Genomic DNA, 144,179 nt, shown 5'->3' with positions numbered 1-144,179 from the left:
ATCTCTTCTTTGCAATTTCTTAATAGGACTTCCTGTTAAAGGAATCGTTCAAGAAAACAAACTTATCATAGGGGACACCATCTGTACTGAAGGGCCAGAGAAGATCTTGGTGACACACTGTTACTTTGTACAAATAGAATCCATTCAATTTTATGTTGGTGCCAAACAAAACCAGGGATAAATGGACATCTTATTCCACATTCCAACAGCAATAAAATAATGGGCATAATCCAGACAAAACTGGGCACTTTCCCCCATTAATTTCAGTGGAAGAGAGCCAAGCATTTGCTTCATTTTTTTTTCATGGAAATCAATTGGAAACTGAGGCTGCTGCAATCCTGTACCCAGTTTCCTGGGAGTAAGCCCCACTAAACTCAGTAGGACCTACTTCTGAGTAGACAGTTATAGGGTTGCTCTCTTAAGTGCTTAATTTTGATTGGATCTCATGTCTTTTATATTTTAAAAATGCACCTGTGTGTTTTCTCAGCAACTCCTGACAATTTTAAGATGTCAGGCCCGTGTTGGCGAACAATTTTGGATTTAGAATTGGTTGGGACTCATACTCCAAACGGTTTCATCCAATTACATGGCGATTCAGATTCGCTTTTCTCAGTAAAGTGCAAACATTTGACTCATCTATTTGACTAACAGAAACTTTAGACTGCCACATCCCAAGCACAGCCAAAGCACTGCCAGTTCTTGTGATTACAACACATCTTGTAATATTTGACGTTTATCTTTGAGGCTTAGCTGCCAGGACTTGGGCAACTGTATGTGAGGAAAATGTGTGTTTCAAGTCTGCGTGGCTGCCAAGAAAACACTTGACAAGGTAAATTGATTTAGTTCTAGTAAGATTCAAAACAAAAGCAGATAAAAAGAAAACAAGCATTTAAAACAACAACTCATAATTTAAATATTATAGATGTTGAATTTAAGCAGAGACCTGCCACTGTTCTAGACTCACCCTTGTAGAAACTCCTAGTTTTTCCCAGTGGAGGCTGGTGGATCCTATGTCAGTGGGTCAGCGAATCTACTCTGGGTTTCAGTCAGAACTAGTCAGAACTCTAAAGGAACTATCCAAAGTGTTGAACCCTATCCCTCAAATGGGTTTGGCACATTGGATAGCTCCTTTAGAGTTCTGACTGGTTCTGACTGAAACCCAGAGCAGATTCACTGCCCCATTGACTTAGGATCCACCAGCCTCCACTGGTTTTTCCTTGCAGAGAGAACAAGGAAATTGCTGCGCCAGGTTATTTTTCCTGTTTTTCTCCCTAGTGGCAGCTGCACACTGTAGCAGGGAGTGGAAAGAGCACAGCAGAACATTTGCCGAAGAAGCTGTGTTTCAGTTCTCTTGTTTCCTCTGCCAAGGAAAAGCAAAGTGCTGCTCAGAGGGTGATGGTGCAGAGGTGGCGTTGGGTCACTTCTTGCGTGAACCTCAAGCCACAATTGCCTACCCTGGCTTCTGAAAACAGAGACCACCACAAGCACCAGGGGGCTGCATTACGTGGGTTCTCTTGTTCGCGAGGACAACATGAATTTGCCCTTGCTCAAAAAAGCCTAGTAGGGAGTAAGTCCTACTATTTATTTATTTCGGAAAAAAATTAAACCGCTTCTCATTTAAAAATAAATAAATCCCAAAGCAGTTCACAAAGTACAACCATAATAAAATGCCATTTAAAAACCAACCAATAAAAAAACAGTGAAAAAACAATAAAATATCCTGTGAAAATAGCGAAGGGGGGCTGGCAATGCTAGTAGTCAGGAAAATCACAGAGCAAACAAATATGCTTTTAATTGTTGGTGGAAACACTCCGTACTAGGAGCCCACCTGATCTTGATGGGGAGATGATTCCACATGGTGGGCACCACAGCGGAGAAGGCCTTTTTCCAGGTGAACATCAGTAGGTTGTGGTATGGTAAGCGAGGCCTCCTCCTCAGAATGTAAAGGCCAGGACAGCCAGTGCGGGGAAAGGCAGTCTCTCAGATAAGATAACCTGGTTCTGAGCTGTTTAGGACCTTTTAAACCAGCAATGACACCTTGAACACAACTCGGCAGCTGATTCGCAGTCAGTGTAGCACTTTCAGCATGAGGGTCATAGGAAGTAATCTAGCAGCCACATTGTGCACTAGCTGCAGAACCAATCTCAAGGGCAGCCTCATATAAATCACTTTATCATAGTCCAATCTTGAGGTTATCATGCATGGATCGCTGGGGCCAGGCAATCCCTGGACGTAGCTGTTGTACCATCCCAAGCTGGTAATAGGTGCTGTTTGCCACTGAGGCCACTCTGGCCTCCAGTGACAGTGATGAATCCAAGAGCACCCCCAGAATATGTAGCTATCCCTGTAGAGTGCTACCACATCCAGGACAGGTAAATTACCAACTCCCAGCCCAGGGAAACATCTACCCACAGAGCCTCTGTCTTGCTAGGATTCAATTTCAGTTGCCTGGCTTTCATCCAGCTCACGGCTGCATCCAGGCACCAGTCCAGGCTGTTCATAGCCACACCTGACTGAGATGTAAGGGAGAAATAGGGCTGGGTGTCATCCATGTACTGACAACACCTTGGCCCAAATCCCGTAATGACTGCACCCAGCAGCTTCATATAGATGTTAAAAAGCATTAGAGACAGAATAATGATGGTGTAAACATATCCCATAGACATCGATTGGAGCTATTGGCTTCTATGGGCGAAGCAGACAAGTGAGAACTGTGGGAGGGGCTCAGTATCCAAAGACTCGTTGCCCCTGTTCCTTGAAGGACCCGGATCACATGTTCCAGTGTGTCCATATCTGCTGCAGCAGGTAGGTAACCTGGTGCCCTCCAGATGTTTCCGACTAAAACTCCCATAAACCTCAGCCAGCATGGCCAATGGTCAGGGATTATGAGAGTTGTAGTCCAACACATCTGAAGAGTACCAGGTTGCTACAGAAAACAAGGCATGGCCACAAGCAAAGGGTTGGGTGTTCCTGATCTCATCTGATCTCGGAAGCTAAGCAGGGTCAGCTCTGGTTAGTACTTGGATGGGAGACCGCCTGGGAATCAGGCCTCCTGCATTGAGCAGATAGGTGGACTCAGTGGTCTTTTAGGCCCCTTCCAACCCTATGATTCTATGATTTTAAGAGCTAGATCTGTGATCTGCTGTTATATTAAATGGCCACTGCATTTGATAAGGCGATCCATATGGAACTAATGGGAGACCACTAAGAGCATAAGAAGAGCCATGCTGGATCAGACCAGGGGTTCATCTAGTCCAGCATTCTGTTCACACAGTGGCCAACCAGCTGCCCATGGAAAACCCACAAACAGGACACGAGTGCAACAGCACCCTCCCGCCCATGTTCCCCACCAACAGGTGTACATAGGCATACTGCCTTTGATACTGGAGGTAGCATATAGCCATCAGAACTAGCAGCCATTGATAGCCTTCTCCAGGAATTTGTCTGACCCCCTTTTAAAGCCATCCAAATTGGTGACCAACATTACGTCTTGTGGTAGCGAGTTCCGTAGTTTATGCGCTGTGTGAAGAAGGACTTCCTTTGATCTGTGCTGAATCTCCCACTAATCACCTTCATAGGATGTCCCTGGGTTCTAGCATTTTGAGAGAGGGAGAAAAATGTCTCCCTATCCACACTCTTCACATCATGCATCATTTTGTACACCTCTAACTAGTTGCATTCGGTTTAGAAATCCACAAGGATGGTCTTGTGAATGATTCAGATTCTGGGGAAATTTCTTAATGGGAAAAGTCTGAAGTGTCTTCCACTCACAGAGCCCACCCCACACACCCTTTCCTACAATGGCTGCCATTGTGATAAGAATTTCGACACTGCAGGTGGTAGCCATCAATGTGTGTGACTCGGGAAGAGGGAATTGCCTCTTGGGATAGGGCGAAAAGGGTCCCAATGGATTTTTTGAAGTCACTCTTGGCTACTTTAAATGTTATGAGTGTGGGGTGACCAAACTCATTTATTTATTTATTCATTTATTTATTTATTTATTGAATTTATTAATCGCCCATCTGGCTGGTCACCCAGCCACTCTGGGCAGCTCATGGAAGTCAATGGGGGAAATGGCATTAAGTTCAATGCAGCTGCATTGTACCATATGTGCTGTGCTATGGGTGACAGCACAGTAGGCTGTCAGCAAACACGTTTAATGTAGGCTTGGTTAATTTGCTCCCCTGGGCCTAGCTGAGTGTAGCAGACATGCTTTGGATGCTGAAGGCCCCACATTCAATCCCTGGTTAAAATGAACTTTGGTCTCAGGACCAAAAGAGACCCTCTGCCCAAAACAGTGAAGAGCCATGACTTATCATGAGCCAGCAGTACTGGGCTGGACAGTCCAACAGTCTGATGCAGCTCTTTGTTTTTCTTTTTAAGCCTTTAGCAAGGAAATCTCTGGAACAAAGGAAGCTGCCTTATACTGAGTCAGTCCATTGGTCCACTTATTGTCAGCATTGACTGGCAGCGGCTTCCCAGGACTTCAGGCAAGTGTTTTTCCAGCCCTACCTGAAGATGCTGCGAATTGAACCTGGGACTTCCTACATGCAAAACATGGGCTCCACCGTTGAGTTACCATTGGTTAAAGAGGAGGGTGAAATATCACCAATATAGCCTGGAGTTTGAACCAATGTATATTGGGGAGGGGGCTATTTCATGACGGGGCATTTAATTGGGACAAGTTAGGCTATGACCCAGGTTATAGGAAAATCATCATGAGGGGGAGAGTAAGAATACTTAGGAGCGAAATAGATGCCCAGCTAGAGAGATCATCCTTATAGGTGTATACACTCCAGTGCCAATAATATTAAAACCTCCCTCTCCAGGTTGTGAGGCACTGCTTTTCCCACAGGATGTCACCTTGCTCGGAAGGAACAGGGCCAGTTAAATGGTTGCCTATACATTCTTTACAAGATTGAGCACAGAATTGGGTTTATGTACCACCTCTTTCTGACTGGGTCTAACATGATTTATATGAAACTGGGCATGTTTACTCTGAGGCATGTCTACTCAGAAGTAAGCCCCATTGAGTTCAGTGGGATTTAGTTGCAAGAGAACTGTGTGTAGCAGGCGTGGGCAAATGGTGAGGGATTATGGGACTTTTAGGCCAAAACATCTGGAGGGGCACAAGTTGCCCACCCCTGGATAGGATTGCACCCTTAAGCTATCCCATATAAATATTGAACAGAGGGTTTTGTGGAGTGGGGCAGGGGGGTCTGATTATTTAAAAAGACATGATTTTTCAATGGACAAGTTCTCACCTTTTTCTTTCTTTTCTAATAGACGGGGAAGTTCTTTTCCACGCTAAATACACATCCATTCCAACTGCCATTAATGAGCTTTGGCCAGCTCACATAGAGTGTTGACAGGCCTTGTTGAAGCAGTGCCAAGAAGAGATGAATGCTTGGCTTGGAGCAGCACAACGCTCTGTTTGTTTCATTGTTATACTGGAAGTGTTAGCAAACTAATATGACAGGATATAGAAGAACATCCAACTGAATAATATAGTTCCACATCAACAGTGACTTCTATGGACTACTTCGTGTCTATGAACTTTGAGGGAATCCTCTCTTTTAAAAATCAGAACAAAAGTAAGTTGATGGGGGCGGGGGTAATGAATTCAGCAGCAATTGCTAGAGGAAATATGGTCTGCATACTCTATTATTTGCCCCTTGAGATTCCATTCTGTTCAAGCCAGCGGCCATCAAATTGCTTATCGTGCTTTTTGCCTTTAGTCTTGCTTGCTTACGTCTTACAATTGGGGATACAAATAAGGTATCAAGGGAGAAAATGTAGTAGAATATGGGAAGGGATGTACAGATTTGTTAAATCCATTCCCGTCTGTGTTTCTGGGATTGTCATGACTAACCCAAGTCCCATTGATTTCAGTGAGTCTACTCTAAGCATGACTAATTCTGAATCCAACCTCTGCTGAATTTTATGAGCATTTGCTACAAGTATATTTTTATACCTCCTATGAACTGTAATAATCATACCAACATATGACCACAACCAAACCAAACCACCCCTTTGAAAAGCAATGGTATTTGTACTCTTGACATGCATTCCAATGACCCAGCATCCGTGCCAGCCCAAGACATGTTGTGCCCTCACCCCCTTCTAGGGCCAACACTCCCAAAAGTCCCACTGCACCAGCCAGCCATCAGTTCTTGTCTTCATCTCTTACCCCTCTACATTCTGCCACCTGAAGCAGTATATTTCACCTTGCTGCTTAGTAGAGCCAGCCCTGCCCAGCCAAAAATAAAGGTGTTCAGAGGAGTAACGATTATATGTGTTGTGTTTGGGGATGAGGGAAACTAAACAGTAGCTCTGCTCAGTGTACATTTCCTTTACTGGTTATTTTATTTTATTTATTATTACATTCATATCCCACTTTTTTCCTTCTTGCGAGGAACCCAGGGTGGCTTACACGATCCCTCTTCTCTCCATTTTATCCTCACAACAACCCTGTGAGGTGGGTTGGGCTGAGAGTCAGTGACTGGCCCAAAGTCACCCAGTGAGCTTCATGGCCAAGTGGAGACTAGAGCCCGGATCTCCTGAGTCCTAATCCAGCACTCTAACGCTACACCACACTGGTACTCTGTTGAAGTTTGGAAGGGAAGACTGGGCGTCAAACCAAAAGTTCATCTAATCACACATAGTGGAGCTATGCATGATAGTTTTATTTACCTTCCTGTAAGTGCACCCCCCCCCCCGATTCAGACTCCAATGGACTCCAATTAATTTTCAAAACTCCAGTGAATTTTGGGATGAAATAGATGAGGGGAAAGTTTAAACCTCCTCCCAGAGCACCGCGGTCCCAGTCTGAATTGAGGCGTCACGCACTTACACAAAAGTAGATAAGACTATCACACATAGCTCCACTATGCATGATTAGACAAATGTTTCGTTTGGCCCTGAGCAGGAATGAGTGAACTTCTATAACTGTGGGACATATACCATGACTGCCTCTCTGCACACATGGCCTGTAGACATAAGTGTGAAAATGTAACCATAAAAATTGCTAGATAACAAAGAGTGAGTCAAATAAGGCCCAACCAAGTTGCTGTTCAGCTGTCATCATACCTCAGCTTATATACTTAGATTTCTAGAGGATTATCTGCACTAGTCTGTTGCAGAAAAAACAGCAAAGAGTATTTTGGCTCAAAAAACAAATTTATTATGGCATAAGCCTTTGTAGACTAGAGTCCACCTTCATCATACCATATATCTAAATGTGACTCAAGATGGGTTTTTTTATATTCGAGGGTACCATCTTCAGAGCAAGAAAATTGTACAGAAATGATAGCACAGGGGTTGGCAATCTTTTTGGGCCATAAGCATAACTGGCATTTGAGAAACTGTCCTGGGCACCATCACAAAATGGCTACCATGGGAGGTGTGGCAAATGACAGGTAACCTGCCCGAAAGACAGAGTACAAGGCAGAGGTGGGGCCTGAGCCCCAACACATAAAACAACTCCTTTGAACCCACACTTTTCAGCACCAACAGAAACCCAATTCACAGCAATCCCAGCTGCCAGCAAGAAAATGTATTAATTTTGTTTAAAGTGGGAGGGGCTGGGTACCTTGGTGGGGGCCAGGAAAGTTGTCTGGGGCACATTGGTGCCCACAGGCACTATGCTACCTACCACCGTTGTGCATGTCCAATGAAGTAGCTTAGTGTCTGCCGTAGCTGTGATTGTGCTATGCAATTCAATTCATGTTACCTTGCCTGCTAATAACAACTAATGAAACAGCACCATCAGATTTTTATATAACCTTCAGGCAGATCTGCGGGTTCTGAGGCTATGTCACAGCAATTGACAGCTGCAAATTATTTCAGGGCTGATTTCCTTTAGGATTGACTGATTTGACTTCCTTGCAGTCCAGGGGACTCGTAAGAGTCTTCTCCAGCACCACAGTTGGAAACCATCGATTCTTCAGCGCTCAGCCTTCCTTATAGTCCAGCTCTCACAGCCATACGTTACTACTGGGAAAACCATAGCTTTGATTAGACGGACCTTTGTCGGCAAGGTGATGTCTCTGCTTCTTACTATGCTGTCTAGGTTGGCCATAGCTTTCCTCCCAAGGAGCAAGTCTTTTAATTTCATGGTTACAGTCATCTTAGTTTTTTTAATGTTGAGTTTCAAACCAGTTTTTGCACTCTCCACTTTCACTCTCAACAAGAGGCACTTCAGGTCCTCTTCGCTTTCTGCCATTAGGGTGGCATTGTCTGCATATCTGAGGTTGTTGATAATTCTCCCGGCAATCTTAATTCCGACCTGTGATTCATCGAACCCGGCGTTTCTCATGATGTATTCTGCATATAAGTTAAATAAGAGATCATTCTATCATTTTTAAGATTGTACGCCAGTACTGCTTTTTCCACCCTTTTGTTGACTATGAGTGCTACTCCATTTCTTCTAAGGGATTCTTGCCCACAATAGTAGATATGATGGTCACCTGAATTAAATTCGCCCATGCCTGTCCATTTTAGTTCGCTGATTGCCAAGATGTCGATGTTCAATCTTGCCATCTCATGTTTCACCACCTGCAGCTTACCTTGATTCATTGATCTGACATTCCAGGTTCCTAAACAATATTGTTCTTTACAGCATCGAATTTTCTTTTCACCACCAGACACATCCACAGCTGAGTGTCCTTTCAGCTTTGACCCAGCCACTTCACTCTTTCTGGCGCTACTTGGAAATACCCTCTGCTCTTCCCCTGTAGTATATTGGACACCTTCCGACCTGAGGGGCTCATCTTCTGGCGTCATATCTTTTAGCCTTGTGATACGTTCCATGGGGTTTTCTTGGCAAGAATACTGGAGTGGCTTGCCATTTCCTTCTCCAGTGGACCACATTTTGTCAGAACTCTCCACCATGACCTGTCCGTCTTGGGTGGCCCTGCACGGCATAGCTTATGGCTTCACTGAGTTACGCAAGCCCCTTCACCACAACAAGGCAGTGATCCATGAAGGGGGGAAAAATAGTACTGGGGTACAATCTCAAAAATGATAGAATGATATCAGTATGAATCCAAGGCAAACCATTCAACATCACAGTAATTCAAGTCTATGCCCGAACCACTGAGGCCGAAGAAGCTGAGGTTGATCGGTTCTATGAAGATCTACAACACCTTCTAGAACTAACACCAAAAAAAGATGTCCTCTTCATCATAGGGGATTGGAATGCTAAAGTAGGAAGTCAAGAAATCACTGGGATAACAGGCAGGCATGGCCTTGGTGCACAAAATGAAGCAGGACAAAAGCTAATAGAGTTTTGCCAGGACAACACGCTGATCATAGCAAACACTCTTTTCCAACAGCACAAGAGGTGACTCTACACATGGACATCACCAGATGGTCAATATCGAAATCAGATTGATTATGTATTTTGCAGTCAAAGATGGAGAAGCTCCATACAGTCAGTAAAAACAAGACCTGGAGCTGCTTCTTGCAAAATTTCGTCTTAAATTGAAGAACGTAGGGAAAACGACTAAACCATTCAGGTATGACCTCAATCATATCCCTGCTGAATATACAGTGGAGGTGAGGAATAGATTTCAGGGATTAGACCTGATAGACAGAGTGCCTAAGGAACTATGGACGGAGGTCCGTAACATTGTTCAGGGGGCAGCAACGAAGTCCATCCCAAAGAAAAAGAAATGCAAGAAAGCCAAGTGGCTGTCTGATGAGGCTTTACAAGTCGCTGAAGAAAGAAGGGAAGCGAAAAGCAAGGGAGAAAGGGGAAGATATATCCAACTGAATGCAGAGTTCCAGAGAATAGCAAGGAGAGACAAGAAGGCCTTCTTAAATGAACAATGCAAAGAAATCGAGGAAAACAACAGAATGGGAAAGACTAGAGATCTCTTCAAGAAAATTGGAGATCCCAAGGGAACGTTTTGTGCAAAGACGGGCATGATAAAGGACAAAGAAGGCAGGGACCTAACAGAAGCAGGTGAGATTAAGAAGAGGTGGAAAGAATACACAGAAGAACTATACAGGAAAGATCTGAATGTCCTTGATAGCCATGATAGTGCGCTCACTGAACTTGAGCCGGACATCCTTGAGAGTGAAGTCAAGTGGGCCTTAGGAAGCATTACTAACAACAAAGCTAGCAGAGATGACAGTATTCCAGCTGAGCTATTTAAAATCCTAAAAGATGATGCTGTTAAAGTGCTGCGTTCAATATGCCAACAAATTTGGAACACTCAACAATGGCCGCAAGACTGGAACGGTCAGTTTACATTCCAATTCCAAAGAAGGGCAACGCCAAAGAGTGTTCAAACTACCGCACCATTGCGCTCATTTCACATGCCAGCAAGGTGATGCTCAAAATCATACAAGCTAGGCTTCAGCAGTATGCGAATCGAGAACTACTGGAAGTACAAGCTGGGTTTCGAAGAGGCAGAGGAACTAGAGATCAAATCGCCAACATTCGCTGGATCATGGAGAAAGCAAGAGAATTCCAGAAAAACGTCTATTTCTGCTTCATTGACTATGCTAAAGACTTTGATTGTGTGGATCACAACAAACTGTGGCAAATTCTTAAAGTGATGGGAGTACCAGACCACCTTACCTGTCTCCTGAGAAACCTGTACGAGGGTCAAGAAGCGGCAGTAAGAACCAGACATGGAACAAGCTTGCTCCTTGGGAGGAAAGCTATGGCAAACCTAGACAGCACAGTAAGAAGCAGAGACATCACCTTGCCGACAAAGGTCCGTCTAATCAAAGCTATGGTTTTCCCAGTAGCAATGTATGGCTGCGAGAGCTGGACTATAAGGAAGGCTGAGTGCCGAAGAATTGATGCTTTCGAACTGTGGTGCTGGAGAAGACTCTTACGAGTCTCCTGGACTGCAAGGAGGTCAAATCAGTCCATCCTAAAGGAAATCAACCCTGAGTGCTCATTGGAAGGACAGATACTGAAGCTGAAGCTCAAATATTTTGGCCACCTAATGCAAAGAGAAAACTCTCTGGAAAAGACCCTGATGCTGGGAAAGACTGAAGGCAAAAGGAGAAGGGGACGACAGAGGATGAGATGGCTAGATAGCATCACCGATGCAATGAATATGAACTTGAGTACACTCCGGGAGAGAGCGCAGGACAGGAAGGCCTTCAGAAGAGTCGGACACGACTGAACAACTGAACAATAACTGCTTTTCCCACCCTTTTGTTGACTATGAGTGCTACTCCATTTCTTCTAAGAGATTCTTGCCCACAGTAGTAGATATGTTGGTCACCTGAATTAAATTCACCCATGCTTGTCCATTTTAGTTCGCTGATTCCCAAGATGTCGATGTTCAATCTTGCCATCTCATGTTTCACCACCTGCAGCTTACCTTGATTCATTGATCTTACATTCCAAGTTCCTAAACAATATTGTTCTTTACACCATCGGACTTTCTTTTCACCACCAGACACATCCACGGCTGAGTGTCCTTTGGGCTTTGGCCCAGCTGCTTCATTCTTTCTGGCGCTACTTGAAAATTCCCTCTGCTCTTCCCCAGTAGTATATTGGACACCTTCCGAACTGAGGGGCTCATCTTCCAGCGCCATATCTTTTAGCCTTGTGATACGTTCCATGGGGTTTTCTTGGCAAGAATATTGGAGTGGGTTGCCATTTCCTTCTCCAGTGGACCACATTTTGTCAGAACTCTCCGCCATGACTTGTCCGTCTTGGGTGGCCCTGCACGGCATAGTTTATGGCTTCACTGAGTTACGCAAGCCCCTTCGCCACAACAAGGCAGTGATCTACAGAACGCCAAATGGGCCAAATTCAATTTGTTTTGCTGTTTTGCTGGTAGTAATAGCTTTGATAAACATATGTGCTTTCCTAAAGTTGCTGTACTCTAGCCTGGAAAAGAAAAAGCAGATTTTCCCCACCCTCTTAAATTCCTTGGCACAATGGTATATATATAATTTTGGTTGCAAAGCAGTAATTTGATTTTTTTTTTTATCCTTCTGGAGCACTCTGATGACTGTGTGATGCCCTGCGGGCTGTGGCCCATGGAGGGTCTGGGGGGCAAAGATGGCCCCTGGACCTTCCATTGTTGCCCAACCCTGCTGCAGGACAAAAAGATGATGGGACATCATCTAGAGAACAATGGAATGAGCTCCATGCTTCAGGTTTACCATTTTAGGGAAGAAAAAGTAAATAGAGCCCCACTGGGCACCTGCAAGGATTTAAGTGCAGCTAAAAAAATCCTTGCCTGGCTTGCCCCCTATTGGTTGCCCCCACTCTGCCTTTCGTTAGAGGTCAGTGCCAAACTGATGCTGATTTAACCAGCAGCTCACCTGCAGCAGCAGTGATGAAAACATTTGAGAATAAGTGCTGACAGCAACCGAAAGTGCATTTGCCTGGGTCAAGTCGTGCCACTTTGAAGGAGGGCAAATATTTAAGGTAAGCCTGAGCAAGGTACACAAATAACAGACATATGATTTCAACCTGAGCACTTGGCCACCATTGATTATGATGAGGACAGGATGATGGGTTAGCCAGTATGTATTGCTGCCCTCCCTTGGCTATTGTTATGCACTGTGGTTATTTATTTATTTATTTATTTATTTATTTCTATACTGCCCAATAGCTGAAGCTCTCTGGGCAGTTCACAAAACCTGGGTGGTTTTCTGTGGTTAGCAGAAAAAAGGGACCAGAGGCAGCTGGTTCATTGAACAGCCCACCATTCTGTGAGTTGCCGCTTGTGCTATCTGAAGAGGAGAAGAGAAGAAATGGTCATGCATGACCGTTAAAAGACTAGGGGCTTCACACCTTGGTAGCTCCTTTAGACTTCTGACTGGTTCTGACTAAAACCTGGATCAGATCACTGCCCACTGACATCAGAGCCACCAGCCTCCACTGGATACCTGGACTGCAACTTGGCAAGCCAGGCTGGGAATCATCAAATATTTACAGTGCAATCCTAGGCATGTCTACTCAGAAGGAAGCTCCATCAAATCTAATGGTTTACTCTCAGGTAAGTATGCATAGGAGTGCAGCCTACTCTCCCTGAAACACAAAATGACAATATAAAGGACAGAATAAAATACCACAGAGGCTAACAGTCGGTTGTGATCAACGGAAGAGAGGGGTGGAATAAGGGAAGGCAAAGAAGGACTCCAGACAAGCACTCCAGATAGAAATGTCCCACGGCAGCCAACCAGATGCCTTCAAAAGCCTACAAGCAGGGCATGATGGCATCAGCCCCCTCCTTCTGTCATTCCCCAGAGAACATATGTGAAAATAAATGTCTACAGTCCTTCTTGAAGAGCAGGAGGGATTGGGCCAAACAAATGTCTGTGAACAAGAAATTCCACAGATTAGAGGAAAAGATGAAGGATGCAGAAACATGGCAGGCTGTTTGATTATATTCTGCTTCACAACTTGTCAATGCTTTGATCTCCATGGAAGCGGCTGACATGGTTCCTTTCATTTCAGCCAAAAGGCAACACTGCTTCGCAGAGTTGTATTTTGGCTGACATGGTGAGAGCATGTGTCAGATGCTTCTACATAGACTAAAGGAAAGGGCAAAAGGCAAACAGCTTAGTGGACACCTGCTCTGTTGTCCCATAGCTTAAATCAAGGTGTAGTTTGGAAGTGGAAGAACAAGATTCTCCAAGCCATATTCATGGAGGAGAAAGCTTATCAGTGGCGACTTGTCCTGATGGCTCTATGTCAGAGGCAGTATGCCTGTGTACACCAGCTGCTGGGGAACATAGGCAGGAGGGTGCTGTTGCATGCTTGTGGGTCTCCCGAGGGCAGCTGGTTGGCCACTGTGTGAGCAGAATGCTGGACTAGATGGATCTTTGGTCTGATCCAGCATGGCTCTTCTTATGTTCTTATATTCAGATTGATCCAGGCTGCATTCTGGCAGAGGCCCTGTTCACATGATGAGCTATTTCAAGTTAACCAATCTCTAATGTGTGTTCTTTTCTTTTGATGAGTTTGTGAAGATGTGCAGGAGCACAGGTTTCTCTTTACAGAGGAATGCTTGCTTAACCCTAGTCCTGAACTGTCAACTCCTCCCTATAGCAGAGTCTCTCTTGCAAGTTTTTTTAGAAAGGCATCTAAGAAATAATGATGATTGATGATGATGAGCAATATTGTTCACTCCTCACAGCAGACTTGAGCAGAAGGTAGATTCTAGATCCCCAGATGTTCTGGACTTCATCTTGAGATCTACCTTCTGCTCACCCCTGCCCTACATTGTAGCGTAGCAGACTCTTATTAGTGTCTCTAACCCAAAGAACAGAAGTCTGAAATATCCTCAAATGCTATCATTGAAAAAACAACGGTCTTTGTGGGAATGCACTTCAAGGAGAGAGAGCTTCAGTAGTGAGGCTTTTATGGTGCCGTTGCTCTGCCTAATTCACTGAAGGTTATGGGGCTCCAGATGACAATATCTTCTACTCATGACCCTGCTGTGTGCCCTTTCTGCTTCTTCTGCCTTTTTCCTTAATACAGAAAAAAAAGTTAAGGAGAAAAAACTTGAACAGCTGGACAATTTCTGATTGCTAGCGCTAGGAGCCTTCCTTTCTGGAAGCACCCAGAGAGAGAGAGAGAGAGAGAGAGAAAGTGTACATATATAAATAAACAGTACAGAAATAAGGCACTTGCTGCAGAACATCCCCAGCAGAAGTACCTAATGCCCTTTACCTGAGTTTGTGGAAGTGGATCCACATTTATTCAAGAGGCCTTAATACACAAGGCTTCTGCAGCACATTGGGCAAATAAGCAGAATCACAGATGACCCACAGTGTCTTGGGTGAGCCAGAGATATTTTGCAGGTGTTATGTATGGTTACCAGATGTTTCTTTTGCTTTATTTCTGAACAGTCTTCATTTTTATTATTTTAAAGTGTTCCAAAGTGGCAGCTGGCCAGGTGGGGGGGGGGTGCCTGGAAAACCTTTCTTACATCACAAGAGGTCACTGGGTTTTGCCTTGTGGCGGGAAAGAGACAGAACTGTCTACATTTAACAGGAAAAGACATTGCCCAGTTGTCAATCCCTTTTTAAATTTTGAAATGTATCCCCTGACAAACAGGAAATAATTCAGGAATAATAACAATATTGTGCAGAATCAATCAGCAGTGAAATTCCATGTGCCCTGAACAAATAGGATCCCAAGCCTTCTAGAGAGGAGTGTGCAGGGTTAGGCAAGACTCTTCTTGAGTCTCTCGAGGGGTGCTGCTTACCAGGACCAGCAGCGCTGGGCAAGGTGGACTGAGCATAAGCAGATCTTACCCCCCAATCAGCCTGACTCTAGACGTGTCTGAAATTTTCCATCATGACTTGTGGTGTTGATGGTTCATGAATAATGGGCTTGTCATACCAATGTTCACTGCCTCAGAATACTTGCTATTATTACCAGTTGGGCACTCTTTCACTGAAAACTGTTGCTCCACTTGTAAATAATAACAAGAAGACATATTTTGCACTGATGTCCTTCATTTGCACATGTGCCATCAGCAATCATAGGAAGATAGGAAGCTGCCTTATACTGAGTCAGATTAATGGCCCATCTAGCCCAGTATTGTCGACACCGACTGGCAGCGGCTCCCTGGGGTTTGGGGCAGGTGTTTTTCCAGCCCTATCTGGAGATGCTGGGGATTGAACCTGGGACCTTCTGCATGCCAAGAAAGTGCTCTACCACTGAGCTACAACCCCTCCCAATCATCATTTCAGGCTGACAAGGCTTGCTCAGAAGTGAATTATTTTAACCTCTTACTGAAGTCTCCATGAGAAATTATCCTTCCTTCCTGCTAACTGCATTTTTAGTGCAGCCATATTATCCCCATTGCTAAGAGAACAATCCCAGTCCACATTCCATCACCCTAACTCTAACCCTCCATATTCCCACTTCCACCAGGAACCCACATTGTCACTTACTGGCATTAGCTCTACTATCACATGGGGAGAATGGACACCTGCTCTAGGGTGGCAGCTGAGGCTGTTGCTGCCAAATTGCTACCAGAGCTGCTGATTTATTCTGGCATAAACTTCCATGGACTATAGTCCACTCCACCAGATGCATGGAGTTTTATGGAGAGTTTCAGGTTTTGTATACAGTACATATGGTGGGTGTGGGGGAAAATTGTGAACAGTGAGTTCAGGAGGAAATTCAGTGCAGAAAGTACCGATGGTGACAATCACATTATTATCACTGGTCATTCACAGTGCAATTGTTGCTGATAACAAACATCCTGGCACTAGGTAAGCCAATTAGCAGATGTAGTGTGATAAAAATCCTCTGGTGATAGAATTAAACCTGTTAATGAATTCTAACTGGGCAGTCTCTTGCTTTCATCTCCCTTTAAAGTTCTTTTCCTCCACAATGGCCACTTTAAGATCTGTGATTGAGTGTCCTGGGAGGATGAAGCGTTTCCCCAATGGTTTCTGAATATTGCCATTTCTGATTTGTGATATCATTGTGCCTGCTGTGCAAAAGGCAGTGGTGCTCCAACCCTGCTTGTCCCTGCTCAGCTACATCATGGCTAGTCAGTTCCTTTTCCGAGAAGAACTTCCACCCCATCATCTTTATTGCTACCATTACGTGGTGGAAAATGCCATCTGGCATAATCATAGAGACTCTCAAGAACACACTTAGTTGTAAGCTCTTCCAGGAGTGTGGCACAGATGTTACAGTGACAACAGAGAAGAACATAAAATAAGGGATTGATTTTATTCTTCCTAGGATTGCTCTGTTGCTGCTTCTCTCGATGGGGTGTGGCATAAGCGAACCGATTAAAAACGTTCCTGATAAACACTTGAGATTAGGACGCAGGTGCATTCATCGCTTCCAACATTGGTTTATTTATAGAACTATGTTATCTATATCTATTTTTCTCTCTGTCCAAGACTGTTCTGTTTTATTCAGTTAGTATTTCTATAAACTCACCTCCCTTCATATGGTGTCTTTGTATTTATGCACATCTGAGCTGTAATTTAGGATGTTTTCACACATGAAATTGTCCCATATTTGCAATGTAAATATAAAATGCCCATTGGCAAGAATATACAGTATATTTAAAAACAGCTGTTTTTTAAATCCACATTAGCAACATACACATAGCACAAGAAGGGATCACAAATGTCTGTACATAGAAAAGCCTAGAGTAACCTTGCCCAGCCTCCAGATATATTGGACTACAACCCCTATCAGCCCCAGCCAGCATGGTCATTGGCACTGCTGGCTGAGATTAATGAGGACTGTATTCCAACACATCTGGAGGGTACCAGGTTGGGCAAGTCTGAGCTACAACCTGTTTGGAAACTGGTGTGTGCTCTCTTCTGTGAAGCTGTTCCAACGGGGCAGTATGTCAGCGTGTGGTTTCAAAGGGAACAATGGATGCAGCTCCAGCCGGAAGAGCAATGCCAGCTCAGTTGGCTGACCTGGAATAGACCAGCGTCACCTATGGCCCTTACAAACAGGGCCCTGACAGTGACAGACTTGCTGAAGGAGTCCAGAATACTGAGCACCACTAGACTGCAGCCAACATAAATTATTTGCCAAAATGTCCAAAATTGTCCAACCCATCCCAACCCAAAGTTGTGTGCATAAGCCTATATTTGTTCATCTAATTTCTATTCCCCCTTTCAGTTTGTGACAAGACTCACAAAGCAGCTTGCAACACAGTAAAGTATCAGTACAAAGCAACCTAGCAAGGATAATCTAAGCGAAGGAAGGAAGGAAGGAAGGAAGGAAGGAAGGAAGGAAGGAAGGAAGGAAGATCACAAATTTTAAAAGCACTTCACTGGCTGCCTATCCACTTCTGAGCCCCATTCAAAGTGCTAGTAGTTATTTTTACAAGGCAATCCTATGCATATCTACCCAGAAGTTAGTCCCACTGAGTTCAAGGAGACTTACTCCGAGGTTAAGGATTGCACCCATAAAGGTCTAAATGGCTTGGAGCCTACTAGGTACCTCAGGACTGTTTGGGTGGCCCACCTGTTTGGTCTTGTGTAGAGACTCTCCTTTGAGTGCCAACCCTGTGAGAAGTGAAACAGCAGGCAATGAAGGACAGGGCCTTTGGGGCTGTAGCACCCCAGCTCTGGAACCCTATGGAACTGTCTATACTGCTTATTGAGTTGGGCTGCAAGCGTTGACCAAGCAGGTCCCTCTGGGAAGCTCAAAAACAGGGCATGGGAGGGGCTGTGGCTCAGTGACAGAACATCTTCTTTGCATGCAGAAGGTCCCAGTTTCAATCCCCAGCATCTCCAGGCAGGGTTTTGAAAGAATCTCGCTTGATACCCTGAAGAGCCATTGACAGTACTGGGCTAGATGGACAAATGATCTGACTCAATATAAGGCAGAGTCAGTCCTCTGTTCTCAAGGAGGCTTCCCAGGTGCCTACATTGATTTCTTTTGGATGTCAAACAAAGACCCTTCTAGTTGCCCAGGCATTTTTGTTTGCTGAGGTGTTTTTATCTGCTGGTTTATTTAAGTATCGGACAGAGAAGTCTTAGCAGCGGTGCTGGTGGTGGGAGACCTGAAGGTGGAAAAGCCGCCTTATGCATAGCCCTGACACGGCTGGTAGGGCGGAAAGGAGGGAGGAGGGGCATTTTTCTCTCCACATCTTTTTGGGTCCCCCAACCTTTATTTTATGATCCCCCCACTGGTTGTAATGGGATGGAACTGACGTATGCAAGCTCCAGGGCTGGGGTATATGGCCCCTAATTTGGGGTGTGTATGTCAGCAATGCACACACCCATGGAATGCCCCATTTTTGCCTCCACTGTCAGAGCTCTGATGTTGGAAAGGCAAGAGCTAGGGAAATTTCTGCAGCAGCTAGAAACAGGGTTGCAAAACTGGATCTCTGTCTGAGCTCAAGCCTCTCTCTCCACTCTTGGAGGGGAAGATCCAAAATATCCTACGGCTGCTGGGTTGGTCATTCAGGGATCATAGGATTGCAGATTTGGAAACCATCCTGTAAATTTTTTACATGGTCAGTATAGAGAAAGAAAAAGAAAGAAAGAAAGAAAGAAAGAAAGAGAGAGAGAGAGGAAGGAAGGAAGGAAGGAAGGAAGGAAGGAAGGAAGGAATCTGTGATGCTCATAATGCCAGATGCAGCAAAGTGAATGAAAAAAACTACCAATGCTTTAAAAATGTAGGTGGGTGGGGAAGGGGAAATCTATAAAAGTTACAAATCAGAGTTCTGCATCTGCACATCCGATCTGCAGACACATGAAATAACATGCTGCCCCGCTCAGCTTGACTCGTTAAGTGTGACTCGTTAAGTATGGAAGCCTCCAAAGTGAATTGCATTCTTTGCCAACATCCTGATGAAAGGGGTCAATAAACAACTTTCCCTTACTTCACTGGTCTTTCCCTAAAGCTTCTGACACAGTTTGCTTGCTCGAGCCATCTGGCGGTGCCTTACTAAGCTTATTTCTCCTCCTGCTGCTGGCACGAGCACATGCTGATGGACTAAGTGGGACTGGCAGGCAAGTGAGCTAAACCATCATAGACCCAGACAGAGCAGGAAGAGAACAGAGCTGGGAAAACCCACCTGATAGGAAATTAATGAAGGGCAGACCCTCCAGGACTGCACAGATGGGAGGGCAGGGAAAGGAATGTTTGGAGCAGGTCATTAATGAGGAATTACAGAGCAGCATGGCTGCAAGTAAGGCCGCTGTGTTTTCGAGGAGTATGGGAAAATAATTGCCTGACAAACTATGGCCTTGTGTACACGGACAAAGAGCACTGGGCATATAGGAATAGCATTCCATTCTCGTTTTTAGCAGATGGCTTTGATGTATTAGTGTCTCATTGTGCTTTGTTATTGTTGTCGTTTTGTCTGATTTGTATATCGTCTTGGGCATCCATTCATAAATATGTCTAATAAATTAAAAAAAACTTTGACTTGAATCCAATGGTATCCTTTCATCAGGAATGGAAACAGCTGGCATAAGGGATTTTCCCTCCCCTTGTGCTCCCCACCCCAAATCTGCTCTGGTGGTTGGGGGACCCTCTAGAGCAGATTTGGGGGGACATGGGGAGCTGTAGAGGAAAGGAGAGGATGGGGAAATTCACTCATACGACATTGGATTTAGTCTACTGGTTGTATTTTTCTTTCTTCGTTTAACATAAATATGTTTCTAGAAAAGGAAATTGGGAAAATTATCCTTTCCCCTTAATATATTAGTAAGATTACAACTGGTAGCATTTCACCAGAGATAATCAGAGGACTTGTTTGTTTTTCTTCCCATCTTTCCCTTCAAGGAACTTAAAGTGACATATATAATCTCCCTGTTGTGTATCCTCACAACCCTAGGAAGTAGTTTAGGCTGAGAGAGAGTGACTGACTGAAAATCACCCATGGCCAAGTGGGGATCTGAACCTGGGTCTCCTCAGTCCTAGCACTATACCTCACTGACTCTTTTAACATGCTGTTTTAACAGGAGTTAGTACCAAAGATGATATAACCCAGGGGTCTCCAAACTTCTTAGGTCAGTGGGCACCTTTTGGAATTTTGAGTGAGTGCCATGGTCACTCTCACAAAATAGCTGCCATTCGAGGGGTGTGTGTGTTGTCCGTTCACAAAATGGCTGCCATGTTGGGCACGGCTGGTCACAGAACATTCATGTCCCAGAAGGCAAACTAGTAAGATTAAAAGAAAAGGCAGAAGTGGGGTTTGAGTTCCAAAACACAAAATCACTGGTTTGAACCCAAACAAAGATGGGCTTTGCAGCATGCCTGCTTCCCAATTAAAAATAATTAATTTTTTAAAATCTTGAGAAATAAAATAAAAATTAGAAGGGACAGGGAACCTGGTGGGTGTCAAGAGTGGAGTCCATGGGCACGTTAGTTGGAGAACCCAGGTATAACATAATATACATTTCACATGGAAATGTGATGTGAACCAGCCTGTAGGCTCTTTTATAAAAACTATAAATGCGATGTGAAAGGCCTTACATTCAAAGTAATGGCCAGGCACCCTGCAGTGTGCTCAGTCCCATGTGCCTAGTCGAGGACCAGGGGGTAGGGGTAGAGGGGGAGAGGCCTTTAGACACATCATTCTGGCCAGACAATAAAAAGCCACCTGATTGGCTCAACCTATCTGATTCTAGTATTCGGAGACATATTGTGGGATCACACCACAAGGAAGTCACTCCTACACTAGTCCTAGCCATTCTCTACATAGGAAGCTGCCTTATACCGAGTCAGACCATTGGTCCAGCAAGCCCAGTATTGTCGACACTGACTGGCAGAAACTATCCAGGGTTTCAGGCAAGAGTTTTTCCTGCCCTACCTGGAGATACCCAGAATTGAACCTGGGACCTTTGGCATGCAAAGCAGGGGGTCTGCCACAGAACTACAGCCCTTCATTGCAGGAGTTATGTAGGAACTATTTGCAGTACACTATAACTCTATGGGTGCCTCATGTCTGCACCCCTAAACGTATATAGAGCATCTCCAAACACAAAGTGCACGTGCATCAGGGAGCTGTAGCAAATCATGACTCTCCAGCATGTGTTTGCCGGGTTTCAGGCAGGGCTGCAGAACCTCAAGCTGAGGGGCCAAATCTGGCCCACCTGGTGTTCTAATCAGGCCCTCCAGGGTTCCCCAAATGGATATACCCCCTTCGCTGGACAGCCATCTGTCAGGGATGCTCTGACTTGGATTCCTGCATTGAGTAGGGGGTTAGACTCGATGGTCTTGTAGGCCCCTTCCAACCCTACTATTCTATGATTCTATGACCTGGCCCCACCAACATTTCCCTGGTGGTTTGCTGGCTTTTGTGCAGTTCCCCTCCCCCTCCCCATTCCAAGAGGTTGAAATTCCTCTCCTAAGGCAGTAAGAGCTTTAAGCTAAAATATGCTGGTATTTTTGGTGCCACCCCTTTTTCCTTCATCCTCACCCACCACTGGAATGTGGCCCCAAAAAACTTCCCCAAAAGGGAATTTGGCCCTTGGGCTGAAAGAGGGATGGATGCTTAATATATTTTCTGCCACTAACGACTGGAAATGGAGCTGCCGTTAATGTGCGGAGAAGCTCTTGAACAGAGCCTCCTAGTCCCAAGCACGCTGAACCTCATTGACTGAACCACACCAGCCTTTCTCCCAAGGTATGGGCCTCTCCACACCGGTGACATCATGATTGCCTCTCTACTTGGGCAATGCTTTTCTGATCTGCTTTTTACTACCTCTGTGTTTATCAACAGAATGCTTCACAGAGGAGGCCAGATAGGAGGTGTGTGTGTGGGGGGGGTGGAAATCCTTCTCTAAAATGTGTGTAAGACTTTTGTTACTCCTAGCAGTTACTGAGAACAGTCCTACAAATGGATGATGGATGGACTGCATTGTAAAATGCAAATATGTTCAGCACAGCTTTCCCGTGTGTTATGGAATGATCAGAAAATGCAAAACAACAAAATGTAGGCTTTGCTGCATCCCATTGGCATATACATTATTCCTAAGAGATTGCTAAGACTTTGGTTGTTTTCAAATGGCTTTTATCGATGGAAGCCTAATCCAGACCCATAATGAAACATGCATGTTTTGTTAGCCCACCCATTTCTCGCAACACCTCAATCTTGCAGGTATCTTTCAGAAACTAAAAATAGGCAAAGAGAATCACGTGATAATCCTCGGGACATGAGAAAGCACATAAAAGGTGCCGAACGTCGGCCCTGGTTTCCTTGGAAATAATAGTGGTAGTAATTCTTGAATGTGATGCTGTAAATGGGCGAGATCTAAAAATGGCCCATTGTTCTCCAAAACATTCCAGGAATCTCCATGGGCAACATAAAAACTGGCTACAAAGAAAAATAAACAGTTTTTGTTCCCCATGAGCTGGTTTAGTGTTTACAGGAATATACAGCACAGACAAAATGATTGCTTTTACTGGGCCAACTTGTTGATGGAAATTAAAAAAGAGAGGGAGAGAGAGCAAGCAAGCATTCAGGCACACACAATCTTTCTGAAGCTGAGATGCAACAGTACGAGAAGATTTCAAACCTCTGAACAGGTATAAAGAAGAGGAGGTTGGGCCAAGGCAGAGGAAGCTCTGCTTCATCACGTGCTCATGGCACTCCACATTGAAGGTCATTGGTGAATGGGTGGAAACAGATACGAGCATCTTTAATCTGGGTTGATTTTGAGCATGACGACCAAGGAGCAACTCCACTTCCCAGCTGTGCCTTGTGCAAGCAGCATAAATCAGGTGTGCATTACATTCAGGTTATGTTGAAATGCGTGCAAATAAGTATGTAGCCCACTGCAAGACCGCAGCTCTAGTGGAATCAGAGCCGAATACATCCCCCTCCCCCCCTTTAGTATATTTATTGTGGGATTAATCCTCTTCCTTCTCCAAAGGCCGGGAAGGAAAGCCCACCTACTGGAAACTCACCCATAGGAGCCATTGTCCTCTGCTGCAAAGTGCCCCCAAGGAGTGGGTGGTGTTGGATGCTGGTCTGTGGATGGGCTGCTGTTGCCTAACAGGTTCAGGGATAGCTAGAAAATCTAAGAATGGATTCTTCTTCTTTTGGCAACCTGCCAGTTTGCAGATTGCATTTCAGGGCATCCTGGGGCTCCCCCAGGGGTGGCCCTAGACTAGCTTCCAGGAACTGGTGCCCCTGGTGAACCATGCAATCGGCGCCCCCACCCCCAAATCCCAAGGGCAGATCTAGGCTGAATTTGGGGGTAAACTAGGAGACGCTTTGCCCCTATTTTCCATGTAATGTTTTTAAAGCATATGTATTTAAACAGAATCATAATTATTCAGTTTTTCCATACATCTGTCTGTCCAACCAATGTTTCTGTGATCACATAAAACAGACACAAAATTTTCATTTTTATTTTTATTTTTTGTATTTTTCCCCTCGAATTTGGCGCCCTAGGCAACTGCCTAGGTCACCTACATGGGCGAGCCGCCCCTGGGTTTGTCAGAAACGTATCAAGTGATTTTTAGCGAGAAGATAAATAATGGCTGATAGGCTTCCCTAAAAGACAGCTTACCCATCACTACTGGTCCCAGTGGTCCATGCCAGAGCACAAGACTGCATGGGGAAAGTCTCCGGTTCAGTCCCAGGCAGCTCCCATTATGGGTCAGGTAGCAAGGAAGCAGAATAGACCTCTGTGGCTGAGGCCCCGCAGAACCACTGCCAGTCACAGCAGGCAATACTGAGCCAGGTGGATGAGCAATACGACCTGCTACACGGCAGCTTCCCATGTTCCCTCAGGGCCTTGATATCTTTATTGGCTAACGGCATTTAACTACCTGCTGGTGTGCAGTCATTCACTGCTGCCATCCGTAAATTGCTGTCGTTTCTCACGCCGAACACAGTTGATTCAAGAAAAGGATTTATGGTCTGTCGGGAGGTGTAGTTTGTGTACTCCTTGTATGGAGGGAGCATGTGTGAAGGATACAGTGAAGCACCTATACACATCACACCTATGCACTGTCAAATTGCATCTGCTTCAATCTAAACTCAACAGAGAGCTTTCCTCCTGCCACATGCGCGGATTCTCATCCACACTCATTTGTCACAGGCGTTGCTGCCAAACAGATAATCTCATCTGTTTCCAGCTCCCCAGTGATTTCTGCAGTACCTGCTATGAAATTACGCTCAGAAGCAATAAATGTTTTCCAGATCTTGTACAACTTGTACAGCAGTACGGGCTCAGTACTATCAGGGGCACTGTCTGTTCCTAAGCAGGTACAGCAAGTTCCTGGAGGGGAGACTGTCTGTCCCCCTACTCCAGTGTATGCCAAGCTGAGTTCCATGATGGAAGGAAGGTAGGATATGAAGGTTCTAAATACATACATACATACGTGTCCACAACTGTTTACTGTAGGTGAAATCCAGACATGGGAGATGACCTAAACCACTTCCTTGGCACAAGCTTTTCTATATTTATTTATTATTACATTTACATCCCACCTTTTTTTCCTCTTGCAAGGAACCCAAGGCAGCTTACATGGTTCACCTCCTCTCCCTTTTATCATCACAACAACCCTGTAAGGTAGGTTAGGCTGGGAGTCAGTGACTGGCCCAGCGTTATCCAGTGAGCTTCATGGCCAAGTGGATATTGGAGCACACGGATCTCCTGAGTCCCAGTCCAACACTCTAACCACAATACCACACTGGCCCTCTTGCTTCTTCCTTCAGCTTTCACCATACCACCAAGCTCTTGCCCCAGGTATGTTATGAAGCAAGGGTGGGGAAGCTTTTTGAGCTTGAGGGCTGCATTTGCCCATGGGGAATCTCTCAGCCACATTCCTGCAATGGGCACGGCTAGGAATATATATATATATATATATATATATATATATATATATATATATATATATAATGTTGAAATACCTTTTTGAATACTCTGTTATTAGTCTATCTTTCTTATATATTTTACATTAAGACTGAGTGCATCCACAGTGGATCCAGAGCCTCCTTGTTGTTTTGCTGTTGTGCTGCTTTACACCAATACACACACACACACACACACACACACACATCCATGCAGTGGAGGCTGGTGTCTTTGATTTCAGTAGGGCTGTAAATCCATCCTGTGTTTAAGTCAGAACCAGCCAGAACTCTGAAGGAGCTACCCAAGGTGCTGAAGCCATTTTGTGGATAGAGTTCAGCACCTCGGAGAGTTTCTTTGGAGTTCTGGCTGGTTCCAACTGAAACTCAGAATGGATTTAGAGCCCCACCAAAATCAGAGCCACTAGCCTCTGATATATATGTGTGTGTGTGTGTGTGTGTGCGCGTATATATATATATATATATATATATATATATATATAATGACACACACACCTGCCTTATTCTGAGTAATAACACAGGTATATCTAGCTCAGTGCTTTTACTCTGACTGGAGATGATCCAGGATCTAAAGCAGAGAGAGATCCTTCCCACCCATGTTGCCTGAGATTAATGGTGTAGTGGAGCCAGGGCTCACAGGGATGCAACACCAGCACCTTTTTATTAGCAGGAATGCTGACGTCTGCCACTACCATCCCTCAAATTTCCTGAACCCTCCAAGCTTAGCTACAATCCTCACAGTAGCTGGGGGGAAATTAATTTTCCCAGGAGCACTATATTGTTCCCTGCTGGAATACAAAGTATTTTGGGGTGGCTTGGTCTTCAATGGGCAATTAAGACCCATTAGTTTGACAAAAGACCTGCTACTGGTGCAGATGAAAATTGCTAGGACTGGTTTGTTGATATGAATCAACAAAGCTGCCTGAAGTTTTGGCCTCTCCTTGGGGGTGTGGCTATGGGGACTGTCATGATGCCCGCTGCATTTCCAAATTTACCACTACACCACCGCCTGAGATTCTCTTTAACTGGAGATATCAGGAATTGTGTTGAGTGCCAATCCTCCAGTCATCTTTGTAGTCATACAATGAAGACAATTTGTTAGTAAATAGCTTTTATTATGCAAGCCACAGCCAGATCAACAGCACTTCAGGTTACAGACATAAACTGCATTCAGCAACACAGAACTGAGTTCTCTAGTCAGCTTTGCACAACACTAATTAGACTACAAGAAGCTACCTTTGATGAATGCGCTATGATAGAAAGTGCAACAAAAACTGGCACCAGCTGACAGTGTGAAACCTGAGTAGTTTTTCCAGTCCTGTCCTCAGGGAGGGTCTTCCCCTAGGGACCTCTTTTGAGCAGCCAACCTTTTTGAATACCTCACTACTTCACATTGCTCCTCCCTCTTAGCCCAATGTCTGATTCTTGGGTCCAACACTTCCAGCTCCTCCCCTACTATATGATCTTTCATTCCCATGGATGGAGAAGTCTCTGGCTGGTTTTGATCCAACTGATTAGCCAGCATCTGGAAAGATTCCTCTCTGCCACTGTTACCCTGTCCTATCTCCAGGGACCTTGGTAGCTCCACTACCCCTTCCACCTCTTCCTCATCAGACTCTGAATCTTATCCCATGGAGTGCTTCTGCAGAGACGCTGGGTCTAGTCCTTACAGAATGATACTGCAACCTTCTACGTGCAAAGCAAGAACTGAGTTGTGCCACCTTCTCCAAACATTTTCTTTCCTCAGACATTTGCTCAAATATGTGTACTTTGTTTATAAATGGAGTTTTAGTTAGATGCCCCAGTTCTTTGGAATCCTGGCTCACAGTGATCAAGCCAAAGTTGTACATGTTCTTCATTCCAATGGCACAGACACCTTGTTATCCCTAGGTTAAGCCCACTTTCCCTTGGGAATCTGCTTCCATCTATTCATCCCAATTTCTAAGTCCTTTCAGCACATTGTCCCCTTTTCCTTATGTATTGTTTTTGAGCCTTTTTCTTTTCAACTTTTAATCCCTGCATTCCTTCATTCACCTAGACACACTCCTATTAGTAGGATAGGATTTTCCCTACAAAACAAGTAGGCTTCACTTTCCTCAGAGATGGTGCACTTTTTGTCAATATTATATTGTGGATATTTTTCCCCAAAGCAGTGAGGATGTTTGTGAATATTCCATGATATCCTAGCAGTTCACCAAGAATGCAATCTAAAGGACAACCACATGTACAACAGAAAACTGTGAAACAACAAAGGCATTTGATGCAAGCAAATCATTTATTCAAAAATAGATTAGCATTCTTATTTATTTTATTTATTAGGTTCATATACCACCCAACTGGCAAATGCCCTCAGGATGGTTTACAGTCATAAAACCAACAACAACAGCAACAACAAAGTAACAAAAAATAGTACAATATTAAACGTTGAAAAATATTGAAAACATTGAGGAGTGAGCAGTAAAATTGTTAATCAAGCAACCAATTAAAATTAAATATCTGTTTAAAGAGGGAGAGGGAGGTCTTATTCAGGAATCTGTATACTATGAAGATGCCAGGCAAATTTATTTATTTATTTGTTTGTTTATCTATGGCATTTATAGACCGCTGAACATAATAAAATTTCTCAGTGGTTCCCCTCTGGGAAGGGCATTCCATCATGTCAACTGCCCTGGTCACTTCAAAATCCCACCAGGAGACCAAGGCTTTGAAAGGAGCATCACCATATCAGCAGGAAAATCCCCCAGAGCCATCCATCAGAAATCCATCAAGTTCCCTCATTCTCTGGGCACAGATCATTCTAACAGGGCCCCCGCCCTTGCAGAGGGACAATGGTGCCAGAAATCTAACCTTAACAGAGCGCAATCTGACCATGACAATGGGTCTAGTGTTGGGCTCCCCACTTTCAGATCATCATCCTTCTGCCCATTAGTGAAGACCAAGGGAGTGTTTCCAACAGTGATTTACTCTGAGCCAGTTGCGTGTTGCGGTTGTTAGGGATTCATGACATCATGGCCATCCAGCAGCCATTCCGGAGCTTATCAGAGAAAAACCGGATTTCCTGAGACTGCTTATAGTCCGATTCTTTTCCTTAAGTCGGGTTCTCCCTGGTATAGTTGCTGTGTGCCCAACCCCTGCATTTACCTCGGGTATGCTAGCCCTGCCCAGGAGTGTGCCTTTCACCATGACCCCATTCAAGGGGTGTTTCCTGTGTGTTTCCCATAACTGGTACAAACCAGTTAGTGTCTACTCAGAAGTAACTCCCATTGTGGTCAATGAGACCCACCCCAGAAATCATAGCCGCAGTGTGGAAATTGAAGTAACCCATGACCAACAGCCTGGGTGTCCTCAACACCAAGTCTGTGACCACTTCCATCAGCTCAGTCAGGGAGACTGTAGGACAGCTGGGTGGGCAGTACACCTATAGGATCCCTAAACTAGAATCCCTAAAAACCCCAAAGGCCAACTCCAGGTACAGACATTCCAGAGTAGGACTCACCTGGACAGAAAGTCTAGGGAGGGAGATGGAACTCTTTTAGATTATGGCAACAACAAAAAACCTCTCTCCCCAACCTCAAGGCTATGCTGGGGTTGCACCAAATACCCAGGTGGGTACAGTGCTCAACTGATGCTGTATCAAATACCGTTTTTAAACTCCTTGTCTGGGTGAGCCAGCTGTGTTCTTCCTCAAGAGAAATCCCCTTTCAATAGCTCCAAGAACATAATATTTTATGTGGGGGAACTGAAAATTGCATACCAGTTATATACTAATGACTAATGGAAAAGGCAGTCAAACGCAGGGAGAACAGCTTTTGCCATGAGTAGTTGTTGTATAAATGGTGTACAAGCAGCGAGCCTTTGGCACAACCCCCAAGTCTAAATAGCCTACTGTAGCCTTCCCCAACCTGGTCCCCTCCAGATGTTTTGGACTTCAACTCCCACCAACCCCAGCCAACATGGCTAATGGTCAGGGATTCTGCAAGTTGTAGTCCAAAACATCTGGGGGCACCAGGTTGGGGAAAACCACCCTACTATGAGTCCAAGTACATGTAACTGAAATGATGACCTATTTCCCCCCCTTTAGCCCTGCTTGCATTCCCTTCCCCTTCCTATGTAGTCTCCCTTATGTCTATTTCTAGACTGTAAGCCTCTCAAGGGCAGAGACTTGGCTGCATTCTTTGTACAGTGCCCCAGACTCATGCACGTGCACAAACACACACACACACACACACACACACGCACACACACATTTGCTGGCTATTTTACAGCAGCAGGGATTTTACTACACAATAGGAATTGGCATGGAATTTTCCTTATCAGCTCTCACATTAATCTTCATTAGCAAATCGACTACAGCCATTCCTCCCTTTCCTCCTCACAGCATTTGTAGGCTTTGCTCCCAAACTGTGCCTTGCTACACTTCCAACATCACCACAGCACAGAGACTATGCTTCAATTGCTCTGCTATTAATGGTTACATGGCACACATCTGGTGCGATTGACACCAGCATTCCCATGCAGTCGGGCGGTGATCGTGGCTGATCGATCAGCTCAGTAGCAAAGGTTTCAACCCTCTTCTCCTCTACCCCTTGCACTTTGTTCAATCACTAAAATACACAACTGCCCAAGCAATCCTTGACAGAGTTGGCCCAGCTCATTCTAGAGATGCTATAGATTTGGGGCCAACTATATGCTGATTAAATGAAACGTGAGTAGCTTCTTGGGAAGGAAGAGTGGAGGCTTGCCTATCACTATAAAGTAAATGGGTGTGTGTGTCTGCATACGTGTGTGTTTGAGAGAGAGAGAGAGAGAGAGAGAGAGAGAGAGAGAGAGAGCGCTTCACATCTAGGGATGTCAAAGAAATCCACAACAGATTCAAATGAGTTTGGATTTCTATGAATCCAACCTGCAGATTCCACAGTGGACTGGCTTTTCTCAAGTTATGCAGATTCTGTGGACTTGAGGACTAGCCCCCCCCCCCCGGGGGGGGTGATTTGCACAATTCACATTAGCGCTAATGTGCACTTATGCTAATGCAATTTAGTGGTAGTAGAATTAAATCATGATTTTTAAAAATCCAATTCCCTCAATGAGCGGACAAGAGAATGAAAGATGCCTGTCAATCCGCAAAACACAGACAGAATGGATTTAACAAAATCTGCACATCCACATCCCTGCTTTCATCTGATTGGTCAATTCCTATTTTGACCATTTGGTACATATTAAGAAACAGCATATTTTCAGCCCCTTTCTGAAGTCTTGATCACAAAGACGAGGACAAAAAGTTTTCTCTGATGCTACTGTGGCTTAAAGCCTTTAGGAACACATGATGTCACAGCCACTCTGCAGCCACCTTGGAGTTTACCTGTGGGGAAGCGACATTTTTGCAGAGTACTGTTGTTGTTTTTTAATTTCAGCTCCCATGCAGTTGAGCTGCTGTGTGCCCATCCCTGCCCTTTACATTTGGTATGATGGGAACGTTCCTAGTGGGGTGTGTTTCACCTGGCCGTGCCCTCAGTAACCTGAGTAACTTGCCTGCCTTTCCAGCACTCTTTCAAGCATTCAGAATTGCCCTGCACTTCCTTTTCACCAGTGGGACTAATTAGCCTCCATGATGATGCACTTCTCTGATGTTTGCATTACTTCGCTTCCCCAATGTTGTGCAAAATTGCTTCCCTGATATTTTGGCTCTCGCCCAGCACACCACTGACATGTGCCCCCCAACAGATTACCCACATGTCTGAACAGGAAAAAAAAGGTTGCCCATGCAGATACTGCTGGTAGGTGGAATAGCAAAACTAGTAAACACCAGCACATACATGATGCTATGTCAAACTCATGTCAGGCTGTTGTTCAAAGGAAGAAAGTTGCCTCAGTTTAAAACTTATAAGAATGGCGTCAACAACAAATTCAGTGGTGAAGCAAAATATTTGCAGGAGTCTGAATATCTATGCCAATTTTACAATTGGCTGCAAATGACTAGGAATCTCCCCGCCCCCCCACCCCAACATAAAAGTTTAAAGTCAAACTATCCATTAATATGGAGGAAACATTTTATGTACTCCCTGGCTCATAAGTGTTTACAGCTCACTGTGGTTGATTCTTATGCTTTACCTAAGAATTGACAACATTTCATGGGTAGAATTTGGCTGAGGAACAATACACCACCATGGAGTGAGGAAGGCAATAATAAGCCACAGCAATCCAGTGAACCAAAATTACCCCTTGTCTGCATTTAAACTGGCCATGTTGAGGCCACACAGAGTGATGCAAGGCAACCAACTGGGGTCTCATGAGGCCATGCGTAGAGTTCCCACTCGAAAGCAAGAAGTTCCTGGAGGCAACAACTATTGGCATGGAAACTCCCCTTTGTGATGAGGATGGGAAAGGGACTCTATGTGCTAAGCCACATTAGATGTACAGCCAGAGAGAGCCACTGTGGTGTGGTGTAGTGGTTAGAGTGTCAAACTAGAACCATGGACAAGGTTCAAATCCCCACTCAGCTATGAAATTCAGTGCCTTCAGGCCTGGCGCTTTCTCTCAGCCTAACCCACTTCACAGAGTCGTTGTGAGGATAAACTGGGGGCAGGGGGCACTGTGTAAACGATGTAAGCTGCACTAGGCTCTTTGGAAGAAGGGTAGGATAAGAATGAAATAAGGAGCTTCCCACATAGATAACTTGAAAGGACAATGCTGGGTTAAAGAAGGTAGAAGAAACAAGCAAGGAAGGAACTGGTTGTGAAGCACAGGAAACTTATTCAAGACATTCGGGGCATTCCAAAGACAGCAGGGGAAGTAGAGACAAGGACCCAAATACCAGACGGGAAGAAAGTTGTGTCGGATCCAGAGTAGGGAATGGGAAACCACCAGAATTGGGGATAGTATAGCTAGTGACAAGCAGAAAGAAACAAGAGAGAGGACAGAGGCCTTTTTTTTACATGAGGGGTGTATCATGCACTCACCATACCCTACTCACGGCAGTTTACGAGTTCTTTAGATGACATCCTGACACACCAGTTTCGCTTCTGTGTCTAACCAGCACTTTCAGCAAAAAAAATTTAGAGCAGGGAAAATGTGGCATTTAATTGTGAAAGTGAAAGAAAACAGCTTTTCCTCTTGTGTATTTGTACTATCCTGCTATGCTACAGTGCCACCTCAAGGTTATGTAGCAGAAAAGCAGAAAAGGAAACACTCCTCGTGTAGTGCTGGGATCTGTGATGAAGTCGAAAGTTGTTGCGGTTGTTGTTGTTCAGCCGTTAAGTCGTGTCCGACTCTTCGTGACCCCATGGACCACAGCACGCCAGGCCTTCCTGTCCTCCACTCTCTTCCGGAGTGTGCTCAAGTTCATATTCATTGCATCGATGATGCTATCTAGCCATCTCATCCTCTGCCCGCCCTGCCCCTTCTCCTTTTGCCTTCAATCTTTCCCAGCATCAGGGTCTTGAAGTCGAAAGTAGATACAGCTGATTAACAGCCTCATGTAGAAAAGATGAGAGAGAGAGTTTCAGGACAGGAAAGGAAATGGTGGAGGGGGAAGGTGACATGGGAAGAAGAGGGATGACAGAACAAGAAATTGTGGAGTTTAGGGAATAAGAAAGGATGAGTGCCTGTGTGTGTGTTCCAGTTTTTGTCTATTTCAGTACCTTAGGTTTGAACCTACTCATTCCTAATTCACTTGGGGAATCTTAAATATCATTTCCAACACAATGCTCATTTTCTAGATGCAGTGGAGTAACTTAATGAGGCTAACTTGTGAGTGTACCAAGTACAACAAAACATGCATGCAATGGGGGGAAAGATAATAGTTCATAATGCTTTTTTAAAATGTCATATTGTTTAATATTAAAACCAGAGACCTGAAAAAATAGAACAGAAAACAAGCAATTATTTAAGAAAAAGTAAAACAATTAGCATACAATTTATAGAATAAGCATGCAGCATCAAATACATAGTACTATACCATCATTGAGCACTTGAGTTAACCTCTCTGTAATCTTGCTGAGCTATGTGCCTGTCTCCAGGGCAAGGTCTGAAGGCATGTGATGCAGCCAACCCTTCTGAAGCCTCTGTAGATCTTGGTCTCATTGTCATCCCAACGGAAGACCACCTTGAATTCCATGGATGAAAGGTGGGACTAAAAAGAGAGAAAAATATTTCACACCCTTGAGACTGGGAGGTTGCCACACTCTTCACTGCTTGGGCCTTGTTAGCCATAGTGAAAGTTTTTAAAAGGAACGTGTTAGCTGGTTCCCATCCTGCAAGTTTTTGTATCCTCCTTTTAAATTGAGCATACATTGCCTGGCTAAAAATGCTGGAGATGTAAACCCTCTTCAGGTGTTATGGTCCATACAATTATAATTGAGTGGATTGGCCTCAGCCCCACCATTGCATTCCCAATAGCTCAGCCACAAGGCCATCCACTCATTGGGCTTGAAGGTCTCAAATGGAGATCTGCTGTACACACATTGACTCCCTTTGTGATTTCAAACCTTGCACAGTCGGAATTCTCTATCATGCGGTGAGCCTACACATGTATCTTATTTATTAGATTAGATTTTTAATCTGCCCAATAACCAACGCTCTCTGGGCGGATGTACATCTCTGGGGTGTGCCACAGGCTCCCTGCTTCAGACAGTTCTGGTTGGCCTGTCTCAGAAAGGATATTGTAGAGCTGACAAAGGAGCAGAAAAAGGGCAGATCAGATTATCGGGGGGCTGCAGTACCTTCTCTATAAGAAACAGCTGAAGTTTGGGGGGCTTTTTAGGTTGAAAACAAAGCCAAGTAAGGGGGGACATTATCAAGGTTCATAAGATTATGCACGCGCGCACACACACAGATTTATTCCTCTTTCATAAAATTAGAACCCAGGGTCATCCTATGAAACTGGATGGCAGGAGATTTGAGACAGATGAAAGGACACATAAAAGAAACAACTAAGAGTCTTGAGGTACCTTAAAGACTAATTTATTATGGCATAAGCTTGGGCACTAGTAAATGAAACCTTATGGCATAATAAATTTGCTGTTCTTTAAGGTGCCACAAGACTGTGTTGTTTTTGCTGCAACAAACTAATCTGGAAATTGTTGCATAAAAGAGAATACTTCAAATAATGTATGGAATTCACTTAGATATGGAGATAGTGACTTGTGAAAGGGAGCAATCCTATGCATGTTTAGACAGGAAAAAGTCCTACAGTTCCCTGCATGCCCCAGCTAACATGGCTGCCTGGAGAGATGCTGGGAGTTATGGGACTTTTTCTGCCTAAACTTGCATAGGACTGCACTTTAAGTGGCTTTAAAGGGGACAAAGTGATGGAGGATCACCTTATCAGTGGCTACTAGTCATAATGGCTATAGGCACCCTCCAAGTTCAGAGACAATATGCAACTGATTACCAATTCCTGGGGAACAACTGCAGGAGAGGGCTTTTGCCTTCATGCCATGCTTCAGTAATTTGTCATCTTTTCATTTTATTCTCTCAGGCCTTTTAATCTTCTGCATATTTCTGCTTGCTATATTGTGTTTATATCCGTGATGTTTTTAGATCTTGTTGTAATGACTGTTGTTTTAGCCTCTGCTGCTTTTAATTGATTGCTGCTTTAATTGATTAATTTATTATGCTGCTTTTGTTTGGATATATATGGATTCATTTATATGGATTTTATTTGTGTTTTTATTGTATGTCACCCTGAGAGCTATTAGCTGTACGGTGGCTAATAAATCTCAGAAATAAATACACAAAGTATTAGTAGTAATAATAGTAGTTATTAGGTGCCATAAAATAAGTTCCCTAGGCATCATACAAATAATTAAAAACAGAACAATACAATTTTAAAAGCCCAACAGTAGATCTATAAACACAGCAATACAAATGCCAACACACTAAAACAACAGTCCATGTTGTAGAACTAAAATCAGCCAACACATACAAGAGCTAAAACCACCAACAATGTCATAGAAACTTAAATGGCTTAGGAAAACAAACAAACAAACAAAATCTTTGTCTGGGGCTAAAGAGAGAACAGTGTGGGTACCTGGGGAACTTCCCTGGGGAGAGCATTTCATAACTGGGGAACAACCACCAAAAAGGCCCTCTTTCTTGTGGCTACCTGCTGAACTTCAGACTGCGAAGGCACTTGGAAGAGGGCCTCCATAGAGGACCATAAGACACAGGTAGACACATACAGGAGGCAGCGTTATATAAGAACGTAAGAAGAGCCATGCTGAATCAGACCAAGGATCCACTTGGTCTGATCCTACTAAGGTCTCAAGCCATGTCAAGCTTTAGAGGTCAAAACCAGCATTTTGAACTAGGCTCAGAAACAAATCAGAAGGTGTAATAAGTTCATAACTCCTGATCCCCAGTGAAAACTCTCACTGCCATATTTTGGACCAGCTAAAGTATAAATGAAGCCCCACATACAATGCATTACAGTAATCCAAATGGAAAGTTCCAGAGCATGTATTCCTGCAGCCAGGTTATTCACCTCCAGACAGATTGGTGACAGATTGTGGTGGGAAGACCCTAAGACTTCCCTCCACACTCTGTCAGAGGGGGACAAGCTACTTGTCGGTTGGAGGTTTGTATCCCCTTGCACCTTCTCTGGTGAGGAGGGGTAAATATATATGAATGATGGACTGGGACGACTACCTGAACTTTGGAACTACCTCTTTAAACTGTTACCCTCACCCCACCCCAAATGCAGAAAAACTATTAAAGAGAAAAAAAAAAATCCATAAACACAAGAGATTCATCTTATGCACAGTTTCTCTTAAATTTTCCTGGCATCTGTGCTCCTTCATTCATTGCAGAATAGTTCACCCAAATCTTTGGGCCCTTTTTACACTGCCCTTGCTTTAAAAGCTACCAAAAATACTGCAGTGATTAAGGAACATTAATAGTCTGCCTTAAACCAACAAGCAACATAGCAAACAGCAGGGGATCCTCTAATTACGGGTAGGATGACGGCTGTGCCCTGCTGTGACGTCCTCTCATTTTATATACCAGAGAAGAGACGAGACAGCAGCAGTCCCCAACCCAGCTGTTAGCGAGGTGACATTTCCCCACCGTATCAGCTGTACTGCAAAACCAGCAAAACCAGTTGTTAAGGTGAATTGTGACACACTCATAGCACCATAGAAAGTAAGAGTTACTGCTCTGCCAGATACTGTAATAGCAGCAATAACATCTGCATTACTCAGCACCTGAGGCCTAGCTGGATTCCTTTGAAGAAAATTACAAAAATAATTAGGGTTAAGAAAAGATAGTCACAGCAGCCCACCTCACTCACTAATTAGTGGACTTCCAGTTATCTCCCCCACCTTCTCAGGGAGATGCTTAATTCCACTTATTACTAAGCAAGATCTCCATTCATTTAGGGGGAATGGCTGAGACAAACCAAGTTTGTACTAGTCTTTTGTGACTCCATAGATCCATTTGGAAAAAACAGCACCTAATGTGGTGGGCACAGAGTCATTCGTTTATTACATTGCTGCACCACCCGACAGCCGAAGCTCTCTGGGTGGCTCACCAAAATCGACACCCTAAAATACAGCAGGTAAAACATAACATAAAACCTTTAATAGAGCAAATTTGTAAACAGTTTCAAATAGCTAAAAACAATTAACAATAAACTACCAGGACCCAATAAAACAACTAACATTAAAAGGCCACAGCCATATGCCGTCAAATGCCTGGGAATAGAACAAAGTCTTAACCTGGCGCTGAAAAGATGACAATGCTGGCACCAGGTGGAGCTCACTGAGGAAAGCATTCTACAGTTGGGGAGCCACCACTAAGAAGGCCCTCTCCAATATTGCCATCCTCAGATCCTCCCTCAGAGGAGGGCCTCAGATGTTGATAGTGTGCAGGTAAGTTCATACCAAGAGAGACCCTCCGTCAGGTATTATGGACCCAAGCCACATAAGGCTTTCTGGTCAAAACCAGAACCTTAAATTGGACTCGGAAAAAAAGGCAGTGAGTGCAAGTGACCCATTCATTCAGATCTGTTGGCTGAATTACGTATGTTTTGCTGCTTGTTGTGCCTCACTTGCAGATATTTCCTCTGGCTCTCCTCAAAGCCACAGATACCTATGTATTGTGACACACCATCATGTTAAGTAAGAATCATTAGCTGGATGCTCACAAAAAGCCTTTACTCTCCTACACATTGGTTACACACTGCAGTGTTCCACATGCATGAATGCCCTGAAATGAGCATGCATGATGCAACCGTATGGAGTATAGCCAAATGAAACATTTAAGGATGTGTGTTTTCAGCTCTAGTAAGTTTTAACATGAACCAGTTTGTGGTGAATTTTTGCACAATCTATCTTGTATACTTAATTGCAGGATAAGGTCTCATAAGGATCTCTGGTAACCATCTTTAAAAAAAAAAAATCTAGCACAACTTTTTTTCAAGCATGACTAACAGGGAAGAAATAAACCTGTTGTGTTACTTTACATGGAACTAACTAGAGCAAAAGCAAGGAAGTGGCCAAACAGATAAGGTTTACTAGTACTAGAGGAAGAGATCAGAGGTCGATTCTAGCTCACCCAAGAAAGAGCTAGATTCAGACCTGCCATGATCCTCATAGCTAAGGTTTCCTTATCCCTTTGTTTGTCCTTTTAGAGGGTAAAAGGGCATGATGTAGGAGATGTGTAAAGAAATCTCTCCCCTTGCAAAAAAAAAACAAAAAAACCCACCTAAGACCAGCCATGGAGGAGGCTGATTTTGATTGGAACAGTGGTGCTAAGCATGGGGTGTTAAATCCTTTCCCCCTGCACCACTTTCCCGACGATAAATCACCTTCCCTGCCCTGCTCCCCCCCCCCCCACCAAAGCTGCTATTAGCATTGCTTGCAGGAAATACAGACACAAAGAAAGTATCTATATATTTTTCACCAGGAGAGCTATTAGTAACTTCCAGGGAAAGGGTGATTTAGATCAGGAAAATCACATGGGGAAGGGTTAAAAATACACCCTTCCTCTGCTGCTGTGATCAAAACCAGAGTTGTGGTTTTTTTAATTGGGAGATCCAATCACAGACCTCTGTTATCACATTTGGTCCCCCCCCCACCCCGCCCAAGCAAATATGAAATGTTGTAGAAGAAAGTTGTCCTCATAGCTGTGTCCCGCTTTTTATGCTACTGTATTCCACATAGTTGCATATTCTGTGCATTAATTTTTTTTTTTCCAGAGTTCAGAGGGTTAGATTTGGCATGTGCTGGATTTGGCATGTCTGCAAAAGAAAATCTGAGGACTGAATGGAAGACTGAATGAAAGCTTGAAAGGAAGCCCCCAAATAATCAATAGAACCAAAGTGCTTTGGGAAGAAATCAACCTTAGAGAATAGCTGTGATGATTAAGCATACCCAGGAAGAAGATGGAGGTGCCAGCTTGCCAGTTTTGCACTGGAACCCGCCTGACTCCTCTTCTTGTTTTTGCCATACAATCATCCCCCACCTCACCCCGCTGCACTGCCCCAAGCTCAGCCTTAACATAAAATGAATTCAGATCAGGACAGAGATCATTTTTACAATGAAGGAAAGAAAAAGAGCATTTTTATATGATCACGTTCTTGTTTAATGTGGCTGGAGTAAGGTTACCAGGTCCTCTCCCATTGATCCTGATGGCCCCTTTAAATCCCTCAAAGTGACAGAAGAGTGTGCAGCTACCCCATTCTTCCCTTGTCCACGCATTCAATTTTACCACACAATTTGAGCCTGCCTGGACCCAATAGTGGAAGAGAAGTATGGATGTAAAAATACATAAATGGAAGAATGGGCCAGGAGTGGCAATGGATTTACATTCCCTGACTGTGTTGCAGCATTTAAAAGACAGACAGAATGAATCATAGAATCATAGACTAGTGGGGTTGGAAGGGGCCTACAAGGCCATTTAGTCCAGCCCCCTGCTCAATGCAGGAATCCAAGTCAGAGCATCCCTGACAGATGGCTGTCCAGCCTCGTCTTGAACGCCTCCAGGGTGGGAGAGCCCGCTACCTCCCTAGGGAATTGGTTCCATTGTCGTATCGCTCTAACAGCCAGGAAGTTTTTCCTTTCAGCCGGAATCCAGCTTCCTGTAACTTGAGCCGATTGTTCCATGTCCTGCACTCTGGGATGATTGAGAAGAGATCCTGGCCTTCCTCTCTGTGACAACCTTTCAAGGACTTGAAGAGCGCTATCATATCTCTCCTCAGCCTTCTCTTCTCAAGGCTAAACAGGCCCAGTTCTTTCAGTCTCTCTAAATAGGGCTTTGTTTCCAGTCCCCTGATCATCTTTGTTGCCCTCCTCTGAACCCTTTCCAGTTTGTCTGCATCCTTCTTAAAGTGTGGTGGCCAGAACTGGACACAGTACTCCAGATGAGGCCTAACCAGTGCTGAGTAGAGGGGGAACTAGTAATTCCCAGGATTTGGAAGCTATGCTTCTATTAATGCAGCCCAAAATGGCATTTGCCTTTTTTGCAGCCACATCACATTGTTGGCTCATATTCAGCTTGTGATCGACAACAATTCCAAGATCCTTCTCGCTGGTAGTGTTGTTGAGCAACGTATCCATCTTGTAACTGTGCATTTGGTTTCTTTTTCCTAGGTGCAGAACTTGGCATTTATCCCTATTAAATGTCATTCTGTTGTTTTCTGCCCAGCGCTCCAGTCTATCCAGATCACTTTGAATTTTGTTTCTGTCTTCCAAGGTATTAGCTATCTCGCCCAATTTTGTGTCATCTGCAAATCTGATCAGCATTCCCTGCACCTCCTCCTCCAAGTCATTAATAAAAATGTTGAAGAGCACTGGGCCCAGGGCTCAGCCCTGCGGTATCTCTGACCAAGGATCTCTGACCAAGAAGTCAGGCAGTCATAATATGGAGTCCAGAGCAGTAAGCACTAAGGGGATTGTAAGAGTAAGCACCAAGGGAATTGTCCACAAAAAACTTGCTGAGATAAACAACCCAGGGACATTCCGTTGCTGGATTGTTTATCATGATGTCCAGACCAGAACTTTGGGTTGTTGGGTGAGAGACAACCCAGAACTGCAACCCATGGTTAAACCGAGTGTCTCTGGGTTGTTTATCTCAGTGGGGAGACAGAAACCAGCATGCACACTCGCTGCCTCTCGTCTTCTCAACGGGCCGATGTACACTTACAGGGTTTTTCGCTTCCAATGAGGTTTCACCGCCTGTCTTTCACGCTACGCAGTACCCGCCTCGAATTGGAACCGGAATTTCCTGCTTCCGTGCTCCTGCTTTCAATACCCTAATATCCCGGTATTTCCCCTTAATGTGCTCTGATTTTCTGCCTTCGCTACCGTATCTGGTCGTAGTCCCCTCCCCTGCCTGTCCATATACGGCAGTGTTTGTATTTCCCTCCTGTCCAGTCACAGCTCTTGACAGCCCCATGTCGTCTTCTGGCTACTGATCGCACAGCTTCCTCACCACTCAATGTTTCCTCAGTAACAAGAAAAGGGCTGGATGTGCGCACGCTCGTCTGATCTCAGAAGCTAAGCAGGGTTGGCCCCGGGTCAGTAGTTGGATGGGTAACCGCCAGGAAATCGGGCTTCCTGCAGTGAGCAGGGGGTTGTTCTATCCCTTCAAATGAGACTAAGTTTTACCCCCTTCTATCCCCCACTTCAGCTTTTTTTTTTAAATTAAGGCTTTATCTTCAAAGAATCGTGGCTTCTCTGTGATTTTTTTTTTCCTAATTCTAATTTTTCTGATCCTCCAATGAGAGCCGCAACCTTTAAGAGCAGGAAAACAGCACAGTGCTCGAGTGTGAACCGAGCTCGCGCATTCGACGAAGCACCGCAATGGGGAAAATAGCTGAGTGTGGATAACTAGGTTTTAATGTGAGAGCGTTTAACCCGACAGGACACCAAATTCGTTGCGATGGCAGGCGCAATGTAGATCGGCCCAACAACTCACAGCTCGTTAACTGTGGGTTGTTACAGAGACCTGAGAACCAAGGGCATCTCTACACCAGCCTAAAATCCTACATTTAAAATGGGGCTTTCTGCTTCTGTTTTAAATGCAGGATCACTCCTTCTCCCCCGTAGCTCTACCTTAAGCAAACCCCCCACAAAAATCCACATCCTTTCTGGAGCTTCCTGCTTTCGGTTTCTTTGCAAGATTAGGAAGGGCTCCTTTACACGGTAGACATGTGCTTTGAACTGATGGAGTGCCTTCCTCCCTCCCTGGCATGTGTGCAATGGAGTGTGGGGGGGTCTTGTTTTTGTAGCTTAACTCTGCTGTACTCTTTTCTTGCAGCACCCAGGAAACCTCTGACTTACTTCCGAGTAGACCAAAAAAATGTAAGATTGTGCCATAAGTCTGCAACCCTCGGCACACTTACGTGGGAGTAAGCCCCACTGAACTTAATGGGGTTCTCTGAATCAACAGAGGACGTTGCTTCTGAGCTTGATGGGGTGGCGAATCAGATGTGTCTCCCTTCTTTGCAGGGAGGCATTTTACCCTCTTCTCCCACCAACTGAGAAATGTGCTCAAGCATTTACATGGTAGACACCTGGGAAATGAGGGAAGGCTTTCCTCAGCAAGACTTGAGCCGAGGCAGGAGTTGCAATTGGCAGGTGATTCTTGCCCTCAGGCCTGTCAAATCTGCTCCTGCACACCCCTCTCCCATTCTCAATGCCTTAAAAACAAATGCCTGCAGCAGGCAGACACGGTGGTTTTTCCCGCTATTGGAGAATTTCACGGGGAGGTCATGGCGCTCCTGCTCCATGAGCTGGAAAAAATACATTTTTTGCGTTTGGGGAAAACATGAGATAGGCTGGAGGAAATGGTAGGAGACACCCTGGAGGGTAACGGCGTCATCTGAAGAGCCATCTCAATAGCAGGATAAAAGCTCCATGTGAAGAAGCCCTGGGTCTTCCATTAATCTCACTCCTCTTCTTGCCGCTTTAACTCTTTTGACGGAGAGAACTGAAGTGGAACACAATGGGGTAATTTGATACCTCATTATCTGTGATCTATTTCAAAATGGAACAGAGGGGATTTAGTGCAGGAGATGCTTGGGATGATTGCTGCGTCATGTAAAGAGCCCACAAACTTCCATGAAGGAGCAATCTCAATCGCAGGATAAAAGCCCAATGTGAAAGAGCCCCAAGTCATAACTGTGAGCTGTCCCTGCTGCAATGCAAAGTATTTTGGAGTGGCTTGGTCTTCAATGGGCAATTAAGACCCGTTAGCTTTACAAAAGATCTGCTCCTGGTGCAGATGAAAACTGCTAGGACTGGTTTGTTGATATAGATCAATAGAGCTGCCTGAGGTTTTGGCCTCTCCTTGAGGGCATGGCTATGGGGACTGTCATAATGAGCTCCTCCACTTCAAGATTTACCACTACATTATTGGGGCTATTTTGTGAATCTGTTTGCATGTGCACAAGTCAACCCAGATTTGACTGCTGACATAGTTTTCAAGCATTTGTACTGCTTGCTTTCAGAACATTTTATAACATTGTAATGGCATGCCAGAAGGCAAATCCAGGCTGCCTTGTATATTGACAGCTTCTTACCATTACCTTACCATGGGTTGACACAGATGGAGGTCGGCACATGTTCCCAAGAATATTTAAAATGGTACAGAAAGCTACAGAATGGACATGGTGTGAGGCAGGTAATGAAATGAACAATAATGAGGAAGAACAGAAAGATGTTATGGCCTCTGCTTACTACAGATACTGAAATGTGTGTGTGTGTGTGTGAGTGAGAGAGAGAGAGAGAGAGAGAATGAACGAATGAACAAACAAACACAAACAAATCTGACTCTGCTTGGGAATGGGATAGTAGTTTACCCACCTGTGGTTTGCAACTGGAAGCCATAAGGGAGGGATGGGAAATGTGTGGCTTTCCAGATATTGTTGGACTTCAAGTCCCATCGGCCCTAGCTAGCAAATGGTGAGGGATGTTCGGAGTTGCAGTCCAACAGCATCTGGAAGGCCTCCTGTTCCCCATCAAAGTGTGAGGGGAAGATACTTAACCAGTCATTGGGGCTGTACCGGTAAGTTTCCATGGGGCTCACTCTAGTTTTTCAGAGTACCCAGACTGCAGGAGCAGAGCCTCTGACATTGCCTGCAGTCCTTGATCTGCTCAACCTTTTCAACATTGCCTCCTTTCAGCCTCGGCCCTCCCCAGCTTCATTCCAACGTAAGATGTAAATCAGAAAGCAGAAGTGAGCGATCGCGCCAGCCGCCACCTAGGCAATTGGACTGCCATAAATCAAGCCAATCTAAATAAATAAATAACTGGATGAATGACGCAGAGCAGTCCAGCTGGAGCTTTTGCCTGATTGCTATCAGCCACAATAATTCAACTCAGATGCTTACCACTTTTCTCAGCTTCCACCCTCGCCATTACCCAGGCTACTCAAGTCCCACGAAGAAGAACGTTCAAGAGAGCTTTTATTACTGCAGCGATGGAATCCTGTTGCATTTGGTCCCCACATGTTCCCATTCATGTTGAGGCTGTGTGCATCAATGAAAGGGTGGCGGGAATGGGGGGAGGAGAGGAAAAGCTAATGGGAAAGAAGAGTAATAGTAGCAGCAATAAATAATACAGACTTGGTATTTATATTGGCCCATATCCAGCTAAAGATACTAATGACTAAGTCCCATCAAAACCATCGGAACAAGTTAGTTGTGACTAAATGTATTTACATTTTTCACATTTAGTATTTCCATCCATTAAGTCCCTTTGCTTTCAATAGGACTTGGGAATTACTAATGTGAGCTGGCTTGCTCCCAACAGGTTCAAAGTCCTTAAAGCACATGTGACTTTTATAAACAATCCTATAATTGTTGGGGTGTGATTTTGCCCTATGAGGTTGTTCGGGCTCTTTGTATGATTAAGTTATTTGACTGTGCCTGGCTTTATGTTATTCTCTGTTTCGTCATGGTTAGTTGTCTTTCAGCGTTGTATCCGATGTATTTTATGGGATGTATGCTTCTAAATTGTTTTACATTGCTGAAATTGTTCAGTTGTGCGTTATCCATAGAACCTAGGTTATTGGATGACTATATATAGGCCACCCAGTGAGTTAAGGTAAGATTTTAACTGGTGTCTTCCCAGAACAGACTCTTAAAGCACATGTTTACTCAGAAGCAAGACCCACAATGTTCAATGGGATTTACTCCAGGAAAGCGTGCATAGGATTGCAGCCTTAACGACTTCCATTACACCAATTCTGAGAATTTTCTGTGTTGCAGAGTCATTTTCTCTTTTTAAAAACTGGCCTTTGTCATATCAAATGGGTTGATCCTGCCTTGCAAGCAACCCTGCAAGTGTTCCCTTCTTGTGTGTCCCAGACATGTCGCCAGAGTGGCCAGAATTCCCCTCCCCCCCAAAGCCTACTGAAAGGAGAGGTTAATGTGTGGTGCCGCTGTGGAATTTCTACTCTTCAGGAAAATGGTTCAGATGGTAACAGCTGCAGGATAAGCTGCTGGCAGTTATAGGACACAAAACACACATCTGAAAGTGCCTGTCAGTCTTCATTGCTTGAAAAAAATGCAGCCTTCCTTCCAGCCCCAAAGGAGCATTTGAGAGTGAAACCTCTTCAGCAGGAACTCAATGGGACTATTTCCACGTAGCATTTTTGGGATGGGGTGCTAGCGTTGAGTGCCCCATAATACAGTATTTGCAACACTGTAGGAAAATACAGAAGTCAATCCACCATCCTTGGATCCATCCTTTTGCCCTATACCAGCTTTTCCCAACCTGGTGCCCTCCAGATGTTTCGACACCTTCTCGCATCAGCCCCAGACAACATGGCCAATGGTCAAGCATGCTGAGAGCTACAGTCCAAAATGTCTGGAGGGCACCAGGTTGGGGAAGGCTGCCCTATATAAGTTTGGTTAAGAACATAAGAGCCATGCTGGATCAGATCAAGAGTCCATCTAGTCCAGCATTCTGTTCACACAGTGGCCAACCACCTGTCAACCAGGAACCCACAAGCAGGGCATGAGCACAAAAGCAGTCTCCCACCCATGTTCCCCAGCAACTGGTGTGCATAGGCTTACTGTCTCTGATTACCAGAGACAGTATAAAGGCATCAAGACTAGCAGCCACTGATAGCCTTTTCCTCCAGGAATTGGTCTAACCCCCTTTTAAAAGCATCCAAATTGGTGGACATCACTACGTCGTATGGTTGCGAATTCCATAGTGACTATGCGTTGTGTCAAGTACTTCCTTTTATCTGTCCAGAATCTCCCACCAATCAGCTTCATGGGATGACCCCAGGCTTTGGTATTATGAGGGAGAAAAATATCTCCCTATCCACATTCTCTACACCATGCATAATTTTGTAGACATCTATCATGTCACCCCTTACATGCCTTTTTTCCAAGTTAAACAATCCCAGATGTTGTAACCTTTCCTCATAGGGGAGTTTCTCCAGCCCCTTGATCATTTTAGTTGCCCCTTTCTGCACTTTTTCCAGCTCTACAATATATTTTTCTTAGGTGTGGTGACCAGAACTGTACACAGTATTCTAAGTGTGGTTGCACCATAGCTTTATGTAAGGGCAGTATGATATTGGCAATTTTATTCTCAATTCCTTTCCTAATTATGCCTAACATGGAGTTTACCTTTTTTTTACAGCAGCTGCACACTGGGTCAACATTTTCATTGAGCTGTCCACCACAACCCCAAGGTCTCTTTCTTCGTTGGTCACCGCTAGCTCAGATCCATCAGGCTATTGTTGAAGTTAGGATTTTTTTTGCCCCAATGTGTATCACTTTACACTTGCTTACACTGAACCACATTTGCCATTTAGATGCCCATTCTCCCATCTTGGAGATATCCTTTTGAAGCTCCTCACAATTCCTTTTTGGTTTAACCACCCTAAATAATTTGGTGTCATCAGAAAACCTGGCCGCTTCACTGCTCACTAATTCCAGTTCATTTATGAACAAGTTGGTTCTCCCAATACAGATCTCTGAGGGATCCCACTATTCACATTCCTCCATTGGGAAAATGTACCAGTTATTCCTACCCTCTCGCTTTCGGTTCTTTAGCCAGTTACTGATCCATAAGAAGAACTGTCCTCTCATTCCATGACTGCTAAGTTTGTTCAGGAGTCTTTGGTGAGGGACTTTGTCAAAAGCCTTTTGGATGTCCAAGTAAACAATGTCTGCTGCATCACCCCTGTTCACTCTTTGAGAGTGTCACATGTTTAGTGACACTCTCAAAGAACTCTAAAAGGTTAGTGAGACAGGACTTACCTTTGCGGAAGCCGTGTTCTTTTTCAGCAGGGCTTGTCCTTCTACATGCTTACTAATTTTACCCTTAAGAATGCTTTCAAGCAATTTACCTGGAACAGATGTTAAGCTAACCAGCCTGTAATTTTGGTGTTACATTGGCCATCTTCCAGGCCTCTGGTACAGCGGCTATTCTTAGGGACATGCTGCATATTTTTGTTAGAAGATCAGCAATGTCATATTTGAGTTCTTTGAGAATTCTAGGGTGGATACCATCTGGGCCTGGTGATTAATTTACATTCAATTTGTAAGTAAGGTTAAGAACTTCATCTTCTGTCACCGCTATTTGCCTCAGTTCCTCAGACTCCCTTCCTGAAAACATCAGTTCAGGCACAGATGCAGTGAAGACAGATGAAAAGAATTCATTCAGCTTCTCTTCAGTGTCCTTGTCCTCCTTCAGTACTCCTTTAACTCCATTGTCATCCGACGGTACAACTGCCTCCCTAGCTGGTTTCTCGCTTCTGCTATATTTTAAAAATTCTTTATTGTTGGCCTTGATATTGTTAGCAATATGCTCCTCAAAATGCTTTTTTTGCATCTCTTATTGTCTGTTTGCATCTCCCTTGTGCAAGTTTGTGCTCGCTTTTCTTTTCCTCATTTGGGCAAGACTTCCATTTTCTGAAGGAAGTCTCTTTTCTCTAATAGCTTCCTTGACATTGTTTGTTAACCATGCTGGTGACCTCTTGGACTTGGTACTACCTTTCCTAACCTGTGGTATACATTTTAGTTGAGCTTCTATTATTGTGGTTTTGAGTAATCTCCAAGTATTTTAAGAGATTTAACCCTCTTGACTCCCCCTTTCATCTTCCTTTTCACCAGTTCCCTCATTTTAGAGATGTTTCCTCTTTTGAAGTCAAATGTGTCTGTGTTGGACATCCTTGGCAATTTTCCACTTAAATATATATTAAATCTGATAGCACTGTGGTCACTGTTTCCAACTGATTCAACAACATTTACATCTCATACCAGGTCTTGGGCAACACCACTTAGGATTAAATCCAGTGTTGCCTTCCCTCTGGTCTGTTCCATGACCAACTGTTCTAGGGCACAGTCATTACAAACAAGGACCACTTTTCTATAAATCTGTTATTTTGCTGTCTTCCCTCTCTAAGCCTTACTATGTTAGTTAGTTAACTTAACCATATATATTATTTCCCATACTTTGATATAGTCAAGATGGACAGTCAAATAGTCAAGATGGACAGATGTGTGCTTAAGATAAAAGAACTAGAGCTATTATTAGCGTTATATAGTAGAACTAGGAGTAGCAATATTAACAGATCTGAAACTTAGGTGAGTTCATCAACGTGAGAGTTATAAAAAGCAAGAGTTTGATCTCTTTGAGAGAGATCCTGTGAAAGCCTACCAAACATGATTACCTAAGCTCTTCCAACCATGCTTGCCAGATAGGCAATGATAAGATCTTAATGATGACTGCTTCTTTGGATGAGGAACAAAACTTAATTTTATTAAGAAATATGCTAGACACTATGACTCTTATGCTTCTAATCATCCTAACTGCATTGTATGTAGTAATGTGTTTTGCTTGTTTTATTAGTTCACTGTTATTCTTTAATGTTTGAGCAATATATATTTTGTGGTACCACTCTGTGTTATTTGGCTTAAGGGGGGTTTCAGGGACCACAACCCATATCAATTAATTCTTGGAAGCCCAGAACACTCAGCTGGGGTTTACACATCTATTGCTGAATGTGGTCTGTCCATACAGCTGCTGTTTTCTCTCTTGGTTAGGTGAGTCAGACACACCTGTTCAGAGAAGAGAAACAAGCTAGTCGGATGGAGCAGGAAGGGGACTTCCTTCTTAGCATGGCCAATGGTCAGGAATGCTGGGAGTTTAGGTCCAAAACATCTGAAGATCTACTTTCTGCTTGCCCCTAGTCTAAATGGCAGAGCTGGATTTTAAACCCACCCCTCCCAAGGAAAAATCCAGTACTCTGTCCATGAGATGGCTCTGGTTTATGCACCTAGAGATTTTAGCCTCAGGGAGTGTGGTGGGGAATGGGAAGCTCATTGGAAAAGAGATGCACTCTACTCACACACTATCTGCATCATAAAATGGTCACAGTGGTGACCTACATACACAACAGGGCTGTGGCAAGGAAGAATGCGATGTAGATCATAATTAGAGATTAAACAAAATGTTGTGCAAATTCAGACTTCAAGACTTGAAGTGGTAGAATTTGAAATGTGAATTTAAGGAGCATTTTGAAAGCAGTCAGTCTTAAACTTTCTTGATTAACTTTAAAGACAATAACCTTAATTATCAACTTGCCAAAATGCAATTGATCTTATTCCTTATTGCTTTTCGTAAATCCTTAACTCTAACAACATCTGAGAATGAGCGGGCTTTGGGAGACGATGCCATTGGTCTGGATCATTTTCTCTATTTTTCATAATACTGACAAATGCGGGGTGGCGAACCTGAATGGAATGGAAATAACACAAGAGTGCTGTCTAGATGTACTGTTACAAATTCTTGGTCCTGACTTGGCTTCAGAAATACCAGATGTGCTAAATCTGTATAAGAACTCCTCCTTGGTGGCTCATGATGGTGAGCTGACCTCCTCACTAGCTGCATTCTGCTAGTCTCTCTCTCATTTGTTTTGCAACATGCTGAGGGGCACATTACTTGAAAACTGATCTACAAAGAATTGAATTCCATTTCACTAAGGAATCGGCTTTCGTTTCTCTTCTGGTTTATTGGTGCTTCATCTGAGTCATGCCATTAATCTTCATGGACTGTTGTTTAGCTATGTAAGGGCGTTGAATTTTCCTTGTCTGTGACATTTTGTAACTCAGGATGGGCAGAAAGTTGTTCTTGTGCCATCCTGAAATATGCAGCACAATACTACGTATGTCAACTCAGAAGTAAGTCCTGTTAAATTCAATACAACTTACTCCCAGGTAAATGGGCAGAAGACTGCACTTTAGTCTGTAGCAGCATGAGGACCAAAATGTGGCATTCTTAGAAGCTGTGAGCCTCTTGTTAGAGTGAGCCAGACTCATGCTGATCTACAGCTGTGCAGAAGGCTATTGTGAGAATCCGTTGACACGTGCATCAGCCAGTTTACTTTTGACACGGGCGTACCAATGTTACAAACGCAAGCAGTACAAATGCTTGAAGGGAGACGGCTGAACATCAGGAAAAACTTCCTGTTAGAGCAATACGACAATGGAACCAATCACCTAGGGAGGTGGTGGGCTCTCCCACCCTGGAGGCGTTCAAGACGAGGCTGGACAGCCATCTGTCAGGGATGCTCTGACTTGGATTCCTGCATCGAGCAGGGGGTTGGACTAAATGGCCTTGTAGGCCCCTTCCAACCCTACTATTCTATGATTCTATGAGACACAAAGCCAATTCCATGTGGACTCCAGCACATGCCAGCAGGTTATGCAAAGAGCCTTTTGTTGGCCTGGCACAGCCATAGGTCAGCATGGATTTGGTGCCACAATTGTAGGCCAAGATGGTTGTGTAGAGTTAAACTATGGGTTTCACTGTCATAAGATGAGGTGATAGCTTGGAGGGCTTTGACGGGATTAAAAAAATGTATAGAGGACAAGAAATACGTTGAAAAAGTAGGTAAATATCATGATGAAAATGGGGCATGATGTGCCCCTAAGAACTGTTTGAAACATATTGGGCCTTAAATACCCATTTCTGTTTGTGTCTGAAGATTTCCTCCCTTCTTTTCCCTGCAGTTGGTGCCTTCCCAGTTTTCTTTTCTCCCTCCTTTAGAAGCAGATTAGATAAATCATGGAGGATAAGGTTATCAATGGCTATTGGTCATGATGGCTAGATGCCACCTCCAGGTTCACATGCAGAATACAGGTTGTTGGGGAACAACAGCGGGAGAGGAAATCGCTTGTGGGTAGGAAGGTTGGAAGCTACCTTATGCCGAGTCAGACCGTTGGTCCATCTAGCCCAGTATTGTTGATCCTGACTGCCAGCAGCTCTGCAGTGTTTCTGTCAGTTTTCCAGTCATACCTGGAGATGCCAGGGATCAAACCTGGGACCTTCTGCATGTAAAGCTCTACCACTGACACATGACCTCTCCCAATGGTTGGTCACTGTGGGCAACAAGATGCTGGACTAAACAGGCCTGTGGTCTGATTCAGTGGGGTTCTTATGCTGCTAAGACGGTATCATGGATTACCAAGCCTCACCAGCCTTGGAGCTCTCAGAAGCTGGGTAGATGAAGCCAATGGGACAAGACAGGCAGTGCTGTGCACTTCATCAGGCAAGTTTGCCTTCTCTCTTGATCCTGCAGGTGCTGGGATGGAGGCATTCATGTGCAGGCAGGAAAGGGAGTGAGGGAGGAAAGGCAATATGGCACTTCATGCTCTGAGGACAGAGCTGTCCTGTGCCCCCCAAGATAGAAAAAGAATAAGAATAGAAGATGGATAGGATAGGATAGGATAGGATAGGATAGGATAGGGTGCAACAGATATGGAGAACTGACTTATTAAAAGATTATTTAGGCTGCAATCCTTTACACATTTATCTGGGAGTAAGTGCCACAGGACTGAGCCAGATTTACTTTGGAGTTTGCACTACTAGGGAGGAGTCACACAAACATAACAGCAAGTATCAGTCAGAGTGGGAAAGTTGAGACAACAGTGAAGAATATTACTATTGCTTAACATTAACCTAGCACCAGCGGGGAGTGCTAAATGCACCACCAACAAAGCCCTCCAGCCTAAGAAAACTCGCTTTTGCTGGTTAAGATGATTTCCTGTTTTCTTTTGTGGCTTGAACAGGGGTGTGTGTGTGTGTGTGTGTGTGTGGCAGGGGGGAGAGTGGAGAGAGAGAGAGGCTCAGTGAAGTTTCTCTCAGTCTTTCTGGCAAAGCAACGCACGCAAAATACATTATCAGAGAGGCTGAAAGTGCGCTGCAGTTCTGCAGGTTACTGACAGCATACCATCCAATCACCATTATAATTTACTCCAACCAGTCCCAGGTCTCCTGTCATTTTCTGGTGAGACTGAGCTAGGGCTCTGCTCTTTGTGTTGTCTGGATGCTGATCAACGGCAGGCAGAATATAGCAGAGAACCATTTTTAACTGAATGTACATTTTAAACTGAAAATGAAGCATTTCCATTTGGTTTACAGACACAAGGAATGTATTTAAGTATCACTTGGGGAAAAGGCCCTAGACAGCTTTAAAATTTGTTTAGTAACAAATAACCAATTTGAAGTTCTTGGGTCTTTGTCGAACCACAGGAAATGGTTCAAATCAAATGTCTTGCTATCTCTGCCAATGATAATGGAACCCAACCCAAATCTTCAAAATGGTATAGTAGCTGCTGCCATTTGGCATTCGTGTTTTAATAGTTATTTGATGGATATGGGGGTGTACTGTGGGCTATCAGGCAAACCTGAAAGAAAAAAACAACCCTGTGCTGTTAGAACTGTTTCTTTTGTTTCCTCTCTCTTTTTTTAAGATCCACATTTCTGGATTGTGATGTTTGCAACTAAGGGCAATCCTATGCATGTTTAGACAGAAAAAGTCCTATAACTCCCAGCATTCCCCAGCAAGCCCATGCATAGGATTGTGCCCTAAATGTAATATTTTTGTTCTAGGTAGGAAAAATTGAGAGATGCTTAACTGCAATCCTAAATGCATGGGGCTTTCTCCCTGACAGGTCTGTCAAAGTGGCAGAACCATGGTATACTTGTGCTCACTGTAAAAAATCTGCCCATACTCAAGTATAATACAACTCACACCTATACTCTGCACACAGCCAGATTAAAACATTCAGGAAGTAGCATACTATGCAACTTTCCCAATTATCATCTCTCCAGCTATGGTGCACTTGCCTTTCTTTTCCTTTTCTCAAATGTCACAATTTCAGGATCATCTGCTATTGCAAGTGTTTCATATCAGTAATTCCCCACCCTCCTTGCTATTGTACTCCAGTGTCTGCAAATTATATTATTGTCACAGCATGTTATGTCAGGCACCCATCACACTGTTACTATGAAACCCCCTTTCAGATTGGTAAATGCAGCACAGCAGTTACTTCTAAATCCCATCCTTATTTTACACTTTGGGTCCCCAGCCCATGCCTCCTGCTAGCAAACCCATAGTAACATGTGGGCTTTTATGGAATAAATGGAAAACAGAAACCAATAATGTTATGTGAATCATCTGGTAGGGACCACAATGCCTGTATACAAGTCTGACTTCCTGCACAATGCTCCATCAATATATTATTTTCTTCCATTAAGATGTTGTTTTTAATCCGTATTTTATTGTTGTCAGCCTCTTTGAGCACCATTTCTGGCAGAAGGGCATGATATAAATTAAATAAATAAATAACTGAAGGTGTAATACCAAGGTAGTAAACTGACCCATCACTGTTGTAATGGCCAAGTGTGAAGGGTCAATTTACAACCCTTCTGCTTAGTTCAAAAGAGATGTAGAGCTAGAGTCCTCCAGTGGTGAGGACATGTACACTTAATTACAGAGTTAAGCCAGTTTTAGAAGATGGGTACTATGCACCATTAGGAACTAATAGCAAAGACAGGAAAAATAGAAGAAATAACTGGGATGGCTTCACTGTTCTACCACAAATGAAAAACTGGCCTTAAAAATTGAGGTAAAGGCCGAGAAAGAGCGGAGAAGAAGATGCCTGAACTGGTACAGTCCCCATGCCATATTATTATTCTGAATGTGTATGCCAGCTGAACGTAGACTAGAGCACACATTGAGTCTGTCATGGGGATTCTGTTTCAAACGATCCCTTCATGGTAACTGACCTGCCATCCCACCATAACAGGGGCATTCATGTTGGGATAAAGGCCCCAACCTTGTATATGACAGTCGTGGCTTAGTCTGAAAAGTATCAGAATGGTCTGGTTTCTCACCTGTCTATTCTAATCTAGGTTTATTCTCATACAAAATATTCCTCATCCTTCCAACCCTTCTGACAGAGTTCCCTTTGGTCCCTGCTGCTGCCTGATTGAACCATATTATTTAATCAGTTTTTGTTCTTTTTGTTACACACTCCCAATTTCCAAGCTTTGAGAAGTTTCAGGAACAGCACTACCAGGTTTCATTTCCTTTGGATAAGAGCGCACTGGAGACTTATGGTGCCTTATTAACCAACAGAGTACAATGGAAGCAAATAAGCATGCCTCCAGCATACTGCATTCCCACCCCCCCACCCCAAGTCCAGCCAACTCCAACCATAAACATAGATCTCTGTGTGTGTGTGCGTGAGCGCGCACGCACGTGTATGTCTCTGTGTGTGCCTGGGCGCACATGTATCCCTCTCTGTCTGCCTCTTTGTAGTCAAACAACTGCTTTTTGCCACCTCTCTACTCCCTCTTTTCAGGTGGAGGAGTGCTATCTTCTCAAAGCCCTGATGGGTCTCTCATTCCAAACACTTCAGAGGATTTCTCAGCTATCAAGAAACAATCTCCTTGACATTAGCCAATGTCAATTGACAATACAGTCAGCCTAACAAAGGAATGGTGAGGCAGCTGTCATAATACTTTGCACAACACAGATCTAAAGAATGTGAAAACCCAAGAAAGCCCAAATACTGTAATCAAAACAAATGATGCGTATTTGCAAAGATATGCATACTTTTTATGCATTATTCTGAGACCCATATGAGAGTTTTTTCATAATATAGATTGTACATCCTCCAGAAAACCAAAGCATCCAATTTGTGCATTGGATTAGTAGATTTTACATAGGACTCTAAATGCATGGAATTAACAAAAATAATTAGCCCTTTCTATATATCTAATGTGAAAACATGTGAGCATGCCCAGTTTGAAGCTCTGAAAGCGAGTCCGTCAAAAATATTTCCAAATTGTTAAACATGTGATTGCGTTTATCTCGTTCCCAATTCCCAGTTTGATTTGTGCAAATTTCCTAATTTGTGCAAATTTCCTCAGCAAACTGAACCAGTCCACTTTAGTCTATGGAGGAAATTTGCAAAATTTGGAAATTTGTGAAAATTCACACAGATGCACAAGATTAATTCTCACTTGGCATTTGTGCAGACAGAGCACACAGCAATCACAAACGCAAATGGGAATCAGGCACAAGAGAAGCAGCAAGAGGACATTCAGAGAATCCTGGCAACGTCCAACATCACTCATTCGCTCATCCCTAATATGAATAATAGCAGAAAACCACAAATACTATCTCAGTTGAAGTATTAGGAATAACATCTGGAGAATTGTTTTAGCCCCATGATTTACCAACTCGAATCTGAACAGAATTCAGGAGGAGAACAAGGCAAAAAGAATATGAGTATTGGAACTGAACAAGGGAGAATGGGTCCAAATCTCTACAAAGCTCAATATGTGACCCTGGGCAATTCAATATAAACCAGCCCTATCTATCTCACAGAGAGGACAAAATGAGTTAATCCCTTATTAACTATGGCCTGGTCTTTAGTGGAAAGGGGAGATTTGAATGTGGGTAATATAAAAACTGGCCGAAGTCCAACACAAAGTTAAGTGCACTTAGGCCAATCAAAACCAGTGGGTGAAGGCAGCCAGGGGTGCAGCTAGGTAATTTTTGAAGTTGGACTTATGGGGTCCCCCTTTAGACAGCCATTTTATATTATTTCAGCTGTGAAGCATACAAATAACATTTCAGTTCTACCCGCTCCCGCCATTCCATGCTTTAGAACTGCCCACACATTCCTGATTTGCCAACACTGATTAAAAACAAAAATTTTGAGCATGGGCATTTTCACAATATAAACTCACCTAAAGCCTATCACTACAATGACTACAGTAATAAAATGGAGTTTGCTCCTGCTGCCCTCATCACCTGCTGCTCCCTTGGTGGTCATTTGTAGGAGGAGCGGGGGGGGGGACTGCAGGCCCTGGGCTTTGGCCCCAAGTCCAGACCCAGCAGCACCACTGAAGACAGCCTATACTGTGGCCATACAGTCCAATACAGAATGTGGGAACTGCCATTCCATTGAGGAGACATTCTTTGCCAATGTAACTTACCAACATTTAAAGGCCTTGTATGATCTCTTTCTGAGATCAGGAGAACAGCTGTTCAATGAACTTCCAAATCATGAGACCTTTTAGGTTTCAACAATGCTTCAATAGAGAAACACCCCATGCTAGAACATGACTCACTCTCCTTAGATGGGCTTGATGAAAGAAATATTGCAACAAGGAGTTGGCACAAAGGACTTGCTCCAGGTTTCATGAACAGCCATCGCAACCAGGTTCTCACACATCTGTGAGCATATGTAACAACTCTCAGAGTTGATTCATGGAGTGGACCACCAGTTGCCACCCCCCAACCCCAAGATTTCCAATGGAATGGTTGATAATTTAGGCTGCAACACCCCCCCCCCACACACACACACACCTGAGAATAAGCCCCACTGAAGGCAATGGGGTTTAATTCTGAGTAGACATTTGTAAGATTGTGCTACTAGGTATGGAGCTGTGCCTCCTACTTTTTTCTAGCCTGTTTGTGAATTGTTTCATATCCACTATGATTCAAATGAACTGAGAAACAGCCTCATCTAACCTCTGCACCTCCCAGAGTGATGCTTCATAAATAATGGTGGATGGGATTTTTCAACAGGTCCTTGGGGATAAAGAGCAAACGCTGCAAGTAAATTAGGAAGCCTCTTTTCCAAAGGCAGTTAAGGATGCAACCCACAAGTGACTTACTCAGTGGGACGAGATGACTCTGATGTGATAAGTAGTGAGATTAGCTCCCCTTCCTGTATTGCAGGGCTATTGAAACTCTTTCAGCCCAAGCGCCGAATTCAATTTCAGAGAAGTTCTCAGGGACTGCATTCCAGTGATGGGCAGGGACAAAGGCAAAAGGGGCGGGGGGAAAGAGACGGGGAACAAAAATACCAGGATATTTTAGCTTAAGGCTATTCCTATCACTAAGCTTCAGGAGAGCCATTTCGACCTTAGAATGGAGGGAGGAAAACTGTACAAAAGCCAGGAAACCATCAAACGATTGGTGGATGGATGAGAGGGCCAGAAGAGATGTGGCTAACTGGGGAACCCTAGAGGGCCTGATTGGGATCCCAGGTGGACTAGATTTAGCCCACGGGCTTGAAGTTCAACACCCCTGCTGCCTTTCCCTCTCCCTTTTAAGAAAGTGTTTGGAAACAATGAATCAAAGAAGCCCCTTCAAATACCAGTGGAAGTGGTGCAGGAGTTGAGGATGCAGTTTCCTAGCCTGGTTGCAAGACTGACCAGAAAAATCAAGGGGCAAGTTTGAAAGCAACTGGAAAAAACAAACAGGCGAATTTACTAGCTGGGTAGTGACTTACATTATATTAGCAAGTCCCTGTCTACAGACTGAACAACTGGGAGTTAGAAATCCTTGAGGACCCATTGCAAATCACTCAGAGATCGAGTAGATCTCAATCTACCCTCTGCCCAACCCTGGTGCAGACAGTACTGAATGACATGGTCCAATTGCCTGACTTGGCATAAGGCAGCTTCCTATGCTCCTAAGGTTACCGTGTGCAGTTATGTGAACATAAGCTTCATTTTAGTTATGGATAGGGATTCAAGTGTTCAGTTCTTGGGTTACAGAATTTATTAGAGAACAGTCCTGTGGGAGTATGTTTTGTGCAAGCACCACTGAAACAAATAGGGATTTTTATGCTCTCCATCATCACAGACCCGCAGTTGTCTGTGCTCTTTAGCAAGAAAGAGCAGCTGCCTTGGGTGCCACACCGCCTCATGAAAGTAGGTGCACTGAGCTTGTGTGAAGCTGTTTGCATTTAGGAATGAAATTATGGCAGAAGCTAAGCACCTCTTTATAGGAAACAATGCCAGTTGAAAATGAAAGATGTACAGAAAAACTATGTAACACCATTCTTCTTAAATTATTTAACTTGCTGATAGAACCAAGTAGAGCAAAATGATAAATGGAGTAGGTAAGAAAAAACAAAGTCACCCTTTAACTGCAGTGCTAGAACCAGCTATACAGAAGAAAACTGTATTGTAGCGCGTGCGCACACACACACACACACACACGAGAGAGAGAGAGAGAGAGAGACTAGCAAAGCGATCCAACTTCGCACAGGTGGTAATAGCTGATTGTTTGCTTGCAGCCTTTGCTGTGTCAACGTAAGGCTTTCGGATTTGGACACATTGTGTCCGCTCCAAGTGAAGCCATGCCTGTTGGTATCCATAGGGATGGGCCCTGCCATGGTGCACCCCTATACCTCCCCGAGGGAGACGTCTTCCCATTCCATTCCCCTGAGGGAGGGGCTGGCCCATAGCGGATGGAAGAGAGCAGGAATAGAACTGTGCCCCTTGGCTTGCTAATCTCCCCTGGCTTCAAACGGTATGAATTGCAAAGCTATGTGCTGGTTGGGGACGTCTGCCCCTAGTGGCTGAAGGTGTTACTACAGGCATCCACCACACTGACACATTAAAATTAATTAAAATTGATTAATGCATTTTAAAAGCAAAGTAACCCCAAGGTGCACACCATTAGTGTACATGCCATACGAAGTCTGCATACCAATTTTAAAATGTCTACGCTTCACGATCTTGGCACTATGGTGTTGACAGATGGACATCCTCTTTTATTATTTTATGTATAGATACACACACATACACACACTTACTTCTTCGCTGTCATCGCTTCCCCATAGGGTCACTAGGTCACAATGCTGGAATGGCAGCAGGAGCCACAATATGCAACCCTATCACAGCCACTGTAAATTCTAATTCGAATAACCCCATGCCTCCTTGGCCCCCTGGCTCAGAGTCCCCAGCCCTCTAGCTCTCCCTTACCTTACTATTTCCTTCATTGCTATCCTGTTCTTACATGCAGCGTAAGCTTCTGGCCCAATCCAGTCTCCTACCCCCCACTTTCTTCATGTACTCACAACCCTTTGTTTCCTCAAATCCTTGTTTTGCCTTATTTCCTTTAGTCACCTGGTCTCTTTGCCAGCTTCCCTTGTATTCCCTTTTCCTCTTGCATCATTTGCACTGTAAGGTTTATTCAGAGCCCCCTCTCAGCCCAGTGCCTTGTCTCTTTTGTCCGTTTCCCTCATACCTCTTTCTATTTCATCTTCTCTCTTTTGGGCCCTCTTCCTTGGTCCCATAAACCTATTTATGTCTCCAGGGCCATTTTATCCCAGTCGAACTGACAACTCTCTTACTTCACAGATACTAGATGGAAATATTCCTTATTATCTGAATCACTGGAGTATTTGAGAACATACATACATCTGCCATCACTGTCACAAATGGCATCATCATTGGGTGGTGGTGGTAGGGATCATATTTTGTATCATGCAGTTATAAAAACAGAAATGACATCCTAGCCACGTTCACATGGACTCCAGCTGTATCAACCTAAAGGAATTAAAAACAGTTGACCACAGATCAGCATTTCTTTCAGTAGACAATGTGAGCAACACAGCATAACAGCAACACACAGCTAGGCAAGCAGCTATTTTGATTCATTTATCTCACCCTTCAATATGAATACAACTAGCTCTATGGTGTGGGCTTCACTTGGGCTACAGCCTACTTTTCCCCCTCTAGCTTTCTCTAGCATAGACCTGGATTCCACTAGTTTGTAAGCTTTCCAGTCCCCAAGTTCCAGCCAGCTCTACTAGCTGTGGCCAATTAATACTTCTTAAAAGCTACCAGCTGTGCAGCGCACAAATGTGTATTACACAGGGAATTTCATAGTACTTAAGTGAAATCTGTCAGCATTACATGCTTCAGACATTTCTGACTCACCTGCGTGCTGGAGGAAATGAAGACCAACAAGCATGTCACATGCAGAATGATCAGAATTTTCCATTCTAAGGCAACACTGACCAGATCACTGTGTTAAATATCTCTCAGGAGAGTTTTCACTTCCAAGCAGGCAGGCAACATATGGACATACACATACCTCTTCAGAACAGGTATTTAGACTTCAAAAGAGGAAACTTCTCTAAAATGAAGTAACTGGTACAAAGGAAATTGAAAGGGAATTCAAGAGGGTCAAATCTCTCCCGAATACTTGGGGATTACTCAAAACCACAATAATAAAATCTCAGCTAGAATGTATAAAAACAACTCAGGAAAGGCAGCACAAAATTCAAGAGGTCACCAGTATGGTTAACAAGCAGTGTCAAGGAAGCTATTAGAGAAAAGGCCTTCTTCAGAATCTGGAAGTCTTGCCTAAATGAGAATGAAAAGGAACAAAACCTTGCACAAAAGAAATGCAAGTAGACAATAAAAGATGTAAAAAAGGAATTTGAGAAGCATATTGCTAATAACATGGAGGGAGCTAGCCTATGGCCCCTAGAAGAGTCTGAGGGGCCATAGGATAATTCAGATTCCTGGATCCAAGGTCAGGAGACAGCGGTGCAACCACAGATCCAGGAATCCGTGCTCCCTGCCAGCGCAGAGAGAACTGTGCTGGTGATCTCGGACAGGGGGTAAAAGGGGCATGTTGATTGGCCGGGAGAGGACTGAGCAAGCTGGGATATGACGTCCCCAAGGCCTCCCCAGCCTCCTTCCCTCCTGCTCTGACACGCCCCAACTAGATGGGCAAAAGGTCTGTCCAGCAAAAATGCAGAGTGGGAGGAGTGTGGAGGCGAAGATTGCCTCCACTGCTCCTCCTGCTCTGCATACAATGCCCATAAGCTTCTGGGTTTGGAAACTTATGGGCATCACCATAGAATTGCACCCTAAGACCAACACTAAAAACTTCTTTAAATACATCAGAAGGAGGAAACCAGCTAGAAGGGCAGTTGAGCATTGGATGAGAACCAAACTAAAAGAGTACTAGTAGAGAAGTCTAAGTAAACAATGTCTACTGGATCTCCCCTAGTCACATGTTTATTGACACTCTCAAAGAACTCTAAAGATTAGTGAGACAGGACTTACCTTTGCAGAAGCCATGTTGATTCTTTTTCAGCAGGACTTGTTCTTCTATATGCTTGATAATTCTATCTTTGATTATGCTTTCCACAAATTTACCTGGAATAGATATTACATCAACACAATTTCCCAGAACCCTCCAAGATCCCTTTAGATTGGCCACTTTTCAGTCCTCTACGATGAAGGCCACTCTTAGGGACATGTTACATATTTTTGTTAGATCAGCAATTTCACATTTGAAAGGATGGTAGAATTCTGCGGCTGAAGAAAGGAGACACAATAATCCCTGTTCTCAACAGAAAGGCTGAGTTGGCACCTTTGACTGGTAGGAAGCAGTTGCCAAACCAGTCTAGACAATCTGTAGCTTTTCATTTACGGTCACTAGTGTTTCACCTAACTTGTAGCGCTGCTCTTTAAACTCATTTCTACCACTGACATGGCCAGGACAGCATGACTGAGGAACATGGTCATAGATCAGTATTTCAGAGAACATTGTCAATTTATCATGTTGCCATCTTAAAATGTTTCAAATGACCAATGTATAACTGCCTCATCTTTGGGATTTTCGGTACAAAGTGTTTTACAAATCCTATTATAAATTAGATAACCTACCCTATTTGGGCTTGTCCTGTACAAGAACGGAAGTTGTCCACTTTCCTCATCATAGGAGCCAGCCTGAAACTGAACATTATATCCCTCCTAATAATTTCATATTTTTTAAAAAGCATCATATCCAGCAGATGGCATATGGGAAAAATCTGACTCTATACAAATTCTTGCCCTCACTTTTTATAATGGACAGTTATACTTAGACTTGCAATACATAAAATTTATTTTATTTATTTTTAATTCTTATATTGTTGTTGTTCAGTCATTAAGTCGTGTCCGACTCTTTGTGACCCCATGGACCATATACCGCTTCATAAAAACTAAGCAGTTTATTCTAAAACCCAACATTCCTTAGTTGAAAAGTAAGAAAAAGTATGTGTTTCGGAGTTGTTGATGCATCACTCATATGATTAACTGAAGGAAACACAGTGAGATCAGCTCGCCATATATACGTGCTTATTTGCTTATTTGGAGTATCAATGAACACTCATTTTCATGCATGTAACATAAATTATGCAATATATAAACCTTACCTAGCAAAATACTGCACAGCAATCTGACTTCCTCAGCGCCAAAGAATAAAAATTCTGGTTTACTTAAATGTTACTATTTTATTTGTGAAAAAACTACAAGCAGAATTCATAAATAGACATTTCTATTTAAAGCAGGAAAATGATAAAGTGGCTTCTAATAACAGTCGTGCACATGCCGGTAACAGGAATATATTAACATCTTTTATTTGCTAGACAAAGAGCAGTGTCCAATATAAATTTCCCAAAAACATTTAAGACCTGTGAATTTTTCTGACCAGTTCACAAAACCACCATTGACACTTTTAGCATGAAGATTAAAAACAAACCTAACAGGACTGTTAGCTCTAAAGACTTTACAGAGCAGAAAACTTCCAAAAGCGTTATACAAGCTGTCTTTCTGGGCAAATGAAAAATATAGCTCGTATAATACATTAACATAAAAATCCACAAGATAAAATTATGCCTTGACATACTTAAACAAGCATTCTCTATTTGTCTCCAAACAAACAAAGCTAAAGAAATAATGTAACCATCTTTACACAGTAAATTAAGGTTACAAGTCATACACAAGAACAGAACTGCTTGCGCATTAAAAACTGTTCAGCTCCATTGTCATATTCTAAATGTTGGCTCTCAACCATTTTTTCGGTTACATACAAGCAAAGGTTATTATAGTCAGCAAGTAATAATTTTTCAATAATTTACGTTAACGGTTGTTTAAAAAAGTAGACTGAAAATGGTACTGATAAGGCAGATGGAAGTGTCTTTCAATGAATATAACTACTACCCAATTTTAAAATATAAACTGATTTTTAACAAGCAAAATGCTTCAATTAAAACTGCCCATCTTAAAACAATTTTTCTTTTTATTGTTCCCTTTGCATGACTCTTTCAAACTGAGCAAGTCACGCAAGCTGTTGTATGGGTGTGCGTGCGCGTGTGTGTGTGTGTATAAAGTGTAGAAATTGAAACTTGCAAATGTAACACTGTGCTTTTTCCTCACCTGCTTTCTGTGCCACTGGCTACCAAGCTTTTCTGGCCCTTCCTCTACACTAGTATTTTAAAACATGCTTTCCAACTATAGTATGGATAACTGAAATGCAGAAAGTGAAGGGAATTCAATTTTTAAACATCATGCTTTTTTAAAAAGGGGGTGTTGTCTGGTCACAATGCAGCAGCTAAAAATGCGGCCCAAGAAAGTTTGAATGCTTAGCTGACAATTTCAGCCAAATGCAGTTTCAGTCACTCCACTTGTGCCAAAGATAGAATTGCATACGTTATTCTAACAAGCTAATATGTCACAGAGGCACACTTTAAAAAAGAAAGAAAAAGAAAACCCAAAGAGGATTTCACTGAATTGGTAAGCCAATGAGCAGTTCATTACTGTTAAAGCTTTTATCACCTAACCTACGGGGCATATTTCACTGGGCAGAACCCATCAACCTCTGCTGCTGTACACCATTTAAATGGCAGCCCACAAAAAGCCATACAAAAATGAATGGAGCAGCAATGCTTGGTGGGTGGTGCTCACCATATTAAGTAATTTTCTCAACATATACACTGCTTTTCCCCATACCAAGGCCTTATTCCAGCAAGCCACTGAAGGAAATACACCATTTGTATACACAAGTGCACTCCCATTACACATGCCCATAGATCAGGTATTTGCTGGGAAGGGGCCAAATGTACACAGGCCTGGTTCATTTGTTTAAAAAAGCTGTGCAAATTACATACATCTGGGACTAAGTTCAAAACATCTCTTTAAAAATTAATTTTTTTCTCCAAAAATAAATTATGGCTGACCAATTTACCCTCCCTGAGATCCTTTAAAGGAATACTAAAACTTGGAAAAGGAATGTCTTTACAGTATCATACCAATGTTAAAAATGTGGATAGATGTGGACTATTAAAACTACAGATAATATTGTATTTCAGAGCTTATGAGAATCATCTGGTTTTCCTTTGGTTCTTTGTTCTTTTTCAATAAATACTTTAAGAATAAGATTTTCAAAAAAGAATAATTAGATATACGAACAATTTAATGAGAAACCCACCATGTTCAGAATTGAACTGCAGATGCAAAGGCACTGCTCTGCTATTCTACCTCTATGAGCAGAGTTGCTTTATTCAGCTAAGCATAGATTAAAATTTAAAATTGATATGAATGAGCTTGTGTTTGCTACTTAAAATTGATAAAAATACAACAATTTCATTGCCTCCATACAACAGAAATAATTTATATTTTTCAAGCAAGAAATTAGTACAGTAATTGTCTAGCACCAAGTTCTGCCAAGTGGCCCTTTGAGAACGAACACCCACATGGTATCCATTTTGATATCAGAAAAAAAGGTACTGAAATTACAGCAAAGCACTCTGGGTCGCCTCAAAAAGCCCACACAATGAGAGCTTGAAGTTTTTTGTTTTGTTTAAAAAACAAAACAAAAAAAAGCAGTGTTCCATCTCTTCGTTCTAGTGTTTTAAGCAGGATAACACACAAGCTAGGTAAAACTGCAGCACAACTGAAACTAGGAGGAAGCTTATTGTCAGGATAGCTTTCTAACAAGAATTGACGTTACTGGCCATGCTCTTACAACCATGCCAGTATAAAATTTATCCACAATCTTAGCTCCCGTAGCAAGATACTTTCTCTAGACATGTCTAAACACCAATAAACCCAAATGCATCATCACTGAATGACAGGCTGTTTAGAAAAGATCTCTCTCAGGATACACAATAAATTAAATTAAAAACGAAACAGCAGAGTCAGGCATGGAAGATTTGCACTGAGAACAAGCCATGACACAGAAAATCATGTAGTGGCTTGGTTGTAAAAGCTGGGAAAAGGGGAGGGATCCTCAGTATTGCCTTGAAATATAAAAGCTGCCAGACATTCCCCCATAGATAGTCAAATGTTGCCCCCAAAGCCACTACAGATATGGGCAATTACTAGAGTTAAAGTCATGAGAGAGTGGGATTGGTTATGCAAAACAGGCCATGTTAATGTGCAGCCATCATGTACATTAATACTAGGCATTCTGAAAGCAGTGTAGCTCGTAGTTTTTAAAATTTGTACACTCCTGTAGGAAAGGGCTGGAAATTTATTGTTTTCAGATACTCTATTGGGAATGCAAGTGACCTGGAGCACCTTCCGGATTTCAAAAAGAACAGAAAATAAGAAAATAGACATCTATCTTTGTCCAGTACTCTTCAGCCAAAGCACAAGAAAGCCAGGCCCCATTTCATTGTGAACTTCCAGGAACACTGTTCATCTAAGACTGGTTCCGGTTTAGTTTCAGAATTTTCCAAACGGCACTCTCTGTCCCAGATCTTAAAATTGTTTCACTTCACAGTGTTTCAAGCACCAGCGTTTCCATGTATTGGTTTCAAATAACCCTATATATATTTTATTTATATATATATATATATTTATATATTTATATATAATTTATATCAAAACTGATAGTACACAGTATAACTGGAAGAAGAAGAACTGAACTCAAAAGAATATGCTGAAAAAACAGTGAGGGGATGACATTTGTGAACACAATAAATAAAAACCCTCCCATAGCCCTCCCCTCCCACCTGCATCACATTCCCTCACACCCCCCAAAAGGCTGTAATGTTCATGGGAAAAAATTGTGCACAGCAGATTTATAAAAAAGTAGAGTCAGGAGCACATCCAATTATAAATGATTGTTAGGAAAATCATATAAAACAATGGAATACGTAAGTGTCAAAAAGTAACTGTCAGGGTGCGAAATTCCTTGGTGGCCAGATGCCCACAGTCCACCCAAACAGTCCTGGTGTCATCGGTTAAAGGGACGATGTCCAAAAAGCATGTTGAAGCACAGGAGGAGGAAGTGGTACTGGCAGCTTTATCAGGACTACAGCCTAGTGGACATGTGGAATATTTGAATTTCATACCCTGATTTCATCAGTTTCCCACAATTCCATGTGCAATTCTCAGAAAGATTCATCGTTGACTGCAGACATGTCGCCCTTTGGCGTAGAGGAGCGGGATGAGCCCTTGTCTGTGCTCTCCGAGCCCGAGCTGCTCTGATTCTGCTGTTCTGATCCTGCACTGGAAGTCACTGTGGATGAAGATGTGGAGGAAGAGCGAGTCTTTTCTTTAAAGTCTGTGATAATTACTGTGACATTCCCCACTGTGACTGCTAGCTGCTGGGCAGTACTTCTGTCCACATTTTTCAGTCTGGGCCTTAAAAATAAAAATAAATTAGCGTCACTAATTATAAATAATGGTTAAGACATTTTTCTCACCTTACTTACAAGGATCACTTTTAAAGGAAGCAGAGGTTCCAGCCCACTGATCAATGGTTATGTGTATTAAACAAACCAACTGCACCCCCTCCCCTGCAGCATCTGACCTTTTGCTCTCTTAAAATGCTTAGTCTAGAAAGGCTGCAATGGCAGCATGTTCAATCCCCAGTGAGCACATGTGACTGGGGAATCAATTTTTGGAGCTCTGGAGTGATAGGAAGGTATTTACTATTCCACTCAGCCAGAAAGAACAGTAATATGACAAGAGTTATACAGGTATCAAGAAAGCCTCAGGGTCCCTTCCAGAATACAAGGATTCCGTGCTTGGAATTCTTCATCTTTTCAAGTCCCCCAAAGCTGTGACTTTGCAATACAAAACCACAAAAAAGCATCTGTAAGTGGTGCTGTCATTTGCAAAGAGATCTCTGCTGCTGCAAACACCACAGGCACCAGTACAACTTGGGATCCCTTTCCAACTGCTGGAATTTATAGAGAAGCAACTCAAACAACCCATGTAGAAAATTGCTCAAACAGTCCCTTCTGAATATAGCCAGTGAAAGCAAGCTATGAAATATTCACAATCATTGTGGATATCATTAGTTTTGTCCCAATATAGAAACAGAATGATAAAGAGAAAATATGAAATTTATAGCCTTGGATCCTCTCTTTGCAATTTGTGCCATACTACCATGCAATTAGTAAGCCAACTAATAAAGAACTGCTTACATTCACATGTGATTGCAAAGCGTTCTGTCCACAATACTAACACAAATGCAAATAAACTGATTTATCTCAGGACAGACCTGTGCCTATAACTGCTGAGGGTGCTCTAGTCAGAGCAGCTTTGGCCAGTGATAGATGCAAGTCACTTTTATTTGTTCACTATCTGGGAGACCCAGCCAGTTCCCTGCGATCATACCCAAAGAACCAAGAAGGCACAGAATAATGAAGAATTTAAGCAAACATGCATGGCTGCTTTTTAGCAGCTAAAACATTCACCCAATGGGGAGATAAAGGCGTTCAAAGTTCAAACCTTAAATAGTTAGTTAGCTGGCTCAAGACAGCTAGCACCAGCAGCAGTTTAAAAAGAGAGATTTTGTAGTGATGCCAAAGTTATTCAGATGCAGACTCTGTTTCACTTTGTGACCACTGCAGCTGAAGCTATGAGGTAGATCTGACAATCTTCTCCTGCATTGGTTATGTACACAGTAAGGAGCACCTAAAAATCATTCAGCTGGTGAGGAGTCTGATGACATTATCTAACCCTGCCAGGAACGAGAAGAATCTTGAACCTTCTGCTCCTTCCAACCCTTTTCAATTCTTAATGTAAATACGGCACTGGGATGAAGGAGAAATCAGAAGAGGTGTTTATTTTTATTTAAAACATTTCTATATCGCCCTTCATTAAATCAGATTCCAGGGCACTGTACAACAATGTAGATAATTACTTTAAATCTAATACAATGCAATGAAGCGCTAAACACCAAACATAGTAAAAGACAGCAAATAAAAATTACAAGACAGACAATGGGATTATGCAAATTAAAATGCTTGGGTAAGTAAAAGCATCTTAATCTGGTGCAGAAAAGACTGTAAACTAGGTGCCAGGAGAACCTCTTTAGAGAGGGCATTCCAAATCTGAGGCTCCACCACTGAGAAAGACTTCTACTGTGTGATTACATAATGCAGTTCCAATAAAGAAGGCACTTTAAGTAGGCTCTCAGTGGAAGATCTTTAGACATGGGTAGCTGATATGGGAAGAGATGTTCCTTTAGGTGTTTGGGTGAGCTTTAAAGATGAGCTGCCAGCTGCACCTTGAATTAGGCCTAGAAATGAATAGGTGTCTGGAACAGTTCTTTTGAGATTGGAATGATGTGAGCAAACATGGCTGTAGCAGTTAAAATTCTGACAGCTGAATTCTGTACTATTTGAGGCCTCCGACTCATCTCCAAGGGCAACCCCACATGTAACACATTACAGCAATCCAACTGTGAGGTTACCAGAGTGTGGACCATCACAGCCAGACAATCCTGTCCAGGAATGGGCACACATGATGAGCCAGTCATGATACCCAGGTGTCTAGTGACAAAATTGGATCTAGAAGCACCCCGAAGTTGAGAACCTGCTCTTTCAGGGGGAGTGCAAACCTATCCAAAACAGGTCGAATACCACTTCCCCTGATCTGGTAACTACCTACTCCCAGTGGTTCCATTTTGTCAATATTCAGCTTCAGTTTGTTGGCCCTCATCCAGCCAATTACCAAATCCAGGCATTCATCTGACTCGCTTGACAAGGAGGAACAGCTGGGTGTCATCAGCATACTCCAAATTCTCAGATGACCTCACCTAGCAACTTCATATAGATATTAAAGTGCATGGGGGTAAGATGGCTTTATCCTATTGCATAAATGCCGTGGGGTAAAACAGAAATTCCTCAATGTAACCTTTTGGAAATGGTCCTGCAGGTAGGAGCAGAACTACCATATCACTTTGCCTCCTACACCAACCCACAGAACTGATCAAGCAAATTACCATGGCTGATAGTATCAAATGCTGCTGAGAGGTTAAGGAGAACCAACCAGGTTGCACTTTCCCTATCTCTCTCCTGATAGGGGTCATCCATCAGGCCTGTTTCAGTATCAAAACCAGTCCTGAAGCTGGATTGAACTGGATCTATATAATCTGTTTAATCCAAGAGTGCCTGGAGTTGTACTGCTACAACCTTCTCAAGCATCTTGCTCAAAAAGGGGATACTGCAACTAGGTGATAACTGTAATCTTCTGGATCCAGAGAGGATTTCTTAAGCAGCAGTCACACATTAATTTAATTTAATTTGTTTATTTATTTTGTGCCCTGCCTTTCTACCCAAAAATGGCACTCAAGGTGGCTTACAGAACCAATTAAAAGTGATTAAAATACATTAAAAATCCAGTGAAAACATAACAATTACAGAAAAAAATATTATTAAAAACAGCGCCCAGTCCACCAGACCCACTTACAGGTTAAAGGTTTTCTTAAATAAAGCAGTCTTTGTCCTTTAAGGAGGCAATAATCAGCTCCTGGACCTACTCAATCGATCCCAGCCAGATAGGTGTAATTAGCCAAGATGGGAAAGGACCAAAAACACAGGTGGTCAGCCGACAGCCTCCAATCATTTTGTCTACATCAACTGAAAGTGATCCCATACCACTGGACCAAATAGTATTCTGGATGCCTCCACAGGAACTGCTCTGACAGTAGCATCAAGGTCAGAGCAGATATGAACAACTTTATCTTAGAAGTGCCTTGCAAATTGCAGCAGTCTTCTGAGAGTTCTAATACATCCCCTTCCAGGTTTTCATTGTACTAAATTTTTTACCACTGGAAAATGCTCTACTGGATAGTTGCGTCAATGACGATTGAGAATTAATATAGCTTCACCACCATCACAGCCACAAAACAGGTCCAATAATGGGCTCTCACTTGTGTTTGGTCATATTCACTTCAAGGCTTATGCCACTTGCATTCTAGCAGTCTTCCAGTCTGTTTCATTGCACCCAACTACCTGGTAAAGCTGGGAACCAGCTGTGCTCTATAACATAGGAGAGGACACTTGGGAAGGTACGTGTCAACAGCCCATTACATCTCATTATTCCAAAGTGGGACCAGGGCTCCAACGCAAGGGTGAGCCATATCAACTAGAAACTCCCCAAGATCATTCAGGTATCCATCAGATTCCATAAGTCTCCAGAAGCGGACCAACTTCATGGGTCCTCCACCTGTGCAGAAGAGAATGGCAGCTGCCAATCTAAACCTCACCAGGAATGGTCTGACCATGACAACAGGATCACAGAGAATACAGTTCTTTCCCTGACCAGATGAGAATACAGGTCCAGAGCATGTCTGGCAGAATGTGTACAGCATGTGATGTATTGAAATACATAATTGTCATGGCAGCCATAAAAACCTGAGCTGGCCCTGCTAAGGTGGCCTCGGTATAAGGTCCCACAAGACGATCATTTTGGGAGACTCCAACACCACAGCCAAAATCACCTCCACCAGCTGGCAGTGAGGTGGCTGGTACCCCAAATCCTAATCCAGTCTTCCCCAAATTGGTGCCTACCAGAAGTTTTAGACTTCAACTTCCACTGGGAGTTGTAGTCTAAAATATCTGGACAGCTCCAGGTTCAGGAAGGCTGCCCTAATCCATCTCAGCCTCTGGTACAAATAGTCAAACCCAGCACTCAACTGAATGGGTCTCCTAGAGAGGGAGATGGAATTCTTTTAGATCGGGGTAGGTAACATGGTCCCCTCGGTCACCAGTGCTCCCTTGGACACCTTTCTTGGCACCTGCCAAGGTGCCCCAACCCTCCAACTTTTTATTTCTTTTAAATAACAAAATGTCTTACTGATAGTTGGAATTGCTTCAAAGCAAAACGAGGGCCTCTAGCTGCTCCCATTAATACCTCTGGGCTCTGAGACATTCTTAGGAAATGAAGATGGCAGGTGACTGCAGGCCAATGCTTTCATCTGCAGTGCACCCATTTTGTGGTGATGCCCAGGACAGTTTCTGAAATTGCCAAATGTGGCCACTGACCCAAAAAGGTTGCCTACCCATTTTAGATTACAGCAATTCTCTCCCCGTGCTACAGCCAATGTTGATATTGCGCAGCGTACCCAAGTGGACAGAGCTGAGAGAAGTCAATTCCTCTCAGCCACAATTAAATCACGGATAATAGACATTTTATGGATGATAGACATTTTATTATGGATCAATACGGCAGCACCACTAGACCAGAAGGCAAGCTGACAAGGCAACCCAAAACCCATTGGGAGTGGGATAGGACTGAATGTAATAACCTTTCATCAAAAGGCTAGAGGGTGACATGGAATCAAAATTCATCCTTGCTGTGTCCTGGTGCGATTAGACCGCCAAGCAAGCAGAGGAGCACTCCCCACTTCCTGCAATTCTCAATTCTACCGGGTAGAAAACACTGTTTTGGAAACGCTTTCCAAGCTTCCAAAAAAACCAACAAAGTAGTAGCAATGAGAAATACTTCTGTCTCCGCACTGGTCTCTTCCTCATCCTGCTTTGGAGCTCCCAAAATGTTTTAAATGCCTGCAATTCCCATTTTCAGTCTACATCTTTTATTTCAACTTGCATTATATTGGGGATATAGTTTTATCAACACTCCCTGTAGGCTCTGTATACCCAGGGCAGGTTCTACTCAGGTGCCCTTGTCCTCCATCTTTTTTTTTCACACTGGCTACTTCATATAGTTTCAGCCAAGATGTGATGCTTCAGGAAAGCCAGACAGCTTTATTTTATCCCTCCTGATTCTGTTGCATTTACACTTGATGGAGCAGCAGGCAGAAGAAACTCCTCTTCCCATGTCCTAGTTCTACTGAATGGAAGAGATAGATATTTTAGCCAGGGCTTCCTTGAAAGGCTCAAACCTTGGTTCTAAAATCTCTTAAATTTGTGAATCGGGCAGAATTAATGGGGAGAGATAGTTTGGGATAGGGGCAGGGAAATTCAACCTGCATGTCTGTGATATCTTAACCATGAAGTTTAATATGAAATTTAAGAAGTATTTGTCATAATTTGTCATAAATGAAGTAGAAGCCACAGTCCAAAACAAGAGAGGAAATTAAAAATCCTAAGAATGCAGTGCAAAACTCCACTCCCTTTCAAGCTGGGTAAAGCTCTATAGTGCTTGATGAGTTACTTTGTTTTAAAAGGATTATAAACAGAAGGAACAACTAGTGCTGAACAGCACTAAAAATATTTTCCTCCTATTACTCTACAATTGCCAGTACAGTAGCTTTCCATTAAAGGCAAACTGTAATTGTAGCCTCCCTACAACAAATTAAAGAGACTGGACAACTCAGTTTACCAACTGAAAGAAGCTTCAAATTGTTCAAATCCCATTGTCTAAGGTGCTACAATTCTCTAAAAGGCATTCTGTCTTCATGTTTCATAAGAAGAAACTGACTTCAGATGAGATTAATGGCAATTTCACATGGTACCTTCATAACAAGCGTTCACAAGTACTGCTAGAAAGAAAAACAAAACAAGGAAGTTGCCATACAAGCAGATTTTATTTATTTGGGGAATATAATACTGCTGCTGGACCTCTGCTCATTCCACTGCACCTACAGGACCAACTGCTGGTGTAACAGGAAGGTACTGCTTCCTAAAGCAACCCAGGAAATGAGCTGAAATGCTGATTTCCAGAATGGAACAGGTCAGCGGAGCTCCCCATTTTGGCTCATTTCTGGTTGTTTTATGAACCCCTAGCTTCCTGTCGCATTAGTGGTGAGTCCTTTTGGTGGCACTGGATACTGCTCTTGATCTCTGGCTGCATCTACTTTTCTCTGGTCTTTCCTCTCAACTGCATGTAAGAGCAAGTAAGGAAAACCAATCATTAGCATTTTCCTTATTTTCCTGGCAAGTAAAAGCAAAGTGCTATATTATGGTGGAGTGGGCAGTGAGTATGTTTTCCTTTCCAAAGATCCAGAACAAGGGAAGAGTTAGAAAAGGGCTTTCCAACCACAGTTTCCTGCAGTGGATCAAGCTCCCACTTGGGTATATTTTAAAGAGGTACGGAGCAAAGAATACAGACATATGCACTTAATATTTTATGTCCCACATATGTATTGTATACTCAGGTATTCACACCCAAGTATAAAAGTGTTATAGAACCACCTCTCTTTCCCATTTTGCTGAGAGACCATCTATGCACAATGGCATGCAGGGCCCACAATGTTCTCTACAGCAGGGATGATTTCATGAAAGTGATGATGATGATTTATATCCTGCCTTTTTCCCAATACTGGGACTCAAGGCAGCTTTACAACATTAAACTGGTACAATTAAAACCTATAAACAGAAATATAAAAACAAGTGTACAAAAGTTAAAATATAATTCAATCATAAATATTAAAATTGTAAAAATATCAAAACATTAAAAGACAACAAGAAAAATAGTATTAATCCGTCATATTTTCATAGGTCCAGACTAGTTATCCCCAAAGACCTGCTGGAACAAAAAAGTTTTTACATGCCTACAAAAGCATAACAAGGAGGGTGCCACTCTTGCCTCCCTGGGAAGGGAGTTCCAGAGCCTTGAGGCAGCCACCGAGAAGGCCCTCTCCCGTGTTCCCACCAGGCATGCCTGTGATGGTGGCGGAACAGCAAGAAGGGCTTCCCCTGAAGATCTCAGGGCACAAGTAGGCTCACAGGGGAGAATACTGTCTTTCAGATAACCTGAAAGTGACAGCATCATAACCATCATACAGGCTGTAGCCTGCCTGGCAGCCAGTCAGTCCTGGTTGAGTACAGATTATGCATTAGACCTTAGCATGCATAAATAGTTTAGATCTGGATTGATTATCCAATTGATATCTGAAAGATTAATCTAGTATAGCTGAAATGGTAGGTACAGACGATCCTGAATTATGCCAGTACTGCAGAAAATGAACAACTCAAATGTTTAGCATTAGAAAATGTCTTGCGCTTCCAACTCTATCTCTCTTTGCCAACTGATGCCAAGGAGTCTGTGGAAGTCCTGAGCCATTCATTGCTTGGACACAGTGATGGATTGGATGTGGGTTAACAAGTTGAGGCTCAATCCAGACAAGACAAAGGTATTGTTGGTCACTAGAAAAGCTAATCTAGGATAAAGATCTAGGACTGGAGGTCCAGCCTGTTCTGGATGGGGTGGCACTCCCTCTGAAGGATCAGATTCACAGCTTGGGGGTGCTTCTGGACCCAGCCTTGTTCTAGGTCAGGTAGCCATTGTGGCCAGGAGCACCTTTGCCCAGTTTCAGCTGGTATGCCAGTTGTGCCCCTTGCTAGAGAAAGCAGATCTGGCCAATTATCTGGCCTTAATCACCTCCCATTTAAATTACTGCAACATGCTTTCCATGGGGCTGCCCTTGAAGAATGTTTGGAAATCGCAGCTAGTACAAAATCAGCAGCCAGATTGCTTTCTGGCATGTGCTTTTTTAACTGCATTACATTGGTCTTGTATTAACTGCAATGGCTGTCAATCTGTTTCCAGGCACAATTCAATGTGCTAGTGCTTGACTATAAAGGCCTAAACAGCCTGGGGTCAGAATATCTGATGAAAGACTGCCTCCTCCCATATGCCTCCCATTAGTTTAAGATCTTCATTGCATGCTCTTCTTTGGATGGCCTTCTACGGGTCCTACCATCAAGAGGCTAGATGGATGGGATCATGGTATAGGGCCTTCTCTGTGGCAGCAATACCCCTCTGGAACTCTCTCCCAAAGGAAGTTAGGCTGCTCTGTTTTCAGAGTTAGGTGGGCTGTTAAAACCTTCTTGTTCCACTCAGCTTTTTAGTATTTTAAATGTATTAGCTTCGCACTCTGTTTTCAAGATTCTCTCCTGCTCTTAATTCTGCTGCTGGTAATGTTTTAAAGTTTTTAAATTGTTTTTAATTTTTTTAATGTTTTAAATTGTTTTACAATTTAATTGTGAGTCACCTTGGGAGCCCTATTTTGGCCAAAAGGTGACTCATAAATGTATAAATAAGTAAACAAATAAATAAATCTCCATTTATTATACTATCAAAAAGAAAAGGGCAAAAGAACACTTTCAAACAGACAATTCAGAAACACAGAGGTTTTTAAAAGAGGGACATTGGGCCCATTCCTCTATCAATCTCCATCCCTTCAACCCCAACAAATCTAGGAGTCATGAAATTTGGAATTAAACTCCAAAGCACACTAGCCTGGGAGGGAAAACTTTCCTAACTCCAAATATGGAAGCTAATTTTTAACACCTGAAATCAAGCAATTCTTTGGTTTAAAAAGTTACCTTGAAGTATGATTTGAATCACTGGTCTTTGTTGTTGTATTCCCAGACTGTATGCTGTTTGCTTCACTAGGAGGATCTTTCACAACATCTGACTTTGGCCTGAAAGAAAGAGAGGCAAGAAGGAAACTTAATGCTAAAAGGTTTTGTAATATAAGTGTATCAATTCTGAAACTGGGATAACTAATACCCTAGAGTACGGGTATGTACATACACAAAACCATCATGTAATGAATACAGCTCTCACACCCATCAATAAAGCCACAGATAGATTGAGAAAAAAGAAAAATCCTTATCCTAATCATGGTTATACAAGTCAAGGATGTGCTTCCCCTCCCCTCTCTCTGGGAAAAGGATAAATGGCATAAAAATAAAGTTGGGGCAGCAACATGGAAGAAGCAGTGTTACATGAGTCAAGAGATGGTGGTGGCACAGGGGAGGAGAGAATGATTGAGGAATCACAGACAAGAATTTAGGAATCGCTGGAAATGTGTATTTGGGAGTCTGAGATATTCCGGGACTGGTTGGAATTTCAAGGTTGGGAGAAAAGGGGCGTATGTATCTAGGGATTATGGATACATATTAGATTAGACCATTTACATAGGGATACAGAATCTAAACGTTTAGGAATGGCTGCTTTCAATGGGTGGTCCAGAAACATACTTAGTCTTCTTGTTGGTACTCTTCTTTATAACACTTTGACTAATTTCTTTTTCTTTGTCTGGTTTTTTCTCTTCCTGCTTTTCCACCTTCTCTTTCTTCTCCTTTTTAGGAGGTGGTGGGGTAGCATATTGCTGAGCAACTTGTTGTGCAACAAGCTGAGAATTTATCCTAGGTTTCCTATGAGGTGAGAAGAAATAAAAAAGGGATACTTATTGTCAGTGATCTTATTAAAAGAAATGGGTGAATGGAGCCAAAGCATTAATAAAACAAACATTTCATTAAATCACGGACTGTTTGGTTTTAACTAACAAGTGTGTCATGTCCAAAATTTTAAAGTGGTACATTCACACAAATATTAACATTACAGTTCAAAGTGTTCAAACCCTTTCTGAACATTCCTTAAAATTGGGGATTCTAACCATCACTTATTTTAGAGAACATCCCAATTTTCAGAGCTGAACTTCACAGAACATAATGAACAAACCCCTGCCCATTAGGTGCAGAAGCAGCCCTGAAATTTGAACCTGGCACACCGCACTACTTCTTTAGAAATTTAACCTTCACATTTTCTAGAAGTAGCCCACACATTTCTAGTCATCACAGTTATGGAAAGACTGACATTTTTGAAAGTTTTGGATATGAAGATGTGCTACAAAGGCCATTGGAAGCCAACAAACCACACCACTTGTCTACCCTTTGAAGTGTTATGCCAGCTGACAGCTTTCAGGCTGCTTATATTATTTCATTAAATGGACAATGGTAAATTGTTAAATACAGAAAACAGAGTTAGTAATGTCTCATTCAACTGTAATTATTCAGAATAAATCCTTCTCTCCTAAACCTACAAGACTGACAATCACAACAGAGAGACTGTCAATCAGAGCAAAGCTAAAACAAATGGTACATTCAGTGTGTCATCATTAGCAGTCATATCTCTGCCAGCCTCCAACTGGCACTGTTTCTTAACACTATTTCCTCCAAACCTCCAAGATCATTACTAAAGATTGACACATAAACCTGAAAGAGTAACAAGCAAGCAACAAATTTGAAAGTTTTTTGTTTTTTTTAGCAATTTCTGCAAATATAAACCATATTTAAACTGACAGTAGCCTTTCACTTGCACTAAGTAGTAGCTGCCATATAACAGCTAGCAATCTTTAGTCCAGGGGTGGGGAACCTGTAGCTTACAGAGCTTTTGGATCTGGCCCATGGTTCCCCTCCTCAATCTCACTCCCACTCAGCAATTAGCCTTAGAATAAAGATCCCATTTGCACGGCAGCTGAGTCCATGGGTCCAATTTCGTTTCAATCCCTAAGACTTGGAGGTGATGTAAATTCCATCATCACTTACAAACATCTACAAACTCAGCAGGCGATGGAGCAGGGATGAATATTGTGGCAATGTGTCTTAAGAAAATAAAACTGATCTGGTAAGTGGCATAAACCTTTTAAAGAAAATGACATAGCAGGACATGGCGCATAATCTCCAGAGGATTCTTCAACTTTACATCTAATGTAATGTATTAAATCTAACACATGTAATTGAGAAATGACATCAAAATCTCAATTATTTATATGGTTGCTGCTAACCCTTTCTAAGACTTCCAGAAGCTGGTGTGATCATATGTATTCTATATCCTTTCAATATCAAGCTATCTGGGGAGGTTGAGGAGGAGACTAGTTTTCATGTGAAATATGTTTCCACTGGCAACATATCCCCAACAGATATTCATTAGTTCAGTGCAGTGAATTGCATATCTCCATCATTATTCTTCCTTTCAAATAATCTCTGCTTAAACAATGAGTCTGTCTTCTTTTCCTCTGCTCCCTCAACTCTTATCAGATGCAAACTAGTGTCTTCCTTCTCAAAGAGCTTCCTACTATGCCAATGTAATCCCTGTCATGGGAACATTTTGTTGAAATACAGGTTACATTTTTTGTACATAATATATTCTAATTCCAATTCAGTTACATAAACAAAATGGCAGCACCTGTGCATAAGGGTGAGGTATCTATCAGCAAACCCAGGGGCAAATGAAGGTTTGCAGAAGTACAAAAAATATTTAGGAAAAAACTTAAAGGGAGGAGGGGGCTCCTCAAAACAGCTCAATGAGACTGAGCATGCTCACTGGCTATACAATGCTGACTACTTGTTGAGAGGGGAAACTAGAAAACTGGGGGGTTGAGGTGGTGGGGGAGAGAATATGGAATGGAGTGACTGGAAAAGGATGAAGGAAGAAACACAAAGGTATAAAAAGAGGAGAGAGTACTCTTTCATTGTCTTGATAGGTTCACACTGAGAAGCTATTTTTAAATGTCCCCAGGAACAGAAAGTGAGGGCTGTCCATAGAAATCAATGGAGAAATCCAAGCTTTTAATACAGCTGGGATTGAGCACCAGTGTATATTCACACATGCACACACGCGCAAGTACACATACACTCAAAATGGTAACAGCAAAGGGAAGAGTTCCTGCTCTTTTTAATTCGACACTTATTTGGTGTGAAACATTAGAAAAATAACTTCCTAATGCAAATTCCAAAGCAAATATAATTCATTGTCCCCATATTGGCTGGAAGGGGCTGTGGCTACGAGAGAGTAGCTTATGACAGCCCTGCCGAATACTGCACGTCAAGCTGAGTAGTTTATGAAAACCCTGCAGTGTTGTTCAGAAGGTATTAAGATACCTAATGCAAATTGGGCTGAAGCTGACAGAGTAACCCTGTAGTGTTACCCAGTGACCTGGTTCACACATACCTGGCAAACCATTACATGTGAACAGTCCCATTGTTTTTATCCGAACTTTGCAGGTAGGACTGAGAGAATAGTATACAACAACCCTAGAACTGTTATACCCCTATCACAACCTGGAGGGAAGTGCTGAGAGAGAGTAGCTTACAGCAACATTGCAATGTAGTCTGCTGATAATATTGTGGAGCAGGAGTGGGGTTGAGGCTGGTATGGATTCCCAATTAAAAATCTCCCATAACTCTGAGGTTGAAGCAAAGGTCAATTTTCTTATATTCATCCCTCAGACCTCCTCCAAGGACAAATCAACCACTCAATTGCACAGAAAAGCTTCATGCACCACGAACTTGCATGCAAACTGTTCAAAAACTTTTTATTAAAAAAACTGCACATGAAAGTAATACACAGAGCAGAAATTCCTGTGTTTGAAGTTAACTTTTTTTTCCCCACCTGCTCAGCCACAGGCTCCGGTAAATCACATAAGCCAGGGATTTACTGCAACATTTTGCAGTATGGCTTGGCCTCACTTTTCCCTACTTCTGATATTCAGGCTGTGAATATCATTGCCTATGTAGCCAAAATGGCTCCACCCATGCACAAGAGCAAGGAATCAGCAGCTTGGCGGAACCTCAAAGTCTACAGAAGTACAAATCTTTGGGGAAAAAAACAACCCTAAGGGGGTGGAAGAATCCCCTCCAAAGAAGCACAACAGCAGCTACAGAATGCTGACTGTTCCGGGGGTGGGAATAGCATGGACTGACTGGAATCCTGAACAAGGACCATTCCCCACTTATTCAATAAATAAGTAAATCCCACTGAAACTAAGGGACCTTAATTCTCAGTAAACATATTTAAGAGATGGACAGAGAGCTACAATACAACAACACTAAAGACAGACAGAGCCAAATACGATTAAAAGATTACTGCCACTGATTTCAGGAGTCCTGGATGCAGTTTCATTTGCTACTGTAACAGGAACCATAATAATTTATCAGCTAGTGTGCTACCACTCTGAATATACACAAACCCTATGGATTTCCATGGCCAAAGAAACAGAAGAATGGAAGATACCTCACTTGCTCTGAGCAATCACATCTTTGTTCAATGGATTGATTGGACAGTATAGCTTGATCCTTCGCAGCCTTGTTCATAAAGTATTGTACAATAAATGAGAAATCTTTGGATCAACCCCCCCAAGAACTACACCATCACCAGCTACACCATCTCCTACAGCCAGCACCACACTTTTAAGATTATCCTAACCAGATACATAAAGGACTGGCTACGTTTAGTGCTTATTTAAGATTGGTGATTTCATTAGAGAGTGCAGATAAGAAATGCAAAAATATGATCAGAGAAGTAAGATTTGAGTCTTTTACTCCACCTCCTGACAACTAACAAAAACATTTTCCCCACTTTATAGGACTCGATTTGCTTTCGCTAGAGTTACCTAGACTGCCATGCTTTCACTACAATTTGAACACACACCCCGGAGCAACTATTTCGTATGGTACAAACAGTCTTTTCTGCTGAAGTCTACAGAATGCCCAGCACAATGGGTTGGATCCTAACTTAGCCTTCTGCAAACTGTTAATGGAAGGCTTTTGATCTGGGGGACAAGGCAATTTTTGCCAATATTCTCTGCCCCGAAGCACCCCCACCCCACCCCTGCTCCACTGTTCTGGAGGGTTCCCCAACCCTCTAGATAGGCTTTTCAGAGTGCAAGGGTACACAGGGCGAAGGAGGAATCTGCAAAAGTGGCCTCCCACATCCTTCCTGCTAGTGGGAGCATCCCAAGTAGAACTCTGCTAAGAGGATGCTCTAGCTGGCAGGAGCAAGGTCTGGATCCAAGCCAATATCTGCTTTCCAAGTATCAAAATATGACTGAGGGAAACCAACTTAATATATAATAGCAAAAGGAAGCATACAATAGCAAAATCAGACCTGTGCTTACCGGAGAAAAATACTGAAAATGGGCATTTACTTAGAACAGGCTTGCAAATTGCTTCTTACCTGATAAGGTAACCAGGGAAAGAAGCTTTTCAGAACTGTTTTTTTTCCCCATTCCAGGCCAGAGATAGTAAAGCAAAACATCTGTGACCAGGTGGACTAGTAAATGTTTTTGTGGACTCAGAACACTTGCCTGGTACAAGTGGTTTTTTTAATCAATTTTTATTGTGAGTTTCAACAAAACAAAAAGAACAGTTGTTGTTTTTAAAAATCACTAAAAATAGGTAACTGCCTGGTGCAAGTGTGACTTTCCTGGTACGAGAAACTACAGAACAAACCAGCTAAAAACAACATTCAAGAGCAACCCTTCTCATCTCACCTACCCCTGCTTTGTGCATCTGATATCATGGTGTATAGAAAGTCTGAATAGTACACTTCAAATACAGTAATGTAATGTATAAATCTGGATGTGAAGATATATAACATGCAGGAATGCCACCAAAAAGAAAAAGGGAGGGAAACCTACTAAATCTGGGCATGAGTGGTGGTACTGTTTCTTAAAGAACAGCACACTGTTTTAATAGGGCACCTTACTGAAAAAAGTAGCTTTTAAAATGATATGAAATGGCACTGGAGGTAGCTTCCCGTTAGAAAGCTAAAGATTAGCCCAAATTTCTAGCAAAATTGCAAAGGAGAAAACAAAATTGCCAAGTGAATGAAGTGAACAAACATCCTTCTAACTCAACGTATACACAGATCTGAGTCACAAATTGCAAAAACTATGCTGCTGAAATTATATGATAGAAAGCTACAGTTCTCAGAAAACAGAACAAAAACAAAATGTTTATTACCATCTTTAACCAATAGAATCTGGCACAATCTAGGCTTTATATTGTGAAGCTTGTAAATTTAAAAAGTAGATGGTTTCCCTAGAATGACAGCTAAATATTGGTACTGTGCCACTTGCCATCCAACATTGTGTAGTGTCAACAGAAAGCCCCCCCCCCAACCAATCTCCACAATGTACAAGATATTCCCACAACTAAGCTTGTACTTATCTACTCCCGTTTCTTATTGCTTTGCACTTGATTTCCTAACTATAAGACCCTTTTTTCTATGGCAATCAAGATACCAAATTACAGAAAAATAAATGTATTGTAAAGTATGCATTTGTTTTGCAGGGCCAAACTACTGACACTTAGTTTAATGCAGCACATAACTTTTTTCAATAATAAACTGCAGTTGCAGGAGAGCCTGATGGGATAGTGACATGAGTGGAGAAGTTTAATCCTTTCCTCCTCTGCTGTGCTCCTAAATCCTACCCCAAGCTGCTATCTGGCACATAAGGGAATCTTCCATTTGCACCAGTGGGAACTCCACACCCCATGCCAAATAGCGCTTCATAGGCATAAACTTGTTATTGCATCTAATGACATTGACTCTAGTCCAAGAAAAGCTTATGCCATAATAAGCTTGCTAGTCTTTAAGGTGATATAAACCACCTTATACTGTCCATCCAGTATGCTGCAATAATAGCTAATGCTCTTGGCCCCCATCTTTTCCTTCTTCTAAACCTTGACCAAGAGGTAGTACAAAGCTGCAGACAAAGCCAGAGTGGGTTTTATATCCTATCCTATAACCCCTTTCCTTTCCCCTTCCCCTTTGTCCCATCTCATCTCATCATGCTGCATTTTCTTTCTCTCTCTCTTTACGAGTAAAAAGACAACAGATGTGAAGGAGATGGAGTGTGAGGCTGGTGTGTGTGTGTGTGTGTGAGAGAGAGAGAGAGAGAGAGAGAGAGAGAGACAGAGAGAGAGAGAGAGAGAGAGAGAGAGAGAGAGTTTCTACACATTCACAAAGCTCACTAAGACAGCAATCCTATGGCCCCGGGATGCGTGTCCCAGGAAGAGAGAGTCAGAAGCGGGAGTCAGAGATCTACCCCCAGCCCCTGCCCCCTTGCAGTCAGCAAAGAACTGTGCTGGCTGTCTCTCCGAGATCAGAACATTGACCTCAGAGAGGGGGGAAAGAGGGCATTCTGGTGGGCAGGGAGGGGAGGAGACTGGAGAGGCCAGGATATGATTTATCTTGAGCTTCCTCCAGCCTCCTTCCCTTCCTTGCCAAACCTCCATCACTAGATGGGCTGAAAAGCCTATCTAGCAAAAAAAGCAAAGACTGGAGAATGAGGAGGCAGAGCTCACCTGTACTGCTCCTCCTGCCCTGCCAGCTTTAGCCCAGAAGGGCATAGCAATCTCAGAAGCCTGAGTTCAGGGGCTTCCAAGTAGCAAGAGTGTAGTCCATAGGATTGCGCCCTACAGTTCTTCACATTAAGGAAGGTTCTAGCTATTTAGTTATCTTATATAAAGAAGTCTATGTACTAGATAATCCAAATTTAAAAAGCTGTTTTCTAGGAACTGTTCTTCAAATCAATCAATGGCTGTTTCCAATTATATGGAGAGACTAAGTTCGGTTCTTAGACTCCAATGCTACATTTCCTCACAAGTTCCACTGAAGCCAATCCAACTCATTCAGACTTAAGAGCAGTAGTGTCATATGTACAAGTTCCCTAATGCCCCAATCCAGGAGGAGGACTGTGCAGCTGATGGGGATACAGATGCTTATTTGCATTCACATTTCCATCCACACAGCAATACTCCTCTGGACCACACTGAACATTTGATTTGGCTTTTTACATGCATGCGACTTTGCAACCCCATCTACAGCATCTGCTCTTACCCAGGACTGGCTGTCCATGACTTAAGTTGGACTGGGTGCAACAGTATAAGCATATTTACAAGACAATGTTGTTAATTCTAGTACTGCCCTCGAGCAAACAACAGTTCATCTCATAAAGAAATGTGCAGAGGCTATTTCTAGTAGCTTAACTTTAGACACAGTATGTAAACCATGTTTCTGCATATATTTCCATATTCATTCTTTCAGCCTCACAATGTTTTCCAAATGTCTCGTCCATCCATGAAGCTTTGAATATATCTGAATATGTATACATGGATGCAGAAATTCGGGACAGATTGACACATAACAGCACACATACAGAAACCAGGAAACTTATATGAGGTCTTCCCACTTCTGTAGATAATGGGAAATTACTTTTGTGAAATCTTAATTAGAGCTCAGGAAAAGGGCTAGTTCAACTGTAATTATATTAGGCAGGTTCTTCCCCACCCCCTTAACATCTTGTTCTCAGAAGGTAAACCTACTCGTCTTCCCAAGTACTAAACATACTGAGCTTTTAACAATATGTTCATAGATCTGGACAATTCAAGCACTCCACTGAGAGTACGAAGTACCATCAAATAGGGTTTAACTACTCAGAACGGTGACCTTACACTTATAAATAACCTTCTTCAGAGAAGAAGCCACAAAACATAGAAACACTAGGCTGGTAAAGCACTACACATGAAAATTTATACAAGTTCCTAAACATTCAATGGCATGATCCACTTCCATTAAAATAAACAGAAGTTTTATTGACTTGGAAGAATATGGACTACTTTCCTTAAAGCTTGCAGTCCATATGAAGTAGTTGGTTGCAATCTGGTTGTGTATTGCACTACTCAAAAAATCTTCACCATCAGCTTAATGGTGGGTTGTCACCACAGACACTTTACTTCTGTAACATTGGAAGAATTATATTTTGTGTATCTTTAACCTCCTACAGCCAAAATTAATTTATTTTTCATAAAAAAGAGAATACTGTGATTTTAATGCTGCTTGTTTCAAATACTGTGCACCACTATAGGTTATAAATTATTATTAATTTCAACTAATATTAATATTATGAATATTAAAGTCTCTGCTTTATTTACTACATTTATATCCCACTTTTTTTCTGCCTTAAGAAACCCAAGACAGTGTACATAATCCTCCTCCACTCCATTTTATCCTCACAACAACCACCCTGTGAGGTAGGTTGGGCTGTGAGCTTGTGACTGGCCCAAAGTTACCCAGTGGGGATTAGAACCCAGGTCTCCCGACTCCCAGTCCCAACACTCCAGCCACTACACCATCCTGGCTTTCTTTAATATGAGTTTCTAAGCTTTGCTTGCATCTGAGAAAGAATTAAGTAATGTGCCACCAAAATAATTCTGATCAAGTTCTACTTTAAATACCGCTGTACCCGTGAAGATTTCTGGTCATAATTTTGTCCTCATCTGCCATTTTATGCCAAATGCTTTTTTTTTTAATCCAACAAAAACGCAATTTCCAAAAATTTGCATATATCTTGCCACAGAGTGAATAAGCACCAACAAAGAATTCAGTATTGTTCAAATACTGAGAATGTTGTTTTGTGAAATCTAAGAAAACTCTTTACACTTAACCTTTTATCAAAAAGGCACACCCCTCAGGATCTCTACTATTAAATGTATACCAGACTGCAGCTTTCAACTTCCTCCTCCTGTCAATGGAAATCTGGCACAATTACAAGCTGCAGAAAATAGTGAGAATATGATTAACTTCAAGGCAGAATATTTAGAGCCCAATTAATCATACAACCAACTTGAAAACATTGGGTTGGATCCAATGGTGTTGTCCTGCCAGTGAAAGGGAAATCACTGGTGGAACAGATTTTCTTTTCCCCTGCAGTCCCCCAAATCTGCTCCAGAGTCTGGAACAGATGCGGGGTGGGGTGGGGGGAGAGTACAGGTAAATCCTGCTGCGCAAGTGGACTTCCACTCATGCAATGTTGGATCCAAGCCTACGAACTCTTAAAATTAAAAACTGATAAAGATTCAACATAGAACACCACCAGTCAGTTCAACAAATGGTTTTCTAAACCTTTAAAATAGCGAACTGACTCCATTCAAAACAGTTTAATTATATCAGGCTGAATGCATCTCATGCTTGCTCTGCACTCAGCCAGTTTTTGCCAGTCTCTTCCACCATACCAAAAGAATACAGATGGTAGAACTTACTGCTGCTCACACAAGGCAGATTTTATATTCAAAAGTAATGCCCTGTAGGAAGTTGTGTGAAGTGGCTCATACGTTTTCATCCAGTTGAATGTGGTTTGACAGAGACAGGAAAAAGAAATGATCCTTGTAGCTTCTCATTTACTGGGGTGTACAATCCAGTGAGCTATGAGAGTTTGGGAGCAGGGAAAGAAAGGGGGTTCCATGGATGGAAAACACTGAGGGTGGAGAGACTGAATTTTGCACCATGGACTTTTAATCCAGTTGTGATTAGGGATAGATGAGAAACTTGCCACCTACCAAATTTTTGCCAATTTGATGAGAAATTTGCCAAGTTACCAAATGTGCATGTCTCAAACCTAAATACCAGAATGCAGTTATACACTGAAATCCGTACTTCTCCAAAGTTTGTGATACAGTTTGAAAATCGTAGGGTACAAATGTGTACATTCAAAAATGTGTGCACAAAAATGCATACACTTGTGGAAACATATCAAAAAGGTTTTATTCAATGAAAAAAATGCTTGCAAAGTGCAAGCAAAAATGCATACATTCAAAAAAATGAGTATGTTCTGAAAAATACACACAAAAATGTGTACAAATTTTGGTGTGTACTAGAACAAAAAACCCCACAGTCAAATGCAGAAAAGGAACAGACTGAACTTAGCAGTGGAAAAATGAGAACCTGACCAAAATTGAGCTTCACAGATTTGTCTATCCACAGATATGATACGATTTCCATTAGCCTCACACACACCTCAAACTGAACTCTTGACCTAATTTTCAAATTTTCTTTTTTTAAGCAAATACTTTCATCTCCATTTCCATCATGCAAAAGATAAAATTTACCTAACAGCATGTATATAACATACACTCAGACACAGAGACATGAAGCTTGCTTAGTAGCAGTATATAGAACTCCAGCAGGCACAATTTTAACCCTTGTTGACCATTGTAACCCTTTTTGTTGACAGTATTAATCTGCTATTGGGGTCTAATGGACCCCTTTAAAGTCTTAACTGAAAATAAAATTGGTGATTGATTTCAACATTAAAAAAAAATTGGTATCACATTTCAAAAACATAGCCTAACACAAAAACTATTAGGGTACATTGGAACTCACCATGTTAACTTACATTTTTAACTGAGCTATCAGGAAGCACTGGATGAAAAAACAGGAGAAAGCAAAAGAAAAATGTAAAGTGCATTCGTGGAATATTGGCTACAATAAATAATGGAAGGGATCCAATATACCTCCATAGCTAGGTGTAGCTATGGAGGTATACTGGATCCCTTCCATTATTTACTGGAAACCAGCTAGGGAGGCAGTTGGACCATTGGATGACAAGGCATTTATAGGAGTACTAAAGAAGGATAAGGAGATTGTGGAGAAGTTGAATGAATTCTTCACTGCAGAAGATATAGGACAGATACCTGTGCCTGAACTGATGTTTTCAGGAAGCGAGTCTGAGGAACTGAGGCAAATACTGTTGACAAAAGTTCTCAACCTTACCAACAAAATGAAAGTTAATAAATCACCGGGCACAAGTGGTACCTATCCTAAAGTTCTTAAAGAACTCAAATTTGAAATTGCTGATCTTCTAACCAAAATATGCAACATGTCCCTAAGATCAGCCTCTGTACCAGAGGACTGGAGAATGGCCAATGTAACAGCAATTTTAAAAAAGGGATCCAGGGGGTATCTGGGAAATTACAGGCCAGTTAGCTTAACATCTGTTTTGGGTAAATTGGTCAAAAGCATCATTAACGATAAAATTAGTAAGCACATAGAAGGACAAGCCCTGCTGAAAAAGAATCAACACAGCTTCCACAAATGTAAGACCTGTCTCACTAACCTTTTAGAATTCTTTGAGTGTGTCAATAAACATGTGGGCAGAGGTGATCCAGTAGACATTGTTTACTTGGACTTCCAAAAGGCTTTTGATAAAGTCCCTCACCAAGACTCCTGAGCAAACTTAGCAGTCATGGAATAAGAGGAGAAGTCTTCTTATGGATCAGTAACTGGTTAAAGAACAGAAAGCAGAGAGTAGGAATAACTGGTAAATTCTCCCAATGGAGGGATGTAAACACTGGGGTCCCAGAGGGATCTGTATTAGGACCAATGCTTTTCAACTTATTCATAAATGACCTGGAATTAGGAGTGAGCAGTGAAGTCACCAAGTTTGCAGATGACACCAAATTATTTAGAGTGGTTACAACAAACAGGGATTGCGAGGAGCTCCAAAAGGATCTCTCCAAACTGGGAGAACGGGCATCAAAATGGCAAATGCAGTTCAATGTAAGCAAGTGCAAAGTGATGCACGTTCGGGCAAAACAATCCCAACTTCAAGTATAAGCTGATGGGATCTGAGTGACTGATCAAGAAAGAGATCTTGGGATTGCGGTGGACAGCTCAATGAAAATGCTGACCCAGTGTGCGACAGCTGTGAAAAAGGCGGATTCCATTTTAGGCATAATTAGGAAAGGAATTGAAAATACAACTGCCAATATCATACTCCCCTTATACAAATCCATGATGTGACCACACTTGGAATACTGCGTACAGTTCTGGTCACCACACCTAAAAAAGGATATTGTAGAGTTGGAAAAAGTACAAAAAAGGGCACTAAAATGATCAAGGGGCTGGATCCATAATTCCCCTATAAAGAAAGGTTACAATATCTGGGTTTGTTTAGCTTATAAAAAGGAGGCTAAGGGGAGACATGATGGTGTGCAAAATGGGGATAGGGAGACATTTTTCTTCCTCTCACACAATACTAGAACCCCGGGTCAACTCATGAAGCTGATTGGTGGGAGATTCAGGACAGATAAAAGGAAGTACTTCTTCACACCACACATAGTTAAACTATGGAATTCAATTCCACAAGATGTAGTGATGGCCACCAATTCGGATGGCTTGAAAAGGGCACTGGACAAATTCATGGAGGATAAGGCTATCAATGGCTACTAGTCCTGATGACTGTATGCTACCTCCAGTAACAGGGCAGTATGTACACCAGTTTCTGGGGAACTTGGGTGAGAGGGTGCTGTTGCACTCATGTCCTGCTTGTGGGTTTCCTGTGGGCAGCTGGATGGCCATTGTGTGAACAGAATGTTGGACTAGAGGGACCCTTGGTCTGATTCAGCATGGCTTTTATGTTCTTCATACCCTATTCCCACCCACCCACCCCAAAGAGCATTAGAAACAAGAAATCAGTGTTGAAAGTTAACAGTCTCTCATAGTTCAAACCCTTGTGACAAGATAAAGCCAACATGGAGCAGAATTAATCCCCTAGGCCTAGGGTGACATCATCATCATCATCATCATCATCATCAACATTTCTATACCGCCCCATAGTCGAAGCTCTCTGGGTGGTTTACAACAGTTAAAACATTAAAATACAATATGCAAAGTTTAAAAACCATTTACATAAAAACATACGGACAAACAACATATAACTAAAAACAACTCTGAACTAAAAACAATTTAAAAAAAAAATCCAAAAGTAAAATACAGCCTAAAACAATATTGCTTTAAAATAGTATATAAAAGTCAGCAAAAGAAACAAAGAGTTCTAAAAAGGGAAGGCCTGCTGGAATAATAGAGTCTTTAATGCCTGCTTAAAAACCTTCAACGAGGTCAGCAGGCACATTTCAACCAGCAGATCATTCCACAACTGAGGGGTGGCAAGGGAAAAGGTCCTCTTGCATGTGGCTGCCAGTCTCACATTACACAGCAACAGGAGATAGCCCTCAGAGGACCTTAGGTGGTGGACTGGGACATAGGGGAGAAGGTGCTCCCTACGGTACCTTGGACCTAGAACATGTAAGGCTTTAAAGGTAAGAACCAGCGTTTTATATTTTGCTTGGAAAAAACTGGCAGCCAGTGTAAAAATTTCAAAACCAGTGTAATATGGTCTCCACAAGGTGTCCCAGAGACCAACCTGGCTGCCATATTTTGTACCAGTTGAAGTTTCCAAACTAAATATAATGCCAGCCCCAATTACAGAACATTACAGAAATCAAGCCTAGAAGTTACCAGCGGGTGCACCACTGTTACAGGTCCACATGTTCCAGGAATGGGTGTAGCTGGCGTATCAGCCAAAGCTGATAACAGGCACTTCTCACCATTGCCTCCACCTGTGATGCCAGGAGCAGGGTTGAGTCAAGAAGTACCCCCAAGCTACAAACTTGCTTGTTCCAGGTGAGTGCAACCCCATTCAGAACAGGCTGACGTACCTCAATACCTGAATTAGGACCCTTCACAATGAGCACCTCTGTCTTGCCTGGATTCAGCTTCAGCTTGTTCTCCCTCATCCAGCCCATTACCACCTTCAGGCAGTCATTCAGAGGAGTCATACCTTCCTTGGATAAAGATAAGGAGAAATAGATTGGGGTGTCTTCAGCATCCTGATAACACTCAGCCCCAAACCTCCTGATGATCTCTCCCAGCGGTTTCATGTAGATATTGAACAGCATTGGGGATAGAATGGAGCCCTGAGGGACTCCACATAATACTTCCTTTTTCAAGGAACAACTATCCCCAAGCAACACCATCTGGAACGACCCTGAAAGGAGCAGAACCACTGCAGAGCAGAGCCCCCAATCCTCAACTCCCTCAGGCGATCCGGGATACCATGGTCGATGGTACTGAATGCTGCTGAGAGATCCAAAAGAATCAACAGGGATGCAATCTCCCTATCAATTCCCTGGCAAAGATCATCCACCAAGGTGACCAAGGCAGTCTCAACTCTGTATCATGCTCTGAAGCCGGTTTGAAAAGGGAATCAGTTTCATCCAAGACTCCTTGGAGTTGAACGGACACCGCCTTCTGGATTACCTTGTCCCAAAATGGTAAATTACTTACTGGCCTGCAATTATTGAAGTCTAGGGGGTCAAGGGAAGGCTTCTTCAGAAGAGGTCTAACAATTGCTTCTTTCAGACATGATGGAAAATTACCTTTCCTTAGGGAGGCATTAATAATATTCAGCAAAAGTTGCTTTACTAGTTCCCTTTCCTGGACTACAAGCCAGGATGGGGAGGGATCGAGAGGGCACGTTGTCTTTTTGACCAAACCAAACAGCTTGTCCACATCATCAGGAGTCAAGCTGAAAATGATCCAGTTTAATCATGCAAGCAGAGTTGCTGGACACCCCACTGTGGACTTCTGTCCCCACGAGAGCATCCAAGTTGGCTCATATCCGAGAGATTTTATTTGCGAAAAACTCATTAAAGGCATCACAGTGAGCTACCGAAGGCTCTAAGATCGGATGGGGGGGGGGGACTCAGCTCCCTAACCACCCTGAACAGCTCAGCTGGGCATGAGTTTGCAGACACGATACGTGTGGAGTAGAAAGCTCTCTTCACTGCACGTATCGCCACCTCTTAAATCTTCAAACGATCCCTGACGTGTCTTGTTGCATTCAAGTCGAGTTTTCCGCCACTGGCGCTCTAGTCGTCGTCCCTGCCACTTCAGCTCCCTCACTTCTTCTTTAAACCATGGAGCTTGTTTGGAAGTGGGTAGGAGAAGACACCTAGGATCAACCGTGTCAATAACCCTGGAGAGATCTTCATTCCACATAAGAGACCACGGACTCGACAAGGTCAGCAGCGGCACCAGCCAAGAAACCCCAAGGGATATGGCCCTCACCCTCAGTGCCCTCCCCAAAGCAGCTCCACCAAAGAGGCAACCCCCCTGTGGTGTCACCCCCTTTGGGGATGCTGCCACAGAGGACACCTCAGCCCACGTCAGCTTCCCTTAAGTCCAGGCTTCCTGGAGGGACAGCCAATGGCATTTACTCCTGGGATCCAATGGACTCCTGCAGTGATTTGTTATGGGTTGAGGGGGAGAGGTTGTACACACAGGAATACACTGAATTTTTGTTTACAGACACAGAAAAATGTACTCCAGTACTCTTGAAGTAGTATAACCATAAAAAGTGGAATTTATGATGCAGGCAAAATGCTTAAGTTATTTTCCCTACCGTATTTTGAAAAGCTGCTGGGGAATAGAATGGACCCCAATAAGCTTAGGTGTTTGATACTTTCATTTTCCCATTCATTTCAATAGCGCTAAATTGCACCCCTGACAACTTTCTCTCATTTTTAATTGAAAGGGGAATTCAGGCTTGCTAACAAGGTTTTACAAATATTTCATGCAGCTGCTGTGCCATTAGCTCAGAAGGGTTACGTATGAGCAAAGAACTGTGCATTCTACAGCTCTAGACCAAATTTTGAGAACTAACCTACAAATTATACATTTACTTCTCATCTTGGGAATAATGTAGTATAGACTACAGACTGGGCCATACAGAAATGAAAAAGGGTTTTGCCATGCTTATCTAAAGGAGAGAATTGTTAGAACATCCATGATAGAACTGCTGGAATCACCATATCAGAAAGAAGGACACAAGTTTCCAAGGCACTCTTGTGACTCCCAGGAGCCTGGAGCCAATTATAATTGCTCATACCTCTAACACAACCATGTTATCCCAAGAGTGAAAGTAGCAGCACCTGAGATTTCATTGAGTCAAAAGCCTTATGATCCATGAAGGAGAGGGGATTTGGATAATTTCATAGTGTTCTCCTTTTTGTATTAAATGTAGTGCCCACTGTTAATTCTCCTTCAATAAGGATGGGTGTACTGCTGCATGACACAATGGACTCTATTTTAATAACCTAGCAGTATTTAACTATGCAGTCAATTGGAAGAGATGAGAATAGAGAAACCAAAATGATTCATATTTCATAAAATCTAAAAAAGAATGCAAACAGTACTGCAAGAATGCACCTTATTATGGATACACTGTAGAAAGCAAGGAGGACAGTTTCCCCACAACATCTGTGTTATTCAAGTGAGGAATATGCATGCATCTTTAAAACATGCAGGTGGAAGTTGGAACTGTTATACTAGAAATTATGGAATTAGAAATGTTGAGTTTTCCAGTATACACATCAGCTGCATTTGCACAGAATGTTCCAGTTAGTAGCTCAAAGTTTCCAACAAGACTTGAAAAGACTTCAAACGATAACCCCACATGTGCTGCATTTCAGCAGTCCAGTCTGGAAGTTATGAGAGAAGAAATAATGATGACCAGTAGCTCTCCATTCAGCTGGTAAAGGTGCTTCATGCCACAGATGCCACTTAGTTGTCCAGAGACGAAGCTGCATCTATCAGCACCCCTCGTCTGTGAGCCTGATCTCTACATGCAATGCAATCCAAACCAGAACAAGTTGAACACCATGTACCTAGTCAAAACAATCAACTACAAAAAGTACTTCCATTTTGTCTGGATTCAGCTTCAAAGTACTGTCCCTCATCCTGTCCAAAATTAATTAATTAAATTATTTCATATTAGCAGGAGTTGGCTGCTGGGAACACATTGCTCCTAGTTTTCAAGCACAATGCTGAAACCTTCAAAACCTAGGGTATGCCAGAAAACACCTCTTCCCATATGCATCATCCCATGAGTTTAGGTCACTGGAAGGGTAAAGCTGGCTAAAACGTAGGATACAGCATTCACAGTAGTGGTATCTAAATTATGGAATTCCCTTGCCAGAGACCTGCTAAGATGATACCATATTGTTCCAGGAAGCTTTTGAGGAAAGGTGAATTTTAGTTAGGACTTGTAGGATGCTGTTCTACAGGGACCTATCATAATTATTTCTGTTCCGTAATTACTTTTGTTCTGTAATTATTCTCTGTAATCTGTAATTATTTTTGTTACTGTAATTTTTATTTAATTTTATTGTATCATTGTTAGCCGCCTTGAAGTTTTTTTGTACAATGTGGCAGGATATAAATCAAAAGTAAGCAAGTAAATGAATTATTTAAATAATATTCTGCTTTGGAGTAACAATCACATGCCCACTCAGGGCAAGAACCACCCATTCTGTCTTCTCATGAGATACTCCAATGGCGAAAAAAAGTTTGTGAACCCTAATGATAATTGCAGAAATTCTATAGTTTTACCATGAAAGCCTCCGTGAATCAAAACCAGTCCTTTTCTAAATATCCTACAGGGTTTATATTAGCCAATTCCCTGTCTTATGAAATAAAACAATGTATAAATTAGGCAAACAATAAGTACTTAAGAGTCAGGGCAAAAATAAGTGAACCCCTGGTTGCATCAGCTGTTAAAGGGAATAATTAGAATCCGGTGTTTAAGTAATTTGGTAGATCTTCAGGGGTGAGTTTGGGTGGCCCCACCCCATTAAAACATAGGAAACTTTGTGAGTTTGGTCCTCACCATACGGTTGTGTGGGAAACACGTCATGCCACGATCAAAAGACATCTCTGAGGATCTCAGAAAAGCAGCTGTTGCTGCTCATCAGTCTAGAAAGGGTTATAAAACCATTTCTAAGTATTTGGGGCTCCCCCAATCCACTATCAGGCAGATAAGTCTACAAATGGAGAAGGTTCAAGACCACAGTCACTCTACCCAGGAGTGGTCGTCTCTCCATGAACGAACTGCGACATCATCCAGGAAGTCAAAAAGAACTCCAGAGTAACATCCAAGGATCTGCAGGTCACTCTCACCTTTGCTAACGTGCGGCTTCACGACTCAACAAACAGAAAAAGTCTGAACAAGAATGGTGTTCATGGGAGGAAAGCCAGGAGGAAACCACTGCTCTCTAAAAAGAACATTGCTGCCCATCTGAAGTTCGCTAAAGATCACATAGATGATTCCCCAAGACTTCTGGAACAATATTCTCTGGACAGACAAGTCAAAGGTAGAACTTTTTGGCCTCAATGAGAAACGTTATGATTGGCAAAAAACAAACACTGAGTTCGAAAAGAAGAACCTCATTCAAATTGTCAAGCATGGTGATGGGAATATGATGGTTTGGTCCCGTTTTGGTGCCTCAGAACCTGGACAGCTTGCCATCATTGACACAACCATGAATTCTGCAGTGTATCAGAAGATTCTAGATGAAAATGTGAGGCCATCTGTCCGTGAGATGAACATGAATCGAAAGTGGATCATGCAACAAGACAATGATCCTAAACATACAAGCAGAGCTACAAAAGAATGGCTGCGGAAGAAAGAAGTGTTTTAGAATGGCCTAGTCAAAGTCCAGACCTAAACCTGAAATATTGTGGCAGGACCTGAAGCAAGCTGTTCATACAAGGAAGCCCTCAAATGTAATTGAGCTGAAGCAGTTCTGTAAGGAGGAATGGGCCAAAATTCCTCAAAATTGATGTGAGAGACTGACCAACCGTTACAGGAAATCCTTACCTGAAGTCATTGCTGCTCAAGGGGGGTTCACATACTTTTTCACACATGGATATTGAATGCTGAATCAGTTATGTATAAATAAATGTCTAAAAAGCATCATGTTTGTGTGTCATTTGTTTAATCAGGTTACCTATAGTTCTTTATCTAGGATTATGGGGTGGGATTAAAATCTAGTATTTTAGTTTGGAAATAAGTGGCAATCCTAAGGGGTTCACAAACTTTTTCTTGCCACTATACAATAGATGCAAATGGGGTGATAAATGCTCGTACTTGAATGCAAGGCTGATATATGGAGGAGGATCTACAGTGGTACTCACAGAGTTATGAAGAGCACTGGCCAAAGCTAATAGTATTAATGTGGCAAAAGGAAACGTCAACATGTATGTTACCGCCTGTGATCCAGCTGCAATATGCATACTGAAGTTCTAAAAGCATTCACAGAATAATGGGATGGAGGAAGAGACGTATGTGTTTTATGCACACATAAAACCTACTGGGGAGGAGACTGAAAATCCAGCACACAATCTCCTAAGTGAGTGGCCTGAACCAAATGTTTAGTAGAGGACATCCCATGCAGAGCAGGGGGCACAGGCCTCTGAATTGGGGGCAGGAGCTCTATGCTGAAGCATACTGCAACCTTCCGCTTCTCTTTTACACATATGTCACTTGTTCATCTCGCCTGCACACACAGAGATAGAAAACACAATTTTTCTGCTTTCCTCCCCCGAAGCATTACAGCATGCACAGCCATTCTAACAACTGAGTTGTGTAAGTATCTTGATTTTTCCCACAGCTGGCAACATTGGCTCTGTTCCCTTGTCACATGATAAGGGAACAATGGTCTCACCTAGATGATTAGCACAAGGCCATCCTACTAGAATTCCAAGGTGAACATTGTTTTCCTACTATGCTTGGCCATTCTGGCTTAACAACAATTCAGCTATAAAATATCCTAATATATCTATGGAAATAGAATAGTAAAAAATTATTCTGTAGTCTTAAACTAGCTGCAATTATCTTGTTTTCCAAACTGTTATGAAGTTTCCTATTTGTTTATAGACACAGATTCCCTACATAACAATGTAAAACTCATGTGACTTCTGATGTTGTATACTTCTGCCTCCTCTAGACATGTTTACTGAGAAGCAAGTCCTGCTATGTTCAATAGCACCTACTCTCAAGTAAGCATGTATAGGATTGCAGCCTTAATAATCCTGGGACTGCTTCACTGATGAGAAAGAAAGTCTCTCTTCCCCTGTACTCCAGAGTTCCAGAAACCAGTAGAAAAAAGTATCACTTTCACTTTCTTTAGAACCACAAATTTTTCCCTTTAGAGAAAATCCTTAGGATAATCTATCCTATTCCAGATAGATTCTACTGGAAAATCAGAACTATTACATTAGAACTGGGTTCCACTGAGGAAATGTTAACATTACAAGAAATACCCTTTTTATATATTTCATAGTTATATCACAAATATTTTTTCCGCTTATATTAAGGCACTTCATACAGTATTGCATGGGTGGAAAACTTTAACTTGGAAACTTGTAGCACTCTAGCTGTTTTGGCCTACAACTCCCATCAGCTCTAACCAGCATACCTAATGGAAAGGGATTATGGGAGTTGTAGGCCAACACAGCTAGAGAGCCACAAGTTGCCAATCCCTGATTTAGTGTAAAAAGGCAGGGGGATAATTTTAAACCATCATGCCAACATTAGTAGGGCGAAGCAAGATCACCGCAGGATCCTATTCAAGCTTCTGAGTGAAAACTTTAAAATTTGGGACAACAGCATGCAGAATACGTGACATTAGAGCCTGTATTTTCTCAAAATTTGCTGCCTGAAACAATCAGTCAAGCATATTTCTTCAGAAACATTAGGCTGCTTACCTGTAAATGTAGTTATAATTCAAGTGGTCATCTGGCCAGTCACATATACAAGTTCTGGGCCAAACTTATTTCATCAAAGCTTCTATGGCTAGAATTTTGGTGGGTGCCCCACCTCTACCTGTCCAATGCACGCTCAAGCGAGTTTGGCTCCTTCCTTTCTGCTCCATTTAAACTTCCAACTGACAAGAGTGGCTATAAAAACAACTGAAGCAAAATGTAAACAGATGCATAACAGCACTTGGAATTGGGCAGGAGGATGGATTGTGTGACTGGCTGCTCTGTGTAGTTCCACATAAAGGCAAAGTAGTAAGCTCACTTAGCAGAGCAGGGCAGGTGCTATAAGAGCACAGCCCTTCCAAAAAAGGCATCCATCCAGGCCCACACATCCAGCCGATAGTGACATACAAAAGTAGAGGGCTGAGACCGTATAGTAGGACTGCAGAGATTTACCACTGCAACTCCCCAAAGGAAAGCTGTAGATGCTGTGTCAGCCCTGGTGGAATGAGCTGAAACATTTTTGGGGGCTGTAAGGTTTGCCGAATGGTAACACAAGTTGAGGAAGCCCAGTAGGAGAAGCAGTGAGAGTAACTGGTATTAATCTCTTGGGACCCTTGTAACATAGTGTTCTGTTCCACCATGGATTCCATTGTCTCTGCTAGGTGACTGCCCAAGTGAGGGGCAAGGGATAAGGCAGCTCGGTGAATAAGTCCAGAACAGAACAGGCTAGGAAAAAAGCCAGGGGTGTGATGTCACGGTTAAGTGGGAATGGGGAGACTACTCAACAGGGTTGATAAAAATCAATGATTTTTTTTTTTAAATTAAAAACTGATTTTTAAAAATTTAAATCATTTTTAATTTAAATCAGATTTTGAAATATTCTTAAAACAATTAGTAAAAAAAAGCCTAGGTCAAAGTTATCATCATGAATATTAATTATACAACTTCTAATTTTATTCTATGAATACATTAACAGCAGTTTATGGAGATGGGAGATAACCTGATCAGTCCTGTTCTGCACTGCAGGTGGTATACAGTATTGCATGCTTGCTCTCTCAGCCTTGCCTCTCTCTAAGTACAAAGATAGGAAAGGTAAATGAATAGAGAATCTGGGGAGATAGGATAGATCTGGACAAGGAGGAGGAGTCTGGATAGAAATGCAAGGGGAATAGAAAGTGAAACCAAAAGCGAACGGAACACATTCATGCAGTTCTGACTCCTGAGGAAACTTCTGCTTCATGTATCCTCTACTGTAAAGGGAAATGCCTAGGATGGCACCAAGCAGGCCGTAAAAGACACCTCATTCCGGAATATTTTGTTTCTGTACCTGCTGTGGTTGAAATTGCCTAAATTTTATTTTTTAAAGAAATTTACATTTATCTAAAAACTGAAACAGTTAGCCATTCAAAAATCCATGTGTGTGTTTTGTTAATGTTGTCGTTTGTTGATAATGAAAACTAACCAGAAGAATAAAGCCTGTTTGGTGGTGGTGATTGGCACATCATGACAAAAATACCATGATTACTTGAACAGTTGGAGCTGGTTCATCTCCTGAATGACTTCACAAGTTCATTCTGCTTTAGTACTAAAATGACCAAATTATCATCCCATTTTTTAATGAAAATTAATCTGAAAACAATTCAGAATAATTATTTAGTGTGTACCTACCTTCTAATGAAACTTACATCTCTGAATATGTATTAAGATTATATTAAATAATGTACTTCTACTAAAAATGATTAAATAGAATCTTCCTCACTACTGATTTAAACTGTGATTTAAATCACTAAAATTGAGTCCTTCAGAGACTCAATCATGATTTAAGGGTGCAATCCTAACTAGATAGGCGACCGCCTCCAAACTCAGAGGCGACCACCTATCCAAAACAAGGCAGGAGAAGCACGGGGGAATCGTTCCCTCTGCACCTCTCTTCCCCTGCTTTTTCTGCAAGACAGCTGGTTTCGGCTGTCTAGCCGCAGGGGGGCCGAGCGGGAGAGGAGGCTGCTCTATGACACATAGGATGTATTGTACGCACAAATCTGCTCTCCCCACCCTGGAACACCCCCCAGCCCCGCCCCTTTTCAGCCACTCTGCACTCCTCTTGTGAGCTCAGAGGACAGGGCTTCTCCACGCTGTGGCCATAGGATTGCTCCATCAATCTGATTCAAATCAATTCAACCCTGCTACTCATAGAGGGAACAAAATATTTTGTCTCAGGACCAATTTCTACCTATGTATAAGCCAGGGCAGTGCACATAACAGTGGCACATAACTCATTCACCCTTCTTGCCTATGTTCTAAGCAAGCAAAAAGTCAACCTTTCAGGATAGAATCCAAAGAGACCAGGTGGCATGGAGTTTGAAAGGTGACCTTAACTACAAGGCAACCATTGAGAGATTCCAGGGGGTTGTTGTTGTTGTTCAGTCGTGTCCGACTCTTCATGACCCCATGGACCATAGCACACCAGGCCTTCCTGTCCTGCGCTCTCTCCCGGAGCGTGCGCAAGTTCATATTCATTGCATCAGTGATGCTATCTAGCCATCTCATCCTCTGCCGTCCCCTTCTCCTTTTGCCTTCAGTCTTTCCCAGCATCAGGGTCTTTTCCAGAGAGTTTTCTCTTCGCCTTAGGTGGCCAAAATATTTGAGTTTCAGCTTCAGTATCTGTCCTTCCAATCAGCACTCAGGGTTGATTTCCTTTAGGATTGACTGATTTGACCTCCTTGCAGTCCAGGGGACTCATAAGAGTTTTCTCCAGCACCACAGTTCGAAAGCATCAATTCTTCGGTTCTCAGCCTTCCTTATAGTCCAGCTCTCACAGCCATACATTGCTACTGGGAAAACCATAGCTTTGATTAGACGGACCTTTGTCGGCAAGATGATGTCTCTGCTTCTTACTATGCTGTCTAGGTTGGACATAGCTTTCCTTCCAAGGAGCAAGTCTTTTAATTTCATGGCTACAGTCACCATCTGTGGTGATCTTGGAGCCCAAGAAAGTAAAATCTGTCACTGCTTCCATTTCTTCCCCTTCTATATGCCAGGAAGTGATAGGGCCAGATGCCATGATCTTAGTTTTTTTAATGTTGAGTTTCAAACCAGCTTTTGCACTTTCCTCTTTCACCCTCAACAAGAGGCTTTTAGATCCTCTTCGCTTTCTGCCATTAGGGTGGTATCGTCTGCATATCGGAGGTTGTTGATAATTCTCCCAGCAATCTTAATTCCGACCTGCGATTCATCCAACCCGGCATTTCTCATGATGTACTCTGCATATAAGTTAAATAAGCAGGGTGACAATATGCAGCCTTGTCGTACTCCTTTCCCAATTTTGAACCACTCGGTTGTTCCATGTCTGGTTTTTACTGTTGCTTCTTGACCCTCGTACAGGTTTCTCAGGAGACAGATAAGGTGGTCTGGTACTCCCATCACTTTAAGAATTTGCCACAGTTTGTTGTGATCCACACAATCAAAGGCTTTAGCGTAGTCAATGAAGCAGAAACAGACATTTTTCTGGAATTCTCTTGCTTTCTCCATGATCCAGCGAATGTTGGCAATTTGATCTCTATCTAGTTCCTCTGCCTCTTCGAAACCCCGCTTGTACTTCCGGTCGTTCTCGGTTCACATACTGCTGAAGCCTAGCTTGTAGGATTTTGAGCATCACCTAGCTGGCATGTGAAATGACCGCAATTGTGCAGTAGTTTGAACACTCTTTGGCGTTGCCCTTCTTTGGAATTGGAATGTAAACTGACCTTTTCCAGTCTTGCGGCCACTGCTGAGTGTTCCAAATTTGTTGGCATATTGAATGCAGCACTTTAACAGCATCATCTTTTAGGATTTTAAATCGCTCAGCTGGAATACTGTCATCTCCGCTAGCTTTGTTGTTAGTAATGCTTCCTAAGGCCCACTTGACTTCACTCTCGAGGAAGTCCAGCTCAAGTTCAGTGACCGCACTATCATGGCTATCAGGGACATTCAGATCTTTCCTGTATAGTTCTTCTGTGTTCTTTCCACCTCTTCTTAATCTCATCTGCATCTCTTAGGTCCCTGCCTTCTTTGTCCTTTATCATGCCCGTCTTTGCACAAAACGTTCCCTTGAGATCTCTGATTTTCTTGAAGAGATCTCTGGTCTTTCCCATTCTGTTATTTTCCTCGATTTCTTTGCATTGTTCATTTAAGAAGGCCTTCTTGTCTCTCCTTGCTATTCTCTGGAACTCTGCATTCACTTGGATATATCTTCCCCTTTCTCCCTTGCTTTTCGCTTCCCTTCTTTCCTCAGCTACTTGTAAATCCTCATCAGACAGCCACTTGGCTTTCTTGCATTTCTTTTTCTTTGGGATGGATTGAGTTGCTGTCTCCTGAACAATGTTACGGACCTCCGTCCATAGTTCCTCAGGCACTCTGTCTATTAGGTCTAATCCCTGAAATCTATTCCTCACCTCCACTGTATATTCATAAGGGATATGATTGAGGTCATACCTGAATGGTTTAGTGGTTTTCCCTACATTCTTCAATTTAAGCCGAAATTTTGCAACAAGAAGCTCATGATCTGAGCCACAGTCAGCTCCAGGTCTTGTTTTTACTGACTGTATAGAGCTTCTCCATCTTTGGCTGCAAAGGACATAATCAATCTGATTTCGATCCTGACCATCTGGTGATATAGGTTAAAGAGTCCTTTTATAAAATGTTTAACAGTAAAATAAGAGAAAACAAAACAATTATTGGCTAGACAATTATTAGGGGAAACTGCCACTAAATAAACTTTTACTGATGAGACAGATAAACCCTTGTTCTTAAAGGGTAACAAAAAGATTAACACTGTGGGCAGATGGCAGGTGCCTGCATCAGTCTGTAACTGCCATATAATTTAAGAACATCTTCTGCTTGTTCGAGTAGGACACGCTGGTGGCTAGCTTGCAGGCCTCAAGTCCAGATGAGCCATGCCATCAAGCAGAGTCTGTGAAGATCCAGGTGAAAGATCTTGTCCCAATTCTGAGATATCGGGTCCCTTTAGAGAGGCAGGCAGTGAAAGGTCCCATCCAAAAGGTGCATCAGGGTTACAAACCAAGCCTGCTTCAGTTACCAAGGGCTAAGTAATATGTAATGCAGTTGATCCTAAGCAGCCTTCATGACCGTGTGAATTAGCAATAGGACTGGATAAAACATGTATAGAAACAACCCTGGCCGTTGGTAAAGGAACGCATCTCCCAAGGAGTTCTGTTCCACTTCTGATCTACTGTAATACAGGTTGCACTGACTGCTAGCAGCAGCAGGGAAAGAGGATCGCTGGAGGGGTGAGTGGGGGAATCCTGATACAGATCACTCTTTCCTCGCTGTGTGAGGCAATAGGCGGGGAAGAAGGATTGTAGTTAAGAGATTGTAGTTAAGGCTGGGGGTTGCGGAATGCGCCCCATGGGTTGTGCACTCCAGATCTAGCCCAAGAACATTCTCTGATGCTCCCACGGTGATGGTCAGAAAGGACCTGAATGGGAAGGCAGGAGTGACTGGAAGATGGGGCACCTGCCAGAACCTTATAGAAGCTTTCCAAAACAGGCTTTGTGAAAGCAGAGAACCCATGTGTGGGATTGCACAGACTACAAGGAACAAGTGTTTGTGACAAATACATCTAAAATGGGAACAGAATTATAGGTAACTCGCTGATATACCCGGCATTGCCTGGGATGTAATTTTGTCATAGGCACTATTTGTTAGAAACACATTAAGGTAGGTTTACGCTTCTCGGAAAGGCCCCATAAGAAAGGTGAAAAGTTGAATCCATCAGACTTGATTAAAAAAGCACAACAATTATAATGAGCAGATTGAATAAAAAACACTACTAAAAATGCAAGAGACTGAATCTGTAAGCACTACTGCAATATAATCCACACTGAATCTCATATCACTATTAAAATGTTCAACAGAGGCTTCCTTGCTGGATATTGCAGGAACAGGGGAGAGAAACTAAATGCTCTCCACAGTCAGAAAAGAAACCATGAGTAAAGGGGAGGGAACAAACGGCGGCCAGCCAATCCAAGGTGAAGGAAGTCAAAGTGAATGGGAGAGAGACCAACAGAATGAAAGATGGCCAATAAGATGACTCACAGCTGAAATCAGAAACCTGGCCTGTACCATGATTGAGAGGGCGGACTTGTTAGTAAGGGAAAGTATAAACAAAGTAATAATGTAACCCAGTGACTCCTGTCATACACTCTGGCAAGTGAGAATGTGAAGTAAAAGGGGCAGCAACTGTAGGGCCCAAATGGCAGGCTCAGTGGGCCCGTACAGTTTGATTACACCCAGGGCAGCTCCCCCTTATTCCCTGCGTTACAGACAGCCCTGCAGCCAGCCACAAACACACAAATACACACACAATTTTGACTTTTATATAGAGAGAAGATGATGGGTGTGGCAAGAGTTACCGACTCTGTCTGTCGCTAACTCTAAATAACCTGCTCCCAAAGCATCTTTTCTTCCTTTCTTTAAGTTGTTGGGGTACTGTTAAATGTGTAGCTAGCCCACACTTGCTCTGCCTTTTTCTTCAAGCCTCATTCTTCACATACCCTTCCGTCAATCTACTGCCTCCTTCAAACTCTTTTTTGAGCCTCCTTGCCTCCAGGCTCAATTTTCCTTGGTTTCCTTACAACCTAGGATCACTTTCCAGTCCTCAGACTGTCCCTGTGTTTTAATCCAAATCCAACCAACAACTCTGACTTCCTTCACAGAAGTTGGACTGCAAACTGAACAATTCCCTGAGCACATAAACATTTCATACCATTTGTACCAGCCCAGTCAGTGTCACGAACTTCACTGCTACAAGTAAATACCACAGACGTGTCCAATAACACTTTACATTTATGCCATTACGACCTAAAAATCAGAGAATAATACAACATGTTCTGCAATAATGATTCCTTCACTATCCAAACCCTAGTAGATCCACACCTAGAGCTCCCATTCAAAGCACAGAGTACAGCTAAATGGGTTAGTTTAATTCAAAAAAGAGCACTGGTTCAGCCACAAGAATAGCAATTCAAGAATTAGTTCTGTTACGACTAAGGCAGTATTTTCTAGGATTGCTCATTTTCAAGCTTTGAATTCTTAAGTTAAAGGGGAACTGTCACATATTTATCTTAAGCTGTCATCTTCTGAAGCTGTGTCACAAAAGTTCCAGCTACTTCTACAAGAAAAATAAGTCCCATTTGTTGATTAGAATCCTTTGCCTTAGGTTCTTCTAGCCTTACAATAGGATGGATCAGATCTTCTTAAGAGGGTTCGAGAAACTGAGGATGATATGGAAAGACTGGGGTGGGGGGAAAGGAACATGTTGCCTTGTTTATCCCCTGTGTAAATGGGCTGCCACTGCTGAAGGTAAAGTGGTGAATGGCTGTTTCCAAGCTGTCTGGCTTCTCTCCATGAATTCACAGCTGCTCCAATACAGGCGGCTGCTGGAGGATTTCACATGTGCACCACAGGCTCTGACAGCGGCCTGCCAAGCTTCTCTTCTTTTCTCCCACAGCATTCATCACAGTCATTACAACACATGCAACTCTGCCCAAACTATCACCAATAAACACTGCCAGATCTCCACAACTGAGCAATAAGTGGCTGTCTAACTACTGGTGGCAGCACAAGAGATGTGATAGGAGAGAAAAGGGGAAGCAGCATAATGACAACTAAAGCAGAACATGTGAAGAGGGAACCTTCAGAAAGTTTTTATTTATCCCATATCTTGTCTACTTTTTCCTTTCCTTATTTGGGGGGGGGAGCTTTTTTCTCCACATCACTCTGGGAGCAGTGTTCATTTTAACGGACAGTAATGCAGATGCAATTCTGATGCAGGTGCTTAATGAAATATCACACATATAGAACCCTGCTCAGCAACTAGTTTACTTGAAGGGCCACACTGAGTGAGTGGTGGGTCAGAGCCTCAGTCGACACCTCCTAAAGCAAATTTTCACAACCTGGTGCCCTCCAGATGTTTTGGATCTTCATAATCCCTGACCATGCTTGCTGGGACTTATGAGAGTTATAGTCTAAAACATCTAAAGGACACCCTGACCTAAAGTGACTTGCCAGGAAAGTTCCATTTCAGCTGAAGGCTGGCAATGGGTGGAATGTAAGGGAGAGAATGTGGCACCTCTCAGAGGCCAGATTTGACCCAGGGTCCTCCAGTTATTGACTATACTTGTCTAACATGTTATTGAGCAACAAAATTAAGCAAAGTTAAGGAAGGCAATTTCTTCACATACATTCTGAGAATGTATTCTCACTACCACCGCTAGGCTAGTTAATTACAATTTTCTTGCAACTAAGATTGGCACCATGCTTATACCTTGAACATTTCTGGCAGGTCACTATGTTGGGACTAAGACAGTGTGCGTGGTTGCCCCTTACATGACCAGACCCCAGCTGGGTGGATAGAACATTCCGTAAACACCTCACCTGCAGGAGAAATCCCAAGCTGTCTTATTAATTCCAGCAAGCAACAAGCTGCACCGTAGGTTGCACCTTGGTGACACAAAAGGGAGATGCTAAGTGTGCACTTAAGTGTGGCACTTGAGAGACTTGTTGGGAAGATGTCTTTGGCAAAGGGCTGCTGGGGCTGCATGGTTAATCAATTTAATTGTAAGTAATTTTTAACTGAATTGAAATTTGACCCTACAGACGGTAGAAATATTGTATTTGGAATTAGAACATTAAGATATTTATATTGAAATGGGGATATTACATTGGTTTTAATTTACATTAGAATTTGAGTTAGATCTTAGGATACCAGCAAATGGGGCTCTCCATATTATCACCCTTAAGCCTTCCCTGATTGACTAGCCATGGTTTTATTGTTATAATCTTATTTCAAATATTTTTATTTTGTATTTTGATTGGGGGGTTTTTCTTTTATTGTTTACCACTCAGGAATCCTGCTGGATGCAGAGTGGTTTATAAATCTTATAAATAAATAAATAACCCCAAACCTTTTCAAAAGCCAAAAGTCGTTCAGAAATTATTGAGTATTTTCAAGCACCCCAATCTTTAGTTTCAGTGGAGAGGAAGTTCTCTCCTGGTGTTTAAGAACTTTAGAAGTTCTGATACTAAATTTAATTTAAATATGTCTTCCTGTGCTGGTTTGTTCTTGTTAGATTGTTGTTGTTAGATTAACCTCCTGTAAATGAACTCCATGCCTTTTTTTTTTTTTAATCACCAGGCTCTTTATAGTTTGTAATTTAGGGGAAATCTTAAATAGTTCCCTCAAAAGCGAACCAAAAGCGCCTGTTCCTGGGAATTTTGCAAGTAATGTTAAGGCTGGAACTCCTTGCTCTGCATTATATTTGTGTTTGGAAATATTAAGTAAGCAGTATAGCACACCTAGTCCAAAAGCTTTTTGATGCGCTTTCTAAGGTTAAACAACAGTTAGGAATACAGGAAGCTGCTTTATACTGAGCCTATTGTTCCATCTAACCAGTATTGTCGACACTGACTGGCAGCGGCTTTCCAGGGTTTCAGGCAGGAGTTTTTCCAGCCCTACCTGGAAATGCCAGGGATCAAACCTGGGACTTTCCACATGTAAAACAGCTTCTCCACCACTGAGCTATGGCCCCATCTCAGGGATGGCTGTTACCTTAAATGTTTTTTTGTTCATTGGTCACGGATGGTATTTTGAAAGTGGCTTCTCTGCAAGACTTTTGCCCTGCAACAATGGGTCTCTAAACAGGGACGTTTATGAAGGTACGGAGAAGTCCTTAGTTGACCCCTCTATCCAAGGACTGGATGGAGCAGCGATACATCAGTTAAGGGACTCCCAAAATATGGAAGATAAAGGGGGAAATCCTGGGCCAACAGTGTATGAAGTTGCATCTATACCTGGGCCTAACAAGAAGGAAGATAAAAAGAACTTGATGTCATAGGGAATAAGGAAGTGGGTCGAACAAAAGAATCCAGGTAAGACAACTGCTGGTATGACAAATAGGTCAAAACATCCTAAAATTAGACACACTTTAGGAAGAAAAAAAAATGAAAGGGATCTCTTCCTCCCCAATGAGACCTCTCTATTACTCTTTAAATATTCATAATTGGATGATATGAGATACCAGGGGTTGAATTAAATATAATACTAAATTTGAAGGGTAGCTGGTGGAAATGCATAGGTATTGGGGATGTGCATCAGAAACCCAAGAATTGGGCCACTTCAGTCAGGTTCTGTGGGCTCCGGAGATGAAGCAGGCATCCCTCCAAAACCAACAGATTGAAGCCACTCCAGAATGAGGCTTCATTACAGACTTGTTTTCGGATATGATACACACCTGCAGACTTTGCGCCAGTCTGCACATCACAGCAGCAAACTGTAAGTTAATCAACCCAAATTTGTCAGGACACGTGCTGCATGCAAGCCACTTCAGCTTTTCTGTTAACAACCTCCAATCAACCCAATCGGAGGTTGTAAGCATGATGTGTGAATCTAGACCGATGGGTTGTTTAGGGGCTAAACAACCAGTTAACCCAAGAACAAACCATGGGTTAAACGCTGGTTTGCACATCACGCTCACAACCTCCGACTGGACCAAATGGAGGCTGTTTACAGAAACCAGAAGTGGCTCGCAGGTGGCGCAAATCACCATGAATTCAACAGAGATAAACAAAAGGAGTACAGCCTTTCCTCTGTCATTCTTTGTTGGTAGCTAAATTCATTAAGATAAAAGCCTGAGGAGTCTATCGCTTTAGCAAATACACACCAAGTATGTTTTCCTACTAGAATTCCTAAATCTCTTGGGACTTCACTTGGAAATTTTGCTATGAAAACATTCTTTTCAACCAATTCAGGTACTGCAATTCATGATAAACTATAATCAGTACTGTGAGTCTTATACATAAAAGTAACGCTTCAACAACTGCCCAATGAAAAGTAAAAAATGTATAAAGGCAGACCTTATATGTATATACCATAAGCATAAAACTCTGTTTCTGCTGCATAACTGTCTGAATGCACTTGTCACTGCGTTCTAATATGCAACATGGAACCTCTCCCTTTCCCTTCCCTTCCCTTCCTGTCCTGTCCCTTCCCTTCCTTAAATAGGAAGCTTCAGTAGAGCTTTACACATTTATTCATAGATGCTATTAAGGTACCATCACATTCCAGTTATATTAACACATTTTGATCTTATTTATCTCAATACATGTATTAACCTAGTGGGAAAACCAAGACAAGCTTCAGTTCAACAGCAACCTGGATGTTAGAAACCAAGCTGAGGAGTTCTTGCTAAGAACTCACAGATCTACTGTGAAGCTGCGCCAACTGTAAATCATGCCAACCATCCTGGCACCATCAGTTATAGTCATTTTACATTTAAAAAATCTCACATCAATGCCAGTATAGCCTTTCATTATCCAGCCCACTTAATACCCACAATCTGTCCACAGCTCACTTGCTCTGTATCTCCATTGACCAAGGAGTATAACAGAGGCTGATGTATGGATTATTGGGATTCCTAATATTTTTTTCCCTCCTGCTGGCAAAAATGCTAAGTGCCTCGCAGTGTGCCTGACTCACAACACGTGTGGAATTGTCAGCCTAATACAATATGTAATCTGGAGACCCTCAGAGTGGAGCATAAGTAACTGCTGCCTTCTTAGAAACTGCTTTGGGCTTCCAGAACTTTCAGCTCTTTTAAGTTTAGTTAATACTAGCAAAAAAAAATGTGAGCACAGATTTTCCCTCCTATGCACAATGTGACAGATGAATACTCCAGTATCAAGACTATGACTACTGTAGCTGAATGTTTGCAAAGGACAGATATACAGTTTTCTTTATTTGTTAGACTATTTTCTTTCAGGCTGAAAAGAACTCAAAATAGCTGTTTCTTAATAAAGTCCTCTTATAATCCATCTGCTTAATGACTGTATATCAGGGTCTTCTTTATGTGTGTGTTTTTTAAATATTTGTTGTTCAGTCGTTAAGTCGTGTCCGACTCTTCGTGACCCCATGGACCATAGCACGCCAGGCCTTCCTATCCTGAGCACACTCCAGGAGACAGCCACTTGGCTTTCTTGCATTTCTTTTTCTTTAGGATGGATTTCGTTGCTGTCTCCTGAACAATGTTACGGACCTCCGTCCATAGTTCCTCAGGCACTCTGTCTATCAGGTCTAATCCCTGAAATCTATTCCTCACCTCCACTGTATATTCATCAGGGATATGACTGAGGTCATACCTGAACGGTTTAGTGGTTTTCCCGACGTTCTTCAATTTAAGCCGAAATTTTGCAAGAAGCAGCTCATGATCTGAGCCACAGTCAGCTCCAGGTCTTGTTTTTACTGCCTGTATGGAGCTTCTCCATCTTTGGCTGCAAAGGACATAATCAATCTGATTTCGATCTTGACCATCTGGTGATGTCTATGTGTACAGTCGCCTCTTGTGCTGTTGGAAAAGTGTGTTTGCTATGATCAGCGTGTTCTCTTGACAAAACTCTATTAGCCTTTGTCCTGCTTCATTTTGTACACCAAGGCCATGCTTGCCTGTTATCCCAGTGATTTCTTGACTTCCTACTTTAGCATTCCAATCCCCTATGATGAAAAGGACATCTTTTTTTGGTGTAGTCTTTTTGCAATAGCAAAACTACCAGTTGCTCCCAGATGAGCACAGCTCATTATTCACATAGGAATCTATCCTATACCAGGTCAGACTATACATAATAGTAGGGCAGTGTATAAATCTTTATAATAAATAAAATAAAAAATATTTGTCCATCTAGTAGAGCATTGTTGTTGTTGTTTTACTCTGAATGGCAATGGCTCTCAAAGATCTCAGGTAACAGATCACCTGCTACCTGATTCTTTTATATAATTGTTATATAATTGTTTGTATGATTTTATTTTTAAATTGTACTATACGTGAGTGAGCCACTTTCTGAAATGCCAGGGATTGAACCTGGGACCGTCTATATAAAAAGCATGTGCTGTCCCACTGACCTATATAGCCCATACTGCAGTTGAACAAATCATACAATTTGAAGGGTTGCCATAGGTCATCTAGTTCAGGGGTCCCCAACCCCCGGTCCGTGGCCTGTTAGGAACTGGGCCACGAAGGAATGTGCAAAACCCCCTTACCTTGGTCTGCGCGAAGGGGGGGAGGCGATCCATCCCTCCCTCCCGGAATCCTCGCCGGCCCCGGCCGCTGGCGGACTTGCGTCCCCGTTCTTCAAGTAATAGGCTACGTTAATCTTTACGTAGCTTATTACTGCAAAGAACAGGGACGCAAACAGCGTCCACTACGCGGGCGCCATTTGCGTCCCAGTGGCCGGAAGTCCGCCCGCGAAACCTCCCCCCCCCCAGTCCGTGCTGCAAAAAAGGTTGGAGACCACTGATCTAGTTCAACCCCCTGCTGGTGCATAAAATCCAAGATAGGTGGTCATCAAGCCTCTGCTTTAAAAACTCTTAACAGAGACCATCATCTTCCAAGGTATTCTGTTTCACCATCAAACAGGTCTTCCTAAACTTTAGGTGAAATCTTTTTTCTCCTAGTTTGAACGCAGTTCAGGTCCTACCCTCTGAAGCAAGAGATAACAAATTTGCTTCACCATCTCTAGGCAATGGGCCAAATACTTGAGGATGGATGAAAATATCCCTTCTGTTTTTTTCTGAATGAAGATACAGGGCACAGAAAAATGTAGTTGGCAAGTGAGCAGGCATACATAGGGAAGAGGTAAGTAAAATGCGAGGGCCATGTGCTCCGCGTGCCCACACACACGGCATGTTTACACATCACGCTAGCTCATGATGGGTGACTAGCCACACAGGGTGGGTCGTTTTGTGAACAACCCACCCATTGTGGTTAGCGCGCCTGCTAGATGATCGCCCAAACAAGCCACCGTGTGTGGTTTGTTTGCCCCCTCGTCTTCCACCAGACATCTCAGGGGACCTGGCTGCAGAGCCTTCTTGTCTGCTGCCAAGTCCCCCTTCCCAGCTCCAATCACAATCTTGATCGGGGCTGAAGCCCCTTTTAAAAATTTTCCTAGCCCCATTTTTGTGCTAAAACAGGAACGGGAAGTTTTTTGCATCTCCACATGCCTGGGGAATGTGCGCAAATGGTGGTTTATAATAATAATAATAATAATTATTATTATTATTATTATTCTTTGATTTTCCACAGATGCACACAAGGGATTAAAGGTTCTTCAAGCTGAAAATCGGGGGTGGAAGGGTGAAATCCAGTCCCCCACCAAGGACGGTGTTGCCCCAACAGTCCTTGATGGGGGGTAGATTTTGCCTCCCCTGCACCGATTTCACATATGGGGCACCATTAAATTTCATAGGGTTGCATTGGGATTTAAAGGCACTTGGTGGCGAAAATCAGGGGAGGGGTGGGGCGGGGCAAAATCCAACCCCCCGCAAAGGAATGTTGGGGCAACACAGTCCTTGGTGGGAGGTTGGATTTCGCCCCTGCCCCACCCCCGATTTTCAGCACAGGGCGCCTTTAGGAGCCTAAAGGAATTTAAAAGTGCCCTAAAAATCACTCTCACTGCCTGTTTTGACAGCTCTCAAAACCAAGGTGGCTTGAGAGATCTTTACAGGGAAGAGGACTCAGTACAGGCTTGCCCCTCCTGCACTCCTATGTTTCCAAGTGCAACATACAGGGGTGCAGGAGGGGCAAGCTGGCATCCTTGTCTCCAGCTATTATTGTTTTTTAAAGAAACATTTGCGTGCATTCTCCAAGCACAGGAAAATGCAAAAAAAATCCCGATTCTGTTTTTGCACAAAAACAGGGCCAGGAACTTTTTTTTAAGTGCTCCCACCACGCTCAAGATTGCTATTGGAGCCAGGAAAGGAGGAATGGTGGGGGCGAAGGGGTGTGTGACAGCCCCTCCAAGGTGCCATTTGGGCACCATTTGAGTTGTCGTCACTAGCAAGGGGGAAAGGACATGGGCAGCAGCTTGGCTGAGATTGCTAATGGCGATTGTGGCCCTGCTTGGTAAGAGGGGCGGGGATTGCTGCCACTCTTTCCTAGTGGCTCGCTCACCGCTGCCGTTTACCCATGATGGGTTGGCATGTCTGGGTTCACACAACATGCCTACCCATCATGGGTAAAACAACCCTTACTGCCGTAAGGTTGTTTTTGATAAGAACGGTTCGGGTTTGGACAACACACTAACCAATTATGGTTTGTTCTGGAAAACAAACCATTGTTGGTTGGCATGTCATGAGAACCCAGTCTCAGAGTAGGGTGGTGGCTTGGAGAAGCCTCTAAAACTGCAACACTTTTAAAACACAACACCTGGACTGATAAAAACAAACAAAAAATTAGGCAGCTCTGACTGACTGGTTGCATCTGATTGGGCATTATTAGGAAAGATTAGTATAGCATAGCATAGATGGTATGAGGATGCTGAAGCTTAATGTTGCATATAAACTGACTTTTTTGGTCAGAGAAGATTACATTTTTTTTCTTTATTTAATGGCTTCAGCACTAAACACTGAGTTGTTTAGTACACAGAAATGCTTATTAATAATTACAATATTTTTCTATTTTTCAATCTTAATCTTGTTAAGCCTAAGTATATGAATGGCAGCTGTTTCCTCCCATTTTAGGTCAAAAGGTCAAAACTATTTTGATTTATATGCCACTTATACCCAAAAGCTCAGCAAATTCGAATGAAAAGTATATCTACATGAACATGTCTATTTTCAGAAAAAAACCACAGAACACACATGCATGCATTTTTACCAGCCTTCCAATTCCTCATAACCAGTTTCAATTTTAATGCATTTTACACATCTCGGTTATCTCCAAGTTCACTTTACATTTTATGACTTCAAAGGTGACAATTTGCATTTAAGTAAAAATATCTGCAAAATAACCAGCTTTATAGTAATAATCATGTGTAATAAACATGTGCAACTGTAAAATAACAATTTTACTCCCCTTTATTCCACACGTTTTCTATTCATTCAGTTTTTCTCTTCTTCGGACAACAGCCAAACTAGCATATATTTTTTGTTAGTTAAAATGAGTTAAAATTCCAAGCAGGCTTCTTCATCTAGAATAAATACTACTCTTCACAGATCAGCCTGAAAACAACACTATGCATGTCCATCTCACATATATACACAACACAGAATTTTTAAATTACTATGGAAACTATTAAACAAGCTTATTCAGTCAAAAGAGGAATTTCTTGAACCTAAAGCCTCTATAACGTCTTAAAATTTCCTATGAAGTTACTCAAGAAAAGAATAGTATGAAGTCAATTTATTTCATGTCCAGAAATATTGGGAGAAAGAAGAGAGAGCTGATAGGCTTTTAGTCTATAGACTTAAGCAGGCTAAAAATAGCGATGTTATCTTTGGAATTAAGCTAAGCGTTGCTGCAATGCAATAGCTCATAGTTTGAGAGAAATGGACAATTCAAGTAATTTTATTCAGTTCTATCGACTATCTTTAAACTTTTCAAATGCTTGAGTAATTAAGGCTGCAAACCTATACACTTTACTTGAGAGTAAGTCCCACTGAAGTCAATAGGGTTTACTTCTGAGTAGACATACCGGATCATGCTGCAAGCCTTCCAAAAATAACCAATGTTCAGGTTAGATGGAGACTGGAGAAACGGCCCCTGTGGTTGACCTGATTGCTCTTTGGCATCCTCTCCCGGAGAGTGACACCAAATGAGCTCCCTGGTTTTTTATGGAGCTGTAGGCAATGAAATGAGTGGGATGGCACCTACAGCAGTAGTGGCAAAAAAATTAGAATGAGTCAGACTGATCAGAGACTAGAGCTCATTTGAAAATGTACTCCATGGCAGTGAAGATCTGTTCTTCTCCGCCATCACTGCACCTACACAGTCACCCAATTCAGCTTTTTAGGGTGGCCTATTACACTCTGTCCCACGAGAAGGAAATGTGAACCACTCAATAGCCCATTGCGACCAAGTGATTTAACACTTTGTAGATAAAATCAATTCTATCTGTGTTAATGTGGATGCCATAGTTGATACAGGTCCACCGGATATAGCTTTGGCCTCTATAATTGCCCAGCTATAATGGATACTTTTCAATCACCGAGGATGTGGACAGGATCCTTGCCCTTCCTGGCTTATGTATGCCCTGGCCATGGGCTGCTAAGGTTTGGAGGTGCCGAGATATGGATGAGCCAGATCCAGGTTCACTTACAAAGAGACTTTATTGAGTACTTACAGCTAGGGATGTCGGAGAATTTCTCCACGAATCTCCGGGAGGCCGAATGCCAATGCATTCGGCCCTCCGAAATTGGTGGAGAAACGGTCTGCCCCCCCCGCCCTTCCCCCCGGAATGGGACTTACCTTTGTTGAATGTCCCTGGCGGCGGCAGCTCCTGGTGGCAGTTTGGCGGCGGCGGCGGCAGCCGGTCTTCCGACCGGCTGCCACCACCACCATTTCCAAGTAAAAAAACAACAACAACAAACGTGATAAGCTACGTAAAGATTTACGTAGCCTATCACGGCTAGATTTTAAAAAAACACCATGATAGACTACATAAATGTTTACGTAGCCTATCACGGCTGACTTTGGGGGGGGGGAACAGCGCGTATGCAAATGGTGGCGCCCATGGGCGCCGCCATTTGCGTTCCTTCTTTGGGCACGTGTAGTCTATGTAAACATTTACGTAGACTACGGCGAAAATAAGGGCAACGCAAATACCGTTGCCCTTATTTTCGCTGTAGTCGACGTAAATGTTTACGTAGACCACACGTGCTCAAATAAGGAATGCAAATGGCGGCGCCCATGGGCGCCGCCATTTGCATACGCACTTTTTTTTCCCCCCAAAGTCAGCCGTAATAGGCTACGTAAACATTTACGTAGCCTATCACGGCTGACTGCAGGGACGCAAACGGCGGCGGCTACGGCCGCCATTTGCGTCCCGGCAGGAGAAGAGGTTTCGCGGCCGGAGGGACAGGGCGCCTCCCCCATGGCCAAAATTTTGGTTGGAGGAACGGGGCGCCTCCCCCACGGCCAGAATTTCGGCAGGGAGGGATGGGGTGCCTCTCCCCCGCCCAGAATTTCGGGGGGAGGGAAAGAGCGCCTCCCCCCCACCACGAAGCAAGCTGCGGGATCAGGTAAGGGACTTTCGTCCATCCCTACTTACAGCACACAGGCGTACCCAATGGTTGGATCAGACAGCTTCTCTGAACCCAGAGCCATAGGGTAAAATGGGTTTTATACCATACATGTTAGCAGTGAGGCAGCATGACGGAAGCAAGCATTGATTAGCGTTCATCTGCAACTTTCCCAGCATAGACTAACAGTCCCACGTCAGAGGGGAAACAATCAGAACTTTCCCAGCACACATGCCTGTAAACAGTTTATAAAAGCATCCGGGGAGGGGGACCAACAGAGCGGGTAAGGGTAGAGGTAAACCACATCTTTATGGCAAGGTATGACTCCGTCTTGCCTAAAGGAGGCAGTGGTAGGATTACTACTCAAAGACCCTCCCTGAATCCCACCATATTGGATAACTTCTGGCTGGTCTCTAATATTCTACTCTTGGGCAAAGTGCTGAAGCATGTGGTGGCTTCTCAGCTCCAGGGGTTTCTGGATGAGGATTATTTAGATCCATTTCAATCTGGCTTCAGGGCCTGGCTATGGGACAGACTGCTTTTGTCGACTTATTTATTTATTTAATTTATAGCATCATAGAATCATAAAATAGTAGGGTTGGAAGGGGCCTACAAGGCCATCGAGTCCAACCCCCTGCTCAAGGCAGGAATCCAAGTCCAGCCTCGTCTTGAATGCCTCCAGTGTGGGAGAGCCCACTACCTCCCTAGGTCATTGGTTCCACTGTCATATTGCTCTAACAGTCAGGAATTTTTTCCTGATGTTCAGCTGGAATCTGGCTTCCTGTAACTTGAGCCCATTATTCCATGTCCTGCAATTTGGGATGATCGAGAAGAGATCCTGGCCTTCCTCTCTGTGACAACCTGACATTATATCCTGCCCTTTTTCCTCTTGCAAGGAAGCTAAGGTGGCATACATTATCCTCCTCCTCTCCATTTTAACCGCACAACCCTGTGAGGTAGGTTGGGCTGAGAGTCTGTGACTGGCCCAAAGTCACCCAGTGAGCTTCCATGGCTGAGTGGGGACTAGAACCCGGATCTCCTGGCTCCCAGTCCAACACTCTCACCATTACACCACACTTGCTCTCGCTTGGTGGATGATCTACACTGGACTGGACTGGGAGAGTGTTTCTCTGTTGGTTTTGCTAGACCTCTCAACAGCTGTTGATATCATCAACCATGGTATCCTTCTGAATTGTCTCTCTGGGATGGAACTGGGAGGCACTGTTTTACAATGGCTCGGTTCCTTCTTGGAGGGGTGATCTCAGAAGGTGGTGCTGGGGGATTCCATGGCCTTATCCTTCAGGGCTCCATCTTGTCCCTTTATACTATTTATCATATACATGAAACCACTGGGAGAAATTGTCTGGGGTTTTGAGGTTTGGTGCCACCAGTATGCTGATGACACCCGACTCTATCTCTCCTTTCCATCTAAATCTCAGAAAGCTATTCCAGTTCTAAATTGGTATCTGATGTTGGTAATGGACTGGATTACTGGAAATTGAAGCTTAATCCAGACAAAGAAGAAGTGATCCTGGTTAGCTAAAAGACAGAATAGGGATTCAACCTGTACTGTATGAGGTTGAACTTCCCTTAAAGACTTAGGCTCACAGTTTGGGTGTACCCCTGGGTTCAGGACCCAGTTTTTAGTGGTAGCCAGGAGTGTATTTGCATAGGTAATGTTAGTGCGCCTAGAGACATGTGATATGGCCACAGTCATGCATGCCTTAATCCTTTTTGGACTCTGGAATACACTGTACATGGCGCTGCCTTTGAAAAGTGTTCAAACACTTCAGCTGATTTAGAATGCTGCAACCAGACTATCAGGGTTGTTGTTGTTGTTGTTGTTGTTGTTATATTTATTAATACCCATCTTTTCCCCAGTACTGGGACACAAGGCGGCTTACAAACATTAAAAAATATACAATTAAAACATATGAAAATACACAAATGTTAAAATATAAATTAAAGAATACAATTAAAATTATATTAAAACATTAAAACAGCATTTTCAAACAGCATTTTAGCAGTTTACCCCCAGATTCCAACTATGTCCCAACGGCCTACTGGAACAAGAATGTTTTAGCTTGCCTCTGGAAACACATCAAGGAGGGAGCCATCCTAGCCTCCCTGGGAAGGGTGTTCCACAGCCGTGGGGCAGCCACCAAGAAGGCCCTTCCCGGGTTCCCACCAAACGTGCCAGTGACAGTGGTGGGACTGAGAGAAGGGCCTCCCCAGAAGATCTCAGGACTCGGGCAGGTTCATAAGGCAGGATATGGTCTTTCAAATAACCTGGACCGGAGCCATATAGGGCTTTATAGGTTATAGCCAGCACTTTGAATTGTGCCCGGAAACAGGCTGGAAGCCAGTAAAGCTGTTTTAACAAGGGAGTTGTATGCTCCCTGTAACCAGCCCCAGTCAACAGTCTGGCTACAGCTCTTTGGACCAACTGCAGTTTCCGAACGCTCTTCTGAGGCAGCCCCGTGTAGAGCGCATTGCAGTAATCCAAACAGGATGTAACTAAGGCATGTGTCACCGTGGCCAGATCAGACATCTCCAGGAATGGGCACAGTTGGCGCATGAGTTTTAACTGTGCAAAAGCACTCCTGGCCATCGCTGAAACCTGAGCATCCAGGCTTAGGGCTGAATCCAGGAGCACCGCCAAACTGCAAACCTGAGTCTTCAGGGGGAGTGTAACCTCATCCAATACAGGCTGAATCCCTATTCCCTAATCTGCCTTTTGACTGACCAGGAGCACCTCTGTCTTGTCTGGATTAAGTTTCCATTTGTTGTCCCTCATCCAGTCCATTACTGATGCCAAACACTGGTTAAGGACAGAAACAGCTTCCTTGCAATCTGGTGGAAAGGAGTAGTAGAGCTGGCCATCATCAGCATATTGGTGGCACCAAACTCCAAAACTCCGTAGAACCACTCCTGTGGTTTAATGTAGATGTTAAATAGCATGGGGGACAGAACAGAACCCCGAGGGACCCAAGCTAACGGCCACGGAGTCAAACAGGCACCCCCCCAACACCACCTTCTGAGTTCGCCCCACTAGGAAGGAATGGAGCCACTGTAAAACAGTACCCCCAAGTCCCATCCCAGCAAGGCGTCCCAGAATACCATGGTCAATGGTATCGAATGCCACTGAGAGGTCCAGCAGAAGTAACAGGGACACACTCCCCCTGTCCAGTTCCTAGCGTAGGTCATCCACCAAGGCGACCAAAGCTGTCTCCGTCCCATACCCAGGCCTGAAACCAGATTGAAAGGGAACAAGATAAAGGTTAGTTAAAAGGAGCATGTTGCTCTTGTGTTACAAGAGCTTCTTTGGCTACCAGTCTGTTTCTGGAACCAATTCAAAGGTCTGGTCATGAACTATAAAGCTTTGTATGGCTTGGAACCAGGCTATTTGAAAAACCATGTTCACTGATATGAGCCTGCCCAGGTTGGAACATCCTCAGAGGAGGCCTGTCCTTCTCTCAGTCCCACTACAATCTGAAGCATGTCTGGTGGTGACACAAGAGAGGGTCTTCCTGGTGGCTGCTCCCAAGCTCTGAAATTCTCTGACAAAGGAGGCTAGGTTGGCCCCAACTCTGTTGTCTTTCCACCAGCAGGCAAAGATGTTTTTATTCAGGCAGGCCTTAGGCATGTAAACTGGTCTGTGGCTGAAGGGGGAGTTAATTGGTTGGCTGCTATCTGTACTTTTGTTGTGTTTTTATGACTCTGTTTTTGTATGTTTTAATTAAGATTTTGTTTTTAATCTGTATTTTATTATTGCTAGCTACCTTGAGCACCATTTTTGGCAGAAAGGTGGGATATAAATGAAGTACTTAAATAAATAAGATTCGTACAGAAACCTGCTAAATGTATCAGAAGGAATTAAGTATGCTATTAATGCAACTAGCTTAAGTCCTAGCGCTGACTGTTTCCATGTTCACTAATTTAAATAAAATTGCAAGACAACTAATTCTGACTCTAAAGAATGGTGGCTCTGTAAGACACCATGTACAAGATTTCAATTTTGAAGATATTGCAACCTAGTAAAAACTGCAAATCATCCAATTTCATTGATGAATATGGATATTAAAATACTATCAAGCACATTAAGCAACACCTATTCTTTCTTATTTCTTCTTGATCTTACAAAGCATGACTACAGTAGTCAATGTTACTAAATCTCTCCTGGAATTTTACTTGGACTAAACCTTTTGTTATGCAGTTGTTCCTTACTATATCCATGACAGCTCAAAAGGTAAAAATCATGTAATATAAATGAAGTTTTCAAATTAAAATTGTGGAATTGCAAATAATCTACAGACGGACTCTTATGACTTATTTAACCAAGTAGAAATCTGTTCATACCCAATGGGTTACATAATCGGGAGCTATTTTGCTAAGGGTTTTTAAGAAATCCAACATTCTTAAAGGAAATTTCGGCATGGCTTCCAAGCTAGCAATAGTTTGTGGTTGCCACAGACTCCTTTCTCCCACGAAGTCTTTTGTGTTTACCAGACAATTTGGGGGTGGGGGGGATTCCTCTCCTATTGCATTGGGCTTTGGAGTGGTAACCTGTCTTTTCCAAAGCCCAGGGCAATACACAATACTCTTCCTCTCCTTTCTGAAGTTAGGGAGAAGAGAGGGAGGTCTTATATAATGTCTAACTATGGAGCAAACTACAGCAGCATAAGCTGCCACTGCCTGTCCAAAAGCTCAGTATAAGACACTCTCCTGCCACTGTTTTCTTACGTTGTGTCAGGCAGGAATCCTTGCCACTTGTGAAAAGTACACGGAGAGGGAACTGCTGTGGGTGTGGGTTGCCAAGAGCTTTAGCTGAAGCTGTACCATAACAGTCTAGTTGCAGAACTCTTCATACTGGCACATGATGCTTTCAGAAAATGCTATATAAATTGACTCTTAACAATTCTCTTAACAGAACTGACTCACAAATACAATAGAATAGGGACACAGATAAGGTGACTGGGCTGCAACTGTCAGATTTCGGTAATTAAGATGAGAGGGGCAGACCACAATCAATCCAGAGGCAAACAACTAAATATTTTACAGCATTTACTCAACTTTAGGATTTGGGGTAAATAACAATATTAATGAAATAACCAAAAGAACCATATAAACCAAATAAGAACAACTCTAACTTTAAACCACAGTTTACACAGTGTTAGATCAGCAACAGTTGCTTCTCCCAGTTCCTTCAGTCTGCTGTTGCCAGCTTCTATTGTGGAGTTTCACTCTTCCTTTCTGGTTGAGGGCTGCACTATCTCCCTTTCCTGAACTTCTCAGCTGTACTTCTTCACTATCCTGGTGCTTCCTCTCCTTCCCCTCTCTTTTCCTCCTTGCACCAACAGTAATTTCAAACTTTCATTCCATTCTTCCCTCTCTCCATTCCATACCCCTCCTGCTTTACAAGGCTCACATCTCAAGCCCTTAAAGGGCAAGTATTACACAACTCTCAGCAGCTTCTCTCAGTCCAATAATGAAGAACAGAGTGATTCTGAAAATTGTGCATGGCTGTCTCCATCAGCTGTCAGACAGAAAAATATGAAATACACTACGTCTCAGCCACCTCACCTAAAGTACCCACAACCTTATGAAGTATATATATACTTTAAAGTAAAGGCTCAGATATACTGGTATAGAATGGAACTAAGAGCGCAATCCTATGCCCACCAGGCAGTGCCAGGGGCAGGGGGGCATAGGATACTTCAGTTTCTTGGCTCCGAGCTCCGAGACAGGGCTCCGAGCTCAGAGAAAGGAAACCACGCTCCCTGCCTCCCTCCCACTCCCCCTGATAGCCAGTGTGGCGAGAACCATGCCGGCTACCTCTCCACACACAGAAAATGGAGCACAGAGGCGGGGGAAAGGGGGCGTTCCCGGGGGCAGGCAGGGGAGGAGATGGGGCAGCTGCTTTATGCCATTTCCTATGGCCACCCCAGACTCTTTCCCTCCCCTTCCAAGGTGCCACTGCTAGACAGGTGAAATCACCCATTTAGCAGAAATGCAGGGCGGATGGAGCACAGAACCACTGCTCTCCTCCCACTCTGCATTAGGTACTCACTCGGCAGCCTCCGAATTTGGAGGCTGCCAACTATCTGGATAGAATTGCACCCTAAATCCTTATGACACTATACTAATATAATCTTGCTATGGAGGAACATAGTCATCATCCCACCAGTTGCTCATCCCACCCTTCTGATGCACAGTATGTTTGAGAGGATATCCAGCATATATCTATCTGTTTATGAAAGTTGTTCTATGGCTCAACTTTTAAAAGTTCAAGGGACTATAATTTGGACAATCATGTTATACCATATTTCAACAGCAGCTGATTGCTTAGTCTCACAGGCCAATTACCCTAATGATTAAGAAGTTTGCATAGGCTAGACAGTGAGAGTGCCGAGGGTTAATTCCAAAATAAATAAATCTACTAGTGCTTAAATTAGAACAGAAAGTCTACAACACTGATTAGCTTACTGTGCAAAATGCTTACTGGTTTTTGTAACACCTATTTTTATTTTGTTTGTAAACCACCCTAGAAATGCCAGCTAGCACTGAAGGTGCAGAGTATGCATTTTAGACATTAAAAAATTAATAAAGCTTATTTTGCACATTTACTTTGGAGGGATTACAGTGTCCAAAGAAGAAATGTGTCTTTTGTCCTGCTACACATTTACATTCATTGATATAGGAAAAAACATACTATATTGCTTTAATATATTCTAGATGTCACATACCTACATCGTCCCGCATTCTCTCTAAGTGTGTAACTTTTATATGCTTATCAGACAATGGCATAAAAACCCAGCAAATCCAGATGCAGCCATCTGATTTATTGCTACATTCTGGAGGCTATGTGTGATGCTCTGTCTTCCAAATAATCTTTTAGCCTTTTTGTACTACATAGTTCATGGTCATTTTATGGCTCCTTCACATTAAGATTGGTCCTTAGTAATAAACTTCATGGGTTGTATCCAACTGGTGTCACTCTGCTACCTGAAAGCTCTTTGATCAGTGAAGGCTTCTATCAGCAAAACAAGGAGATGATTTTCAAGTATTCTCCCTCTCTCCTCCTTACAGCCTCCCGCACCCTGCCAAATCTGTTCTGAAGTGTTGGGAAACCCTTTGGAACAGTTTGGGAGGTGGCATGAGGAAGGAGAAATAAAAATTTGGATCCTGCCCTGTTCCACTGAAGATTATTTCACCAGCAAACTGACACCAATTGGATGCAACCCTATATTTTGTACCCTACTTGGCCGTGCAATCCAGGGCTAGAATGGTTTTTAAGAGGAAGTTTTCTTTCACACTAGGAAAGTAAGTAGCTGTAATTTAAACATTGGTATGTTCCAGAAAATAAAAAAAAAAGTGTGATTATCAAGTAATACAAATGAGAGCTAGTGTGACAAAGAGGGAAACCCAAGTTCATGCCAAGGACACATTGCATGACCTTGAGTCCTCTTCCAAGGACTCAACTGCATGGACTTGAACAAGTCACTTTCTTGGTCCAAATTCCTGCACCTGTAAAAATGGTGATGATACTGGCTACTCATGTTAAATACACACTTTGGACAAGTAAGCCACATGATAAGAATGGCCCCTAGGCAGCAAGATAGATAGACAGACAGACAGACAGACAGATAGATTTTTGACCTTCTAACCTCAAAGGTCTATGAATCCTTTATGGTTATTTGGGAGACAGAGCACCACAGCCAACCTCTAGAATGCATACATTAGTCAAATAGTGATGCTTATTGAGTCTATGAATGTGGCTTAACCTCCCTTCCACAAGATATACAAACTTCTATCATAGTTCCCCCTTTATCCTCACCACAACTCTGAAAAGTCTTGAAAGATCTGTGTGATCTTAAAAGAGTGTGACCGGCCCAACTGAGATTTATGGGTGAGCAGGGATCATGCATGCTGCAGGTGAGATTGTCTGCCTCCAGCATTCAAGAGTTCTGTCTACAACCTCCAGAGCACAAGCCTACATTCTGGAGACTCCAAGCAAAACACAGGAGATAGCATTAGCACTATGTTGTGTCTCCTGGGAGTGAAGGGTTACACAGTGAGCAGCATGATGATACGTCAGGCAAATGGAAGAAGTGAATGACCAACTTTTGAACATACATTTGTGAGGCAGAAATAATAGCAAGCTACTTTACAGAGCTGTTAGGGTAACTACCAGAAATATTACCATATACCAACCTACACAATAAATAATTTTAAAATGACTGCACTATTTGGGTTCATGTTCTTCTATTATTTTGAGTTAGAAAAGGACTCTATTTTTAATTACAAAAGCTAGACCAAACACTACAAAGCACTAATCTTAAATCATTAAGCATGCACAAAGCAGTGTACTTTGCCACTTCAGGTCCAAAGGGCAATATGATGTTCTGCAACAGAATACCAGTTACGATGTAGTAGGGATACAAAGTCTCTCAGTTTGGAATTACTATTTCCAGAACGGGACTAGTATTCTTTAGATGAATGTATTCCTAGATAAAACAACAAAGAGTCTCATGTGGCACCAAAATTTAACTTTTTTTTAATCCTAGAAAAATCAGGAAAAAGTAATATTTATTAAATGCCATAACTGAAACTATCTTTTCCTCAGAAGAACTGCTAAACTTGTTGACATCCATCTGGCAAGTTCATCCCACAACAAAACAGTTAAAGGTTAAGCAGCATTTGCTGCCAAGCAATTGTTTTCTCATCAGGTCAGACTAAGTCACTAGCCTGATATGGAGAAAGGCAAACATATGACTGAATACCTGTCAACTAAAATTGTTTGCTGTTATTAGCCACCAAACTATGCGCATTTATTCTGCATTTGTCTGGAGTCAGTGGAAGGTAGATTGCATTCTTTGGCATCTCTGGGCTTTGTGGGCATCGCTCTTTCCTGGTTTACTTCTTTTTTGTCAAATGGTTCTTTTTCAGTTTCTTTGGGGAAAGAGAGTGGGCATCAGTGGGAGATTGTTTACTAGATATTTCTTCATGGATATCCGCCCACCGTCTCAAGTTGAGCATGGACAAAACTGAAATTTTGATCTTCCACCCTGATCATCCTTCTCCTTTTCCTTCCTTACCCTCCCCCACTTTGCCTTCAAGGTACTCAGCTTGTCCCAGTCCCCGCTGCCAGGGTCCTGGGGGTCCTGGTGGATGATTGTCTCTCGTTGTGCTCCTTTAATGAGAGCACAGTGACAACTTGTAATTTCTACTTAATGCAATATCCACCGGATCCACAGGTTCCTGTCTCAGACGACTGCAGACATTCTGGTTCCGGCCTTAGTTGTTTCATGTAATAGTCTTTCAGCAGGCCTCCTTCTTTCCTCTCTCCATCCTTTAATCATGGTTCAGAACAATGCTGTTAGGATTGTTCTGGACCTTCCTCATTTTGTTCATATCACCTGTTATTGTAAGGCCTCGCACTGGCTTCCATTGAAGGCCAGGGTGCTTTACAAGATTTTGGTCCTGGCCTTTAATGCCCTAAGGTTGCATTACCAGGCCTATCTATCCTCTCTTTTGTCCTGGTATGTCCCAGGTCGGGCCACTAGATCCATGGGCCAGGCTCTTCTGACCCACTCTACTTCACGGATTGCTGTGTCTCATTATCGTGCATTTCAGGACCTTGTTCCACAGCTGCAGAACTCCCTTCCCCCACCATTACAATTACCTGAGAGTTTAGAGTGTTTAAGAAAGGTATGAAAACCTATCTTTTTGAGTAGGAGGGTGAGTAGCTGGTTGTTTTTGAGGTGAAGTATGTGAATTTTATGTTTATCTGGGTTAAGATTGTTGTTATAATATTGTAATTTTGAGTTAAGTTTTATTAGAATTACTGTAATTATGTATTTTAAATTGTTGAGTTATTTCTTTCATGTGCAGCATTTTGTGACAAAGCGCTATATAATTATTATTAGTAGTAGTATTATTTTAGTAGATATCTGGGTGATTTGCAGTAGATCAACAAGGATTTACGACACCCAGTTGTTGAGCAATAGCAACAACACCCCCACCCCCTTTCCACAGCCTTAAATTATACTGCTGAAGTGAAGAAACCTGGGGATATCCAGGAGTGGCTCAGCTGAATTCTGGTATTCGAAACAGATTATTGGGATATGATTTCTTTAATTCTAAGTTTATGTCTTTTGCATCTGTCTCCAGCTGTTGGATCTTGTGGTTCCAGTAAATTAACAAATTAAATCCCATAAATCTGAATCTGTTATATACTTATACCACCTGGAAGGTATACTAGAATTCTGTAAAACTTTGCACATCCCCCACATCTCCAAGTTGGAGTATCTAAGGCTAATCAAAGTCTTTTACATGACCTGCATATTGGGGTGGATAAAAATCAATGATTTTTTTAAAAAATAAAATAAAAAGAATGAGATTTTTAAAATTCAAATTGATTCTTTCATTTTCTTAAAAACATCATAAATAAAATATGGTTGTAATCCTATACCAATTTACCTGGGAGTATTTATGAGGAGATATGTATAGGATTTTGCTGTTAAGCTTAAACTGTCATGCGTGCTGGTCATAAGAAAGATCCAATCTTACATATATAATTCAAGGTTGGGAGTTAGATGGTCATCCCTTTTTGATGAAACATACTTCATTGGAAAGCTCTTGACACACAGATTCCATGAACAACAATGGTTTTCGCTACAATTCAAAGTCAGGAGTTTATTTATGTCCATAAAGCCTTTTTTAAAGGATTAGTCTATCTTCTATAAGAATGTACTATAAAGTTTTATTTTTAATATCAAAAACATGTCAAGTCGAATTAAACAAACATAATCAATTGCAAATTGGAGCAAAATGAAATATGAACACAAAAAGGTCTCTGTACACTTTTATAAACACAGGTGCAGGCCAAAGTACAATGATATCTCAGTAACATACATCCTGTAAAGAAACGATGAAGGGATTAAGAGACACCTACAGTTGAAAGTAACCCAGCCAAAGTTTAGTTACTGCCCAGAAAGGAAGTTTCTAGCTGTTAAATTTAACAAAATAACATTTATATATTCCACACATTACTAACATGCCAAGATGTCAAACACTTACTGGCAACAGTGACCTGCAGGCGAACTGAGAGTCTAAGTGCGCCTTACACCTCCGCACTAATTCTACCCCTCTAGCCCCTAGAGAAGCTTTGTGCTCCTGCCTGGATGCTGCCATGCCCGCCTCAGCACGCTTGCCAATGGAGGTGACCCGTTAGCCTTTTGATGACAGCAAAGCTCTGGCCAGCCTTGCATATCTCAAACAAGCCCAGGCGTAAGAAGCAGACTATGCCTGTCGGCATGCATCCTGCAACCAATATCAACAGGTTTGATTATCAGCAACCATGTCAAGGTTTGCGAACAGTACGACGCCTTGCTTTTCAATGGGGAATCGTTAACTCTTTGCTACCATGGTAGAAAGGTTTCACTACCAGCACTCACAATTTTTGACTTCATCCACAACGTTGTTACCTACAGCTCCACCCTTGGCAAGCAATTCCTGATTATCAGCAATTCCTGATAATCAGCAATTCCTGATTATCAGCAACCATGTCAAGGTTTGCGAACAGTACGACGCCTTGCTTTTCAATGGGGAATCGTTAACTCTTTGCTACCATGGTAGAAAGGTTTCACTACCAGTGCTCACAATTTTTGACTTCATCCACAACGTTGTTACCTACAGCTCTACCCTTGGCAAGCAATTCCTGAAGGACATTCACAAGTACAACAGTACCCTGGGCTTTGCTTCTTTTTATACTGCAAGATGGCACAGCTGCAAGGTCCCAATCCATTTGTGTTCCAGGTGCAAGACTCAGCTTACCATCTGATGGGCACTTTGAGAGTCCAAGCTACAGCCAGCTGTACATTCTTGATACCGACGAGGCCACTACTGTTTGCCTCGAGAAAGCAGAGGCAGAGTATAGTATACTGGATTGCACCTTGCTGGAGTTACTCATTAACTTTCTACTTAATGTTAACCCATACACTAATGAGTACCAGCATGACAGTGAAATCCTTGAGCATGAGAACACTGCCGCACTTGCTGCTGGACATGCACCAATGGACATATCACTGTGCTTCCATCACGACCACAGAACGATGAACACTATGACTCACTTTGGATGCTATAACGTTCCCCATGTCTCTGAAATTGCTGCTGTATTTGTTACCTTGGATGGCTTTCCTCCAGTTGATCACTGTCTGATAGTATACCCTAAAGGTGGACAGTGCCACAAGATCTCCTACATGGAGAGTCATGGCAACCCTTTGGTTTACCCTTTGCTGCACTTTCATGGTGAGGCTGAATGGGGTCCTGGCATGGCGCATGTTGCAGCCAGGCAAACCAAGCTGGCACCTATCTGCCTACATCTGTCTTTTGCCCTGGACAATTCTACGTTGTCATGAGTCGTGTGCGGCAAACCTCAAAATTCGAGTCATCAGTGGACCAGAACAAGGATTTTACAGTGGCCACCTTGGTATTTAAGGAAGTTTTGTAAAGATAAAATATGTAACACTTTTAATGTTTCAATAAACACAGTTAAATTAAACCTTTTGTTGGATTTGATTTTTCTCCACAAACTCTGTTTGTGGGTAACCAACTTGTATAGGAATGCTTTAAAGACACTGATCTGGTTCACATGACAAGACCACCCATCGTGGGTTGCCAGCCTTATTTGTTTCAGAGCAGCTTGTCATGACATGCAAACCTGGCGCAACAGCTTGTGCCAAAGAGCTACAGAGTTGCCTGGCAAGAGTGACAGAAAGCCCAACTGGTCCACTTGCTGCCTCATGATCTCCCCTATTGTGGGGGAGGGGAGAGAGATGATATGAATTTTTGATCTGTGGGTTTAATTTTTAAAAAAATTGTAAAAGTTATGGCCAATCACTTCTTGATTTGTGCAATTCTCCCATTCCTGCAGAACAAGCAGCATTTGCAAACGCAGACTGCGTTTTAATAATACTCTATTTAGTTGTAAATTAACATGGCTTAGTGGTCACATTTGCAAAATTGTTCACAAAATTTATGAAAAAGTTTCAATGGGGAACTTCATTTAAATCAGTTATTTAAATCAACCTTTTTTCTTGCTGATTAAATCATTGATCACTTTGATTTAAATCAATCCACCCTAGCACAAGAAGACAGGTTTATTTCTAAGGTACTGTCCTATTAAGTTGCAAAGACCCATTCTTTAACACTTGCTTATTTTGATGTCGTTTGTATGTTTTTACTGTATTATATTTTTGTTTTGCAAGCCACCCTGAGAACTTAGTTGAAGGGCTGGGTAGAAATATAGTAAGTAAACAAAACAAAACACACTTCCCCAGGGTGGGGTGGTGGAGCTTACTATAAAAATCTCAATTTATGATGGAAATTGTAGCAACATTCTACTTGTATTTAAACTATAATACAAAAAAAAATAGCTAGTTAATAAGGGAGATGTTTCACAGATTGATTACTGAGGAGATTAGAATTTCAACTTTGTCTAACCTGAACATATTTGTGTTTGGGTCCAATAAGAAATTACTGATTGTATACCAGCAGAATTGTGCAGCCAATAATTCCTTAGCAACATAATACAAGTTCGTGGAGACATGACTGTTTCCTGGTAGAGATGTTTACAGTTTTTATACTATAAATTCAGTCGGGAAGGAGAATGTAGCGATATATCACTGAGCACATAAGACTACAAACACTTAGTGATAATGTAGTTCTTAGTTTAGAATGCTAGTTAAAAGTGTTAGTTAAATTTTTCATAGATAAAAATCTGTCTGCTCAGAATATAAGAGCAGAGGGAGAGATGGAGGGCTATTCCACTGGCTCTGCTGAGGGACTTTGCCTCCATTTCCATCCCAAACAGTTGTTATAAGAACTGTAACTTCAAGAACTGGTGCTTGAGTTTGCTTCCCTGCCCCTCCCCATCTCATTTTGCTTTTATGTCTTGTCTTTTACACTATAATCATGAGGGCGTGGATTGCCCCATTCTTTTATTGATCGGTAAACTGCTCTGGGAGATTTTTCAACTGAAGAGTGGGGTAAATATGCTTTAAATAAATATTGTTTCATATACTGTATCATACAGTTCCTCCCAGAAATTCAGGGTGTAGATGCGAGTTATCCCACTTGAGCAGATAATTTACCTATTAAATTAAGATCAATTTGAATCCTCGGTCTATGATTATTTCAATAAGTTAGCTATGAAAGCACAATCTATATCTTATGCAACAAATAAGATATTATATAATCTTTAGCTGTATTAATTTAGGGCTAACAACTGCTTCCAAGTAATCCAGACATTTATTGTCTTGCTCTTAAATTAGTTGATTTTTAAAACACCAGCATCTCAACATAAATATTTTGAGTAACAGAAATTGAGAGACAGTGGCTATTCTTGAAAAACACTCAAGCCCAGTCTTGTAGCTAACACCTTGCCAACTTGCGGAGTGTATAACAAGTCCTCCCTGGCAAATAGCTTGCCAATCTCATCTCTCAAGACAACCTCCAATGCTCATGAGGTGTGCCGGCAATGTTTTTCTTTTCTTGGTTTAACAGGGTTTTTTTTTAATTAACCTGCAAGATTTCAACAAATAATATTTTGTCTAGAATATCACTGAATCAACGAAGAGATGTGCTTAGGCTACTTACCACACAGCAACTCCTCCAATTAATACGCTAACATTTTATTTGTTGTTAACTGTTTTTGTTTCCTTTCATTCTATGTATGGAATATAACAGCAATTTATATAAAGTTTGTTGATGTACAATTCAACAATACATTTGAAATAACAAACAGAACACCCAATTTACTTGTTTCTCTCCTCACCTCCAACAGAGTTACAACAGCTCAGTAATAATAGCACGGGGCAAGAGAGCTAATATACTATATTAACATTACAGAGGAAAGCCTCCGCTTCTTCTGTTAATGATGTGCTCCGAGTATCCCCAGGAGACAAATGACTATGCTGGCTGATTGACTCCATCACATGGCCATCTTCTATCAATATATTGCCTCTTCTATTAAAATCTCAGGGAGAAAAAGTGCTCAGCACTGCAAGTGCTTTCAGAATTAAGAGTTCTATAATACAGCTGGCTCAAATAATATAAACAACCAAAATAAGCATAAACAGAAAATATGCCTTTGATAGCCATGTGCAGAAGTCGCACACACTGAAGCTAAACACAAAGTCTTAGCTCTTGGGCATATGCGTTTTATAAAATCATAAGCACACTATGTAGGAGCAACACAAACTACTCAAGTCTATGCAGCATTATGTTAATCTCTAACAATACAGCTTAATCAAGTAATGGCAGTTTGGAAATAAATGAGAAAGGAAGTTGTTCCCTTGGCATTTCTAAAAAGTAACCCTCCTTTTTACATGATCCAATTCCTACTTAATCTGCAAATTCTATGCACATTTACATTCAAGTAAGTCCCACTGACAGTGGAACTTACTTCAGGGTAGATATACACAGATTGCACTGCACATCCTTTATTCTTCCTACTAGCAAACCCAAGGCTTGATCCTACACTGAAAGTTGGTGGGAATTTTCTCTCAGATGCTAGGAGGAACAGATTCAAACCATACGTGTATTCAACAATTAGCATGTAGCAGCCCTGACTGTAAAGCATGCAGAGGTGTTCCAAAAGTATTTCAAATCTAATAATTCTATTGCAGCTATTATCACTTTCCTGTCCTAACCAAACAGAGAGAAATATGTCTTTCTGTATAAACATCTGTATAACTTCTGTTTGTATAGAAGCTATATAAATAGTTTATATTTATATATAATATTTAAACTATTTATATAGTTTAATTTCTTATTTTGATATAATTCAATTTCAGCCTCAGGCAGGCCAGAAAACACTATTCAAGTTTTTCTAATCTTTACACTTTCTGAAATCTGAGGAAGCTGTTTTTATCATGGAGTAAGCTAATTCATCTTATTCCACAATTCTGCTTGCTACAAGCAATTATACATTAAATCTTAAATACTGGGTGGGTGAAGAGAATGCAGGTATATATTTAAAAAGCAACACCAGACTGATGATATGACAACACTTGTCCCTCTATAAAGAAGAATGCCAGAAAGAGCTACATCAGGCTTGGGGGAAAATCTGAAGCACCTGATTGACAAGGCTGCTATGAATTCACTGAGTGCGGCAAGTAGGAATTCAATATATACTCACCTCGAGTATGGAAAAATATGGCATTTTTAAAAGAAAAAGGTAATAAATCTTAGGGAATCCATGACACTGAACACAAATAAAACCTCTTACAGGTTTGTTAATAAAAATCTGAGAGCTGAATTACATTAAAACACCTGGTGAGAGGAGCAATATGTGGTCCATTCAGTTGGAAGTCAGAAGCCAAGAGGACTGTTCCACTGACAAGAAATTAGGGCAATGTTGTAGATAACCAAAGCCAGTGGCCATGGGTTGATTGGGATATGGAGCAAGCATCATCAAGGGAAGCATAGATCAACAGCAAAAGAACCTATCAGAAATTGGGAATGGATTGAATCAAGGAACTGGAGGTAGGCACAGATGAGCAAAAACACAACTAGTAGACTGAGATGAGTGCAGGCAGACGAGTAGCAGCAGCAAGAAGCAGTTAAAAATAACTGATTCAAACGTGAAATCAGTAATGTCTGAGGAGTGGAAAACTTAATGTATTATATAGGAACTCCAAACTATCCTCAAGTTTATATCCAGCAAGGGCCAGTTACCTGCTATAGTAGCAGAGTTAAGCAAACTGCAGGTGTCACTATACTTAGAGCGTCTTCCTAGACCAAGCTTCAAGCTGGAGTGGAGTAGAAATACCCACAATAGCTTCTCAAGGGCAAAGTTTCTTGTTCAAGCCCTGGTGCCTCTTACAGACATAGGCCAAATGGCAGACTTCACAAGACTTATCAAATATTGTCCAGGAATATATGAAAATAAATGCTGAGCCCAAGAACATAAGATGCAAATATCACTGGAAAAAGACACACTAGACTAACAGGAACTGCTGCAAAGTTCAACAGGGCTTCTCCTCAATGATGACTATCCAATGCTGTGCTTGCACGTCTTGGGTTTCTTGAACTCATTAAATGGGTATAATTCCAGATTCACAACAGAGAAAAACACCAAACAGCCAAGCAGGTAAAAGGAATAAGATCATGTATTCTTTACTTTGTTAAGCCACTAGAAAGAATGGTGTTGTTGTAATGCCTTCAAAGCAAAGTAAGCTTATCAACACGTGGGTAAGTGGGAATAAAACGCATAGCCATTGTTGAGGAAACTAAACTAAAAAACGTTTATATGGTTAAAAGTGTTGCAGGACTTCACTGGAATCCTATACTCAGTTTCCGGGGAGTAAGATCCATTGAACTAATTGGGATTTACTTTTGAGTAGACAAGCATAAGATTGTGCCTACCTGTACACTAGAATCCAGGTGCCCGCCTTCAGATGTTAAATACATAAATACCAAGGAGAGGACACTTTCGGTTCTGATGTCAGAATGTCCTTTCCAATGAGGCCAATTCTTATGTCCTGCTCTGATGTTTTGTTATTGTTTTTCTGTTTTGGTTGTTTTAATTATATTAATATTTCACATTTTCTTGGAAACTGATTTGAGGATTTATCAAATTTTATATATAAATAAGAATTGCTTGCTTAGAAAGTTTATAAATGTAATAAGCACACAGTCATAGAGAGGGCTTCTGTAATTGTTATAAGTCCAAAGCCTCAGAACATGTCTTCCCCATCATATATTGGAAATTTGCTTAGGATGTTGCATAACAAATACCAAACTGATGTTTCTCTTTATCTTTCAGCAAAATACAGACATACAAGGTTCTCCTTTTTTTCTAGATTATGCTTCCTTTTAAAAGTTAATTAGGTGATACCCAAATTATTTTTGTACATCCAAGTGGAACACCAAGAGGAGGCAGATAGACCTATATTACATCTACCGGGGGGGGGGGGGGGAGATCCAGAAGCTGCCTATGTAACCTGTGTAAATTGTACTATACGTCAAAAGCTACTTGTTATGGAAGAAACATACACCTTTCCAAATGACCTACATTCTGCAACAGAGACCCACTGACCTACACAACCATTTGAAAGCTCAAAATGTAGGTCACTGGGTTTCACTGTTTTTAAGCATTACGCTCTGGAAGAGACGTACAATGACTAGTCTAAAGACAAAAGCACATCACAGATCTCCACATGCAGCGATCTACCTGTTTTCTAACCAAACTGCATAGCACAGAACTATTTTCTTTCAAGTCATATAGCTGGCTTCTACTTCTTTTAAAGGACCTAAGTGAAAGACTTTTTAGGTGTATGTTCTCCATAAGTTAATTTTATAGTTTTCTGCTACTCTGTTAGAACCATGAGACTGTCAGATCAGTGAAAGCAAGGCACACATAAGAAAACTTCTGACTTTGTGATAAAAGCTGTTTTATCACAAGGCAGTGCAGATATACAGAAGAGTAGATAGCCAGTTGATGTAATGCCTGCTTAAAGGATAAATGGATTTTAATTTGTTTTAATTTAGGGCCTAACACCAAGCCCCAGGGAAAGGGATGAACTTGTCCATAGTTTAAAGCATCTTTAAAGATTGTTCAACTTTGAAATTCTTAATTTTATTTGCTACAAATTTCAGACTAGGCACAAACATGGAAAAGGACAATGTGGAAGAAAACTACCATTTCTCCGCCAGAAGGCACAGTCTTGGAAATATTTTGCGGTTGCTTCCAATGCTATCTGAAAGGAAGAAATATCCAATACACACCCCTTCATAATATCCAAAAGGGCTATGCAGGTCTGAATATATATCTCCTGCCAACTGTACATGGCAACGCACCTCCTTTGGCTGTTACCAAGATACGTGTTAAGATTAGGTTCCCCCTGCATCCCCCACTTCCAATACTGTCACATCTAAGAAACTTAAGTATAGAAAAGTGTTAGAAACAGCCTTCAGATAGATAAAGAAGAAGCCTAGGGTTCTGAATACAGATATTCCAGAAAAGAAAAGTAGAAGGGGATGCTCTTTATATCCAAATCAAGTTGTGGGGTTAATTCTGACAATTATTTCTTCCACAGAGGAATGCTTTCAATTTTTCGTCTGAATTTTAAATATCACCTGGGTTTTGCAGGGAATGACAGCAAATGGAAGACTAGACTCTTGCCTACTTAAGGATGATTCCTTCAAAAATCCACATGAGTTCTGTAATCCAATTAACTGGTTTTCCATGTGAGTAATAACCCCTTGATTTTTGTTTACAAGATAGCTGTACACTCATGACTACTTCCAAACGTGTTGAGTCTATTTAGACAGTAAAATGAAAGATATGGCTGGGACTTTGGGATACCATGAGCTTTGTGCTTTAAACACAGTGATGGTCAACTGTGCCAAAATTCAGTTATAAAACTGTTTTATATCTAAAATTCTACCCATTCCTCTTCTCTATTTGCTGTTAGCCCTATCCCAGCTACTGAAACTCACATCGTACGCTCTTTGAGGGTGCGAGATATACACATACTGCAACAAAACAAGACTGAATGCTTATAGCTGATATTTGGGCCAGTTGACACATCATGATAAACCACACCACTGAAAACAATCTATGGTGGGTTGATTAATCGCTCACTAAGCTATGTTGCTGCCAACAGGTGATCAGGCATTCACTGGCTAGCAATGGTTTGCTTCCCCCTTCATTCTCCTGTCTGCTCCAAGCACGTATCCCAGGGGCCTTTGCAGCACAACTCATCTATACTCCTGCTGTGATGAGATTCTTTCCCCCAACACTTTCTTGCCTTGCAAAGCACCTGCATTGACATATGTATGCCATATCTTTGGGGGAGGGGTTCCCTTCCTTTTTAGGATGAAGTGGCTAAATTTTGTCCTAAAATTTTATTTTCTTTCTTCAGCACTTAAAAACGCCTGGTTGCTAGGTTGACTGACGTTCCTAGCACAGCTATGCATGATTGACTTAACTCTGGGAAAGCACGCATGGCCCCAATTTGGGCCCATGGTGATGCAGGAGGGGGATTTAAGCTTTCTCCCCTCCTGTTTTCATGCCAAAATTCCCAGAGACTTTTTTTTAAACCCCCCCCCCCCGGAATTCAGCATGAAAACAGGATGGGGGGAAGCTTAAATCCCTCCCTCCCAAATTGGCATGGTCCCAAACTGGGGCCATGTGCGTTTACCCAGAAGTAAGTCAATAATGCATACACACATAGCTGTCCTAACTCAGCTCACAGGGAAAAAAGCTGGTTGCTGTCAAATGAATTGCTGAGCTGAAAGAGGAGGGGCGGAGGGTCAGGTTTTTGCTACTCTTGCCAGACATCTCTGTAGCCCTTTCAAACAAGTCATACACAAGCCATCATGCTGGGTTCGCACATCACAGCAAGCCATTTTGAAAACAACTCACCCTGAACAACCCAACAAGCCATGGTTTTAGGGTAGCTTGTGCATGGTTAACAACCCACGCTTATGCCACCATGCCTGATTCAGACATCACAACAAGCCACTCTAAAACAAATAAGGGTGACAACCCACTGTGGGTTCTTGTGTTGTGCGAATCAGCTCATTGTATATGCTCAGGACTACAATGATCAGAGCATATATAGCATATGAGCATCAAAAAACTTAAATCACTAAATCAGCTTAGCCAAGATCAAACAAACTTCTGCTAAGTGGCTAACAGAAAAGTTCATTCCAGTTATTAACAGCTACATATGAATAGACAGAAGAATACAAGGAAAAACATTTCTTTCTAGTTCTGTTAACATAACAGAAGAGAAAGAATCTTTAGGAAAACGTAGTCAGTGTAAAGATGAGAACCAGGAAAGCTCTCATGTATTCCGCATTTTCCCTACTGCCCTCCCATATTTCTCCTAGTCAGGGGAAAAACTATATGACAGTAGTATACCTCTTAGTTACACAAGGGGAAACAGACTGATTTTTAGAGCAGAAGGAGCACGTGGGGAGGGCAGCGGAACCTTCCCTGTGCCCACTGCACACCTATCTGTAGCCTCCCCCTTCCCAAGTACTTATACCCCACCCTTGTTCATGCTTGGTACTGGAAAAGTGCTGGGGGAAACAGACTGTGAGAAGGTAAGCTGTAGACAAGAGAAGGGTTTCACACCTTCCTTCTCACCCCATCCTTTGTGTTTAAGAAGAATTAGGGTGTTCACCCCTTACTTTTTATGCAATTAGAGCAGACCTGGATTTAACAAGATCTACTGCTGTTATATAGCTTGCTCCTCAGAGAAGGAAAATCTCACAGAGCTAAACACAATTGCAAAGTGTCTTTTTCCAGGAGTACTTACAGCAATATGAAACTAATTATAAACATAAGAATCTTATTCAGTTTCGCACTGATGGTGTCAAAAGAGCAACACCCCGAGCTGGATTCACATACAAGACTGCATTCCAAAAAACTATTTCCAAACAAGTTTTAATGGAAAACAACAGAAGTGTGGCCCAAATAAACATAAATTGACTGGATGGTGAACAGATAGCAGCAAAAGTTTTAGTCACTACGGCGCAATCCTATGGCTGCTAGACAGCGGCTAGACAGCCATAGGATTTTTCATTTTCTGGGAACCAACCTCAGAGCCAGCGCTCTGAGGTCGGTTCCCAGAAAAATAACTCCTCGCTTCCTCCCCCTCCCCCCTAGGCGGCACGGTTTGGCTCCAGCTCCGCACTTGTAAGAGCAGCGTGGAGCGAGGGGAAAGGGGGCATTGCTCGGGTGGGAAGGGTATGGCAGAAACGCCATTATGACGCTTCCTATGTACCTCCCCCCCCCTCCCGCAGCGCTCTGGCTAGACAGCCAAAATTGGCCATCTAGCTGCAAATGCAGGGCGGCCAGAGAACAGAGGAAAAGATCCCCCGTGTGCTCGAAACCCCACCCCCACTGGATAGTTGGTCACGGAAGTAGCCAACTATCCCCACTGGATTGCGCCCTAACAGCACAATCTTATACATGTCTACTTGGACGTAAGCCTCATTGAGTTCAATGGGGCTTACTCCCAGGTAAGTGGGTATAAGATTGCAGCCTAACTTTTCCAAATTGCATAGCAACACATCAAATGAAAAAGCAAAAATGAATAAAACAACCCTTACCCAAGGCCAATTGTCTCTTTGAACAATGTAAATCACTGTTAAGACTATGTGGTTATATGTAAGCCACACCGTTGGTTTTAAAGAACTTGCACCTTAACTAAACTATTCAGTATTAAATAGCAACCTGGAAAAATCTAAAGAGTCTTAAAACAGATGCTGGAAGCTTCAGAATCCAAAGTATTTCCTTAGTTCTGTGTAGGATTGGCTCCTCAAACATTTATGTAGCTCTTAGAAATTTCAAATATTTTTACAGGCCTTGCGAACTTTAATACTCATGAAAACAAGGTGAAAGTCTAAACTGATAAGCACCACAATGTCTCTACTGCTTTCCAAACTTCTATCCTGCCAAAATCTCCTTCCATCTCTGGTAGATTACTGATTCTCTTTTTCTTTTCTTTCATTTTACTTTCTTGATCAGGGAAGCCAAAAACACGGTAGTGCAAGAGGTGCAATGGACAGCTGCAATCTGCACAGAACAAGTTAGGGATACTTTTGAGGTTAGAGGCAGAAGCTACTACACTTAGGGCACAATCCTATGCATGTTTAGACAAGAAAAAGTCCTACGACTCCTAGCATCCCTCCAGCCATGCTGGCTGCGGCATGCTGGGAATTGTAGGGCTTTTTCTGTCTAAACATGCATAGGATTGCGCCCTTAGAGCTTGGATGTGAATGTATTTTAGGTAAGCTTCTGAGATTTAACGTGTATCACGTACACTCAGTGACCTATATCCAGATGCAGCTTCATATAAATTATATTCCTTTACCACATCATAATTATAAATCACTATTTTATGTTAAACTTATTGAGAAACGGCAGGAGAATTTCTTGAGTGAGCAAATCAAGTGAAGCTTTCACTTTCAGTCATGAACACACACCCCTTCCCCAAAGCACACAAACACCCTCAGAGGTTAATTAGTTGCAGCCCAGCTTAGTTCCCAATCCATAGTGACCCTCATAACTCAATTCTCATAACACTGGCAACTGCACAAGACCATATTCTAAGCCCCTGATCCGAAACTAACAAACCAAAACAGAGCTGACCACCAGGACCACAAGTACCATTGCTACTCTCCCACCCCCAATTTCTCATGACTGGTGTAGGGGAGTTAAAAGCACCACAGAGCAAAATGCAGGGTGAGAAATGCTTTCATCCCTCACAATGAACTTATACAATGCTTGGATGTCCTGAACACTTTGAAGCTAATCACCTATTTTCTAGAGTAAGTAATATTACACACACAGCTTACCTTCCCTGCCCTGTTCAAGTACTGAAACCGGGGTGGATGCAGATTTAGGTCCATGCAAGTGGACTGGTGGAAACAGGTCTCCCTGCTCCTGCATGACAGTCTCTTCAGCTCTCCACCACCATGTTACACAGAGGATTAGGAGACCCTGCTGCATGGAGTAGAGTGTAGTGTGGGGAGAAGATAGGATCCTTGAAAATGAGGCCAAGGTACCTTCCCTGAGCAGACAACCCACTATAAACAGTCAGTTTCTCTTCTTTGGCATTCCAGCTCTTGACTCCTAACTTCAGAAGCATCACTCCAAAATTGCTAGATCGCTACTGATATTCCGAAAGGCTGAAGAACAGGGGTGGACAGACTAGGCTTGTGGGATCTACTTTGTTTTTCACTAGAACTCCAAGATCCACCAACTGGAGCCAAGTGCAAAATAGTGTCTCAGGAAGGTGGCTACAGAATAACAGAACAAGGAGCATCTGAGCACATGCTCAGCTTAGGAATTCATTTTCAGTACCAGAACTGGAGCTTGCACACAGATCCTTTCCCATACACACATATTCTCCTGTGTGCCCCGCCCCCCTGCTTTCTGGATTTCAGTAGCCTAATTTAGGAGGAAAGTATGTTTTTTATGGTTGCTATCGTTAAAACAATTGAGAGTCAGAAACCCTTGCTGATCTATTGCAGATCACCTGGAGATCTACCAGTAGATCCCAAGCTACCTTCTTCCCACACAGAACTGAGGAAATACTTTGGATTCTGAAGCTTCCAGCATCAGTTAGAGGATCCTAGTAGATATGACCAAACACATTTTCTAGAAATATGCAAATAGTTTGAATTATCAGATGCAAATATTCCAAGTAATAGCCAGCCATAAGGCATAGCATTTTCATATATTACGTGTCTATGAAAAAATGCAAAAATAATTTCCCAGACACCAACATATATCATTACAGTAACTCTTAAGTCCCAAGCCACAACAAAGAACTCAATCTGAAGTTCACACAGCATTCAGTTAATGCCATTTCAGTTATTTAGAACTTTCAGTTTCAGTTTATATATGACAGATAATATACATTTTTACTATGAAATGTCAAATAATATTGATAAGCACTTAAAGAAACATAAAGTCACATCTATATTGAAAGCATGAATTAAGTGCATGTTATATTGTCTTTGGTTACACTATACTCATACAGGCAGGTATAGGACTGGGAGCCAGCACTGCCTAGTTCTATTATTTGCAAAAAGTATAACTATGCCCAGCTGAACGTTTTCAATTGTAATGTACCACTTTACCACTTTATGATAAATATAAAATTAAATGGGATGAGGTTCTTATATTTTGTTTCTTCCCATCCTCCAATGATATAGGACAGATTGTTTTTCTTTAAGAGGAAAAAACGATGATATTTAACAAGTAGAGACCCCAAACAGGTTATGCACACAATGTGCCCAACTTTTGTATCCTTTGAGAAGATGATTCTCAGGTTTTAGTATAGTTGCATAAAGCATGCTTTGCCTCACAAACTTTGTCGCTCCTGAGCACAAATGCTCCACAATCAAGTTTTCTCAATCCAACAGTAAGAGCCACCCAGTTATTTATCTCAGGCATTTATATTACAGATATGTACCTACTAAATATGTTACATACTAAACTGAAATGCACTACTGAAGTTTGGAATCTATTTCTTACAACCTCAAAAGGGGGGGGGGGTTCTTATGAATTAAGCTGGGGGCAAATGTTTTACCATACCTAAATTTAAACTTGGCAGGGACACTTAAAATTGGCACAGGGAGTGGATCCAGCCCACAAGCTGCCAGTTGCCCATCTTTGTTAATCAGCATCTACAAAATGCTGAACCTGCAAGTGTATCTCCAAAAATACACACAGTCCCCAAAGAAAATCAACAGGTTTGTAATGGATTTATTGATGGTACTAAAGCATATGATATACATTAGACCTGTTAAAATCACATAAAGTGTAGACATACCTGCACAGATATAGAAGTTATGTATGGGACTATTGTCATATGAAAACTAACAAATGCACTCATGTCACAGAAAGTTTCAATGACCCCGAAGGATTGTCCTGTCTGCAAGTATATATACTTTGCTCTCACTCTCTTGCCCAAAATACTAAAGAAATACATTCGAAACTACTCCCAATCACATGGAACAATGTGCCGTCTGCCATTCTGCACAACCTTCATATACGCAAGTCTATTTACAGAAAAATCTCAAAATTTCACCAATATCAAAAACACACAACAAACTATAACACTACTTAGAAAATTCCAAAAGTTCTGTGGAGAAATACAAAATAAAAATGCCCAATTCATAATTAAGACAACAGGCCAACCTAACTACTTTGAAAGAAATATCTAACCTTTCCATGACAGTTTCAACATTTTGAAAGAATGTCCATCACTAATCTACATATTAATTAAAAAAGTATGACATCTCAAGTTCTCAGATATCTGCATTGCATTTCTGTGAAATTCATTAGGTGTCATACTGGCAGCACTCCTGTACATAACTTGTATGTCTACACTTCACATTGTTCTGAATGGCACTGGTTTTCTACAAAGCTCTCTCATTTTAGACAGAACAAGCATTCTTAGACGTACAAGAAAACAGGATTTTTGAAGCTCTTTTCTTATTGTGGTTCTCTCTTTACTCTATCAACCTTCAGAACAAAAAGAATACTCCCCAAGCTTAAGAAAACCTATACCAAAATGTCACAGAAAAGTATCCAACTCCCAACCATATCCAAATGAGCTGAGAGGCCCAGTAATTTCTTTTTACCTACAAAGGTGGCATACTCCAAGCAGCATCAAGAAATTATTATATACCTAGAAAGCATTTGTTTTTAACATATACTTGAAAGGTCTTAACACAAAACACAGGTTTAAACATTCTTTTAAAGGGTGTTATTCTTTCTCCTAACACCAAGGCAAATCAACAAGTCAGCACCAGTACAATTATGGGAGGAAAAAGAGGAATATTCATTTTTTAATGTGCCAATGTACCTTGTAGAGGTGCCTTTCCTGACATCACATATGCTGCATTTAAAGGCTTCAGCGCTGTTCCTAAAGGTGCAGACACTACAATCCCAAAAACCTTCATCGGCTGCAGGTTTGGCTTGCCTTTTTGGCCTTGAAAAGTGCATAGAGGAAAAGGGGGGAAGAGAAGGAGGTAAGAAGAGGAGAAATAAAACATGTGTTAGAAACGATATCATAAAGGGAGCCTGTTTCATGCTATACACCGCTTTGCCTGCCTCTTTTCTGCTCCTTGCCTAAAAAGTAATCACATTTTGGAATAGGGTAGTTGGAAGGGGAGGCAAACCATCTATATAGCTAAAATTTCACTTTGTTTTCTCCTCTCACGACACAGACATCCTGTCTTGTGCCCAACCTTCCCCATCACCATCTCCCTTCGTAAGAAAGGAAAGAGGAACGTTTCCCCTCAATCTTAAATCCCAAGATAATCGATTTTCACAGAACGACTATGCACTGAATCTAGAAGGACAGGCAAAAGGAGGATGGTGGAAGGTATCTGAGAGGGCTTGCTACCCTCCCTCTTTTTTGGTGTGTGTGTGTGGGGGGGGGGGTTGATTGTACTTTAAAGGATTGTAGGCGTGTCCCTCCATGCGCCCCCTCCATCTGTCTGTCTGTCTCCTTTACCTTGTTAAATCTCCCTTTGTCTGGAAGAAGTCAGTGTGAGGAGACGAAGAGTGTGTGTGTGTTTGCGTGTGAGTGTGTGAGAGAGAGAAGCCGCCATAGCTGTTCTAACACCAGATTAGCCCTGGCACCAGAGAAACACAAACACTTCGCCTTCCTCTTTGCTTTTATACACTCCCTCCATCTTAAGAGCCACCCTGGGCACAAAATAGAGCCGCCACCCCCACCCCCACCATCCTACCACACAAGGAGCTCTAGGTTTTCTTCCCCTCGACACTACAGTTCCTCCTCCCAACACAATTGAAAACAAGGAGTTTTCTGTACCTGGCTGGGAGGCAGGCAGGCAGGCAGGCAGACAAACAAGCTCTCCTCCTTACCCACTTCCTCCATCTTAAACGCCCCACCACCACCACTACCACCCCCACCGGGGCCTAGTCCCCATACGCAGCGCCTCCCCAGAGCATAAAGAGGGGTGGGGAGTGGGTGCGCTGGCTGGCACCCGCGCACACTCCTTTCTGTCCCCCCTTTCTACACTCCCTCCATCTTAGGAAGAGCTCTCTCTCGCCTGCTCCACGAAACGCCACTACTTCCCTTCCTTCTTGCCTTCCGTCAGCCCCCTTACCTGGTCGGGCTCTTCTTGTCGCCCATGGTCATGGATCGGTCGAGGCGGGGAGGCCCCCCTTGCCTTGCGCACAAGGAGCGGAGGGCTACGGGGCTGACTCCTCCTCAGACCAGCGGGCTCCGGCTGCTCCTCAGCCGCCGCTCCTGCCGCTGCCAGGCTCCCGCTCCAGACTAGGCAGCGCAGGGAGCGCAGCCCCGCTCCGCTCCCCTCCCTCCCAGCCAGGCAAGCGCGGCTACAGCGGGCGGAGCTCGCGGCCCTCCCCGGCCAATCCGGGCAGCCTGGCCTTGGGCTCCGCTGGGGCGAGGGAAGGGGGACGTGCACCCCCACACACGCACGCACTCGGCCCCGTCAGCCGCGGGCCGGGGGGAGGAACGGCTCCGTCGACGAGGACGGTAGACGGGAAGGCGAGGGGGACGTTGCTCCCTCAGGCTCCGTGGAAGGGCCGACAGAAGCGTGTCGTCGCCGTCGTTGGGCGGCGCCTGGCCACCCACAAGGCCAGCATGTGACCCCGCTTCAGTGGACTCGCCCGCTGCTTCCGCGCGTCGAGCGGAGAATGTGGCCCTCCTCCAACAGTCACCTACGCGAAAGGCGGGGGGGGTTGCACCTCGCCCTCCCCCGCCCCCCACGTGTGTGCGTGTGTGAGAACGCAAAAGCAGAATGAAGTGTGTTAGTCACGCGGAGGAGGCGCGCGGGGGGGGAACATGACGTGCCGCCTAAGTTGTTCACCCGTTCGGGTGAAGCGGAGAATGTGTATCAACCTGTCACTCCTGTACAGGTTGCCCCGCGTTGATGCCCCTCGTGAACAGTGTTGTCAGCTGGCTGATTTATTATACGCACATAGGGACATGTTCCGAGTCGCCCACTTAAAACACCAGGCGGGCAGTGGGGCTCGGTCAGAAGATAACGTCACCCGTACTGAAATAGGGAATGCCCCACCTCTCTGCTCCCCTTCACCTCTGCTCGCACGCTGAGAGGAGAGGGGAAGACACAAAGGCTACCGAATGGGGCCAGCATGTGACACCTCAGTCAGCTGCCATCTTGCCTAGTAAGAACCGTGGTCCCTCAGACAACCGCCCTCAAAAGAGTAGGGAGTGTGTCCCAACCCTTGGGGAGATGTATCACACCTTATTAACCACCCTCAAGAGCAGCCTATGTACGTCCAGTCAGTTATCAAGTGAATGGAGAAATGTGTCAACATTTGCCCTGTCACTTCAGGAGGCTACATACTCAAGGTTGCTTGGGGTGCAGTACTAAAGGAGTACGCCTCATTAATACAGTGGGACGCAGTTCTAAGTAAACAAACCCAGGATTGCGCCACACTGGTGAAACAATTACCACATGTGAAGCAATTAAGCATCTTGTCACACTCCCAATCATAGTGGTTACAAGTAGTGAAAGGTTTGGATTTCCACTCTTTCAGATCATATACACGACCACCACCCACCCTGCTTATGGGTTTCTTTCTGTCTGCAATGCTTGGTTGCGGATCTCCCATATCCTGAGCAGAACCTGCAATTTTACACCTGCAAACTACTTCAATAAAGGTTGTGCAGTGGCATTAAAAAATTACAAATCCTACTCAGCGCAAACAGGTCAGAAAGCCTTGTTACCGAGAACAGGAAGATGCTTTGGATGCCCCAAAATATGACTGTCTCAGCATATTTTGCACCATACTCAGTCCATGGATGCAAAGTGGATTCTCATCTTGATTAGTGATTGTGAATATGGTACCAGGTAACTGTTCTGGATTAGTTAACGAACTATAAGATGATGACCTTTTGTTCATGGAACACTTGGTTGTTTCACACCAAGTAACACACTGTCACTGTCCTTAAATTGACCACTGTGGAGCATAGAAACGTCACAGGGAGATTAGAAAGAGAGCCCGCTGAGACAGAATTCATCAACAGGTTTAATTCTATTGCCAGAGGTTTGAAGTGGGAGAAAGGATTTTTATCACACTATATCTGTCAATTGGCTTACCTGGTGCCAGGATGTTTGAGTTATCAGCAACAACTGCACTGTGTATGGCCACTGTTAATAATGTGATTGTCACTGTCAGTAATTTTTGCATTTAATTTCCTTTTGACCTCACCATTCTTCCCCACCCCAACCACCACTATAAGTACTTTATGTAAAACTGGAAGCCTCCATAGTACTCCATGCATCTGATGAAGTGGACTATAGTCTATGAAAGCTTATGCCAGAATAAGGTGCCACAAGACTCTTTGTTGGTTTTGTAGTAATACACTAACATGGCTACATCAAGTAAAGAATGGGTCCCTTCAATCTATCAATTACGGAGTAGGGAATATGTTAGCCACCTTGAACACCATTTGGTGAAAAGACAGGATACAAATTTAAGAA

The 144,179-nt window shown here is 42.6% G+C and overlaps 1 protein-coding gene across 2 annotated transcripts; it reads right to left on the bottom strand.

Annotated features, from left to right (window-relative positions):
* Positions 1 to 65,425: 65,425 nt before the first annotated feature.
* RYBP (RING1 and YY1 binding protein) lies at positions 65,426 to 141,984 on the bottom strand. Of its 2 annotated transcripts, XM_084840355.1 has the most exons (6): positions 141,813 to 141,984; positions 140,540 to 140,665; positions 86,802 to 86,967; positions 75,319 to 75,495; positions 74,659 to 74,757; positions 65,426 to 65,773 (listed from the first exon to the last, which is right to left on the bottom strand). In XM_084840355.1, the coding sequence occupies exons 3-6, from the start codon at positions 86,858 to 86,860 to the stop codon at positions 65,521 to 65,523; spliced, it is 588 nt and encodes a 195-aa protein (XP_084696481.1). In that variant the 5' UTR covers positions 86,861 to 86,967; positions 140,540 to 140,665; positions 141,813 to 141,984; the 3' UTR covers positions 65,426 to 65,520. The 2 variants fall into 2 exon arrangements, with proteins under 2 accessions (XP_084696481.1, XP_084696480.1); XM_084840354.1 differs by lacking the exon at positions 86,802 to 86,967.
* Positions 141,985 to 144,179: the final 2,195 nt, after the last annotated feature.

The sequence above is a fragment of the Heloderma suspectum genome, chromosome 2 (genome assembly GCF_057233095.1).
Source record: "Heloderma suspectum isolate Gila_16-S chromosome 2, 16-S_ref, whole genome shotgun sequence".
Lineage (NCBI taxonomy): Eukaryota > Metazoa > Chordata > Lepidosauria > Squamata > Helodermatidae > Heloderma > Heloderma suspectum.
This window is presented reverse-complemented; position numbering and strand designations above follow the sequence as displayed.

Bases quoted from the DNA above. Each gene is read 5' to 3' on its own strand.
- RYBP (XM_084840354.1), bottom strand. From the start codon at position 141,844: ATGACCATGGGCGACAAGAAGAGCCCGACCAG. The intron at 74,758-75,318 runs GTATGTTTCTGG...TCTTTCTTTCAG, and splicing joins AGTACCAACAAGAAGACTAA to GCCAAAGTCAGATGTTGTGA. The intron at 65,774-74,658 runs GTAACTTTTTAA...TTTATTTTTAAG, and splicing joins GATTCAAATCATACTTCAAG to GCCCAGACTGAAAAATGTGG.